Source organism: Megalobrama amblycephala, linkage group LG14 (genome assembly GCF_018812025.1).
Source record: "Megalobrama amblycephala isolate DHTTF-2021 linkage group LG14, ASM1881202v1, whole genome shotgun sequence".
Classification (NCBI taxonomy): domain Eukaryota; kingdom Metazoa; phylum Chordata; class Actinopteri; order Cypriniformes; family Xenocyprididae; genus Megalobrama; species Megalobrama amblycephala.
In genome coordinates this window covers 14,283,982-14,394,678 of record NC_063057.1, presented here as the reverse complement: position 1 = coordinate 14,394,678, position 110,697 = coordinate 14,283,982, and the positions used below count along the sequence as shown (strand labels likewise).

The following is a 110,697-nucleotide window of genomic DNA, read 5'->3' as shown; positions in this document are numbered from 1 at the left end:
TACTGTACAGTATTCTTCAAAATACTTAACGTCATTGCTCAAGTTGGGCTGGCAATAGTCAGGCTTAAGAAAACGCTGGCTTTATGGTCAAATAAATACATTCTGAATTTTACTCCAAAAAGAAATATAGTGACAGTTATAGGTTGGTAACTGTAAATTTTATAGTTCAAATAATGTCTTAATATATAATGTTATAAAAATGTACACATACATTAAACAAATAATTTTAAAATAAAAAAATTAAACAAATATGATGGTTCAGGGAATGACCTTGTCCGTATAAATTATATGACAATATTCATACTTTACAAAACTTTTTTTTTTTTTTTTTTACAGTTTTTTTTTGTTACATTGAGTCCACTGAAGGCAAGTTTGATGAACCCAGGTGCAGCTTTTTTTTTTTTTTTCAGAGGAATGAGCTAACAAGACACAAATGTGAACATTGAGGCAAGAAACCAATTACAGAACAACTGAGAAACCACCAGACTAAATCAACCAATGACAACATGACACATTCACAAGGGAAGCACATAGCAAGATCACATGAGGGAACGAGGAATCACATGACAAACAGGAAACTGAAACAAAACCCCAAGCCACGTGACATACAGATTCAAGGGCTGATGAGCAGTATGTGGCCCAAACACACATAATGGCCATCATCATAACAGGGTGTACAATCGGCAGTGGGACCACTTCAGAGACGCCCTGGCTTGAGACTACCACAGGGGTACCATCAGCTCACAATGACATAAGTGATGTGTCCTCCAGACTTGAAGCCAGTCTCGAACATCTAGGGACTGCTTTATGACTTCATGTGCAATGTTTATGATGGCTGGGAACACTGACGTGACATCCATGATGGCTGAAGACTCTGGTGTAATACCCATATTTGCTGGAGACTCTGGCCTAATGTCCATGATGGCTGGAGGCTCTGGTATGGTGGCCATGACAGCTGGAGGTTCTGGTATGGTGGCCATTACAGCTGGAGGCTCTGGTATGGCGGCCATGACAGCTGGAATCTCTGGCGTGGTGGCCATCTTGGCTGATGACTCTGGTGTGGCAGCCATGTCAGCTGGTGACTCTGCCGTGGTGGCCATGTCATGAAGAGGCTCTGGAGTGACAGCCAATGTCGTGAAGAGTCTCTGGGGTGATGGCCATGACGTAATGAGACTTTGGCGTGGCTGACATGATGGATGAGGGCTCTGGCTTGGTAGATATGACATGAACAGGCTCTAGCTTGGTAGACATGACTTGAACAGGTACTGACCTGGCAGGCATGACGTTAACAGGCTCTGGCTTGGTAGAGTCATTGAACTCCACCAGGTGAGAAAGTTAAAAAAAAATCTTCTACATAATCCTCAATAAATCAATCCCCTTGATGAAGGTGAAGCAAAGAAACCACTGGGTTCATGATTATTGTTCTAGTATATTTTAACGATCAGTCCACTGAGCTGAGCATAGTGTAGAACCCATTAGAACTGACCAAAACACTCACCAACAGCAGGTTACATTGAACAAAGCTAGACCACAGTACAATGAAACATGAGGACTATAAAGACCAACAGACTAATGAGCTAAAAAGACACACCTGTGAACAATGAGACAAGGAACCAATTACAGAGCAGAACTGAGAAACCACAAGACTAAATCAACCATTACGCTTGTTCGAGATGCATCGGAGCTGCGCAGACCAATCGCCGTTTGACATCAAAGTACTGCAAGAGTGTTTAGAGAGCATACGACTCCTTATGCTTTTGAATCGCTCTTGCGGTACTTTGATGTCATATGTCACCGATGCTTCTCGAACAAACCTAATGACAACATGACACATTCACAAGGGAAGCACATGGCAAGATCACATGAGGGAACAGGGAATCATATAACAAACAGGAAACTGGAACCAAGATAGAAATGACAAAATAAAGGACATTACACTATAAACATGAAACAAAACCCCAAACCAAGTTTTAAACATCTATTGTTGTTTAAAATAGTTCTTACTTTTTTTCTCAAATACTTTTTCTGTTAAATACTTTTAAATTAAATACTTTTCTGTATACGTTTTCTGTATTTCAGGGTTATATTTAACTAAAACAAAAACAACAACAACAACAACAACAGAACTAAATATTGAGATGATAATTTATCTTAAATAAAATAAATGATAAATTTAACTTGATGTAAAAAAAATAAACTAAAATAAGAAATAATATAAACTATATAGATATATTTAAAAAGAAAAAACTATTAAAAACGACAAAAACAAACAACAAAATTACCAAAACATTAAAATGAAAATATAAAAATAAAAACAAATTCAGCATATGAATAAAACAAATTAAAGTATCTCAGTGATCCTAAAATAACACTTGTTTTAAACAAAGATAATTACCACCAGTTAACGGCGCATGTAATAAATTACCTAGCACATAACACATAACATGTGACTAGGGGTGTGTTTGAAATCATATTCCAGAATATGGTAAGCAATATGCTAGTATTGTTACTGTGCTTCTGCAGCAGATTTTTTTAGTCAACCTGCAAATGGTAGCATTTTTACATGGTTTGAGAGCAATTGCAAGTCTTATACCTGCATCAGGTATAGCTGCATAGGTTTGCCCTGACCTGCCCCTGCTACATAACTTCATACATAATGTCCAAACATGAGCTCAACACCACACTCTTGCCCTGGAGGCCTAACAGATGAGTGCATGGAGAGAGTGAGTGGAGCGATGACCTCCAGGGGACATGACAGATGAGGAATGGGTGATAAGGTCATAGTGCTTTTGACAGGCATGGGCACTGCTGCAGTCAGATAAAGCTAGAGCAATTTAAAGACTATTCATCGGCATCTGATCCGTGGCCTAGCACATGCTATAACATGCGCAGGTGCTAAAGCATGCAACTAGTGTTTGAATTTTACTTTCAATTTCTTGATTCTATTCTCCCACATCTTTTTTTTTTTTTTTTTGGTAAAATGATACATTTTTATAATTGTATATAATAATTTAATAATTTTTATTTATTTTGCTTTTATTTTTTATTTTTATTTTTGTTTTGAATTAACACACTGAGTTAACCCCCCCTTTTTTTATAATGATGACCATGGACCCTACAGAATTTAAGTGTTTAATTTATTTTATTTTTCTTTACTGTACTTTACTTTCAATCATATGTTGTACAAATTCATTGTTACTCATGGCTTTTTGAAGTTTTTAATTTTTTAAAATTAAAAAATAAAATAAAATGATGACCATGGACCGTACATGATTTATTTTATTTTATTTTATATTTTATTTGTACTTTCTTTTGAATCAACACACTCAGTGAAACGTTTTTTTTTTTTAGTAAAACAATGACTATAGATAACTTATTGCTATTGTGATTTATTTATTTAATATTTTATTATTATTTTAAATTTTACTTTTGTGTACTTATTCCTTGTTATGACTTTGTTTTGAATCAACACACATGGGGAAGCTGAGATCTTTTTTTTTTTTTTTTTGGTAGTAAAATGATGACCATGTAGAGCTTCTTGTCCTTTATGATTTATTGATTTAATATTTAATAATTATAATATATAGAATTACAAGTCCTTCATTTTACTACATTTTATTTTACATCTGGTGTGCTGATTTTATCTTGATATTCTTTATAAACTTTGCAGTAATCTAAGACAATACATAATCTCAGCTCCTCTGATAAACACAACCAACCTCTCATATGGTTTTCTGGATTTACTGCATTCCTAAGAGCCAACGTGTGCTATTAAAGCCAAACTGACCTGCAATCAGCTTCGTCTTTCCTGGATCCCTCATGAGTTACAGCCCACCACTGTGTGCGAGCTGCCCATCACAGAGGTCCATGACTACAGCCAGACAGAAGCCGTCTGGCTTTTATGAGGCTTAAGATTAAAAGATGGCACAATGTTTGATGATATACAATCTACCAGCTGTTAAGAATTGGACACACTCTCCGTTCAGATGCTGAAGATAGACAACACAGTTATGTAAGGCTGGTTTGGCCCACTACCGTCTTATTTGGTCAATTTTTCCAAGTCTTATTTACAGCCTAGTAGTCTAATAGCAGGCAGCTGTCATTGCAGCATAGCCTATTTTTTTCTAGGCGATTTTCCAAATAGTTTTGTTAACCTTTGTTTTATCAAGAATTTTTCTTTTTTTATGAGAAATGCTTAGCATTGGCTATGAAAGATCCGGTGGTCGAGGTGTTTGTTGGCTTGTTTGCGGCTCACACAATAGTTGAACTGTTTTATGGGATTGTTTGGAAAAGATGGGTTGGAAAAGTGTGTGCGTGTGTCTGGCGGTTATACAGGTATATATATTTTGCAAACCCTCCCCAGTGAGTCTTTGCTCCTTTCTTTGTCCCATGAAGTACTACATGTCCCAAACTGCTTTGCTACACCTGAACCTTGTTAGAATCCATATGTGCCACGGTGAACAACTGCTGAGATCTACTCACTAGAACCGCCTGACTTCTGTTTTCTATCACTCTTGGGTAACTAAGGTCTGGCTTGAGTGTCTCTCTCTCTTTTCTCTCTCTCTCTCTCTTGCTGTCTGCTCTCTCCCTCCCTTTCTCTTTCTCTCCAGAGTCCTCGGGCCGCACACAACTCTACCTGAAGTCGTACACAGAGAGAGAAGCAGGAAGGTAAGGATATTTAGCATCTGCGGTTATGAGTTGAAAGCTCATGCTTGCTTTTGTTCTGTCTGGATGAGATTATCAGAAATCTGCTTGGCAGATTTTTGGGGTGGACTGAAGAAACAGTATGATCATATTGCGGATATTCGGCTTGGTAATGTTTGAGATGCTTCCAGTTCTATCAAGTACATTTCAGTCAAATCATTGTATTGTTATAAATAGTTCAGTTTGATTATTTACGAATGCGTGAAGAGAATTATTAAGCATGCATGAATTTTTATGTTGTGCTTAAACAGTGAGAGATTATGCACTACTGGATTTAATTAGGCATTTTCCTGCTATGGATTGTTTTAACACAAATACTGTGTTGAAAACGTCCTTGTGTGACACCTGCTGCTATTTATTCTTCTATTAACCGTCATGAAATATTAATTTATTAATGAATATTAAAAACATACTTTTGCATTATTCATTTGCAATTCAATAATGATTCAGCATAGCACGCAAAGAGAGGAGGTATAGGTATGAAGTAACGTTAATGTAACTTGAGATGAACTTGGATCTGCACATAAGCAATGTGGGTCTAATTTGAGCTGGGAGGAACGGCTGTCTGGGCCTTTTTGCACTCTTGAGGATGAAGTCATCAATTTCCATTAGAAGAATGTCTCTGGGTTTTGTTTATGTCTGAGGTTCACAGTAGAAAGTTCTGTTATTCTTACATTTTTTTTTTTTTTATGTACTATTATATAACCAAAGAAACCTCTTCTCTTCTCTTCTCTTCTCTTCTCTTCTCTTCTCTTCTCTTCTCTTCTCTTCTCTTCTCTTCTCTTCTCTTCTCTTCTCTTCTCTTCTCTTCTCTTCTCTTCTCTTCTCTTCTCTTCTCTTCTCTTCTCTTCTCTTCTCTTCTCCAGGTTTGATTTGTCTGAGTTGTGCAGCCATGTTTGCTCTGGGCTACTTCCTATTGGCTGGACTTGTATGTCAGAGTTTGGGTCAGTACGATTACTATGATGAATACTACATGCCCTCCGCACCACTGGAGGGAGTATCATCTCCCACTTGCGCCCAGGAGTGCGAATGTCCCATCAGCTTCCCCACAGCTATGTACTGCAACGATCGCAACTTGAAGTTCATTCCCATTGTGCCGAGCGGAATCAAATACCTCTACCTACAGAACAACTTAATTGAGGAGATCAAGGCTGGTGTATTCGATAACGTCACTGACCTCCGCTGGCTTGTCCTCGACAACAACAAAATCACCAGCGACAAGATCCAGGCTGGTACCATTGATAAACTGGGCAGATTGGAGAAGCTCTACTTCAGCAATAACCAGCTGACCAAACCCCCTGGTCCTCTTTCGAAGTCTATGGATGAGTTGAAGCTGATTGGCAACGACCTAAGCTCGTTCCCTGCTAGCACCTTGTCTGGGATGGAAAACCTGACCACCCTTCACCTGTCCAAGAACAAGCTGACTACTGAGAGCATCACAGGTGCCTTCAAAAGCCTGAAGTCCCTCGTTCTGCTGGACGTGAGCGAGAACAAGCTCAAGAAACTTCCCTCGGGAGTTCCAGCTTCGCTTTTGATGCTCTATGCCGACAATAACGAAATCGACAGCATCCCTGGTGGCTACCTGGCCAAGCTCCCAGCCCTGCAGTACCTGCGTGTCTCCCACAACAAGCTGGTGGACTCTGGAATCCCTGGAGGTGTGTTCAACGCGTCCTCTCTCCTTGAGCTCGACTTGTCTTTCAACAAGCTGAAGACCATTCCAGAGATCAACGAATCACTCGAGCACCTGTACCTGCAAGTCAACGAGATAAACAGTAAGTCTTTCTCTGTGTCCACCTAATCAAGCAACAGATTTTGCATGGTTTTTACTCCATTTCGACTTCTGTTTCTTCAGAGTTTGACCTGACGAATATCTGCAAGTTCAGCTCCCCGGTCAACTACTCTAGACTGAGGACCCTGCGCTTGGATGGAAACAACCTCACGCACAGCAGTATGCCAGATGACACGGCTAACTGCCTACGCCAGGCCTCAGAGATCATCTTTGATTAGGGTCACATCCTGCCAGTAGTTCATCAAACAAATTAAGGCTATTGCTCTTATTAGACACGCTGATTGACATCTGCACGTCTTTATTCATGATCCTGGCAGCCACAAGTGATAACTTGCACATTGATGACAATATTTACTCTCTAAAATGGGCAGCAATAGTCTGGAATCTTGAAAATCTTGCACATAAAACATCAGCCTTGTATGATATTGTATGAAGAGTAGTAGTTGAATTTGACAAAATATTCACATCTAAAGAGAGACATATTTGTGCAACTTGTGAATATCCCATTGTGCACTCTATAAGAAGTTGCACTATATGTCATCTAACTGCATCTTAATATTTCCGCATGTTAAATACCTTAATCGCTCAAAATTGTAATCATATTATTAATAAGCCTGCCGGTAAGGAAATTAGATTGTTTAGAGTAAAAGTTATGAAAAATATCTACTTGTATATAAATGGGCAGCAATGTTGAAGGCAATCTAGAATTCAACTGAAAGTAAAATTTATACTAAACTGAAATTAAATTGCTGGACACTGAGTGAATTTGCTGAGGTTTAGCTAACTGTTAACAAAAAAGTTTTTTTTTATTTAACTGAGGAATTGCAGTGCCAAAATGTTGTATTAATAGCAAACTAGTAGCAGCTTGAATTTCTGAACTCTGCAAACATTTATACCATGTTCTACTGTATCTGCATGCAGTACTTAATTTTGTAACAGTAATTGCTTTCACTTCTATGGTAAACATCATTGCAGTTTTTATGTATTCAATACAACATTTCACATCATCACAATGTTAGTCAAATCATTGAACCACAAGATTACAGTAACTATTGTAAAAGTTCCCTTATTTGTTGTTGTTCTATTTTGTTTTTTAAAATACCAAAAGAGTTTGTTCTTCTTTAATTGAATAAACCAGATTTCTTACATGTGTGGGGGGATACTGATGGCATCAATCCTGATAATGAGGGCAAATGTAGAAATAAATATATTAATATTGTACACAATATTTAATTAATATGATAAATTTACTTAAAGCCACTCCATTTTATCATGAGGAATTCTCTGAAGCATCATCACATGAAATCTTCAGTAGATCTTCATAAAGTAATCTCGATTTGTCTAAATTAAATTAGACTCTACAGATACTAAGCACAAAATAGTTCCCTTTACGCACAGGCGTGCTACTCAATATATTGTTTATTTTTGACTTGGTTATTGATCTTCTAGCTTGACTCATGTGGATTTCCTTTTCTCAGCCCTGCTTTTAAAAGAAACTTCTGGTGTGAAACTATCCTCCATCCTCCTCCTTTCTAGCCTCTCAGCCAAACTCATGGATGGACAAAGTTCTTGTTCTAAGCAAAGCCATTATGACAGAACTACTTCCTCAAGGCAACACGTTCTCTTGATGTCTCTAGCTGAAGTATAGGCTGTGAATATAAATATAGTGATTGTAAGATGAAAAGGCTTTTGTATGGAATAGGGTGTTATTTTTGTGGCATATCCGCTGGCAGTACACAAACATTTAAGTTAATACTGCTTTCGAACATATTAAATCATTCTATTTAAAGGCTTTAGTAAGGATTATGGAAGTAGTTTTAAGATACATGTACTATTTGTGTCCATAAATCCCAGACTATGATCAAATTCCCAACATTTCAGAGTACGTACTGAATTTGTTGACAAACTTGACGAACTATGCCAGTGTTTAACATAAATACTATGGCCAACTACATCTGCTAATGCCATGTTGACATTATCCTTTAACTGTATATTCTTTGACCTGTGATGAAGTCCTACAAGCAAAAACCACAAAAACAATTTACTTGGGTGTTAAACAAGTACAATTTAGCCCTGCGGAACAAATATGCCGGTACTTGTAACACTTGTATTTGAAAAGAGCTGCTCAGTTTACAGTTGTACACCAGTTCAATGTTTGGTCATGTGTAGCTGGGCCAGTATTTGAGTTAGCTGTAAACATTCATTCCCTTCCTCAGCTCAGGACATACCTGGGATGAATCATAAAATAGCCCAACATTTGGTCCATTCTTTCCCTTTAACTCTTCCAACCATCTGCTCCCATCTGTCTCTCCATCCTGAACCACACCTTCATGACAGGAACTTCAAAAGTTGCATTTAACATAACTACAGATCTTTCTGCACAAGTCTGAGCTGGCACTAAAAATGAGTGTTTTATTTAAAACAGCAGAATTGCAGGCAGACAACCCAGCATTCCAGTGGAATGGAGGGTCTGGGGTGACCATCTGATAGTTATACAGAGAGGCATTATGGGAGTTCTTTTGTCCATGTGTTAGAAACAGATGATGGATAGGTAGTTCTGGCTTTTCGTTTTAAATATCTTTGCCACTTTATAGCAGTCTGAGCATTTAAGTTCACCACAAGCTGATTTTGCAGGACCAACCACAAAAATCTTTAGATTGCTTTTGTTGTTCCAGATGTTGATAATGAAATGCAGTTTTCTGTCTTTCGAAAACCCATTTGACTTTCTTCCGTGGAAGAAACAAAAAGAGTTCATTCATGGTATGGACAAATGCTGATTTTAAATGTCTTGTTTTGTGTTTAATAGAAGAAAGCAAGCCAATTTTAACAGTAAAAGTGACAGTGTCATATGTTTTGTGTGAGTGTGCTTGTCAGCTGTGCATTTGAGGTCTTGCTAGAAACCCACAGCCTGTAATTCAGAGTCTACTAAACTCCGGAGAGACTGTGGGGGAAGAGACCATTGTGATGTTTCTTAGTTCAACCTCCTACAGCTGATCTCTTGAGAGAGAGAGAGGACACAAGAGTTTCTTGTTGTTTAGAGTGCATGTCATGCTGTGAAAACACAAAAAAACTTGCAAAGTAAACACAGATGCCCTAAAGGGAAGAAATCGGTTTATTTGCTTTGTGATAACATTGTCTTTGAGATAACTTTGAGAGTTTTGTGTGGCTCTGCTTAGAGAAATGTACCTTTAAAATAGGCTTTTCTTCCATTCAACTGCAAGCTTGCATTCAGATTTGCCAACATATAATCAATAACCGATGGATAGAACCAAGACTCTGCCTTTTTTCTTCTTCAATAATCATAAAGTGTGTAATTTGTTTTTGTTTAAAAATGATCCAAAATCAAATTTTGAGCAAGTACATAACCAGCCAGTGTTCAAAACTATCTCCTTACCTTAGCCTTATTCACAACGGTAAGCTTGTAATAATGTTTTCGGTCATACTTTATATTAAGTGGCCTTACTATGTACTTACATTTAAATTAATCATTTGACACAATGCACTTATTGTGTACATACATGATTTTACATTTTACTTATATTTTAAAAACACCTGCATGTAATTACATACACTCAAAAAAATATTTCAGGCTAAACATAAGTTTTATGTAATTGAATTACATATAAAATTTCCATCCATTTGGATTACATAGTTTTTACATAAACAAAATAATAAACTTAATGTGATTCATATTTGTAAGTCATATGTAAATGAAATAGGTAAGATTTATCTAATAGTATGCCCAGTCTATATAACACTGCTTAGTGTTCACGTGTTTGCGCACTACTGAGTTAAAGTACCATTGAAGCATGTGTCAGAGTTAATGAGATAATTAAGTGATTAATTGAGTGATGATTGAGCATTATTGAAAACACCTGATGATAACAAGCAGAATCACCAAAGGAGAAAATCACAATTTTTAAGCCACCATCGTGGAGATGAGGGTTTGCTTTAGTTGGGCTCTTGACCCTTCACTCTTTAATATTAGTTTTTGTTTGGGCTGTTGTAACAGCTAGTCAAGCAAAGAGAAAAGATGATCAGGTGGTGTTGGTTATGTTATCACATAATCATTATTTGATCTGAATCATTGAACTCATTTAGAGATCAATCTCTGAATTAGATTTACATTATTGATTGCAGCAGCACTGGTATCCTACAGTAGAAAACCAGCTTTATACAACATAATCTGAAAAATCTCTCAAAAGTTCTGATCAAAAAAAAAAAGTTACGTGTTTAGAGACACAGACATCAAGAATCAGCCTGTGAATCTCAACAGTGGTGACCATCAAAAAGCATGTTGCAATGCATTCTGGGAGCCACCAATCAAAATCCATCCATGGCTCCCATCATGCATTGCTGCATGAATAAATTATGAGCTGAATTGTTTTAGTAATTTCCTTTATTGTCACTATTTTTTTTTCTGTTTTTCTGTGACTTTTTAGTAGCTTGTTTTCTAATGTTCAGAGTTGATCTGTTGATCAGAATATGTTGCTTGTCACCGTCATTGAGATTCACAGGCTGATTCTTGATGTCTGTGTGTGCCTAAAAGACAGACTTTTCTTTTTTTTTTATTCTGAACAACTTTTGAGAATAACTTTGGATATATTGAATCACAGTGCTGCTGCAATCAATCATGTTAATTTATCTCAGAGATTGAGCTCTAAATTAGTTCAGTTATTCACACAAATAATGATTACGTGAAAACATAACCAACACCACCTGATCATCTTTTCTCTTTGCTTGATTAGCTGTTACAACAGTCCAAACAAAAACTAATATTAAATGGTCAAAGGTCAAGAGCCCAACTAAAGCAAACCCTCGTCTCCACGATGGTGGCTTAAAAATTGTGATTTTCTCCTTTGGTGATTCTGCTTGTTATCATCAGGTGTTTTCAATAATGCTCAATCATCACTCAATTAATCACTTAATTATCTCATTAACTCTGACACATGCTTCAATGGTACTTTAACTCAGTAGTGCGCAAACACGTGAACACTAAGCAGTGTTATATAGACTGGGCATACTATTAGATAAATCTTACCTATTTCATTTACATATGACTTACAAATATGAATCACATTAAGTTTATTATTTTGTTTATGTAAAAACTATGTAATCCAAATGGATGGAAATTTTATATGTAATTCAATTACATAAAACTTATGTTTAGCCTGAAATATTTTTTTGAGTGTATCCCATACCACTAAAGCTTTCCCTAACCTTACCCGTATCCCACCTCAACAGCAGCAAAAGTGTTTTGCAATTCAATATGAACCCAATAAGTACATTGTACTTATTTTTGATGTAAGTACAGAGTAGTTAAGGCCACTTAATATAAAAAGTGGCACCATGCTTTCTAATTCGGGTGTTACTGGTAGGTTTCCGTGGGAAATTCGAGCATGCAGCCATTCGTCTTTGCGTCATTACGTCACATCTGTTTACATAAAGGAGGAGTCCCAGCTAGTATATGGCATGTGGGGGATGCTGCAGGTGGCGGGTCATTTATAGCCTTTAATCACAACAGCTGCAATAATTAAACTTATCATTTTGATGGCGGATTGACTGTATCATTTTGATGGCGGACTGTAATCCAGAAAGGTCCAAATGACAATCATCAGAGACAACTGGAGATTCAAAAGCAAAAGACTTCGTGGCTACAGAAATTTAAATCTACAGGTAACGCTAATACACACTAAATACACAGTCACGCAATGCTAATGTTGTTACAATTAACATTTTCAGAACATATAAGTATAACAATATTAATAATTTGCATGGTTTGACGTGATCCGAGCTAAGCGATCGTTAGATTTAATCACCATTGGCGGCGTGATTTATTGTTATGCTTTTTTTCTCAGTTGGTCAGAACAAAAATTCATGCCATGCCGATCCACAACCCACGTATGATAATTCCGCAAAAAATAACTGCAATTGCAGATTTCAAACAGAGATTGCAACAAAGAGGCAAAACTTAAGGACTGCAGCTTTAAATAAGAATACTGAGAAGCTGCATAATATCTGTAAAGTGTGATGGTAAGTCTGGTTTATTTCCATGAATAGGTTCTTTCAAACAGTTTGTTTAAAAGAAATGTTTTGATTAACCAAACCCAAATCAAGTTGTTTTAATGAAAGAACTGCTCTGGGCTACATTTCTTAAAAGCATTGTAAACCTAAGGAGATTGTAAAGACCATTGGTGTCATCTACTTAGGCTTACAATACTTTTGGGAAATGCAGCCCTGAACAGTTCAGGTTGGTTTATGATTGAATTGTTCAGATTGATTTTGTAAAACAGTTGAACCAATTAATTGAAAAGATCTGACTTTATTAAAGAATTTATTCATGAATTAAACATTGCTGGTGTAAAGACAAACATTGCTTTTATGGAGCTTTTTGGGCATGGCCTAACATCTGGAGATCTGAAAGTGCATGTGTGCTTTGTGTTAGAATGTGTGAGATTTTATGGTCCCAAATACTTCAGAACAGAAATCATGAATCCTCTTTTATTCCAGACAATAGCATCCTTTCAATAGGACTCCATTTTCAATTGTGCAATGGGACTTTAATCAGTATCCTACCCAAATCAAAGTCCTCCTATATCCCACTTTCCTCTTCTCCATCTTGAAATGTCTACAACAGGATCCAGATGTTGAAACAGATGTCGCCTGGTTACACACTGCCCTTTCATTCATTGTGAAGCTATGCACAACTCAAGGAGAGAGATACCTACTGGGAAATGGTAAGAGTGCTGGATTAACCCTCTAACATCATTGTAATTTCACCAGTTTTTGAATTCCAGCTTAATTCCACCTTTCACAGGTTGGGACGAGTCTCCATCAGTACAAAATGACAGCCCGATGATGTGCATTGCCCCAGGGCAGCATATAGTTTAATGGGGTAAATGGTCCATCAAAGCTGTGAAGGATGGAGATGAGATATGTCTATTGAAATGAAAGGGTTAAATGTCTTGAAGCCACCTGCAAGTGTTTGGATGGTGTCATATTTGCCAGGGCCCAACACCTCCCGAGGCTCTACAGAACCTTACTGCACAAAGAGAAACGAGTTAGAAGAGAAAAAAGTGCTGTGCTAGCAATAAGTACCCAATGCACGCTTGCAGAAAGACACACGTATCTTTCAAACATTCACACACCCCCTTATTCAACCTCACCAGCTGATGTCAAAGGTTTGGCCTTGGGGAAGTTACATTGCTAACAATAGTAATCTAATAAGGCTGTGTTTTCTGATGCATGTCCGGGCCAGAAAGAAAGTGGGAGAAACTGCAGAGTGGACTCAAACTTGAGAGGAAAGCAGGCGGACCAAGAGATTGACTTCATCCCCAAAACCAGAAACACACACTTTGCTTCCACCTGCGCAAACCAAAATCAGCTCTATGACTGAGATGAGCAGGTAATGTTTTCTTTTTTTTATTTTTTATGTGATGGTGATGCAATAAGGAAGTGGGTGTAGGGGGTTGATGTTTTTTCTGTTGTGTATTGAGTTATTTTAAACTCCATTTCATTATATTTTCCTCATTGCTCTGTTTCTCTGCACCTCTGCTTATCTTCATTTAAAATAATGATTTCACATTTTATTTTCATATTTTATTTATTTATTTTAATTTTATTAACCAGCATCTACAGGCTCATGAACTTGAAATGTTTTTGAATTTCTTATGTGGTGGTATTAAGTGAACTTACATTGAAATGACTTGTGTAATACTAATAAAAAAAAAGTGACAAAAAGTAACCATGATAGCAACTTGGTATTTTTGAAATATGGCATCAAAATACTATTGTATAACTGTCTGTCATCACTGTACCAGATACCAGCACAGCAAAGTATGTTTTTTAAGGAAAGTCTCAGATTTTGCTTGTGTAAACAACAGAGAGGGGTGTGTTACAATTAATTATTTCAACTTTAAATGGTTTATCTTTTTGTAAAGCTTGAGTTAAGGGATGCTCTTTCTAAATTTAATTTGTATCAATGAAAGTACCAGTGCAGCATTTTGTTGTAACATAATTGCCTGAGACACAATGCCCCAAACAGGAAATTAAATCTATTTGAGAGCATGTGTTTCTTTTTAGGCGATGCATACATTTCCCGCAGTTGTCTTGACCATATTGTCATTTCTCAGACATCATTTCTTTTTACCAACTATGATGGATTTTATCCTTGTTACAGTCAAATATGCTAGTAAATTATTTTACTAAAGATAATAATTAAACACAAAGGCGTTCAAATGTTGTTTAACAGCCTCAGATTTTAAATAGTTTTAGTGTCGAGTGAGGTGTCATGAAGATACTCTCAAATATTTAACAATTAGCATTAGCACTATATACAGATAGCATAAGCACATAGCACAAAGCAGACTGTTTTATCATAAGCAATGGATGTGATTACTTAATCCCTGCTACTCAAGACAGAACAAGACATTACGGGACAGAAAGTGCCAGATTTACGCAATTCCAATTCCGCAATTCCAAAAAAGCGCCAATGGGAGTGGAAAGTGCTGTACTTGATCTACTGATGACGCGCACATTAAAACACAGGCGCTGCTGGATCATTTCCATAATGATGCAATCTACCAAGAGCAGTGCAGATTAGTGGCTGGTTTAAGACATGCCTTTTTTGGGCGTTAAATAATGCCGCAAATACCAGTAAATTGACTAGCGCAAACCTTAGTAAAACATCTTGCATGATTCATTTAAATACTCTCCTCCCATAAATCTTGCGTCTGAAAGGGAAACTCCTACAAATGCATACGCAATAAGGGCAGCTGCAAAAATAACCCTGTCCACGCCTTTTCAGCGCTAATTTTTCACTGCATGACTTTAGTAAATCCTCACAGTAGTTTTTTAATGACAAAAAGGGGGTTTGCGCTGGTGCAAGCTGTTAGTAAATCTGGCCCAAAGTTTGCACATTTAACGGGTCGTCTTTCACATCTCAGTTTTAAAAAAGTCTCAAAAAATGGTGGAAACTAACATGATTTCATTGGCTGTTGCTCATTGCTTCTCTTGCACGAGTCAAGACAGTGCACCTACCTGAAGACTGGGTGACTAGAAAATCCAGTCTGAAGTTTGTAAGCTGTGTCTAGTCTCATAGGTGCAGACACTAGAAGACTTGGCACCTGCAATGATCTGGGACTTTTGTCTCAGACTACTCGCAAACATGGAAGGGGGTCAAGGTTTATTCTTGTAGAGTGATCTTGGTTTGAAAGACTCATAGAGTAACAAGTCTTTAATATTTCCCTATTGATATTATATATTAGATGTATATTGATATTGCACAATTTGTCTGATTGAATCTTGGATATCTGTTTATTCCAATGATGACTTCAATACAGAATAAATACTAATTGCTGCCCCGAGAATGACCTTTTGTCATGTCCTGTATTTTGCAGTCTAACACTCTTAGCTGCCGATTTAGTGTTGTAGACCTTGACATTGGTATCTTCTGTGTTTAGAGCTCTTTTTCGTTCCTGTGAATAATAGGTTTTCAATTCTGTAATTGGATTAGGTTGGTGTTTGTACTCTTTGCCCTTTAGACCACTGGTTCTAATGTAGAGCGGCACCATCCTTGACACGGGATGCTGGATAATAGACTGGATTACTAATGGTCGTAGATTTAAACTGGAGGAGCCCATTACAGAGGATTACAATGACACAGTAAGGTGTTGTTGTCGTCAGTGGAATTGAGAACAAGTAATCTAATCAGCACTTGGCAGTCAAACAACGACACCATATGTGGCATCCTGTGCCAACTTCAAATCAGCCTCTAAATCCAGACTAGTGCTCCCGTGAAGACAAAAAATTCAGCACATGCATTTTGGTGACTGCGCATTAATTAACAGACTTTTTTCATTACTGATTGTGCAACTGTAGGCATCTACACAAATAAAGTGGGTCAACTGTCATTTACCGGTCAAACTGGGAGTCCTTATGAAGGAAATGAGGATGCTAAAAAGGATAGATAGATAGATAGATAGATAGATAGATAGATAGATAGATAGATAGATAGATAGATAGATAGATAGATACTGCAGTCTGATCGAAACATTTGTTTACTCAAAAGACAGGAGACAGGTGGTGTTGTGAGGGGCGATGAAGAAAAGGAGGAAGAATCCAACGTAATATATAGGCCTGTATTAGCCTAATTATAACTGGGCCAAGGCCCATGTCTTCCTTTGACCAACACACCGGTTTAAGCACTGTCCATCCCTAAAGGATTATGACTCTTGATCTCGAGAGGCTATGATTGGCTAAAGTTGTGTCCAGTGTGTCTGTCTGTGAAGGGATCATGAGATACCATTGACACTACAAATAGGGGCAGTAGATGGCAAAATAGCTCAGAGTTGAGATATCTGTACCCTCAGCAAGAGATACCGTAAAAGAGCCCCAAGAAGACAAAGGTAGGTCTCTAGCATTTGTGCATTAGGAATATTTTGGGAAGGATATTGTCAGTTTCTTCTACACTAGTAGAAAGCCTCTGTCCTTCAGAAATGCATACTGTGAGCTATGAGTCATTTTTACATCTGCTTTAATCTTCATGGCTTTGTGTATTTTGTCTTGGTTTAACACAGAAGTATGCTGCTTAGTTTAGGGCACTAAAGATATCAGCTGTTTTTCTGCAATGCCAGTTTGGAGGTCTTGATTTAAAAGTATTTTTGTTACTTCTTAGAGATCTTTACAGGTGAAGCTGGCTCCAACTGACCTGATCACTAGGTATCCAGGGCTTCCCTTTGATCCCCTCTGGTTTAGTGTAAGAGTGCTGCCCATAGAAAATGATCTCCAGACAGTCGCTTAGAGCTCAGGACCAAAAATTTAAACCAATACCAGATGAGAGAGAAAGCTCAGCTATGAATATGTGTTAACATATTATTTCTTGAGCTTTCTCTCTGTCTGTTTGCTGTTTCTTTTATCCTTACATGATAAATTTAAGCCAAGAGAAATATGTGGATGTCAGCAAAGAAACTTCTGAGGGAAAACCATAATAATTGATTGGGTGTACCAGGGCACATACACATTAGACCAAACTCAACCATGCATTTGACAGATATAAATGTTTTAAGATATGAAAAGAGCTTGGTCAGTTTGGAATCAAATGGGAATACAACTAATTGAATTGCCTGGTCCACGGATGCCTAATGTTTAGGTGTTGTTAAATTGCGATGATTGTTATACCTTGTTATATCTAGAAAGAGTCAGACATTCACATACCTGAAGCCTTATGTTTGTCCAAGATGTAACTGTCTTCTGAATGGAGATGAGTAGCACTATGCCAGGCTAAAGTCAATTAAGGTTGACCTGGCAGCATATTCGGAGTTTAAGAGGATTACTACTTAGACGATGAAGACATGGGGAATGATAATCTTAACTAGAGGATGTTCCTAACTTTTTGTCAATGAGTTTATCCACTTAGAGAGAACCTGGGGTAATATAGGGTGGATGTATAGCAGGGGTCAGCTAGGAAAATTGTCCCAGGCCCTGTGACAAGTGGGCCAACTCACTGAAGGGAGAAACCCATAAAAAATTGCACCAAGTCCTGTAAACTTTAGTGACAGTTTAGTACTAAAATTAAGTATTTAATTTTATCTCTAAGAGTTACATAGTTTTAATATTGATAACAGCTCATTTTGCTGCTTCTTTTTTTTCTCCATGTTTTTCTAGGTTAAACCTAACCATGGAGTGGCTCATGGTTGCATTTGTGGCCCTAATTTTGGCCAGCCAAGTCCGCTCTGATGAAGTTCCCTATGAGCACATGATCTCTCAGCTCCAGGCATGTCCTAAAGAATGCCACTGCCCTCCAAGCTTCCCTAATGCTGTTTACTGTGACAACAAGGGTCTAAAACGCATACCTGCCATCCCTCCTTATACCTGGTACTTGTACCTCCAGAACAATCTCATTGATGTCCTCTCAACTGATGCTCTGCGCAATGCCACACAGCTTAGGTGGATCAACCTCAACCGCAACAAAATCACAAACGAAGGCTTGGAGGCTGACGCTCTTAAGGCTATGTCTAACCTTGTACACCTCTACATGGAAGACAACTTGCTGACTTCCATTCCATCTCCTCTGCCTGCCAAATTAGAGCAGTTACGGCTGTCCCGAAACAGAATCTCAAAGATCCCAGCCAGTGTCTTCTCTGGAATGGACCATCTCACCTTACTGGATCTGCAAGGTAACAAGCTACAGGATGATGCAGTGACTGAGGTCAGTCTGAAAGGGCTCAACAGCTTGATCCAGATCAATTTAGCAAAGAATCAGCTAAACAGCATGCCCCTCGGCCTACCACCCACAACCACACAGATCTTTTTGGATGGCAACAACATTGAAAAGATTCCGGCTGAGTACTTCAAGGGTCTTCCGAAAGTGGTGTCTCTCAGGCTCAACCGCAATAAGCTGGCTAATGGAGGTATCCCAAAAAACGTGTTTAACCTTTCCAGCATCCTTGATCTACAGCTTTCTCACAACCAGCTCACAGAGGTGCCCGTTATCTCTTCTGGCCTGGAGCACCTGCATCTGGATCACAATAAGATCAAGAGTAAGTCCACAACCAAAGTTCTGAACATGCACGGTTTTCCATTTTGTATTCTTTGCTAAAACATTAACATTTAATTAAAATTGAATTAAACATAATAATTAGTTAATACAGACATGTCTCAAAAGTATCGCAGTTCATACTATTGCTTTGTTCTGGACAAAATTCGTACAATGACTGTATCTGAAACTGATGACTTCATTTCAACCATGAAATACTGTAGTCTATACTTGCTTGGTTATCTGTAAAGCTCTAAAGACTTTGATGCCTTCATAGACAAAACACCACTTAAGTTTTTGACTGACTAAGTAGCAAGGAAACTGCCTTAGAGTTTGGATGTTTTGTACCAGCATGTTTGTGACTTTATCAGTAAGATATATTCTATCATTTTCATAGGTGTGAATAGCTCTGACATCTGTCCATCTGGTGCACTTGACGATTACCTTGATGAGAACGGTCCACGTCTCCGTTACCTTCGCCTTGATGGTAATGAGATCAAACCCCCTATTCCACGAGAGCTGATGATGTGTTTCCGTCTCCTTAGAGCTATTGTCATATGAAGGTGCCACACCATCTAGATACTCCTGTCCATTTCATCCACCAGAACTGAAAATGTATGTAAACTAAAACACTTGAAAAGGGTCAAATAAAGGGCTATCTTTTTGGTTAGTAAAGTTAGAAAATTGAAAATCATACACTGCTGAAAAGACCAGCCAAGACTGGAATGAATTTCCATGTTGGTCCAGATTGACTTATGCTGGTTTGTACTGAACTAGAGTTGGTCTATCTAGTAGGCCAGTGAAACTAAGCTGATAAAGCTGTTTAACTAGCGTCTTTCTGGTGGAACTTTGCCAAGAAAGCACATCTAGTTAAACTAGTGAAGAAGCTGAGTGGGGATACCAGTATCCAAAATATGACATATTTTGGCTTCCTGTCCTGGTCTTTTCAGCAGGGTTGAGATCCATAGGACTGGTTCATATGTGCATTTGTAGATGGTTTCTCATGGCTGTATTGTAAAACCACTGTGCCTTCCTTAATTTCATATGGGAAACTATCAGTCCTGCAGAAACACCATTATCTGTTAAAAGTTCTGTATCATATAGAAAGCTCCAAAATACAATTGTCTTCATTTGCAAGTAATGTCATTTCCCCATCCTGTGCAGAAGTTAAGATCTTAGTAAGACAGTTTTACCTCACCACACAATTCTGGGGTGTTTTTGGACAGAAGAGTTGTGGTTTGATTTTGGAGCCAAATTTTCTGGTAGTGAACTTAGTATATAGCAATGGTTTAATGGACTTTATTCAATGCATGGTAACTCTCAGTAACAGCACCAACAGAAGTTTGAAATTTGAGAGACACAATTGTTTATTTCCTCTGTTGTAGCGAATGACATGTACTGACGTGTATTATTTTTTTTAAGTAAGTTTACTTCTACTTTTTTAATATTTCTTTACATCTTTGTACAATCCATATTTCAATATTCATTCAATATTTAGTGTTAAATATAAATTTTATAGATTAAGCACTTCAGATTTATCTACTGTCATTAATTGTACTGTGACATACTGATAATTAATATATAAATACAGTTTAAATTTAGCAGTTGACAATGGTACTACAAGAGAACCTTCTGAATCATTTTAAGACTTATTTTCCTCTAGGGTATAAAATAATGTGAATATTCTTTTACAATGCACAAATGTGATCATTATTTTTCATGTTTTCATTTATCACTGCAACATTCTTTGCAGAAAAATGACAGGAATTAATATCACTAACTGTGAGAACCATTAAGATTGTCAAAAGGGATAATATGAGACAACTTTTGTTTGATGTCCTGATTAAACTGGTTTCAATGGTCCAGCATTGTCTCTTCACTGATTCATTTTATATATACATAAAACATTTTGGTTATTGAAAACTGCTTTAATAAGGACCTGAAGGGTCCATATCAAGTCAGGCATCCTCTTTATTAAGGAAGATATAATCCACAAGCAATGTATTTACCTACAGTACAACAATGTAACTTGTATTTAGACTTGTGATTTTAACAAACACTTCGTTTTAGATTTTGCTAAACATGCAGTTCCTTCAAAAAGCAATTCCAGTCTTTTTAGATGGTTTGTTTGAAAAGATTTTCAAATGTATTGCAAAACTTCTCATGAGTAAATGGGTAATTTGAGAGCTACTATACCAGCGCATATTTATGATCCCAGTGCTTTGTGGTTACAAAACCCTTTAAAACAAAATAAAGTGCAACAAAAGACTCTGGAACACTTTCTTTTAAATATTTATACATATCTAACAGAGAGAAAGAGCAAAAATGAGTGCACAGTATACCTGGGTATCAGTTGAAACAATGACTGCATTTATACTGCAAGCCTTAAGCATATATTTTTGGTCGCATCTATTACGCTGACTTTAGACATAACTCGCTGTGTTATATTAAATCCCCTACTACACAGTGCAGGCCTGTGCTGCTCAAATTGATCGTGCAAGTAAATGGATTTTGCTTCAGTGGGTTTGCACGAATACTGGTGCATGCTAAGCACTTCTTTTGGTGCCTCTTAAAGCTATATAAAACAGGCTGCAAATAGTAGATATTTTTGCCCACCCGTTAAACGTCACAATTAATCAAACAAAGTGAGATTAGTGGTTAAACAAGTCAGTGAGAGTGAAACAAAATGCATATGTGCCATTTGTTATTAATTTGAATTGCTTGACAGTCCTAGTCCTTAACAAATTAATGCTGGATTTTTTATTTCATGTGACTCAGCAGGAATATGATTATATCGAGCTGCCGAGAAAGAGAATTAGTATGGAAAAAGAGGTTGAGGCCTGTAATAACATCCCACCGAACATGAAGAAGGCACTTGTATGCCACTTCCTAATAGGTTAGCAGGTTTTCTGCAGTGCGCTGCATCTCTGTACATAGGTAGTGAGCACAGGTCTTAGTTTTAGCACCGAGTCCTGGCGCAGAGCAGAATGGAGGCCTTTTCTCCTCTCAGCATTGCACTAACAGTGGAGCCTTACAGAGGGCCCATTGTGAGCTGGGGCCCTGCAGATCCCTACATGAAAGCAGAGTACGCCTCACGCTCACCTCAGGAAAAGGAAGACAAATATCTCATACTTAGGACTGAATTACTTATGTGTCTCTTTGGGAAACAAAAAAGAAAGATGGTTGTAAGGGATTAAAGGATTTTCGCAGTTGGGGGTCTGTCAGCGTGCAAATTGTGTGTCTGTTCAGTGTGTGTGTATGTGTGTGTGTGTGTGTGAGATGCAGTGTGGTATGGGGTGGGCGCTGCTGTAGATGTGACCAAAACTCAATTTCTCCCTTTTCTCAGTCTCACTTCTTACCTTCACACACACAGGCAGGTAGGGCAAACAGGTCTGCGAGTGTGTGCACACGTTCACGTCACACACACAGAAACATCCACACACAGATACACACTCGCCTTCTCACCGTGAGTGACCTGTTGCCATTGGCCAGGCCCACCAACCCTCTGCCTGTCCGATCTGAAGAACAGGACCATTTGGGAAAGGAGGAGAAAGAGGTAAGGGTTCTTCTGTATGTTCTTCTAAATGCTGGTGCTGTGCTTTAGAGCAGGGATTGGACCCAAGGGCTTCCCCTTCTGCTTCTTAGCCTCAGTGGTACTTGGCCACTGAGGCTAAGCTAAAAAAGCTAAAAATGCACCTCAATGACTCTACTGAGGTTTTCATTTTTTTTTTTTTTTTTTTTTTTTGGTCTTGTATATGACTGGCTTTATGATTTTAATATTTGGGTGCACACCATGGTATTTCTTAATCTTTTTGTAATTCTTGTAACAATAATGCACATTTGCGAAGCCAAAAGGCTCAAATACACACGACCGACTTTATTGAGACTTCTCTCTATGATCTTGATGAATGTTCTTATAATATTGACAGTGATTTACAACAATTTTAAGTGGGCTGTGTGTTAATGATGGCAATTCATCCGTGCTCTTTATATTGGTCAGTTTTCCATTCCTTGGATTTTTGGGGTTCACTTTGGGTGTGATGATGTTTCTGCTTGATTTTTGAGAGGATAGTTGATTTTGTTAAGCTTTACAAAAAAACATATAAGATTTTTTGCAGAAAATGTAATGGGAGACTTTTGATATCTGATATATTGTTAATGTGTTCAAGGTCAAAGGCCATATTACACAAACTTCCCGTTTTAAATCTTCAAATCTGATAAGTTATAACGGAAATTGCCAGGGTTACTAAAAAGATAAGAAATGTCTTTAATATGTGTTTACTTAGGCTACAGTGCTTGTATATTTTAGCATTTTGAATTATTGGAAGAAAATAAGTCGTACATTTGGCGATATTGGCTGCACCACTTGAAGAAGAAATAGTAGAATCAATGAGCATGTGGAATGCTGTTGGTTAGAGCCAAAAACAACATTGGGATAGTTAGTTCTCACACACATACTCGCACGGGGTCTACACACTGCAAACACTGCCGGGAGTTTGTAAAAGCCGAGCTCTGTGTTCAGTATAGTCCCTCTTTGAGCATTTCCCTGCTGAAGCTGTCATGCATTGGTACACTAAAGCTTTACTGAGAGACTTTTTTTTCTTTCGTAGATACGGACTGAACTAGTTTGCGTCTCTAATCGATATCGCCGCTATATAATCTCTATTCATGATGTGATGAGATGGCATGTGTTGATTGGCTGTCAGAAACCCACAGGGAACTGATTCATGTTTAAAAATGTAGTGGTTTCTAGAGAGCAGCTATGCACCAAAATAGCCTTTCACTGAGAGTTACGTGGATTTGTCTGTATGAAAGAGAGAGAGAGAAATAGAGAGAGATCGTAACTCACTGCCATGCTGTCCACAAACCTCGGTGGAATTTCGAACTTGAGTGTAGAGACACACACTCATAAAGGAGCTCTGTCAGAGTTCTCCCTCTCTTTCTCTCTCTTGCTTCTCTCTCCGTCTCACCCTGAGGACCAGAACTTGGTCTGCCCATCAAGTGCACCCTTCTCTTCTTCCACTCCAGCTGGTCATTGCTTTCCTATGTGCCTCTTATCTTTCATAAGAAATGTATATAACACTACTGTTAAAGAAAAAAACACAAAAAAAAACATTATATATTAAACATTAGAAAGAATACAAAGCAATTGAGATTAAGAAGATGAGGATAAGAAAGTGTATGAGAACTGATAATACTTAAATATTTCACAAATCTTTATCATAGACACCATTAAAAATGTAGAGTTTTGGACATTGTTAATAAGAATTATAGGGCCATGTAGAATCTGCTCCCACAGAAGTCAGCTGAAAGAACCAAAGGATCCAATCAGCAGAGTTTTCCACCAAAAGCAGCACAGAACAGAAGATGGAAAAAAGGTCTGCAGATTCTCTCTGAGCCAGCTGATGACTAGCTGTGAAAATAACCATGTTTTATTGTCTATATGTTAGCATAAATTTGCAATAGATAATTTACCCACATTCTTTAAGTTTTCAGGGGGTTCTTCATGGAATTGTGTATAACCTTTATTCAGAGATATAAAGAACAAAAAAAAAAAAAAAAACTTTTTTTCACAATGTGTGCCTTTTTTCAACAACAAAAAAATGCTTTATATGTCATAATTATGTTTAAAAAGAAACCTTTTATGATGTCAGCCATCTCACCTCTGACCTTTCAACTTTAACACACAAAGCAGTCACTGAGGGGATTCAAGATGGCTGCTGGGTTAGGTGTTGGCTTCTTGGCCCTTGTAAGTGAGCTAAAGTCTTTAAAGGATTAGTTCATTTTGAAATGAAAATTAGCCCAACCTTTACTCACCCTCAAGCCATCCTAGGTGTATATGACTTTCTTCTTTCTGATGAACATAATTGCAGAAATATTAATAAATATCCTGACGCATCTGAGCTTTATAGGGTTCAATGAGTATGAGCTGAACAAAGTGCATCCATCCATCATAAATATGTGCTACACACGGCTCTGGAGTGTTAATAAAGGCCTTTTGTGCCTTTATTGCGTTTGTGTAAAATAAATATCCATATTTCAAGTCAAATATTGAGCTTCCGCCAGACCGCCTTCCATATTCAAGTTACGAAGAAAGTGTAAACTGACGTCACGCCAATTACGTTTTTTACAGGTGAGAGGTTTAAACTTTCTGCGTACGTTGAATACGGAAGGTGGTCTGGCAGAAGCTCGATATTTGACTTCACAACTTGTTTAAATATGGATATTTTTTTACACAAATGCATCGCTTCGCTTCAGAAGGCCTTTATTAACACTCTGGAGCCGTGTGGAGTACACGTTTATGATGGATGGATGTGGATGGAAGCACTTTGTTCAGCTCATACTCATTGAACCCTATCACTGCCATTATAAAGCTCGGATGTGTCAGGATATTTATTAATATTTCTCCGAATGTCTTTGTCAGAAACAAGAAAGTCATATACAACTAGTATGGCTTGAGAGTGAGTAAAGCTTGGGCTAATTTTCATTTCAATGTGAACTAATCCTTTAAAGGCTTATATTTCAGTATTACGGGCTGTCTAACACCCTGTTAATGAACACTTCTCCAACCTTACAAAACTCAAATGTCTTTATTCCTATGGCACAGAACTATGCAGAGGTGGTAACAATAGACTACTGATTGGATGTTATTTATTCATCTTTGCTGTCATATCTATACCTATATATATATATATATATATATATATATATATATATATATATATATATATATACCCAAAAAGGAGCAACTTTTTAAGTGATGTGTAGAAGTGAGCCAGAAATCCTTGTTTTTTAAAAAGTATTCTGTTCAAACTATCCTCTGTCCCCTGTTTATTACTTTGTCGCTCTTCTACATGAGCATTTTAAGATCTCACCAGACTTTAATCCATCTGATTCTATGTGTAGCAGGAAGATGGTAACGCTGAGGTTGATGTGGGGACTCCTGGTCCTGTGTGTGGTGGCAGCCTCTCCCCCCAGATACGCTCGGCAAGCAGAACTAGATAAATATGACAACAACAACGTGGATTTAGACCTAAATGTGGATGCCGACGATGCCTATGACTATTATGATGCAATTGATGAACCACAGGTAAGAGACTCATTCAAGGTTTCATAAATCATCCTGATATGTTAATGTGGGCAGCCAAATGTCAATATGCTCATGTTGTGACCTCAGTAGCAGGGATTTTGGGTTGACCCTATTTTCCATAAATGAGCTTTGCATTAGCACCTGAACTCAAGCAAGTAAAATATCTTCAATTACATGTCACATGTAAGGATTTTGGATCAAGTCTTATTTATATCTGGACCCTGATTAAGATTCCTCTCTTTGCATATTAATTAGCTTCCTCGAGCCTGTTGAGATGGCTAATGCTCAAGCATTAGGCTCAGTTTGAATTGTCATGCAGGAATGTATTGCAGCAGTTTTGCTTCAGGGTGTTTGACAACTTTTCATTTGCTTTGCTGATCCAAATGTTCCTGGAGATAATCATATCCAGCTATGTCAGTCTTTGGTTTATGATTTTCATTTAGAAACTGGTTTTAACCCAGCTGCTGTGCTTCAGGGTCGGTCACTGAGGGCATGTGGGCCTGTATTTACTCATCCTCTCTGATTGCAGATCAGTTTTTCGGCCGTGCATACTAAAGTTAGTCCCTTCTCGGTGATGTGTAATCCATAAGATACATCATTTTCAGTTTATTGCTTTTTTACGATACAAAGCTGTCAAAGTAAATTTGTGAGATACTTCATCATTTGCATTCAAAGATTGTTTTTGTTCTTGTATTTCAATGTATTTTGTTTAAAAAAATGCTCATGGACAGGCATACTGCTGCAGCAAAGTTCAGTGTGTCAGACTGATTTATATTTCTTTCTTTAATATAACAAATACTTCTCATAGACAACATATCATTTGTATGATGGACAAACCAGATGTTGTTGAACGTGAAATGTTCTCAACTGAATTTTCCACTGGCACAACCTTGTTGAATGAGAGGCAGACACTGGCATTTTTCTGTACTGTTCTGTAAGGTCACTCATAATCAATAGTTGTACAACACTAGCCATACTTGTTTGCCAGATTATTTCACTTAAGTGACCCTTTTGGCTGGATACACATTCACATCACTAATAGTTGCTCTGGTATTAAAATACTTAATTATACCCATCTTTACATGCTTTATTAAATTAAATGTTGATGTTACAACATTTCTGGCCAATAAACTGATCAATGTTTGCTTGCCAGAAGTTGAGCTGCAGGTATGAAGTAATTTATTCAGTAATAACTATGATATAACAATGAGAACAACAACCAGTTTATCATCTTTGGCATGGAAAAAAGATAGGCTAAAACTATGCTTGACTGGCACAAGCCAATATGGATTTTTAGAAGAATCACATCAAAGCCAAAATACTTAACTTGATCCTGATGTGAATGTTATGTAGTTAAACCCACAACCAAAAGCACACTTGTGAGTTACAACACATTTTCCTTGTGTAATGTGCTTAGTTTTCAGCTCTTTAGGATATTATAAATAATTTGGGCAAATATTTATTGTTTCTCCTCATGTGGAGAGTTTTCTTTACAGATTCAGAACTGAAGCTGATTAAAACTGCTGCTACAATGTATAACTGAGTGCATCTCAAGACTCAGTAGTTTGGCTCTTGGGCTAAGTTTCTTCTTTTTTGCACAGTTTTAAGTTGAAGTTACTTATAAATGTAAGAGTGCTTGTAAGTTTCTGTGGTGCATGCCTTTCTGCATTTGTCTGTGTAAAAGCATGTATGAACAAGGACATATAAGGTGTATTTTACACTCTCAATAGAGTTGCTGTTGAAAAGTTGCTGCTGATTCTATGTGAATCTTGGGCTCTTAAAGTCGAACTTTTTATAGGTTTCTGAAAAAGCATAAAGGCATATAATGCATAGTTGCATGCAGTGCTAGTTACATCTATGCTTAATAAATTATTACTTTTTCCTATATTTCCACCATCATCTTCAGTCCCAGCTGATGAAAATATAGAATTAGCTTTCAGTTGAACCTAATGACCCCTTAGTGAGTTGAAACAGTATAAAACAAACTGTTGCATTGTTAAACTTCCACAACAGAAGGATTTAAAAAAAAACAAAAAACTTTCAGACATACACAACACTTAGATGTAAATTCCCTCATTAAATCATCTTCTACCCTTTTCTTTATTTTTTGAGTAAAGAACAAAATGCTGACAGGCTTGTGAGTCACATGCCTGGCTGTTGTAGAAAAGATTTTTGTTAGGGTTTCTAGAAAACTCTCATGCATTCTGGTATCTGAAATGAGTCAATGCCACTGTTTATTGCTGTGCACGTTGTTGATTTATTTCAGCCATCCTTTTAGCCTTTGGCTTTGCATATTTGACTAGTTTGGTGTATGAAAAGCAAGCATATTCTAAGCAAGGCTCTTGAAGACTTGTTGTTTTACAGGCTCTCATCATAAGTAGGTTTTGGCCATTTGTCTTCACACATGTTGAAAGAATTGATAGTGCAATCCCTTTTTAATAGAGTAACCATTCTACAGCTTAATAATGGTATTTTTATTTATTTAGTTTTAGTATGTTCAAGTTGACCATACTGTAAGACAAATGAGACACCGTCTCTGGAGTTAATACAACACTCTGGAAAGAAAATGTGCAGAAATATGGATTTTTCTGCTACCATGTATGTCTTGGTTCCACATGGACCATTTCTTGAGAATAGCAGCTGCTTGCAGATGAGACTGTGAATGGTTTTACAGCTCCCCACTCTGGATTGTAGCGGAATCGAATACAAAAAGCTGAGAGAACTGTCAACATCACAACATATGCAGAGTAAATTTTCTGAGATGAATAGAATAGGTTTTTAAAAATCAGCACATCAATATGATCTGTAATTTGTCTCACACCTTACAACAATTAGCAATTGTAAGGAAGAGGGTGAATTTGAAAGCTTTGACTGAATAGGCCTGATACCCAGTGAAAAGCCCATTACTCTTTCAAAGGGACAGCCTTTTGCTGAGTCACGCCTCCTATTGAACCTCTGAATTGTTTCTGTTACAATCAAATGTGTCTGCAAGACTTAATGCTTTAGTAGATTACACAGATGTCTAATGTAAAAATTGTTTGTACTTGGGATATCAGTACAGTTTTAAATCAATTCGGTATAGTTCTACAGGACGTTGGTCCTCCATGAGCGGGATTGAACACCCAATCCCGCTCATGGAGGGCCAACGTCCTGCAGACTTCAGCTCCTTAAGACCTTGATTAGCACATTCAGTTGTGTTTAATTAGAGCTAGAGCTAGACTCTGCAGATTGGTGGCCCTACAGGAGCAGTATTGGGTACCTTAACAGACTGAGATAATCATGTACTTGTTTTCAACAGTCTTTTTAACCCAGCACTTTCTGTCAGTTCTGTAATCATCAGCAGTCTGAGAAAGCCATGTTTTGGTTTGTAATATGACAAAAATTAGTACAGTGTACTGATCTGAACTCTTCTTGCAGATCGAGATTGGCACCTTGGGCCCTGATGAGGACATTGATCCTTCACATGGTGCCTCATTGGAGGAGGAAGAAGAGGAGGAGAATGTGGAGCATGAAGAACAAGAAGAACGGAGGACAGTTGAGGGGAGAGAACACAAGGAATTGCCCAGAAAGCCTCAGCTTATTCCATCAGGCTCTGGAGAGTCAGGGACTCTGATGGGCCCTAGTGCTCAGGGAGGTCTGTACCATGCATGTACAAATGCACACACTACTAATTGTCATGACTAGCCTGCCAACCATCATGCTTTTGTTCCATTTAACTAGCAATACGATTGGTTAAATGAGTTTTAATAATTCTTTAACTTTTTATGTGCATCATTCTTATGCTGTTTATGTGCATCATATCCAGTAAAACACTCATAGTCTTTACTGAACCAGTCCATATGGTTCTAAGTGTAATTCTAATTCTAATAAATGTTCTAACACCTAACCTTGTCTTGAACAAGAGGAGGAGCTTCGTCTGACGCCCATTGACATCCTTCAGATTTCCGGGTACATTTCCGGTTCTGGTGACTTGGGCTCTGGAGCCTCTGGAGACTTGCTCAATGAAAAAGCTTCCGGTTCTGGAGAGCCTTTGGGCTCTGGAGGTTCTGGGGCCTCTGGTGACATTTCAGGATCTGTGGACTCAGGAGACCTTGGTTCTGGAGTCTCTGGGCTTTCTGGTTCAGGCATAATATTAATTTCAGGTGGAGGTCAGTACTCAGGACTTTGGTTTGCTTGATATATTTATGCTGTCAGAAAGAAATGTGCAAACATTGTACCTTTAGGGGTACAACAGGTTGTTACTGGTACGGTACCCTTTAAGGTATAACTTTTGTACCTTTGACAATATTGTACCTTATCTATGCATACAAGGTGCATATTAGTACCCTAGGAATAGTAATATGTACCCTTAAGGTACTACTATTAATCTTTTAGGGGTAAATAAGGTACAAATATGTCTCTTCAATGGTACTCCACCTGTGACAAACTGTTGTACCCCAAAAGGTACAATTATTTCACACTTTTTTGTAAGTGTAGCTTAAGAGGGTCCTTGATTACTTCAGCATAGTATTTTTTTCTGTGGGTGAGTTGGTGTCCAATATATGGTCTATACCTGTTAGACCTTAGTGGGGAGGTTTAAAACAAGTTTTAAAACAAGTTTTAAAGCAAGTAACCATGTTCTGTAATTCAACACAACAATTTAACTTTTTTTTGTATTGGTTAAAATCTTGATCCCAAATGGCTACCTCATCATCATTGCCAGCATTGCTGTCAAGCTGTTATCTCTCAATTGCTTATGAGGAGGCTAATTTCTTTCTTGCCACCCCACCTTGTCTCTTACAAGAGGAGGAGCTCCACCTGATGCTTGAAAATCTTCCACACGAGGCCTCTGGGGATTTTGGGGAGTCTGGAATCTCTTGGGTGTCCTCTGGGTTACCTGAGATGTCAGGGGAGCCTGTGGCCTCTGGGGAACCTGAGGTATCTGGAGAGCCTGTGGCCTCTGGGTTACCTGAGGAATCAGGGGAGCCTTTGGTCTCTGGAGTACCTGATGTGTCAGGAGAATCTGGGGTATCTGAGGTCTCAGGAGAACCTGGGGTCTTTGAGCTACCTGAGTTGTCAGGAGAGTCTGGGGTACCTGAGGTATCAGGAGTGCCTGGGGCCTCTGGGGTACCTGACATGTCAGGAGAGTCTGGGCTCTCTGGGGTACCTGAGGTATTCGGAGAGTCTGGGACCTCTGGGGTGCCTGGGGTGTATGGAGAGTCTGGCATCTCTGGGGTGCCTGAAGAGTCTGGAGAGTCTGGGATCTCTGGGGTGCCTGAGGTCTTTAAAAAGCCTGAGACCTTTGAAGGGTTTGAAGAGTCTGGTGTACCTGAGGAGACTGGAGAGCCTGTGGACTCTTTGGAGTCAGGAGAGTCTGGGGTGACTGAGGCCCCAGACGTCACCACTGACCTATTAATTCCTGACTTAGATGAAGGTCAGTACCATAATATCAATACCTTGCACTTTTATGACACAAATCTGAGCGTGTTGGCTATTTTTTAGGTTCAAGGATAGTTTAGATGAACAAGTAATATAATCACTACTGAACTTATTGTCGCACTCATCAATACTAGACTTCAAGCATTTTCTACAAATGTTATTCCCACTGGGAAACCGATTTAACTGGCTGATATTGGTTAACTGTGTGTTCATTTGCTTTGGTGTGCATTATAACAATAATAATGCATTATAACTTCTCAATGTCAATATAACTCTCTGTCTGTCCTGTTCCATTGTTCATCTGTCCATGTGCTAATCTGTCTTCTAACACCTTAATGTTATTGTGTTTAACAAGAGGAGGAGATACTCCTAACAACCCCGACCACTCCCCTGGAGGGGACTGGGGGTGATATAGGGTCAGGGATACCTGAAATTGAAACAGATATTGACACAGATACAACAGGTCAGTATTTCACTTGTATAATGTGTTAACTGATGAAGTTCTGTTGTTTGCCAGAGATCACTATTTATTTGTGTAAAATATTATACTGCAGGAGTGTGCAATCTTGCTCCTGGAAGGCCACCTTCCTGCAGAGTTTAGCTTCAAAATACTTGCCCGGAAGTTTCTAGTGATCCTGAAGACCTTGATTAGTTCAGGTGTGTTTGAGGATGGAGCTAATATCTGCACTAAGGTGGCCCTTAGGAAGTAAGATCCCTGCATACTGTTTGCAGCACATGTTCATGTGACTTTGTCACACATTGTGGCTTTCCAGTCTCTTAATGACTGATACAAAAGTGCAAAAACTCTTTGCTCTGTGTATCCAAACAGGCTGCTGCTGGCATGTGCATCAGTACAGTTTCTGTGTTTTAATATGTGTTTGTGTTTGTCTTCTGAATGCCGGTGGTAAGGTATGGCTACCTGTATGCTGTGCACCTGTCTGGTCGGATCTGTGTATTGTGATGACCTTAAGCTGGACCGTGTTCCTCCCCTCTCCAAAGAAACCACTCATTTCTATGCCCGCTACAATAAAATCGCCAGGATCAGCAAGTCTGACTTTGCCAACTTGAGTATGTGTTTCATCAATGGGAAAATCAAACCGTTTTAATGATGTCAAAATGAAATCAAAATGAATCAAATTGAGCCCTGCCCTACATTTTTTTCTAGTTGAATATCTAGTTTAATTCAATAATGCTTCACAATACAGAAGTAAATGGGTTGTAAATAGCAATTCCTGTTTATTTGAGGCCTAGAGTTCATATAGACAGCAGTTTGTCTAAAAATCTTAAGTAATATTTCATAGCCTGACCTGATAGCGTTAGCACAATTTGACATCTTTAGCTTGATGCTAAACTATGAATTTAATGTTTTAATGAATTTCACTGAATGGCTTTTTTGTCTTTTGATGTCATAAAGATAAATTAAAGAAGATAGATCTGACTAGCAACGGCATTTCCAGGATTGATGATGATGCTTTCTTTGGCCTTCCTGCTCTGGAAGAGTTGATATTACGAGAGAACAGTATTAGACAACTTCCTGCTCTGCCACCCTCCATGACTCTTATTGATGCCTGTCACAACCAGCTGGGTAACACTGGCATCCAGAGAGAAGCTTTCAAGGTGAGAGAAGCAATAAGATTCAAAACGGAGTTTAATAAAGCATAGCCTTTAGCACATTCTTTACTGAACGGTGTTCCTTGAACCTGTGATAGCCTACTGTTGTGCAAGTAGACCTGAGGGAACATCTTAAAGTTTGTTTAAATTAGACAAAATCCAGACAGCAGAAAAGATGATGATGGTTCTATGGGAATTGCTGCTATAGCTTATACTGAGAGCTGTTGAATGTACCTTAGCTAATTTTGCTTGACAGGATTGACATCAACTTATGTTTTCTGTTTTCAGGACATGCCAGGGCTACTTTACCTATACTTGACTGACAACAACATAGACCACATCCCAGTTCCCTTGCCTGACAGTCTGCGCTCCCTGCACCTACAGGTACCTGTACTCCCACCTCACTAGTGCCACACTGTGGACATCTATGGCACTTGCCACCTAACTGAAATATTAACATTTATGTGTACATTTTTGTGAAACTTGCTAAAGTTATTATCAATGGCAGAGAAAACAATAACCTAAACCAAGCATTAATTTATTGTCAATCTTTCTGGTGATCCACATAGTAAAATTATGAAGTATCACACAAAATTTAAACATTAAGTAAAAAAAAAAAATACATCATAAAATGTATGTACCTGCACGGTACATCTAAAACATTCTCTGTTTTATCATTCAGAATAACAATATCCAGATGATGCACGAGGACACCTTCTGCAATCCGCATGACTTAAATTACATTCGCAATGCTCTGGAGGATGTTCGCCTGGATGGTAATCCCATCAACCTCAGCAGAACCCCACAGGCCTACATATGTTTGCCACGTATCCCCATTGGTGCCCTTATTTAAGCCGAAAAAACGCACACTCAAATGCACACGTACAAAACTCACATGTATGCACATGCATCAAAACTCCTCTGTGCGTACCTCTCTCTTTTTTTTTTTTACTTTGGGCTCAAGCAAACACTTGGATATGAATGGCTGTCTTTAAAGGAGGTTGGCATAAATAAATAAACTCACACTCTCACAGGAGTTCTGGTGGACACTTCCAACTCTACGCTGCTTGTGTTTCTAACTTTTTACACAGTACATACTTTTCATAATGTAGGTTTGTAATCGTATCTGGATTGATGACATCTCACCTTATAAACAATCTCTTTTAGAGAAACAGAGAACCAAGCATAACTCTGAAAGTTTTTTTTTTATTTATCAAATACTAATGAACCTATCAGAAAAAACAAGATGTCATTAATTTACAAATGCAAATCTGAACACGACGAAAACTCTCATTTTGTGTGTTGTACTTGTTGCCTGTTCGGGGCTAGCTGCAATAGCCAGCCCAAATTGTTTAAATATGTTTGTATTGTAAATGAAATATTGTTAATATTCATATAGAATTTAACAAATGTTTATCATAATTAGCATAAACTAATTGAAGCTGGCGCTCACTGAACTTCTTGAAAGGTAAATTGACTAATGCAATAAAAGCATTCTATCAATGAATTTGTTGTAAAGTCTGTACTGTAATATAAATATATATAAGCTGATTTGTTTTTTAAAATTTTTTTTTCCCTCCAATGTTACAAGAACTGCAATATTTTGGTCTATCACATCAGAAGCTGTTGTTATGACCAGTGGCCTTCAAAATGAAAACTGTTGTATTGGCTGAGGGGTTTGAGAATGATTGGGGGGATTGGGGGGAATGGGGGGGGGGGGGGGGGTAAATATTAGCTCAGCATTGTGTTTTGTATGGAAATATTCACACCTGAATAAAGATTTCTGATGACCTCTCCAAAACAGAGGTGGCTTAACGTTTTCATTGTTAGCTTGTAAAGTCTTCAAAGGCATGAAACCAACACATAGCGCTTCAAAGTGCTCTTTTAAACAATAGCTACTAACATTACAAAATCAATCACTGTAACACAGAACAATCCACTTCCGGCAACAGTAAACGGTTTTACTTCAAACAGAAGGTGTACAAAAATAATAACATATACATAATGGGTCCCGTTCAGAACAGTCAGTTATGTTTTAGAAGTTCTCAATGAGCTTTTCAAACAGGTTGAGGAATTTCTGCCTCCTCTCTAAGGAAGCCGGTTCCATCACTAAGGGAATAGAGGTGTCAGTTCCTTCTGAATTATCGTTCAGATTAGCCGGCTGCTCCCCCTTCTCCATCCCACGCTGCTGCTCTAGGACGGCACGCTCTCGTTCAAGCTTTGCCCTTTCTCTGTCAAGAATCGCTCTTTCCTTTTCCAGCTGAGCTCGGATGTACTCCACAGAGGCCCTATCTCTCTCCACAGCGGCTTTCTCTCTCTCTAGAGACGCCCTGTCTCGGTCCAATGCTGCAAGTTCACGCTCCACTCCTGCTCTTTCTCGGTCTAAAACCATCTTCTCCCGCTCCAGGACCATCCTCTCGTATTCAATAGCAGCTTTATCGCTCTCCAGGATGGCCCTCTCGTGCTCCATCTCATCCCTGTCTCTGTCCAGGTCTGCCCTGTCTCGCCCCATTTCTTCAGACATCATGTCATCCTCTTCGACAAACAGCTCGATCTCGCTTCTGTTCGGCTCACGCGCCCTTTTGCTCCTCCTACGCGTGGTGTTGTTCGGCCGATACTCGCTGTCATCGCCCACAGAAGAAGTGTCTAGGGTGACTTCGCTTCCCGCGAGTCTACCCTCCATGGCGTCATCCATGAGGGAGAACCACGGCCAGTTAGTGGGGTTCACCGAGACGCCAGGTGGGGGATTCTTCATTTCCTGATACGCACAATCACAGACACAAACAGTTTGTGAGAACGCAGATCATGCAGATTAGAGCATGCTTATTTATGTGTTAAAAGAATTATAAAACATAATATGAACAAATACATTTAATGACAATTACGTTCTGATGTTTATATTTATTAAAATTTCTTTTAGTTAATTTTGTGTATAACTTTAATTCATGTTATGTGTATATGTATATAATACATTCATGCTTTTACCATACATTTTAAATAGTTATTGAGCTGTTTACTATATATATCATTGGTCATACTTAAATGTAATGACATTCTGATGTATAATAATTAAATGCCATTAATTAAAAATTACACACAAAATTATATATGCAGAGCACTGAAAGGTTCATGAAGTCCTCATTACGAGCTAATGATTTGCATAAGGTGTGCTAAATATGGGCAAGATCCAAAATGCACAGTGCTGGGGGTTTGAGAAGCACTGAACACTCATAACCTGGCATTATCATACCTTATATTTCATCTTAAGGTTTTCCCATTTTCTCCTGGCCTGGCTGGCAGAAATTTCCCTTTGCAGACCCAGCTCTTTCAATATGGCCCTATAGCACAGATTACAAAAGTTGCAGATTTTAAACACTGACTGCTGCAGGCTGCTAGCATAAAAAATTACTGTATACTTATTTATTGGTGCAAAGACATGAATGGGTGAGTATGCATGTGGGTATCGTTTTACCTATAAGCCAGAGTTGAAGAATTTCTCTTTCCAGTGAAAAGTGAGTCGTTGGTCACACGCAACTTCACGAATCTAACAAATTCTTCATTTGACACTTGAAACACACACACATATAGACACATGCAGAATTTCAGATATTAATATAGGTAGGACACGTGATTTGTGTAATACATGCATCCAATTTACCTGGCCAGCTCAATGCTAAACTGCTAAAATTGGACAGTTAATTAAATGCATTAGGACTTTAAATGCATAAAATTAATTGCTACTCACTCTTATAAATGAATTCTGCATGATCTGGGCCATCCTTAATGTCCTCAGAGGGACTCTGTACAGTATAAAGTTCGTGGTCCATACTTGCGTCTGTTGTCTTTGAGTCATCAAGTGTGCTACTCATGGCGCTAGTGCACAAGCGAAGGGCACTAGAAGAGAAAATGGAGGGTTACGTTTATTCCTTCTGCTGTTGATTCATGGCGGTCCGAGTCTACATACCGCCACCTATTGGACTGCTGTGATATCACAATGTAAAAAGTCAGGAAAAGTGAGTATTAAAAGAACAGGAAAATATGTATAAATTAGTATAAACCTTTAAAAATACGTGAAACCTATACATTTTTTGCTGATACTATACATCGCACATTGTTGCAGCAACTATAAAGTACAACAGTATGTTATTTTATTGCACAAATATACTTTATGTTTTATAATCTCAACGAAAGCATTTATATTCTACCTTTCAGGATGTGCTTCTTTACAAACAATTAAATGACTTTCAAAATCGTTTCTTCGTAAAACTGTAGTTTCGCAGTAGGGACAGTGATAATGTAGCGATGGTCGACAGTCAAATCCACATCTGTGAATGGAGAAACCTACAGCATAAAAATGGTATATTATGAAAATACTGCGTACCAAAGCCTATATTTATATAAGCTATTCAAACACACTAGATGTACGCACCCTCGTGGAAAACTGCCCTGTTAAAATGTCTTGTCATATGCAGTTTTAATTTGTCATTTCTGGTCGATTTAAATACACTTTCAGAGCAAAAGTGGCAGTGGAAACCACTGCAGCACGTCGTGCATTTATGTAAGGAGAATCGTTATATGTCTAAAAGAAAAACAAGACTACAAATTAATCCTCGAGTAACTTCGATTCCCAGTCGACAGTTCAATAAAGGGATTTTTTTTAGAGTTGTTTCAGTAATACTGACCAGAATAGTGACAAATATGAACTGAGACACTTCCAATGTCATATTTGAAATACACTTCCACTTTTTGAGTTGAGAAACACGATTATATGCATTTAACAGTTCTGCTGCCTATGTTCTTGTGCGATGTATTATTGCATCTTGTTAACTAAAGCACCACAGTGTGTTTATTTATAAATTAATTGAGCACAATCATTCCATCATATGAACGCAAAAAGCATCCCGTTTTGTGTCAGCTGTCGTGGTCTCAAACCCGCCTATGTCTACTCGATGAGCAGCTTATAGTGTCGAGATCTGATGTTGCACATTTTCCCATTAATGTCTCATATAATGTCAAATTTGAATCGACAAAAGAAGCGCAATAAGCTCGATACTCACTAAAATATGACCCGACGTGCTGTCTTTCATTTTTACATTGTCGCTTGTCATATTTACAAACTCGCGTCCCGAAACTGTTGGACTAAAACTGCTGGCGGTGCTGTTACTGTAAATGGCGGTGCATTAATGTAAATACGCCCTTTGATACGGACAATCCCGAGAAGTCACTTTACTTAATAAAGGAATGTTTTTTGTATTTATGGTCAAAAGAACAAAACCTCGGATATTTCCTAAAGAAAAGATTGATGCAAGTAAAGATGTATTTCACAGATTCATTTTATTTTTCTTAAGTCTCTCCAATACAAAGATGGCAGCAGAGAGCAGGATCAAACTGAGGTCTATGTCACGGGAGTGCCGCCATTTTGGTGAGGTCAACAAAGTAACTCATTTTACGCGATTTTAACTGCAAAATTAAATGTTTTGATGATGTTCTTTGATATGTTTTCCCACAACATATGCATTTTTATTATTTGACCAGTTCAATACGCGCTGATTTGGAACAAAAGACTCGAAAATGGTTTCGAAACGCCATTTAGGTAGTGATCAAAAGCGTCCATCACTATTTTGTAGACTACTTTAGTTGGCGTTCACTACAAACATATATCTTTTTGTTTTTACAGTTACCGACTGTCGCAGAACTTTTAATTGTTTGAACTCGAGCACAGCAGAAATGACCTAATGTAAATGATTAACAGAACAAAATACAAGCTTATCTCACAGAAAGCGTTTAAAAACCTGGGTAGTGGAACGGAAAAAACAAGGTCATGGTGTTATAAAATTAACGTGCATGTGTTGGATGGTTTGTATATATTTTGTTTGTGTGTTTATAAAATTCCCGATGGCTTTTCTTCCATGTTTGAATATGTTGCAATGTTCTTGTGATGGGGAGTCGACTCCAAAAGAGTCGATACTTCGACTCTGAATAGCCCCAGAGTCGGGGTCGACTCCAGCACAGGAATCGACTCTCGGTGTCGACTCTGTTGCTGTGTCCGGAATCGCTCACTTGTTTACTAATCCATATTCTACATAATGCATTGCAGTTAAGTGCATAATGTCTATGGTTAAGTGCACTAAGCAAGGAGTGAACGACTTTAGTTCGTAATTATACATACCTCCGTGTCAGCTTTAGTGTTGATGGCAGCTTATATTATTGCAATAAATATAGATTTGATTTTCCATAGTTTGTTCATTAAACTAACCATACATGAAAATAACAAAAAAAACTCAGATCAACAATAAACACATTAATAAGTGTACATTACTATATGCATTTTTATGTATTGTATTAATTTTAGTATCTTTAACTCTGTGAGATGAATTCATTAAATAATCCCTGCTTTCTCGTTTATTTAATTCTAACATAACATTCGACCACAGATGTTTTTCGTGACTTTTCACTCGGTAAAATTAGGTATCGGAAATTAGCAACATTGATCGGCTACTCATCAAGTCATCTCTAAATTGGACTAACTTGGACAGTCTCGCTAAACGTGTGTTGTTTTAATGAGGGGATTTTAAGGCTTCGCGTCGGGAAAAATAAATTAACTGTGTAAGGACTGCCATCTTGGCATATTTATGACCCTTTTTTGATGTACAGTAAATGGAGTCGAGGAGTCGATTCCACCGACTCCTACAGTGGGAGTCGGAGTCGACTCCAAAAAAACAGGAATCGAACACCCCTAGTTTTGCTGAAAAGATCCTACTGGGGCACTATTGTGTTCATATCTATGGTCTGATCACCGCCGAAGAAGACGAGATGAAAGCTGATTCGTTGAAAACGAAAAACGTCACTTCCGCAAGTTTCTTAAGTACGTAAGACACACGTTCCTTAGCCACGTTTGTCATTCGTTTTGGAGCGTTGGAGAGTGGAGAGTCAACAGCAACAGCCGATTTTAAAAATCTTTTTAAAATCTTTTTTTGTTCAACTTTACGGTTATATTTCAATCACTCGGTGCTTTTTGTATCGCCACATTTGGGTTAACCAAAGACTGTGTTTTGTTTTTTGGTAATGTGTCTTGAAGTCATGAAAATGAAAGAAAACTACCCGAAGGACACCGAGACCGCGCCTGTTCATAAGAAGAAATGGTCAAAATCAAAGAGGAAGACGTTTCTGCGAGCAAAAATCAGCGAAAAGAGGCGACGGGTCCGCGCCTGGTCTACCAAGAGACGACAGTTTTGTTCGGGCCGTGTTGACGGTTACGTTACAGCTACGAGGAATCAAAGTTACGTACCAGCGGTTGCCATGGCACCAAGAAACACAACACAGTATTTAATGGACCTGGAGTACGCTGAACGATTAGATGTTTCGTTTGAGACATGCGATGTAAGCCATGATTTCTCAATGCAGATTCATGTCCCATTTGATGAGAGCGTTTTCTCACTGTCGGACTCTGATTACGACAGATCGTTGGACTTTCAACAGCGAGACTTCGAGGACGTGTTCTTCAGGAATGAAATCTGACGTATTTCCGAAACCCGACTTGATTTCGTCGGAACAAGACGACCGGGCAGCTGTGAAACCATAGACAGTAATATGTGCGTGAAATACCAATGGTTTTATTGTTAGCCCTTTTTAAATGTGTGATAGTATCGAACAATGTTTTATTGAAGCCAAGACATTCAACAGAATTCTTTGAGTTGTATGTTACGAGTTGAATTTGGTTTCATTTGTCGGCTCTCCTTGTCTCACAGCATTGCGCAGACTCCAACTCAGGGAGGCGGAACGCTCTGCGTCACAGCTGCGTGATGACGTGTACGCCACGCCCCGCCTCCAGTACGGCCACCACCACGTGGCCAGCAGGTAAACTCGCTCCACCCTTTGTGTATGCGGTGTTAGAGCGTTGCAGTAACCTGATGTCGCAGTGTAATTTGTGAACAAATGTGCATGCATTGTTCTTCCTACGGATGCATGTGTGTTTTGAGAGACTTTTACAGGTTGCTGATCCTCCTCGACGGATCTCAGCTGTCTGTGCAACCCACCCCAGAGCCTTGGGACAAAGCCACATGGCTGCCTGGTCATCGCTGCTGGGTAAATGTGGTAACTGTTTGAATGTCAAATCACACAAGTGCACTCAGATCTTCATCTCATGTGATATGATCTTATTTTGTGAGAACTTTTGTAAATATTGATTGTATTAATTATCAATAATTGTATTAACTATTAAAACATATGTCTGACTCTCATGTTGTTTCTTGTTTATTCATTGTATGAGATATATTTAAGAAAATGAAGAGATACGCAAAGACTGCGTACACATCTGCTTGACGACAATAATACAATACTTAAAATAACAGTAAAGCCTATATAGCAAACTAATTTTTTTCATAAAGGTTTTAGTTGGATATTAACACACAAAGGCCTAATGTTGGGATACCTGCTGCGGATTTCAGGAATATGTGATTAGGAGTTAATGGACCCAAAATGTATGTAGAACAGTGGTTTTCAGCTAGTGTACTGATAGAGACCCAAAAGTATTAAACTGACAAAAATGTGTAGAACATGTAAAATGACTCTTATCTGTTCTCTAAACCACTTATTTTTAACATACTGTACTTCTGGAATCATAAAATGAATTTTTTTGAAATACAATAAATTGTGTAAGTGACAGAGTTAAAGGTACAGTAAGTGATTTCTGAGAAATGCTGTTAAAAGTGGATCTGACAGAGCAACAAAACACACTTGTAGCCAATCAGCAGTAAGGGGCGTGTATACACATTAGGGGGGGAGTTGCTTGTGTTGCATAGAATGTTTGTGAATTTGGGGGCGGAGCTATCAAGATAGGGATGTGAATTATTTTTTTTATTTATTTATTTTTTTTGGGTAGAGGTATGTTTGTTTTGGGGACGTCAAATATCAACAGTTTCTCAGAAATCGCTACTCCACCTTTAAAGGAACACTCCACTTTTTTTTGAAAATAGGCTCATTTTCCAACTCCTAGAGTTAAACAGTTGAGTTTTACCATTTTCAAATCCATTCAGCTGATCTCTGGGTCTGGCGGTCCCACTTTTAGCATAGCTTAGCATAGTTCATTGAATCCGATTAGACCGTTAGCATCTCGCTCAAAAAAAAAAAAAAAATGACCAGAGTTTTGATATTTTTCCTATTTAAAACTTGACTCTTCTGTAGTTACATTTACTAAGACCGACGGAAAATGAAAAGTTGTGATTTTTTAGGCCGATATGGCTAGGAACTATACTCTCATTCTGGCGTAATAATCAAGGAACTTTGCTGCCGTACCATGGGTGCAGCAGGCGCAATGATATTACGCAGCGTCTCTCACAAATGTCTCCATGGTTGCAAGGCACGCTCCCCGTGCAAGCAAGGGGTCACAGGCGCTACGTAATATCATTGCGCCTGCTGCACCCATGGTATGGCAGCAAAGTTCCTTGATTATTATGCCGGAATGAGAGTATAGTTCATAGCCATATCGGCCTAGAAAATCACAGCTTTTCATTTTCCGTCAGTCTTAGTACACGATGTAACTACATAAGAGTCGAGTTTTAAATAGGAAAAATATCAAAACTCTTTGGTCATTTTTGAGCGAGATGCTATTGGTCTCATCAGATTCAATGAACTATGCTAAAAGTGGTACCGCCAGACCCGGACATCAGCTGAATGGATTTGAAAAACAGTAAAACTCAACTGTTTAACTCTAGGGGAGTTGGAAAATGAGCATATTTTCAAAGAAAGTGGAGTGTTCCTTTAATATTTGGCATTTGTAGGGTCTTTTGAATGTTATTTTGTGCAATTGGGGCCCATGGAGTTCGGGGACTGCTGCTGGTGGTGAGAATAGAAGATGCATGTTCACAAAGTGTGAGAAAGTCTGTTTCTTGTGTATTAGGGTAAGAATTTAGCTTAAAATGAACCTTTTATGCCTCCTTGAGTACATTAAACCATTTACACTGCATATAGGCACTTATGAATGAAATCAATGGGGCTGATCAGGTAATGTTGAAATACTGTTGCAACAGAGTGGTTACAGGTATCATCACTAGGCCAAAACGCAGAAATGAGTTAGCATTTTAGCACTTTCAGTTTCATTGTGCTGGAGTCTGGGTTTTTTGAATGGGATTTTGGTTAAATGGCTGAAATAAGGTGTGTGAACACAAGCGCAAGACACTTTCACGTTTTATTCTACAACATAAAATACATAAGCATTACCCCACTAGTGATTTTTTAAGCTATTACATGTCTTAAGAAAGGCGGTTGCTAACAAGCGGTTAAATGGGACTACAGAGGCTGTCGGGGAGATTAAACGTCATCACGCTGAACAGGTAAACTCGCCCTGTGTCTCAATCAGCTCCTTAGTTCAGTAGTCAGGGCACTGACCAGGGAGTCGGCCATTTTAAGGGCTGTCTCAATCGCAGAATCCTTCCAGGGCACTGAAACGTTCGCTCCCTGAAAAGTCCCACAATGCACCGTGAAAACCAGGGAGCATCGATGCTCACTATGCTCCCTTAACGGAAGTTCTGAAGCGCGAAACTTGAATCACGTGAGCCAACTCACTACACATAACGATACGCGATAGATGTTTTTTAAAATACAAACCGTTATTTTATTATATTTCAGCATAAACATACATCGCTAGACAGGTAATGAACATAATCTAGCTAACGTTTATAATTTATTCACGGCTGAAATGTTGCATGTATATGTAACAAGCAAATAATTAATCACAATGTACTTTAAATAACATTACAAGTAATGTCAGAAAATATCAGCTCTGTTGTTCATAAATACCAGTAGTGATGTTGTACAATGAGGACGTTGTCACGTCGCCGGAAATAGAGTCATAAGTGTCCCAATGTGTAGTGAACCAGCATCTTTTACTGTCCTTATCAGTGCCCGAATTCGTATACACGATATACTGATTCACGAGCTCGGGAGCTAGGGAACTGATTGAGACACACCCTCGGTTTAAATTTGGCCTACAACGTGACGTCATACCTGCGTCACTCTACAGTAGCCTACAGCCGAAAACTGAACTATTTTAATGTGATTTTAGTGTGAAATGTTTGCTAATATTTTCTGTATTAAGTTAAATATATTTACTAAGTTGCGGTGACAATGATCTGCCATATACTGTACAGTGAAACCCTAAATAAACTGCAAAAATGATATAGGATCAAATAATACACCGGTTTTAACATAAGAACTGATGCACTGATATTGCTGTGGTCATAATTATGACACTGTCTTCAGTTCACACAAATGACTGCACAAGTCTAAAACCAAAAAGAGCACATTTGGGATAGAGTAAGGAGGCCTTGTGTGTTGATAAATCAGCATGGACTGAAATCATTTTTGGATCCATGTTAGGAAAAATTCAGGCTATTCTGGATGTTTTCTTTGTTTGTTTTTCTTTTTCAATAAGTATACACAGCAATATGTGTATTTTAGAAAGGTGCACAACGCACTTCATCAAATGAGATGTAAACAAGCTGTGGATCAGCACTTCTGCTAATTGACTCTCTTGGTATATGATTGTTTTGAGTACAGGAACACCTTGTTCCTTTCCTCACCGCACAGCTCAGTTTTTGGCACAGGGCGGTTCCAAAAAAAAAAAAAAAAAAAAAACATGTGGCAAACAGGTGCACTTGCCTAACTGGTTTACACCACCAGGTGGCCCTAAATTTCCACAGTAGAGTAAGGCCCACCACCAGTACTCTAGGAAGGCTGACAAGAGCAATGTGTTGATGATAATCCTACTGCCACATTTAGATTATAGTGCATGGCATCTGTTTGTGAGGGGCATGAAGCAATGGAGGAGAGCAGGCCGGGACAAACTCTCAAATTACACAAGGCAACGAGGACACAAACCACAAATGAAGGAACCCACACAAGGTAAAGTGTGTCTCTATTTCTCCATGTTCTTCAACTCACACTTTACTATTATAGACTAAACTTTAAGTTTCAACTTTTGTTTTCTTTTTTATGCTGAGTGTTTCTCCCACTCTGACAATGCTTTGTGTTAGCTCAGTTGCCCCGTGGTCCATCTGCCAAGAGTAATAGATGAGACAACTTGTCCCTGGCCTACTGTGTGCTGTCAATGAGATGACTGCAGAATACAAGTCTTGTGCATTATGATTGATATGGAGCCCTCCAGCCAGGCCGCACTGCCAGTCTATTGATTAGTCACTAGCCTGGCCTCATGGGAGGGCCTGTCCCTCTGTCATCCATCATACACATTTTCTCCTATTTTAGACAGACCAAAAAAGTTACCAGGATAAGCTCCTAGTTGAAGGTGCAGGTTCGCCCATTTAGAACATATCTCTAATCTTATCTGATTTGTGTAAATGGTACATTTCATTTGGTTGCGATAAGGTTTTAGGTAATTCATGCTGGTCTGGTTTCATGAGGATTTTAAGCTAAATCTAAACTAAATAGGTTGTTATCTGTTATCTTTCTTTAATGTGATTCCAGTCCATTTCCATTGCATAAAACTTGTGAGTTTATAAAAATTTCAATTATTTAATCTTTTTTTTTTTTTTTTTTTTAAATAAAGGGACATATACAATCATTTTGATAAACGGTTTGCATTATGATGTCAGGCTAATTTTAACCTTTTGGTATCATTAATGGAATCAGGTAAAGTCTGCTTCCATGAAAGGCTGGCCTTGATGAAACAGGCAGTGAATCGGAGTGTATTTGTACCTGATTGCGTAATTGGGGGGAAACTTTATAAACCAAGAGGTTTTATGTGAAGGAAATGGATTGGAATGAGTTCAAGGAAGATAATAGATAATGTCCTATTTAGTTCAACTAGCTTAAAATCTCAAATAGCCCAGGTCGGCAATTACCTAAAATATAAAGAATATAAAATATATAAAATGTGAAAAAGTGACTATAGGGGAATATAAAAGTATTTTTGCAATGAAAAATATTTCAAACAAAACAACAGTATATACTGTATATAAAATGTAAGTTACTCAATATCAACTTCATGTTGAGCTGTTTAAAACTGGGAAATTGTAAAAGCAATTAGTTAGTTCATTTTTGGGTTAGTTCACCCAAAAATGAAAATTACCCCACAATTTACTCATCCTCAAGCCATCCTAGGCGTATATGACTTTCTTCTTTCAGTCAAACACAATCAGAGTTATATTAAAAATATCCTGGCTATACTGGAAGTGATTGGAGGATGAGATTTTGAAGCCCCAAAAAAGTGCATCCATTGATCATAAAACGGACTTCATGTGGTTCCGGGCGTTAATAAATGTCTTCTGAAGAGAATTGAGTGTTTGTGTAAGACAAATATCCTTATTTAAATCTTTATAAAGTAAAATAACAAGCTTCCGGAGCGACAGCCGTACACATTTGCGTCTAAAAAGTTTTCCGCGACATAGTTCACAATGACGTTCTACGCTACACCATGACATGCTATGCTATGTCCTATGTAATAACGTACGTCATGTCATTGTGTATTATGTCACAGAAGTCAGCGCTTTTTAGACGTAACTCGCAACAGAAGCGTATTATTTTATATTCACTACAGAAGGCCTTTATTAAAGTCCTGGAGCTGCGTGGAGTACATTTTATGATCAATGGATGCACATTTTTGGGGCTTCAAAATCTCATCCTCCAATCACTCCCATTATAAAGCTTGGAAGAGCCAGCATATTTTTTAACATAACTCTGATTGTGTTTGGCTGAAAGAAGAAAGTCATATACACCTAGGATGGCTTGAGGCTGAGTAAATTATGGGGTAATTTTCATTTTGGTTGAACTATCCCTTTAACTAAGTCTGTTGTTAACTTGTCTGTTTTCTAATGTTCAGGTTCTGGCAAATGTTATGGAGAAAGCATGGAAAAACGTGTGTGAATCAGCTGTTTGGCGATGGACGAATGAACCAGCCTTTTGGCAAAGTACCAGTCCAGTAGAAGATAAAGGTAAACCCACTGGAAGCAATTTGCTTGCTTTTCTTTCTTTTTGTGCATTTGAAACAAAACATTCTTTGCTGCTTGCTCATTGTATTTAAAGTGCAACACAATTCTTAAGCAGTTTGTACTCCATTTCATTTTCTGCAGTTTCTTTAAATGGCAGAGTACTGTAGATTACTTTAATTAATTTGCAAAATTAAGGTGGAATTGATACATATTCAACACAACCTGTTTCTCATTGTTGAAACTGGTTAGGGTGTGAATTTTCTATGGGACTGGACAGGGACAGTAAATGGAATTAGTTTTTTAATATTGCTTAAATAATGCCTGATATTCATAAAACATGCACAGACAAAAACAGCACTTTGACCTTCACAGAGACAGGAAGAGACAGGTGCCTGTGGCGTTGTGGTTGGACACACCCACGGAGTGGACTCTGTTCAGCCGAAAGAAAAGGTCACAGAAATGTCGTGCAGTCATGTCCTTGTAAGTTTGATCAGATTTGATAAAAGCAAACCTGCTGCTTGGTTTCTTCCTGCTGTACTTTTCGACATCCATAATAACTACACACCACACATTTGATCTATGTTGTGATGTGTGATGACTCGGCTAACAACTGTTGTGTTAAATTTGCATTGTTCATTAAACATATGTGACAGATGGAAACTGGAAATAAAAAGAAGCTCTGTTCCTCATCAAGTTTGTAGAAGGCAGGAAATACAAGAGTAACAATTGACAATTGTATATACGATCATTTCCACAATATGCACATCTGAAGCATTCTAGCATGCAATTCTTATAATTTCTTCCTCAAAGTAGTACCCATAAAAGTATTTTCAGCAAAGTGTTACAATTTAAAACAGATGTCTTCAGTGTCACATGATCCTTCAGAAATCATTCTAATACAGTGGGTACGGAAAGTATTCAGACCCCTTTAAATTTTTCACTCTTTGTTATATTGCAGCCATTTGCTAAAATCATTTAAGTTCATTTTTTTCCTCATTAATGTACACACAGCACCCCATATTGACAGAAAAACACAGAATTGTTGACATTTTTGCAGATTTATTAAAAAAGAAAAACTGAGATATCACATGGTCCTAAGTATTCAGACCCTTTGCTGTGACACACATATATTTAACTCAGGTGCTGTCCATTTCTTCTGATCATCCTTGAGATGGTTCTACACCTTCATTTGAGTCCAGCTGTGTTTGATTATACTGATTGGACTTGATTAGGAAAGCCACACACCTGTCTATGTAAGACCTTACAGCTCACAGTGCATGTCAGAGCAAATGAGAATCATGAGGTCAAAAGAACTGCCTGAAGAGCCCAGAGACAGAATTTTGGCAAGGCACAGATCTGGCCAAGGTTACAAAAAAATTTCTGCTGCACTTAAGGTTCCTAAGAGCACAGTGACCTCCATAATCCTTAAATGGAAGACGTTTGGGACGACCAGAACCCTTCCTAGAGCTGGCCGTCTAGCCAAACTGAGCAATCGGGGGAGAAGAGCCTTGGCGAGAGAGGTAAAGACAAACCCAAAGATCACTGTGGCTGAGCTCCAGAGATGCAGTCGGGACATGGGAGAAAGTTGTAGAAAGTCAACCATCACTGTAGCCCTCCACCAGTCGGGGCTTTATGGCAGAGTGGCCCGACGGAAGCCTTTTCTCAGTGCAAGACACATGAAAGCCCGCATGGAGTTTGCCAAGATGGTGAGAAATAAGATTCTCTGGTCTTAAGGCTTTTTGGCCTTAATTCTAAGCGGTATGTGTGGAGAAAACCAGGCACTGCTCATCACCTGTCCAATACAGACCCAACAGTGAAGCATGGTGATGGCAGCATCATGCTGTGAGGGTGTTTTTCAGCTGCAGGGACAGGACGACTGGTTGCAATCGAGGGAAAGATGAATGCGGCCAAGTACAGGGATATCCTGGACGAAAACCTTCTCCAGAGTGCTCAGGACCTCAGACTGGGCCGAAGGTTTACCTTCCAACAAGACAATGACCCTAAGCACACAGCTAAAATAACGAAGGAGTGGCTTCACAACAACTCCATGACTGTTCTTGAATGGCCCAGCCAGAGCCCTGACTTAAACCCAATTGAGCATCTCTGGAGAGACCTAAAAATGGCTGTCCACCAACATTTACCATCAAACCTGGAGAGGATCTGCAAGGAGGAATGGCAGAGGATCCCTAAAAGTGTGAAAAGTGTGAAAAACTTGTTGCATCTTTCCCAAAAAGACACATGGCTGTATTAGATCAAAAGGGTGCTTCTACTAAATACAGAGCAAAGGGTCTGAATACTTAGGACCATGTGATATTTCAGTTTTTCTTCTTTAATAAATCTGCAAAAATGTCAACAATTCTGTGTTTTTCTGTCAATATGAGGGGAAAAAATGAACTTAAATGATTTTAGCAAATGGTTGCAATATAACAAAGAGTCAAAAATTTAAGGGGGTCTGAATACTTTCCGTACCCACTGTATGCTGATTTCTTGATATACCTGAGAATAGGTGTGGAGCGGGGTGAGGCTCAAAAAGTCAGTGGTAAACCAGGACCTCCCACTCCATATGTGTTCAGGGTCTGTGGTGCCTTCAACTCTGAGATACAGGTGTGAAAAATGACTAATCTAATTTGTCAACTGACAAATTGATATTGAGTTGAATGCTTTGAGCTTAAAATTTCGCCTTGACCCAGTTGAGGCCCTAAAGCCTGCTCGCTGGAGCCATTTTAATGAATTTTAGTACCGGAAATAGGCCACGGGTGAGGGGGGCAGGGGCTTTGACGTGAGCGTGTGCACCTCCGGGAGCATCCCTCTCCTTCAACCTCGCCTCATTAGTCTAACTGGGCAGTTGTGGAGCTGTTGTGTGTCACATCTATTTTGGTCCCCCTAAACTCCAAAGTGCTCCCTCAACTTATCTTCCTGTATTCTCTCCATTTCCTCTCTCACCACCCAAGAGACAAGGTGGAAGATATGCAATTGGCCCCTGCTCCGTCATCATCAAGGAGACAGTTTGGCAAGGAGGAATCGGACACTGATGCCGTCGCTAACTGTGTCAAGGACGCAGAAGCCAAACCTGTTACAGTTCACCTGTTAAAGACCTGAGAACACAAATGCAGAGAGGAACTGACCCACTAAACCAACTTAACTGTACACTCGTCCTTAAATTAAAGGTATAGTTCACCCCTAAATCATTATTTACTCACTGTTTGTTTAAGTGGAACACAAAAATAATTTGTAATTAATTTTCATGTGGCTGGTTTCCATACAATGATATTTAATAGTGACCTGTGGAGTTCCAAAAAGCTCTATAAACTGTTTGACTTGTCTATATTTCAAGTGTTTGTAATGACATGAGATTAATTTTTGGCTGAACTATTCCTTTTAAATGTGGCTGTTTTATAGGCGAAAAACCTAGGGAATGTACAAAACTCAAGTTTTGCGCTATCTAGATTTTTGCACACCCATTTCAGTGCATGCACACAATCACATCACCCTCATTGATCTGTCCTTGTGTCGTGTAGCCTGGCCCAAACCTGGAATGTGCCTGTCATCTGATCGCTTAAAGCTTTTTGAAAGAGTTGAAAGAGCACAGACAAGGGTCCTACTGTTCAGCAAAAGACACTGCTCTGTTGATAAAATCAGACACGTATACTCCAGTCCGCTGCTGCTGGTGGTTGAACTGTTTTCTTCAGAATACTTTGTGTAGTTGAAATGAGATGAGAGGACCTCCCTGTGCAAGTACGAACCAGCCTAAAAAAGTGTGATTTGAGCTAAAGAAGGAGCAGTTTGTGATGCCATTGTCAATTTGCTGAGAGTTTTAGATATTTCAATCCTTCCCCATTCATGTAGGAGCTGTACTTATCTATAAAGAGGTGTGCACATACTTTCGACCTTGTGTCTTTTTCTGTAAATATGTAGGTCACAGTTTGTTTTAATGCTTTATTCCTAAAAAAAAAAAAAAAATGAAATTCAAATGAATCTTTGTTAAATTCAATACATTTAAAAAAGTAAATTAAAAAGTACACCGATCAGGCATAACATTATGACCACTGACAGGTGAAGTGAATAACACTGATTATCTCTTCATCACGGCACCTGTTAGTGGGTGAGATATATATGGCAGAAAGTGAACATTTTGTCCTCAAAGTTAATGTTTTAGAAGCAGGAAAAATGGGCAAGCATAAGAATTTGAGTGAGTTTGACAAGGGCCAAATTGTGATGGCTAGACGACTGGGTCAGAGCATCTCCAAAACTGCAGCTCTTGTGGGGTGTTTCCAGTCTGCAGTGGTCAGTATCTATCAAAAGTGGTCCAAGGAGGGAACAGTGGCAATCCGGCGACAGGGTCATGGGGGGCCAAGGCTCATTAATGCACGTGGGGAGCGAAGGCTGGCCCAAGAAGTAAATGCTGGTTCTGATAGAAAGGTGTCAGAATACACAGTACATCACAGGTTGTTGCGTATGGGGCTGCATAGACACATACCAGTCAGGGTGCCCATGATGACCCCATCCACCGCCAACAGTGGGCACGTGAGCATCAGAACTGGACCATGGAGCAATGGAAGAAGGTGGCCTGGTCAGATGAACCACGTTTTCTTTTACATCACGTGGATGGCTGGGTACATGTGTGTCGCTTACCTGGGGAACACATGGCACCAGGATGCAGTATGGGAAGAAGGCAAGCCTGTGGAGGCAGTGTGATGCTTTGGGCAATGTTCTGTTGGAAAACCTTGGGTCCTGCCATCCATGTGGTTGTTACTTTGACACGTACTACCTACCTAAGCATTGTTGCAGACCATGTACACCCTTTCATGGAAACAGTTTCCCTGGTGGCTGTGGCCTCTTTCCCTTTCAGCCACAAAGCAAAAATGGTTCAGGAATGGTTTGAGGAGCACAACAACAAGTTTTAGGTGTTGACTTGGCCTCCAAATTCCCCAGATCTCAATCCAATCGAGCATCTGTGGGATGTGCTGAACAAACAAGTCTGATCCTTGGAGGCTCCACCTCACAACTTACAGGACTTAAAGGATCTGCTGCTAACATCTTGGTGCCAGATACCACAGCACACCGTCAGGGGTCTACTGGAGTCCATGCCTCGGCGGGTCAGGGCTGTTTTGGCAGTAAAAGGGGTATTAGGAAACCCCAACACAATATTAGGAAGGTGGTCATAATGTTATGCCTGATCAGTGTAAATTATATACATTAAATTAATAACTAAAATAATTAAATATATTGTAAAAGTGACAGTTAGCATTATGTCAATAGTTAGGTGTTGTCCACTTGAGTTGGTGTTCATGTGCTATTTCAAGTCTATGAGTGCATGTACTTCCTCTTAGTGTTATTATGTAATACTGTGTGAAAACCAAGACACCCTCGTCATACAAACATTCATCATCAATGCTAATCAGAGTGAGAAGTTGCACTTGACTCCAACACCTTATAAACACACTAATGTGATCCAAACACTGGCAAATTTGTCTTCTATGGCTGCTCACCTGTCACCAACACACATACATACTTGCACAGTATGATACCACTACAGTTCCCTTCTTAGAAATAAAGGGAAAAAAATCAACCTTATTCTTCCCAGAATCATCCCATCGCACACTCGTAGGAGTTTCCGTCAGGCAGAATGAGAGAGATGCTGCATAGAAGGTCTAAAAACAGCACTTTGTTGAGAGACAGACATAGCTGGCGGTTGATTCAGGTCAAACCAGGTGACTGTCTGTAATATGTGCTCATGACTTGGCTCCTTGATCCCTCTCTCTCTACTTTGGCACATGCAAGAGTTATGGAATTTAGGATGGACAGCTTCAAGATTTAGTTTGATTTTCAGTGTTTGCTCCTATGCAAGCAGAGAGATGTCATGGTGTAGATGAGACCTGCTTTATATCTTTGGTGGATAATGATGCTATCTGTCGACTATCTTAAATTAAATTTTAATTAAAATCAATATTTAATTTGTAGTTTAGTTTATTTTTTATTCCATTTTATTCCAAATTTTATTCCATTTTAGTATTATTCATTTTTTTTTCTTCTTCTTTTTTTTTCAAATGTGAGATTTGTATTCCATTTGAGAAGTCCTATTTCTTTTACAACAATGGCATCTTTACACAGCCGATTTATGGCTGTTCTGAAGCGGGTCTGTACCTGCTCAGAATTCAGTGTAAAGACGCAATGCCGTGTTAAAGAAGACCTAAAATACACCAGGTCTGACCCACCTCAGCCCCTAGTATCAAAGGCGAGTCTGATACTGTTCTGGTTCAGTGTAAATGAACGCGAAATATAGCCGCTCTAAACTACGTCATTGTCATGACAACCAAAACCATTCCAGTCAGCTCAGACGGCGCGAGATTCAAGAAGCAGGAGACGAAACATATAACTTAGGGCAAATAATAAAAATAATGTCTTCCAACAAGGGGCATTGAAGTAAAAGAGTCCTGTACTCACATCGTGAAGCAAAACCACCAAAATAACAGCAGAGAATCGTCGTGGGTCATCAATTGGCTTTCGCCGTTTGTAATCTTCCCATGAAGAGACTGTCAGATCAATGCGCTGCTACATTTTTCTCAGATAAGGTAAATGCTTAACACAATCGGCGTCACTGTGATTGTGTACTGTTATATTATATTCCAAAAATCATCTCCTTGAGGACGATATTTCACCCACACACGACGGTCTATCTGGTGATCTGCTGCTGCCTGATACGCTCAAATGCTAGCATCATTTGTTGTTTTTGTCTCTTTGAAAAAAAAAAAAGTTCGACCTCTTTTAATCCTGTTGTGAACTACCCGGTGTAATAATGTATAATTTTTTGTTGCATCGTTCAATTTTTATTATGACAAACATCAAAGCGTGAGATATAGCACGCAGTTTACTACTTTAAATGTTCGTATTTTTTTAATTTCGAGTTATATTTCATTGTTTATTATTTAATTATTTTTAAATTAATTTTGTTAAAACTGTTAGTTTTGAAATACAATGTTCAAAGCATTGTTTCACGCGAGTTTAATTCCTGTGTAAATGCATTTATGCCGCTTCAGAGGAGCATTAAACAGTCTGTGTAAATGCACATTTTTGTGATTTTATGCCGCTTCAGAGTTGGTTTCTGTGCCGCTTTTTCTGTGTAAAGATGCCTCAAGTGATCATATTTCTGATTTTGGGCCTGTGTTTATTTTTGAATATTAAATATTATTTTTGTATATTTTTGTTTTGTTTTGTTTTGTTTTGTTTTGCTTTCATTTTATTTACTTTTAATTCTATTTTAATATTATTCCTTTTTATTTTATAAAAATATGAGATTTGTATTTGAATCCAATAGACATATTTCTTTTTCAAGTGATCATATTTCTGATTTTGGGCCTGTGGTTTGTTTTGATTTTGGGCCTGTTTTGTTTTGTTTTGTGTTTTGTGTTTTGTGTTTTTTTGTTTTTGTTTTGTGTTTTTGTTTGTTTTTTGTTTGTTTGTTTTTGTTTTGTGATTTGTTTGCTTTTACTTTTAATTCTATTTTAGTATTCTTTTTTTATTTTATTAAAATTTATTGTTTTGAATCAAATAGACCTATTTCTTTTCCAAGTGATCATAATTTAGATTTTGTTTTCTTTATTTACTTTTATAGTATTATGCTATTTTATTTTATTAAAATGTGAGATTTGCATTTCAACACTTCTGCTTCCTTAGGATGATTTAGTGTTGCAGCATTTCTCATTTAAACGTTGCTTTGAATTAAAGGGTCCGCTAAATAAATAAATATAAATGTAAATGTCAAAAATAAATAGCCTTTTTATTTGTGCTCTAAATGCTCCATGACTGAGAATTAAGAGAAATGTCAAAGTTTTCCAGATCACGACCTTGGAATGGACAAACTGGCAGTGTTCGTCTAATGTTCATTTTGAAAGGAAAATAAAGTATAAATAGCCCTATCACAGACCTCCGAGTCTCTGTATGCGGTGTGATTCATATCTCGTTAGAGAAGTCAGCCTCGTTAACCTCTCCGTAATTACCCAATGCGCAGCTCCGGCCCACAGCACACACAGCTTTGGCAAACTGAAGCCAGTGTGCGTCAGTCAGACACCAGTCAGGCCTTAGTGAAAGTGACGGTTCACATCTCTCAGCTGATTACTCATTCCTGAGCACCTACTCAATATTATTAATTCTACATCTCAAGTTTAGTTTGGCACACAGAGTGGTCATCTTAACTGACGTATACAGCAAACCTGAAATGATCTGAAGCGTGTCCTTGCCAACTGGGCTACTTAAAAGCTGCAGTCATTTGTCAAATAATGCAATATGAATCCCTGAATATGTGTGTTCCTGTGACCTTCTACGTTTTTTTCCTCTGGTTTCTGGGATCTGTCTTGGTGATGTGCATAAGACTTTTTTTCTGTCCCTCCCTACTGTTCTCTTTCCATTCGGGGACATTTCAGAGCCTTGGGAACGGTTTCCATAGCGACCGTAACTGCAGACAAGGAGAGTGTGCTGAGACAGGGATGTGAACGCACTGGCACTCTCATCTCATGTGGAGCGCTGGTTTGCCTCCTTCCTTCCATCTCTTTTGTAAAATGAGATGCTATATATATATATATATATATATATATATTTATTTTTTTTTTAAGTTGAGCTTATTTATTTATTTTGGTTCACATGAAACTTAGACTGCTGGTTGCAATTAAATCATTTTATACTATTTTTACTTATTTTTCTACTTTTTCTTATTGCCCTTTTTATCACCTCCAACATGTCAAATGTAAGATTTTATTACATCTATTTCAATCAATCAATCAATCAATCAATAAATCAATCACAAATTCTTTTAAAAAAATAATATTTTGCTTAAAAATGATTATTTTGAAAACCCTAGATTTGTACAGTTCATGCTTTACACACACACACACACACATATATATATATATATATATATATATATATATATATATATATATATATATGTGTGTATGTGTATGTATGTGTGTGTGTGTGTGTGTGTGTGTGTGTGTGTGTGTGTAAAGCATGAACTGTACAAATCTAGGGTTTTCAAAATAATCATTTTTAAGCAAAATATTATTTTTTAAAAATATTATTATTATTTTTTTTTTAAATAGTCGGTGTAGTTAAATATATACATATCTATAGAAGCTTGTTTGTGCCACAGAATAAACAATAAAAAAATGTAACTGTGACCTATTTTGAGTTTCGAATTTATAACAATTGTAGTAATTGTGCCATTTTAGTAAAATGACTTTTTTCTCAGAATTGTGAGATATAAACTTGGAACTGCAAGAAAAAAAATGTCAGAATTGTGAGATAAAAAGCCATATACCTTTTCTATTTTTTTATTCCATGGCAGAAATAAGCTTCCATACATATATCAGCATGATTAAAATGTAAATTTAATTGCTGTATGCATAATATCTATCAATAGAAATGATCTCCATGAGACTAAGGGGGCATTTACACAACACCATTTTCAACTAAAATGTAAAACTTTTGGGGGCCTGAAAACGCAAACTTTTGAAAACGATCCACATTTTTGCAAACATCACTGTTCTCGTCCCCATGTAGACAATAAAAATGCAAATTTGTGAAAATAGTGATGTCATGCACATGCATATTACGTGTTCAGTCTATAAGCACGTAGTGTTTCTTTACAGTGTGACGTCGCCAACTACTGGCCTGGCAGCATAATACAACGTTTTTAGTCGTTTTCGTGGATCCGTGTGAACGGGGATCATTTTAACAATGCTGTCGTCTGTATGGAAAACATTTTCATTTTTAGTACATTGTTGTTGTGTAAACGTACCCTAAACAAGGGCGTAGATTTGGTTTCAACTTTGGGGGGGTTGAACGTTGGTATGGTTGTATTGTATTGGGGGGGTTGTAACTGATGGCTTTGAATATTGGGGGGGTTAACTCCCCCCCATCCCCCCCACAAACTACGCCCCTGACCCTAAATATAGGTTAACGTTCAGTTTAGCGTAAATAGGTCTGGCTTTTTGTCTTTGTTAACTTACCCCATAATTTATATAATATTAATATGCATATATAATATTGCATCAAGCAATAACCAAACAGAGAGTGTAAACGTGTGCTTATTTTCCTGTGTATCTGTCTTTGCCGAGGTCAAATCAGACAAATACATTAGGTCAGCTGCAGAGTTCATGTGAACACAGACTCCAGCAAATTAAAGCAGAAAACAACTGTCATCAGAGTGCTCATTCGTTTCCTCAGATGAAGTAAAGTTGGGATCAGAGAGCAATCGGTCATTCCACACCAGTAACATTAACAGAGAGAGGCTCCTAGATCTGGATTTAAGATGGCCTATGCAGAACCCCCAGGGGACATATATATTTAAAAAAGGTTAATGCAGGTCCAGGCAACATTTGTATCTGAGGAAATGTTCCATTGCTTTTTAGAAATAAGAAAAAATCTGATTTTATTTCTAGCTACAGGAAAGAAAGGTTTTTATACACACACCCACATTCACATACATATTCCTGCCTTGGTATTAATTGGTTTGTGCCTCTTCAGTAAATGTGACCATCGGTAACCTTTTGTAGGTTTTGACATTGCAAGGCTTCATAATTTTTGAGCTATTGTCGAGCGCTCAGTGGGTTTTTATTGTAAATCAATTTGTTTTGATGTGGAGGAGAGCAGAACTGTGAAGATGTCTTTGTGTACCCAGATGCTGTATTCCACTGCTATTTCATCCTGTTTGCAGCAGGTGAAGTGAGGAGTAATTGGCTTCTGTCAATACTGGCTTGTGAGTTTTAGCAGCAGCTAAACAAGATGGAAAAGAGGTCGATGTAGAGAGAAAGAGAGAGACAAGGACAGAGCGATTCACTCCCACCCACCTCAAAGCTGCCATTTCTCACATCTGCAAACTCACAGTAAATGGCCTCCTTTGACGCTTTCTGCCAAACACACTGGCATCAACAGATATTTCCTTTCATCTTTTTTTCACATTGGTGAATTACATGTGAAGGATTGTTAGTGAGAGAAGACTTTCCGGCACAAGGTTAATCAAAGTGATGATTTTAGTCCCCCCAAATTTAGCTTTTGAATAACATCTTTAATTTGTTGTATTTAATGCAAGTATTAATTGCGTCAAACTTTTTTTTAACTCTGAGGCAAAACAGGATTTTATATATACACTATATTGTCAAAAGTTTTGGGATGTCTGCCTTTACATGCAAATGAACTTTAATGACATCCCATTCTTAATCTGTAGGGTTTAATATGGAGTTGGCCCACACTTTGCAGCTGTAAGACCTTCAATTCTTCTGGGAAGGCTTTCCACAAGGTTTAGGAGTGTGTTTATGGGAATTTTTGACCATTCTTCTAGAAGCGCATTTGTGAGATCAGGCACTGATGTTGGACGAGAAGGCCTGGCTCGCACTCTCTGCTCTAAATCATCCCAAAGGTGTTCTATCGGGTTGAGGTCAGGACTCTGTGCAGGCCAGTCAAGTTCCTCCACACCAAACTCGCTCATCCATGTCTTTATGGACCTTGCTTTGTGCACTGGTGCACAGTCATGTTGGAACAGGAAGGGGCCATCCCCAAACTGTTCCCACAAAGTTGGGAGCATGAAATTGTCCAAAATGTCTTGGTATGTTGAAGCATTAAGAGTTCCTTTCACTGGAACTAAGGGGCCGAGCCCAACACCTGGAAAACAACCCCACACCATAATCCCCCTCCACCAAACTTTACACTTGGCACAATGCAGTCAGGCAAGTACCGTTCTCCTGGCAACAGCCAAACCCAGACTCGTCTATCAGATTGCCAGACAGAGAAGCGTGATTCGTCACTCCAGAGAACACATCTCCACTGCTCTAGAGTCCAGTGGCGGTGTACTTTACACCACTGCATCTGACGCTTTGCATTGCACTTGGTGATGTAAGGCTTTGATGCAGCTGCTCGGCCATGGAAACCCATTCCATGAAGCTTCTATACACTGTTCTTGAGCTAATCCGAAGGCCACATGAAGTTTGGAGGTCTGTAGCTATTGATTTTACTTGGCCTACCACTTCACGGCTGAGTTGCTGTTGTTCCCACTTGCTTCCACTTTGTTATGATACCACTAACAGTTGACCGTGGAATATTTAGTAGTGAGGAAATTTCACGAATGGACTTATTGCACAGGTGGCAGCCTATCACGGTACCACGCTTGAATTCACTGAGCTCCTGAGAGTGACCCATTCTTTCACAAATGTTTGTAGAAGCAGTCTGCATGCCTAGGTGCTTGATTTAATACACCTGTGGCCACGGAAGTGATTGAAACACCTGAATTCAATGATTTCGAGGGGTGTCCCAATACTTTTGGTAATATAGTGTATATATACATATACATATACATATTTACATAAAATATATAATATAAAATATATAATAGTAAGCTATATATTATATTATATTATATTATATATAGCATAATATTTATATAGCATAATATTATATATTTTATATGACATATTTATGTAAAGTGCTGTAATATTAATTATATTAATTATATGTATATATTAATAATTAATATTATTGTTATTATTATTATTATTATCTCATGACGCAGAGGTCCTAAAGTCATATATTCTTATATTTTGTTCTATGTTTTATTCGTAATGAATGACTGTGAGTTCCTGCCAGTCAGTTTTGTATTATCTCTGCTATGAGTGCCTTTTCTAATTATTAAAATGAGAAATATGTAAATTTGTGGCAGGTGCATTCAAACACATGCTCTCATCCGAACAGGCTCTGTGTGTAGTCAGTGCAGTCAAGTGGACATATTTAACTATTGGATGAAGAACAAGAATTTTAATTGCTTTTCATGTCTCCAATTTTGTTGCTATTCTTCTTTTTATTTGTAAAGGTCATGCCTAGTGAAATTAACTAACTAGATTGGCAGCATTTGGTGTTTTTTTTTTTGTTGTTGTTTTTTTTGGAATACAATTGAATCTGAGGTGTTACTGTCAATTAGTGTCCCAGAAATATCCCAGAAATTCATTTTACACCATTATATATATAATATATATGTATATATGACTTATTTTCATTTTGACTTCAGTTTTCGTGCTGGACCTCTTGGTATGTTAATGAAATGGATTGATATGTTTTCTTACATCAACCGTGTCAATTCATACCTTGAGGGATGTGTTATTTTTGGCATTTGGAAATAGCCACCTCTCTCTGACGGCAGAGCAGCATGTCTCTGAGGACATTTACGCATTTACTCTCATGACTAGCCTGGCGATTGAACGGCATCAAGGACACTCAATGCACTGAATAACTCTGAAGCAGGTCTCTGTCGCTCTTGTTCTGCTCCTCTCTCAAGAGCGTTTTCCTTTTCATCACGTTCCAGCCTCCAGGGGGCATCTTTTACCCTTAATGTCCTCAACTAACAGGTGTCCCATCTGCCCTAAAAATACAATACGCCTGTTGCGTGCAGGAAAATCTTAGACTAGAGCCACTGGGGTCTCACATTTCCACACCGGCGCTTTCCATTGCACTAATGCATTGTGAATCCTTGTCGCATGGTGGACCCTGAGAGATGTTTTAATTTTGTTTTTGTCTTCTATATAGTCCTAAAACCTGGAGGAGAATTTTGAGCCATGGGTTCCATTGAAAATACATAAAAACACCCCTTGGCCTTTGTGTGGCTTATTGCTTTATTTTTACTACTTTAAAATGTTGCTAACAAAGTTGCTTACTTAGTATCTTGTAAATAAGGATTAGGTTAGTTCAGGTAAAATATGTGCTGTGATTCTATGAAAACAATATTTATGATTTATTTATTTGTTTGTTTGTTTATTATTAGTTATAAAATAAAAATGAATTTAAAAATGTATTTGAAAATAATGAAAAAGGCTATGTTTACACAACAACGATGTACTAAAAATGGAAACGTTTTTCCTTTGCATTTTTCTTGTTGTCAAAACGATCTCCATTCACACGGATCCGCGAAAATGACTAAAAACACTGTATTATGCTGCCAGGCCAGTAGTTGGCGACGTCAATTTGTAAAAAAAAAAAACACTATGCTCCTATAGACGTATACGTTTGTAGTTTACTCAGACACAATAAGGATATTGTTTTCAAAAACATGCACTTTAGAAACCCATTTTCAAAAGTTTGCGTTTTTTGGTGGTGTGTAAAATGAGTGGCCAAAATGCGTAATTTTTCTGCTTTCATTTAAAAACATTGTGTAAACAGCCCCTAAGGTAGTGTATACTCAGAAGTACTTAGAGTGTAAGGAAAATATTTATTACATTTTAACTTGATGGTACAACACATGACATTTTTAGAATCCTTAAATAAATTTAAGCTTTTCAATTTAAAACGGGTATAATTTTTTCAAAACCATATGAAACCAACATGACTTGTAAGGACTTGGCATATGTTTAAAAATAGATTTTTAAAAAAAATGACACTAATGTCATTGACCTGCATATGAACAACAAACACTTTTTTTGTGTGTATTAGCTGTCTGAGTAAGCCTACTAATTGCCTGAACAGCACTATTTGACCTATGTTAGTCCTCAAAAACATCACTGATATCTAATTTTGAATCATCACATAAATTTTTTCTGTGTATTGCTGTTTCTATCTAATCTGATCCCTCTGATCCTTCTGTTTTCCTTTGCGTCAAGTGGTTACCCTTTTCTCTTTGAGAGTGCTTTCACACCCTTGACTCAAATTTGAGTATGTGTAACGCCGTGAGCCCCTTCATTGTGGATCGTGTCTCATCCTGTATGTTGCGTAAAAGCATGAAAGATCATCCAAGGTGAGAAGTGCTAACAGTCCTCGCACCCTCATTTAAAGTCACCCAGGGAATGCCTGACTGAAAATGCAGATTCATCTGGAGAGATGGAAATGGAACAGTAGACGTTAGATATGCGGGAAAGGGAGGGGGAAGGTGGGATAGAGTAGTAATATCACTCTCATTAAGCTATCTCTGCACTCTGCCCCCTAATGCTATTCTAATGAGAATCCTACCTGGCCCCCTGCCGACTGCACATCAGAGTGAGACCACAGCAGACCCGCTCGACTTCTTTCCAGGGGACTGTGTCTAAATCCATGTTTTGATCAAAGCAGTTATTGATTAGAAATCTCATCAATGAACGTGTTTACATGTACATAAAAAACACTGATAACTATCAAAAGTCAATGATTAATGTGATTTTTTTTTTCTTATGTCAGTCTGTTAAGTTGGTAAAAGTTTGTGAAATCCAGATAATGAACAATAACGGCTTTTTAATTACCTTTTATGATCTTTAGCCAATATAAAATTCAATATAAATTCTTACACCAGGGTTCCTACAGTAATGAAATATGGAAATATCAGGGAATTTGACACTTTTTTTTTTTTAATCTCTTTAATTATGGAAAAAAAAAACATGGAAAATTTCATAGTGAATATGAATTCTCTATTTATGCTCAGCTGGATGGATGGATGGATGGATGGATGGATGGATGGATGGATGGATGGATGGATGGATGGATGGATGGATGTGTGTGTGTGTGATTGTTCTGGACAATGAATTCTTCATAAAAAAATTATAGAAATGAATAAAGTCTTAACATTATCGAGAAAATCGTGGATACTTTAGTATATTTTTTTTTTTTGTCCTAGATATGCTCAGGTCTAAAATTGTATTGTATAAAAATTGTTAAATGTTATTAAAAAAACAGGTTTCTATTATGACTGGAAAAGTCATTTAAATTTAACATTGCAAACTCTCTACCTCTCATTCGCTATTCCTCCATTCTGTCATCCTTTCCTCACAGACTCAAAGGATTATACAACAGAGCATTTCAAATCAAAATGGGATTTTCTCACTGATACTGCACACACACACACACACACACACACACACACGGCTCCCTGGACGATGACGTAATCCAGTCATGGGGCTGGTCCAGACCGGTTAGGCCATCTTGTGCTCTGTAGTGACATGCAACTTGTTGTGCTTTCACATTCCCCACATCTCCTACATTGCTCAAAGGACACAAACATGCACATTTGAAGGCTGCAGGCAGTATTCACTTTGGCTTGAAAGGCTCTATGGATGACCAAGGTTACCACTGCATTTCTCACATAGAGAGAGCACAGTGTCTCTTCAGGTTAGCTCCAACTACAAGTACTAAACCAATTCTGCTGCCAGCAGCAGTCCTGTGGGGTAGATCTCACCCGGGAGGATGCCTGGCACGAATACACTCACACGCACACTATCAGGAAAACTCCTAACAGTTAAATCAGTGAAATCGATAATCACCACCAACAATTTCTTTTTCAATAAATGTGTGGTTTAGTTTTACCTTGATAATTGATATTGATATTAGTTTTATATTGATAATTTTGACTTTCCTACTGCTTTAAGATTGTGTTTTGATAATGTGGAAAGCTGTCTGCAATTTTTTTTTTTTTTTTTTTTCCACATAATTAAGTTTAGCCTTCAGTTTGCACATTATTTAGAGGAAAATTGAGTAAGATCAGGAACTGCATATTTCCCCTATTGATGGAGTGAGATTTTCATGCACACATTAACTGAATAGGGCTGCAAAATTAACAGATTAATTCAATAAAGAAATTCATTATGAATTAATACATAATATAATATATAATTTTTATATTTTTTAATATATTTGGCATACATTTTTATAGTGCTCAATTTGCGGAGATCATTGGGCACATCATTTACATATTAATTGATTACTAATTTTTTTTTAATGTATTTATTACTATACTTTTTTTTTTTTCAAATTTATTACTGTAAAAATAATTTAAGGTGTTTATAGAATTTTCGCAGGCACATTTATTTTTCGTTTTTTTTTTTCCTCAAGGTTTATCTGTTCAGAAGTACCTGCAAATTAGAGTAACGCTTGTCTGCTCTGAGCTCTGTTGCCGAGTTTGTAGAGCGTGGCCAATTCAGACGTGAAGATGAGTGAGTGAACAATGTATCAAATGAATGAAAGGCACTCTGAGGCAAACCGTGTATGACAGCGGGCAATTTCGTGTGCGTTTTGGCATGCCAGGCTCCTCGATTTTCTGCTTTGCACCCAAGACCGTCCCTACTTTTTCTCGCTAGACCTTGTATTAAGTCAGCTTGGGAAAACCATTTTGTTAACTGAAGGTAAAATCAATACTCTTCTCTTTCTCTGATCCCGGCTGGACTCAGACAGCAGCAGTAAAGGCAAGGATTGACTAGATGAGTTTTAAATTCTCACTCTTGTATGATATAAATCCATTTGATGCCTTTGAAGCCAAGGTACAAACCTATCTCGTCTCCCCAGGCTCTGTTTTGGTCTGGCGCTGTGTCCATCTGTCCATGTGTATCAGAGGTCAACAATCAGTAACCACATGCCCAAACATATGCCGTGGCAAAGCACCACAAGGTGGCGCTGTAGCCCAGCCCCTCTCTGGGAGCAAAGTGTTTATTGCCCATCACGCCCCTCTCAACAAAATGTTCTCTGTATCCTATTGATAGGCTGCAGGATTGTGCTCTTCGAATGTCACACCATCTGCCTTGGCATGTTTTAGCTTTGTGTGTGCGCGTGCATGTGGTGTTGTGAATATTTCATGTCTGCTCTGGCTCAATACAGGTTGGCTCCAACAGTCTCTTTAATACACCAGTGTGGCTCTAGTTACACATAGAGTCACACTCTCAAGCACACTTAGTATTATACATGTAAGCCCAAAGGCACTTGCACAAACAAACGCACATAGTAACACATGCACATACTCTTAGACATGCTCTTAAATGATGGTTCATTTGTGGAGGAGTGTTTACATTGCTGAATATAAGATCCTACGCTAACATTTACACTTCCTAGGATCCGTTCTGTTTCCTAGTGACACTAAATGAAGTTCAAAGTATGACTCATCTTTTCCTTAAAATCACTAGTCTACCTTTCTGTCCTCATGCACTTCTAAAAAGGACAAATGACAAAACTAGGACTTTGTCATCGTTTTTGCTGCAGGTGTTGTTGTTATTGTTCTTGTTTGTTAAGAATACCCAGTGTTTGTCACTGGAATAAAGCTACACTCTAAAAAATGCTGGGTTGTTTCAACCCAAAATTGGGTAAAACATGGACAAACCCAACCTTTAGTTTCAAAATTTAGCCCAACGGTTGGGTTTGTCAATTTTTGACCCAAATTTGAATTGAAACAACCCAGCGTTTTCAGAGTGTATACTGACAGATAGATAGATGGTAGTGGTAATGATGCTAGTTCTCTAAACACAGTATACATTTTAAAGTCACCATGAAATCAAAATGCTGCATGCATCAGCAACATGCACTGCAATTTATGGTGCTGTTGTAATTTGGAGAAGAGATTTGAAGTGCTTACATTTTTGGATGCAAAATATGTTAGCAAAATATTTTAGAAATATAGAATTATTAATCGCATATATGTGCCATTGTTGTGGCAAATTATTACCCCCTCATTGAAGCTCATAATCTGCCGGGGGTCCGATTCAGGACAACACCAGCAATCTTTCAATGAAGTCTGCAAAGTTAAATGTAGACTTGCTGTCAGGATAATCCTTTATGCGAAATGAAAATACTATTTTATAATGTTTCCTAAGGTGCATTTTTAATGCTAATATGTTTTTTACATTAAATAATTCTTAGAATTTAGAAATGGCTATTTTCTATCCTGATTTTAATCCTCTGATTTGAATGATTTGTTTGAAGGGGCGTGTCTGCTGTGAGACTTCAATGTAAACACCCACTGCTGTGATTGGCTGACATCTTTGCAATTGAAACAAGTATTACATGTGGAATCCTTTCAAATACTTTTAACCACATTTACCACACAGCTGTCGAGATTAACGAATTGTGAAAAGTGTTGATTACTGCATTATATTTAGATCTATCACATGGAAGGTTGCAGTGATGAGCATTAAGCAGATGACAGACCGTCTGTTGATCGCGTAAATGCAGTGATCTCGTCATTGCAACGCAATTTCTGCACTCTCACGAAATGCTTTCACCATAACTAACAATGCAAACACGATGTAAATACAGTAAGAGATTCATTGTGTAGTGTAAGAGCATCACTGATTGTAGCCTAATGGGAGTTTTGGCAAGTGTCCAGATGAACTTGCACTGCATGATCGACGCATTCTTTGAAGTAAGAATACTTGGATTATTCATTATGAATTTAACTGTCATTACCGGTTTAAAAATGAAATACATTACTTACAGTTTGCGGGGTCCTTGCTAATTCCAGGGGTGCTTCCCAAAAGCATCATTAGCCAACTTACGTTGCAATATCCATTGTTACTAACATAGTTCAACGATTTGGTGTTTCCCGAAACTATCGTTCAAACGAACATTCGCAAACTGCATTGCAAACTTGTGTAGTTAGAATGACAGCTCTCTAGCTGTGGTTAGAGGCATAGTTTCTTGTTTTTTTATGGCATGTGGAGTTAAATCGTTATCTTGATCAAAATAAGCAAGCTGACATTAAGTACAATGTATATCTTTTATTTAAAATTCAAATACATACAAATGTCATTTACATATTTTAGTTTGTCAAGAGATTTTAAGTACCGTGTTTGAAGTGCGCGCATGTGTGTAGTGCTCTGGTACGTAAGAACGAGCCTATGATTGAATTTGGAAATAAAGCAAAATAATGGAGAAAAGCGAGAAGCAGTCCTCAAATGCCATGTCCGTAATTTATAGCAAAAAATCTAGCATTAATTCGATCTCACGGATTCATTTAAAGAAGTTATTACTCCATCACTTGTGGTTGAACGACAGGTTTGCGACAATACGGTTTCGGGAAACAGTCGTGACTAGCTAGTTGAATTGCTCAACGATGCATACTATGTTAGTGAAGCAGCGAGTTACGTCGTTGTACGGGAAATGCACCCCAGAACAGTTGATTCCTGATCTTCGAGCAAAAGTTTTTTCGGCAACTTGATTCGTATTGCGACTTGTTCTCAAAAAAGTCGTTAGTAAAATAAACATGCAAGTCAGCACTGACGTGACTAGGATGTTTTTTAAAAATAAACTGAATCCATTTTTCTGACATTTTTCTCGCTGCTCATCGACTGAACATCAGTGGGTGGGAACAACGATGCATAGATGTAAAAGTATGCATTGTTGTCTTGCTCCAGAGCAATGGTATGCAAATGATTGTGCCCCTGTGACGTCACATGCCACGTTTTAAGTTTTGCAACTTGCAGGATGTACAGTATTAATGATACAAAGACCTCTTATATGCCTAAAGAGCAAGGAAAATTTGATTTCTCATGTCATGACCTCTTTAAACAATGATAAACCTACAGTAGGCTACATGGTTTGCTCTACTTTTAAATGCCTGTTTAGTTTCAAACGCTTAATATAAAGCACGTCTCATGTTTAAGGCCCCGTTTACACTAGTGCGTTCTCATTTTAAAACGCATAAGTTTTGCTTCAGTTATGCCTGTCATTTACACTACGCCGGGTTTTTCGAACCTCGAAAACGGAGACTTTCGAAAATGCTGCAGACGCCGTATTAGTTTGAAAATGCCGGGGTTGCGTTTTAGTATAAACGGACCAAAACGGACACTTGAAAACAATGGCGTGGCTGCTCACATTCGCTCTGCGTATCCTTGACGACCGTGTAAACAATAACATGGAGACTGAGCTGCAATCTTTGCTGACTTTGTTGTCATTTTTAGCAGCCATTGTGCGGTTAAACTGCGTTTTTTTTTTTTTGTTTTTTTTAATACTGCAGCTGCCTACATTTGCAAGAGGCAACTGTTTACACTTGTATGCGCAAGCCCAGTATGCACGAACGGTCATGTGACATGCGTTTTCGGTCATGTAGTATAGACAGAGATCGTTTCTGAAAAATTGTGGAAACACCAGTGTAGGCGAGGATCGTTTTTATTTTAAAACGACGTAACACAAGTGTAAATGGGGCCTAAGACAACTCCGTGTCCTTTGTTATTTTTTCAGATGTGTTCGCAAAATATCAAAGTAAGGCCTATAACTATATAAATGATATTGTCCCATCCTAGTGGGGAAACTGAGTTTCCTTACAAAGAGAAGTTCCGCACTTGGTGGTTAAAACGACACTGTTTTCGTTCTATACAAATGCATACTGAACCAAATGTTCCAAACCTCTACCAAAAAATGTTCGGTACAAAAATGCGTACCACTACACCCCTGACATGCACCAAAGACTTCCATTTTATATAGAAAGAACATGATGCACCAATCTTCCTTTAAAAACATTAATTTATCCAAATAAATCACCTTTTGCTGTCACCATTTGATACATCTTGCATCCTGCTATATGCTCATGTCCTCTACTAAGACTTATTAGTAGAGAAACTGTGATCTGTATGGGGCCTCCTATCTAGCTAATGTGTGAATGCACACATGACGTCTCTCTTTGATTTCACCACCCGAGACACTGCCGTATCGTAACCGTAGGCGTTGGACACGCTGATGGTCATATTTAAGTGAAGGTTCGTTTAATATGAATGTGTATTATTGGGCAGGATACATGCAAGCACACGTAGATGCATTCACTTGAGGCTAGTACTGAATATAAAGTAGGTCTATATGTAGTGTCCCCTCACTCTGCTTATTAAAGGTGGTGAATTGCTGTTTGCAATTCATTTTACCTCCATGATTTGACTTGAGAGTGATATTCAGCAGAAAACAACTTTTAATTTTATCCGTCAGGAATTAATTAAATTGTAAAAAGTGGGTTAGAATGGAGCCAGACCAAGTACTCTAAAACAATCAGTAGAGTTCAAATGTTTGGGTCAGTAAGAATCATTCAGCTTTGATATCACAGGAATAAATTATTTTAAAATATGTTAAAATAGAAAAGTTAATTTAAATTGTAATAATATTTCACAATATTACTGTTTGTACTGCATTTTTAATCAAATAAATGCAGCCTTGGTGACCTTTCAAAAAAAAATATTAAATATAATTATTATTATATTAAAATTTATATATATTTTTTTTTATAGATTTTGATTTCATGTTGACATGAACTGTCATGTTGTCACTGGTCTGTGTGTTCTTTAGTTAATGACATCAAATTAGACCTACTTCCTGTGTCACCTCTGCTCTGTACAGATCACATCTCTGTTCTAGAGACTTCACACTCAGCATGGTCCACAAATCAGCGACTGCCCCGTGTACCTCAGTTGTTCCCTTGAACTCCGCATTTAAACACTTGCCTGTGTCGTCCTGTACTCATGAACCCCAAAACTGTCTGAAACCGATTTGATTGATGTGTGTTCGTGTCTGTGGATGTAATTTCAGAAGATGATTTCCTGTGCAATCGAGTACCCTGCGCTTAAATAGTGAGGCCATTTCATCATTCCTATCTCGCTCACCAGCTCCAGTAACAAAGTTATTACACACTTCACATGATGAAAATGTCAGGTCGTGTTATTCAGGGCAAACCTTACATTGGATCTGTTCAAGTGTCCAAGTTTGTTTGTTATAGTTTACTTTTCCAACTCATGTTCCATTATCAGTTGCCTTTATGGAAGCTTATTTCCACCATGGAATAAAAAATAAAAAATGTAATTGCAAATGTAATTCATATCTCACAATTCTGAGAAAAAATGTCACAATTGAGGAAAAAAGTCAGAAGTCTGTTACCTTTTTTTTTTCTTCTGTGGTGGTGGAAACAAGCTTCCATAGTTTCCTTTATATCAGTGCCATCAACACATATTTATTATTTTTCTGTCCATATATAGCTTCATAAAGGCCACACACTCCTGCTATCTAAGTCTTTATGAAACATGGATATCCGGATGATAGCAAAAAGGAGAAGAATAAAGTTTTCCGCCTGCCACCCATCATTAGGCGCAGCCATTAGAGAGCTGGAACGATAACATCAGAGCTGCCATGTTGTGGTCAAAACACACATTCATTTAGCTGAAGTCTACTAGGTACATGTGCTGCATGAATAATAACACTGGGCAATAATGAGTTGTCTCTTCAAAGAATAGGAGATGTGGAGCAAAATCATCCTGTTTCTCAGCACCATTTTACTACATAATGTTTTCTAAGGTGAAAGCACATTCGTTAAAGAGATATTCTAGGTTAAATACACAATTGCTCTAATCACTTGTCACTTCATAACTAGACACTGGCTTACAGCTTATAATTTGCAGTGAAAACCATACGTACACTATATTGTCTTCGGTTTACATTTCATTTATTGTTTGTAATGTTTATTATTTATAGTGGACCAGTGTGACTACATAAGTCTTCTTTGTATTTCTTTAAGTTAGGGTTAACTTAATGATCTAATGAAACAACATTTCATTAAACTGTCAGTATATGCATCTGTGGCATGAGAGTTTATCACAGAAAAGTATTTTGTTGTTTAATTGTTTCCTTCTTATAGGCTTCACTGTAAATACATTACAATAACTGTCAGTATTTTATTTTATTTTATTTTATTTTATTTTATTTTATTTTATTTTATATTTTAATGTGGTGGGTCAAATGCTTTAAAATGGCTTAATTTGTATTTACATTTTTAAGTATTTTTATTATTTATGTTTTAAATTATTATTATTATTTAAATAAAAAACCTCATTTAAAATAATTTAACATTTAAAGGGCTTGGGCTTGATGTGTTTAGACTTAATTTATATCTAAAAGTGCTTAATTTGTATTATAATTTATATTATATATTTGTATTTATAATTAACATTATTGTTTGTTTTTAAATTGTTTTTAAAAATACAAATTAATCCATTTTAAAGCAGAATTAAGCCATTTTAGATACAATTGACATCTCAAAACACATTAAGTCCATTTAAATACAAATTAATCCACTTAAAAGGTTTGCTTTAAAGAGTATTTGAGGCACCACATAAAATATATTTAAACTAATTTAAAAGTAATTATGCTTTTTGTGGCGTGAGGGTGAGTAAATGATAACAGAATTAAAATTTTTGGCGGAATTATTCCTTAATCACCATCAGATGATACAGAAGCTGTTAAGTGTAATCTGTATGTGAGCATCCAGCCCTCTGGGTGGCATGAAGGTTGTGGAATGTTCCAACCTCCTAGGAGCACAAAGGTGAAAAAGAAAATATTTTCAAACACTTATTGTACACCTATTTTTACTGTTAGCATTGAGGCTGGGGGTTTGGGGGGATCTCCTATCTGCCCTGTCATTGCATGGTAGAACCCCCTCATGCCCCCTTTCTCCGTGAATCAGGAGCTAAGTTTGGATGTTGCTAAGTCCCACTTGGAAACTGAATGCCTCTCTTTGTCCCTGAGAGCAGGATGTCTCACATATGACATTTGGAAGGAGAGGGAAGCAGGCAGAGGGGGCAACTTTCAGGGTAGGGTTACGGTGTCTGGCAGCTGAGAGCCACAGAAATAAGAGAGCCATGGTGTGAATGTGTGCGCGTGTGCACATGTACGTGGCTCATCAGACACCAAGTTCTTTTATGAATTATTCAGTGCTGTCAATTTAACACATTAATTTAGTTCAATTATATGCTCAATGGTCAATGATACGGAAATAATTTCATTCTACCACTAGTATTGCCTGTTTATTAAATAATATATCATGTAATTTATTTAATATTCTTTTTGCATAATGTCTTTAAATCTTCATTTGGGAAGGTTTCACAGAAAATATTGTTATGCGATTCATTTATTCGTTTAGTTGAGCCATTTGAAACAAAACCATTTAAGAGATTAATAGCCCTAAAATGAATTACATTAATTTTTAAAAGGTTTGTTGTAAGGCAGTGAACTCTGGCTTTAGTAACAATGGAAATGGTGGCGGAAATATAATCTGATAGTGGAAAGATGACATAATGCTTGTCCAACTATAGAGATGCCTAGAGAGTGGCGTACATGGCAAACGTCACAACTGCGCTCAACATAAGCACAAGCAGAGATATCTATATGCCTCTCGGATGCCTTTCTGCATTTATCTCCAGCTTCCTCCCATTTCATATGTGTTGAAAAGTTGTAAACCATGTCATCGAGGTACAACTCTGTGCTTAAGGATAAAAGGCAGACATCCACTGGCTTACCATCTATAGAGCTGTTAAGCCTTAATGACTTTACTGTGTATAGTTTATTTAGTTTGAGCCAATGCAACCTGGAGTTGTGTCCTCCCAAATGATCAGTGTTACTGCAATAATCCTTGCAGGGAGGGGAGCGAGATGTTGTTGGATAAGAGAGAAATAACAGCAGTTTTAGGGGCAAGTCAGAAATTAGGAGTTGGACTTGGCATCGCCTTATGCTCTGATAACATCAGTGCCGACACAGCATTCTGGGAAGCATTTTTGTAAACTTGCTTAAGTTGGCCTGTCGACAAAAAAAAAAAGTGGACAAAAAATGCTATGTATATGCATATTTTTAAAAAGGGATAGTTTACCTAAAAATTGAAATTGTCAATTACTTATGACTGTCATTACAAACCTGATAACTATGACATTTTCCATATAAGGGAAGTGAATGGGGACTGAGCAGTCCAGCTCCAAAATGACAGTAAAAGCAAAGTCCCTATAAGACAAGTCATTTCACTCGGCGGCCATCTTTGAAACGCTTCTCGGGCATCCTGGGCATCATGCAATCTCTTTGAATGGGGAAACATAAAATTCTCCAAAACTGTTTGCCAACCTTACGATTAAATTTCATATTTGAAATCACCAATGAAATCAAACAACAACCGGCTCATAGATTTAGTTTCTAAACGCTCGAATCATGACAAAAAAACTGTATTTTTCAGGCTGGATCAAACTAATGCGCATGCGCAGACCTAAATGCGCGTCTCTTCGGAGGCGCGCGTCTGACTGTTTCTATAGAAACCGGTGATTCTAACCATAGACTGTAAAAAAAATATGGACGTAGCGTCCGTGACGTCACCCATAGAGTTCTGAACAGCAGTTCCCTTTCGATATTTCACTCGTACTGCGTATGGGGAAAGGTCTCCCTTTTTCCCCGCCACTGAAGCCTTTTCAATAACGCAGTGTAACTGCACCGTCATTGGTTCACTCATAGACAAGTTGTTGAACCAATGGCGGCGCGGCTCAGCTGCGCGGCCTATGAGAAGAGAGCGCGCGCACATTCCCGCCAAAAGGGGCGGGGTAATGTGCTATATAAGCGGGCGAGTCGCCATAGGCCATCAGTCCTTTCTCCTTCAGCGACGACTGAACTTCTCTTCGCTGATCCTCGCCGAAGCCTGCTCGCCGGGAAAGAAGCTCGCCGCCTGAGAAGACGCTTCGCCGCCGTTGACAAGGCCCTGCAGCGGACCCAGCCGACTCGCCGGATCCCCGCAGCGCCCGCGCCCTCGCCGACTGCCGCCTTCGCGCTGTCGACGAGCCGCCGCCTCCCGCTTCCTGCGACCAGCCGCTTCTCAGCGGGTCTCCTGCCGCCATCCGGCGCGCCCTCTCTGCGTCCTCCCGCGGTTACAGTAACCGCTCTCAAGCATTTTTCCAGCGTTTTTCACCGCTTCGAGCACCGGCCCTCGCCGTCAGAGCCTCCCAATCGCCGTTTTCACGGCGCACGGCATTTCTAAATGCCACACCACTCTTGTGGTATGTGCAGAGCCCCTCTGCACGAAGAAGACGGGCACAACGAGTGCATCAGATGCCTGGGCAAATCTCACGCGGATAACGCGCTCGTTGGCGGCTCATGCTCGCACTGCGAGTCCATGAGTCTCGCGTCTCTGCGCTCACGGGCCGCTTTCTTCAAACAGGAAGACCCCGCCGCTCGCGCCCTCCCGTCCCCCTCTCCTGCGAGGAAGAGACCGCGGGGCAGAGCGGTTCAGCGCATGGAGATGGGCGAGCCCACGTCGGCTCAGCACCCGCGTGCCTCACCCTCTCCCAGCAGAGAGCAATCCCCCATCTTGTTCTCCCGCCCTGACCAGCGTCCCTCAGCAGATGTGAGCGACCTCGTCTCATTTGGCGGATCCGACGAAGAGCCCCTCTTCGACTCTGTGTCCATGGCAGCCTCTGAGCCAGAAGCCTGGGTTGGCGAGTCGGACGACCCCGCCCCCCTGCCTTCCTTGGAGCCCATCGACCACGGTACGGGCATGGACGCCGAGCTCTTCCGTGTCCTGTCCAAGGCCGTCGAAGACCTCGACCTCGATTGGGCCCCTCCAGAGGAGCCATCTAGGAGCCGCCTGGATGAGTGGTTCCTCCCAGGTCGTCGTCAGGCCCCTCGCCAGCGCTCCGCTCCCTTCTTCCCAGAAGTCCACGAGGAGCTCACGAAGTCGTGGCGCGCCCCTCCAAGAAGGGCGACGCATTGGCCCACATCTGGCCCAATACCCTTCTTTACGCCTTTCCTCCGATCGCCCTGATCCCTCAGGTCGTCAGACGGATCAGAGAGGACAGACACAAAGTTCTGTTGGTGGCCCCACTCTGGAGGAGCCAGGTTTGGACCTCGGAGCTGTTTCGGCTTTCCACAAAAGCCCCATGGCCAATTCCCCTGAGACGGGATCTCCTCTCTCAGGTGAACACAACAATCTGGCACCCACAGCCAGAGCTTTGGGCTCTACATCTGTGGATCCTCGACGGGAGCCGTCTAACCTCCCCAGGAATGTGCTAGATACCATTTCACAGGCAAGAGCTCCATCCACGAGACACCTCTACACCCAGAAGTGGTCAGTCTTTTCTAGCTGGTGCTCTACACGCAGCATAGACCCGGAGGAATGCGGAGTATCTTCCATACTAACTTTCCTCCAAGAGCGACTGGACTCGGGGCGAGCCCCTTCCACGCTCAAGGTTTACATAGCAGCCATTGCGGCGTTTCACTCGCCCATTGCTGGACAATCTGTAGGGCGGAACGACTTGATTATTAAGTTTCTGAGGGGTTCTAGGCGATTGCATCCTCCTCGTCCCCTCACCGTTCCCCCCTGGGACCTCTCTTTGGTCCTCAGGGCTCTTAAAGGTCCTCCTTTTGAGCCATTAAGTCTAGCAGGCCTCAAGCCCTTAACGTTTAAAACTGCTCTGCTACTTGCTTTAGCATCGGTTAAACGCGTTGGCGATCTGCAGGCACTCTCTGTGAGCCCTGCATGCCTTGAATTTGGGCCTAACGACTCCACGGTCGTGCTCAAACCAAGGGTTGGCTACGTTCCCAAGGTGCTCTCTACGCCGTTCAGAGCACAAGTGATCTCACTCTCTGCGCTCCCCCGTTCATCGGACGAGCCAGGGCTAGAATCACTATGCCCCGTTAGGGCTTTGCACGTCTACATCGAGCGATCACAGCCTTTCCGGCAATCTGATCAGCTATTCGTTTGTTTTGGTGGCCGCACCAAAGGGTCTCCGGTCTCGAAACAGCGTCTATCACGATGGATCATTGACGTCATAGCCCTTTCTTACTCCTCTGCAGGCGCTACATGCCCCATTGGAGTTAGAGCCCATTCCACTAGAGGCATGGCTTCATCATGGGCCTGGTCCAGTGGAATCTCTATCAAAGACATCTGTGAGGCGGCCGGCTGGTCCTCGCCGTCCACTTTCGTCAGATTCTACCAGTTGGACGTTCCGACCTTGCATGCTCGGGTCCTTTCAGTGTAAAATTGCGGTCCCTTAATATACTTTTTGCACATCACAAACTCAGGAGTTCTCTCCTCCGTAGTGTAACAGGGTACGACGGCTTCGGCCTTCACTTGTCCTCGGCCCCTTCTGGTGCCTGCTCAAGTTCAGTCGTTCCCCAGCCGTGGCACGGCGCGGTTGAATTCGTTCCCCCATACGCAGTACGAGTGAAATATCGAAAGGGAACGTACTCGTTTACTAACGTAACCTCGGTTCCCTGAGATATGGAATGAGTACTGCGTTACTTGCCGTGCCACGAGGCTGCGGCTTAGGTCGTCGCTTCAGTCGATATGGCCTGATGGCCTATGGCGACTCGCCCGCTTATATAGCACATTACCCCGCCCCTTTTGGCGGGAATGTGCGCGCGCTCTCTTCTCATAGGCCGCGCAGCTGAGCCGCGCTGCCATTGGTTCAACAACTTGTCTATGAGTGAACCAATGACGGTGCAGTTACACTGCGTTATTGAAAAGGCTTCAGTGGCGGGGAAAAAGGGAGACCTTTCCCCATACGCAGTACTCGTTCCATATCTCAGGGAACCGAGGTTACGTTAGTAACCAAGTACGTTTTGAAGCGAAAATGAGGCCGCAGCCATCTTAGCTGCGCATCACCGCACGTCACTCCCGGATAACTGAAAATGGGCAAAGAGGCAGGGAGGTGGTTTGAGCTGATATGACTGGTTGCTGAAACCACGCCCGCCTAGCTCGACGCGACCATGTTAGCAGCAAAGGCGCTATCTATCTATCTTAGATACGATCTAAAATATTAATGAAGATAAGTTTTATCATCAGAACGTTCTAAAGGTTTACTGTCAATCTACGGTGTTTTTTAAGATATAGATCCTCCAACACCAGTAGTGTTGGTTGTGCAAATAACAACATGGAAAATCAAATGGGACTTCATACCTTTATAATGAAATAGAGATCGCGAGATGAATCCAATCCGTGGCACTTGGGTAAAATATCAGTGTCCATTGCAAAACAAAAAAACATGTCAAATTTCTTCTGAATGATCTGCTCTCTGTCATCGTTCTTCAAGAAAGGATGCAATCTGAGCAGCATTTATGTTGTAAAACTGTATACGATCGTATCTAACAAACAAATGAGCCTGCATGTGTCCAAAGTATATTTTTTTTCAAAATAGTGCAGCAGTTTTAGTTATAATATCCAAGCAGTGCTGTCGGATTTTGATATCCTCCCGCCATTGTCATTGTAGTAAATCTCACAATCAAAACTTTCAGCCAATGCCACGATCCAACACCGTGTGTTCTGTGTCTCTTCCCCATGCATGCACATCTACACAGACATACATCAGTCTCGAATATTATGCAGCAAGCCATATTTTATAACTGTATAAAATAATCTAGCACAAATACGGCTGAGATGCCAAATTCAGCGGCAGCTGAGGTAACATAACGGCTCACAGACAGCAGTGCAATCTACCTGTCACTCAAGTGACCACGCCCTTAATTATGCAGAACTTTAAGGCTTAATATAATTTAAACGGATAAGTTATAAAAAAAATTCACCCCCCTCAGAGTTGTCATGAAGGGCAAAAATAGCAGTATAGACCAAAACCACAATTTGAAGCAACTTGTAAACATGTTTTTTTCTGCTATAAACTTGGCCAATTTAACATGGGACTCTATGAGATTATGCTCTCTTTTGGAGCCTGTCCCTAGCGGCCAGTCGATGAATCGCAGTTTAAGTTACTTCCGTATTGGCTTCACGAGAGAAAGGGGGAGGTTGCCGCTTGATTCTAACGGCCGCTGAAGTGACGCGATGACTTTACCAGTCGGCGATTGGCTCTTATTTAGAAGGCGGGACTTATTCCGCCATATTGCGCGTTACACCTTCTCCCATTCAAAACAATACGAGTGACACATCTTGTGTTATTCTATAGTCTTTGGTAAAAGCCCCATAAAAGTATTAAAAAAGGAGTATGACTTGTGTATCAAAAGTAAAATAGCCATTAACTCACCCTCATGTCATTACAAACCTGTATGACGTTCTTCTGTGGAACTCAAAAAGAAAACATCTGAAGAATGTTTTCCATGAAGGAAGTCAATGGGGACTGGGTCAGTCAAGCTCCAAAAAAAGCCATTAAAAAGTATCAAAAAAAGGAGTCCAAGTGACTTGTGCGTGATTTTCGAAGTCTTCAGAAGCAATGTTATACATTTATTTGAGGAACAGACTGAAATTCCAGGCATTTTGCACTGAAAATCGTCCCCTCCATGCACTGTAGCACTCAAATCATATGCTACCATTAGATTATCAACAAATAATGACTTTGTAATAATGATTTCAGTCTGTTCCTCACATAAGGCTATCATATGGGGTTTAGAAGACTTATAGCACAGAAGTAAAACAAACAAACATTTGTCAGAAATTCACATTTTGTATTTGACGGAAGAGAGAAAGTCAGTGATTTAGATCAACATGAAAGTGAGTAACTGATGACATCATTTTATTTATTTATTTTTTGCCAAATATCCCTGGAGTGAATGTGTATGATATATATTTGTCCTCTATGGACAGGGCGTTAGCTTATTTAATGCTGCTGCCTTATTTTTGGCTTTTCCCTTTGCTTTTGTCTTTTTTTTATTTATCTCCGTCAATCTTTCGACCTTGTTCCTCTCCACCCTTGTCTACGTATCTGTCTAATGTAGCAGTAGGAGACTGAAGAGTCCACCTGGACTGCCTGTTGTGTGAGATGTCCCTGTGAGAGCGAAACACAACGTCGACTCCGCCTCACTAAGTGTGTGTTTGGAGTCAGAGGCACAATCCTCACTGCTGTGCCCACAGATGGTCACACTACAGGAACAACATTCTGTTGTGTCTCCAATGGTGAGAAAGAGAACAAAAAGACAAATTTGTGGGATTTTTTTCCTTTCTTGAAAGAGAGAAACAACCACATTGTCTGACCTAGGATGCATACAGTGTGGTTAACAAGCCTCATCATTATTGCTATGACAGGGTACCTTTTTGTCTATCTGCAATATTAAAAAGGTTCCTTTTTTTAGTAGATGTAAGAAGAAGTGAGTTCCTCTCAAGTTCACACAGGTGTCCTAGCAGAATAACCACAAGTGTAGTTATTAACATTAACTCACTGTAAAAAAATATCCTGTTACATTTAGAGCACAAAAACATCAGCTGTTGTTGCCAGAAATTGCCAGAAAACATACAACGGTTCTTGTATTACTGAAATACACGCAAAGACAAAACACCATCAGGGTAACACAGATGACACTAAAATAAAACAGTGAACATTATTGTTAATGTACAGTTTTGATGTACTAATGTACATTATTGAAAGTATTTATATAAAATAAAATCATATGTGTGTATTATGGTATCATATACGGTGAATACTACAGCATTTTGTGGCCACTGTGTGAACTTTTTAGGTTTTACTTGAGACCCATCATGTTTTGTGTCCGTGTTTCCACAAATACACAAATTGCAACAGCATGTGTCCTCGAATGCCTTTTGGTACTTGCCTGAGTGCTTATATATACACGGCTTGGGTCTGAACTATCTTCTTTTCAAGCCTTTTGAACACACCATTGGTTGCGTAGGAGAGTCTTGATTGGTTGCAGAGGATTACATCAGCAGTGACATCATGAGTGGTGATTATGTGACCTCAGAAACATTCAAAATAGAGAGCGATGCCACTTGTTTTCATTTCGATCTGACGTACTGTCTGAAGTCTAATAAGGCCATTATCAGCTATTTGAATGAACATGAACATTAATGATCTGATAAGCATTATGTAATGTAATAATGATAGTTAATGTTTCACTTTAAGTGTCACAGATAAATTCTAGCTTCTTATATTAGAGGTCACTGGGTCTGTAAAACTTTTAAAACCAGCCTGAACTTGCAGACCCTTCTTATTTCATTCCTTTGACCTTCCTTATATTAATTTTGCAAAGAAGTGGATTTTCATAATCTAATTATATAGCAGTCATGCAGTTTTTAATAAGACTTGTGTCTGAGTGACGTCCCTGCCATTTGCTGAAACACAGCTCTGTATCTTCCTTTCAGCCTCATTCTCTTTTGTCAGACACACAGCATTAACCTGGTTTGCTTGCAGTGTATTATAAGTAGGTCAAGCTTGAGGTCAAGTAATGTTGCATTTTGCTTTCAAATCATGCAGCGCTGTTCACCGGGATAAAAGCATGCCAGCATTTGTTGCCAGTGAATAGACTGAATTTTATATTGAATGATTTAAATTAAATGTGATTCCTCGTCTTTATGGTTGAGGGAACATCATGCCCCACGTACGCCCTTGTGTGTGTCATCCAGCCTGATTTTTGATGTCTCACATTGGCTGTGTCTTAAAACAGTGAGCTGCTTTTCTTGAAAGCTTTTTTTAGTTCCTGACATGATGGCAGTCTCAAATGTGTCATGTTATTTTATATCATTATTCAGTACTGAATTGTGTCAGTAGGAAAAAGATCCATATCAGAACTGTAACCACCATGTGTCACCCCATGTTTTCAGATTATTGGTCAATCTTTATGGGTTTTTCACTGACCAATTCTAAAACTTTACCCAAAAAATGGTGGATGGATGAAGTCAGTTCCTCTGCTTTAATTTCCAACATGATTATATTATATTATATTATATTATATTATATTATATTATATTATATTATATTATATTATATTATATTATATTATATTATATTATATTATATTATTCTTTTCTTTTCTTTTTCTTTAAGGTTTATATAAGGTTAATATATAAATAATCATGCTACAAAAATTTGTGAAAATAAAACATTGATTAATATGATTTTAATTAATTATATTAACAATAAATAAATATCAAAATTAAAAATATATGTCGAAATTAATTTAAAAATATTATAATATTATAAAAATATTATAAAGATTATAAGAAAATTTATTTGGTAATGTCAGATAATGCTGAATATCATTTAAAATGTAATAATAAACAATACTGTTTTAATACAATGATTTGATATTCTTAAACTTTTACATTTAATACACCTCTAATCTTGAATATTTGATTACATCATTGTTCCATATAGTTATAAATTATAAATTATTTCATCCAATATTTTTGCTTCATATTTTTTGTGCTTAAAGCATGTAAGATTTTTGGATTAAAATATCCAAAAACCACTAGAACAATGTTATATATTTTATTGACTTGTGTACTTACATTATCCCGATTGTTTAAATCCAGAGAAATCAGCAATTTTAACCATGAAGAACAGTGACATCTTACCCACGTTACCTTCGATTTCCGGTTTTATTTTGTAGAAACCATGGAAACAATACAGACGCTTTAATATATTATATGTTTTATTAGACAGGTGAGCAACTGTTTGGATACATTCATTGACAGAAAACTAATCATGTTATACAGCTCAACACAGGAAGTCTTATTGTTTAAATCTTGTTTTCTTGATTTACAGTGAGTACTATGTTTTACCATGCCTAATATCGATTTAGCTTACTTCAGTGTGCAACAAGTGTTTTATAGTAGTCGTTGAGCGAACCCAGAGTAGCACTATAACAACTTTCAACACACAAATGTATCTAATATGATAAACAGCGCTGCGTTACCCCACATACACTTGACAGGAAGAAGTGGAAGCGGCGACTGCGGCATAATAAAAGTTCCGCTGCTCTCGAGACGTGTGTCGCGCTCGTCTCTCATTAGCAATCGCTCTAGCTCCAGCTCTGCTTCATACTACAGTAACGGTAATAATCTCATCTATGAACATGATTTCTGCCCGAGTCCCATCCCGATTCTTTACCACCAGCTGTAGACATGAAGATAACACCTCCCATGATTCCACTAAATCAAGGTGTCATCAAGCTACACCTTTGTTTTGAATAAGTGACCTCTAGTGGCAAAAATTTGCCTTTAATAGAGTATAGATTTCCTTTTATAGTAAGTATTGCACACTTTGTGGCTTGATTTTTGTCAAAAACTCTCTTGAAAGACTTTCCAGTACCCACGTATGACTTGCATAGTCTTGCTTTTGTTGCATGTCCACGATGAATGAGTCAGTGAACCGGATACATGGCCAGTAATTAAGTATAAACAGGAGGGCTGTGAGAGCGCACCTCTGAAATAACACCACAATCACTCTCTACTAAGTGCATTCAGAAATGCACATTTGACAATCTCTCACTCCCATACTTCCTGTGCATTTTAAATGTGCTCACTGCTGCTGGAGCAAGCTCCTTCTGAAGGTTTTGCTTATTAGCAGGAAGGTGCTTACCTTTCATTTTTATGCTCTAATCACCCTGTGTATTACTATATGCAAATTAGATGAATACATTCATGTTATGAGTTGCTTCCATTGGGTTGTATTGTTAAGGAGCAGTAGGTCTTATGAACTGGCTTATGTATTCATAAACCCTTACGAAAAATATGTTTATTCAAGTGTGCTATTAGTATACACCTTTTAAACTAATACTTTCAGTCTACTTTTTATGTACTTTTCAGAAATATACTAAAAATTGCACTTAAGTGTATGTGACTTTATAGAGAAAGTCAGAAAAGTATATTTGGCCTATACCTGTACTCAATCTTTTGATCGAGATATACTTGAAAGTATAGTATAATTAAGTATTCTAAGTATTCTTGGCTTGTAGTTGTGATTAATCTTTTGATTGAGTAGCCTATTAAATACTTTTTTCACATAGTTTTACATATACTGTCTTAAAAACTTAAATTTTTTGAAAATATTGATTTAAAAAGAAAACAGTATCTGAATTTTTGTAGGCTGTAGTCCACTGGTAGTGTACATAGGAATTTACTTCAAATCTATTTTCCTCACATTGACTTAATTTTCAGGCTATCCATGTTTTCATCTTCTGAAACAGTACAGAATCTTCTGATCAAAACACAGGTGAAGAATAAGCAGAAACAAGTGAATGAAGACTGCTTACGCAAATGTAAAATAAAGCGATCATCAAACATTAAACAGCATGTAAGTTCAAAACTGCCTAATATTATACAGAATGAAATATCGACCCAGGAAGGGTCAACAACTGTGAAGCTTTGATGTATGAAGTTATGTTCACTTAACGAAAACTTACAAGTATACTTGCAGTTTAAAACTACTAAGCTAGAAGTTTACTGAGAGTATACTTCAAAGTGTACTTTCATAAATTAAAAAAATTTGCTACAAGTATTTGACTTGTAAACTATCAGTACCTATAAGTTCACTTGTATTATAGATGCAGTACAAATGAAAAACTTAGTTGTAAACAAGTTGCATACTCAAAGTTTACTGTTACACTTAAAATATAATTTTATACACTAAAAAGTGGGCCAATTTAGTCCCAAGTAGTACTGAAACAGTACACTTCTAGTACATTGACGTTAGTATACGTACTACATAAAATATACTTAAAAATATACTTGACCTTTACTTAAGAATACTTATGAATATGAACTTGAAGTATACTTATTTTTTATAAGGAAAAGCAAACACATTCACACAAGCGTAAATGTTTTTTAATTTGTAGACTGTGCTAAAAAATAATGCCATCAAAAACCAGTCCTACATTTTTAGCGCACTTAATAGATAAAGCTCAATAGTTTATCTCACTCACTACACAGCTCTTGTCTATAGTGGTTGCCAACAGCGGTCAGCCTCACTGAGTTAGTGTTGTAGCCGCTCATCTCTCGTTCTACTTTCCAAACAGCCTGTGCATCTGGGAGCTGCTCTATATATTATTATTGGGCTCCATGTTTTATTATTGTGAACCCCCCAGTGAGCCAATGGCAGGTCAACCACCGTCCTCATGACCGCCACTAACTGCCCACAGTTTCTATGTGACTGCCGTCATCCTGGTTTATAATGTATATGATGCATTTATTTTTCTTTGGTGTGGCTCTCTATATACATGGATCATGGATATGGTGCATGTACTGGACTAGTTTGTCTATATATACACACATTGTATTATATATAAAATAAGCAATGCAATAATGATAAATGGAAATAGTTTAGCTCAATTATACTGAATTAACAGTTTAGCTCATTTTATGGAGTCAGTATACTGAATACCAATAAATGGCATCTATGGATGACTTACTAGGCATGTAAAAAGCTTTTCACACCAACTACCCATATGATGTGTGGCATTTCAGTGGCAGTGAGATTCTGCCCTGTTTAATTACAATTCATCATCTTTGCAAGCCACAGGCAGACCATGACTCTGGCATTTCACAGCAAGTATTACATAACAGCCTAAAACATCATAGACAGTGTCATATTTCGCATAATTTGGCATAAGATTAAAATGTTTGTCACGCTATACACAAATAAGTTATGACAGCACCATTTGTGTCACTTAGATGACTCATAAACTTTGATAGCTCATGCATTCTCAAAATTGGTCTGTGCAATTATATTGCAAGAAACTGGATGAAGAAAATGACTTGGACTTATTTTTTCAGTTGCCATTTACTGTATTCAGATATGCCTGCTCTATTTTATTTATTTACTATTTAATTTTATAATATAATTTGTTTTCTGCGAGTTATGTGAGTACTTGTAACTTTTTCCAACCGTTATTGGTTGAATAACATTAAATAAACATAAAAATTTAAATTTAAACTGAGATGTCAGGAATCTTAAAACAGGGTTGTGTATAAAATGTGTGACAGGCAAATATCAGCCAAGTTTTTAGTCATATAATATGTAATAATTAACAATATTGATTGATTTAAATATCATTTTAACAAAATTCATTAAACATAGTATTTTAATTGTTGAATATTCAGTAAGGTCAAGAATTCTGACCTTAGGGGACAGGCCAGAATTCACATAGATACAGTATTTGATACAGTATATTTAAAGAACCATGAAAATCAAAATGGACAATTCTTGTTTTTTTAATGGAATTTTGCAGTATTTTTTATAAGTAATTTAGATGGACAAAATCAAGTCCCTACATTTTTGTCTTATTGGAGAAGCCATTTCACTTGTTTCACGTCACAATAGGGAAGAAAAGACTATCGCAACTTCCGTTTCATGCCAACTTTAAAAATAGTTATGTACTTGTCAAGCAATGTTAATTTAGTTGGATAATAGCTAATCTAAGGGGGCATTAACACGACACCGTTTCAACTAAAAACAGAAAACTTTTTATGCATTTTGGCCATTAATTTACACGACAACAACATTTTGGGGGCCCGAAAATGCAAAATTTTGAAAAAGTGCAAGTTTTTGAAAATTATACCGTTATCGTCTCTTTGTAAACTACAAAAACGTAAATTTGTGAAAACAGTGACGTCAGGCTCATGCGTATTACATCCTTTAGTCTATAGGCGCGTAGTGTTTCTTTTAAAGTGACACTGCCACCTACTGGCCTGGCAGCATAATACAGTGTTTTTAGTCATTTTCGTGGATCAGTGTGAGTGGGGATCGTTCTGACAACGTTGTTGTCTCTACACAAAGCTTTTCAAAAACACAAAAGAAAAACATGTCTATTTTTAGTACATTGTTTTCATGTAAACATACCCTACATTGTGTAATGGTTCAAATAGAAAAAGATTTGTGCCTCCAATGCTATAAAAAAACACGTAATGGGATACCACAGTGTACCATAGTTGTGGAAAACGCCATACCTCTTTCTTTCTCCTTCACAAAGCCTGAGCTGGGGATGAGAGGTATAGAACACCTGGCATCTCGACAGATGGCACTGCCATGTTAAGAGAAGTGCCCCCAATCCGACTGTGGCTCAGAAAACTAATTATGCTTGTGTCAAAGGAAGCAAAGCAGCAATGCTGTGGCATTTAGACATCACAGGCGCATACAATAGCCCCGTTTATCCTCTCCGCTTGAACGCAGAGATGAATTTGCAATTAAAATGTTACTCATTAAACAGAGAAAAAAAATTAAACTGTTGTTAAGTCTTTTCAATTTGCCAAACCTGTTCCTTGTCATTCATGTGATTTCAGTACTGTTGATGGACCTCCCTAGGGGGAGGAAGGGTCAGTCGTGCTAAAAGAAAAATTAAATAAAAAGGTAGACAAATAGATAAACAAAATAGTTTTAATGAATAATTTTAAAAAGCAACAGGACAAGGTTATGGTGATTACCTGAAATTCATTTCTAATGCGTTTATGCTGTGGATTTTAATGTGCAAATGCCAAATTTAGTCTCTTGTATGGTCGTGTGGTGATTACAGAATGCAATTAGAGTGGATAAAGGCAGGTGATGGCAGAGTAATTATCCTCTAACTAAATTAGTGTGGCGGCAGCATGCAAGAAGAAAATGAAAGAGAGTAGCTTACCTACACATCAGCCACATCATTCTTTACATCCTGTTCCCACACGTATTATTGTATTATCTGACACGTATATTATCAAAAACTGCATCATTTTATATAGATTGTTTATAGAAAGACGAGGGAAAAAATCCTTTTGTTTGTTTGTTCAGCTGGTTTTATATTATAAAATGTAATTGTATTGGTTTATTACATGAATTTCAAACAATATAATATTTATACATATTTATGTTAAAATGTAATCTTATTTATTACTTAAATGTATACTCATATATATACAGAGTATATATATATATATATATATATATATATATATAATGTAAAATGAGTGTCTTGTCATTCTGAAATTCTCTTTCCACTCATCGTCTGTGAAGTGGAGCAGGACAAGTCCTTGTTTCCTTGTTTCTTGTGACACATAAATGCACACGTCAACCCAATCACTTTATTTAGTGTTCATGTAAACACTACGTTCGGATTCAACTATCGGGATGAATTCATTCAGATTGAAGCAAAAAGTGTCCAAGTAAACATAGCTAGTCACAGGCGATCCACACTCCAATCTAGAAGGGGGCGTGCGCGGTAATGCAACACTGTTTGCTAACCACCACAAGAGAAAAAAGTGCAGAAGAAGAAGAACAGATGATCTATGCATAGATGTGTGTATGTGTAATCTCTCAACCAGTATTTCAACCACTGAAGGATGTCAATAAAACAGCTTGAGAATAATATCTCACATAGCATTACATTTACCTCAGGCAAGTCATTTAGTGTCCACAGCATGTTAGTTCACTAGAGAAATGAACTCTAGAGGGGAGCATTTCACTAAATATATGCACTATATTAGCTTATATATTCATTATTTACGTTAGTAATGGTTTAAAGGTGCAATGTGTAAATTTTAGGAGGATCTATTGTCAGAAATGCAATATAATACACATGATTATATTTTCAGTGGTGTATAAAGACCTTACATAATGAATCTTATGTTTTATTACCTTAGAATGAGCCATTTCTGTCTACATAGACCACAGGTCCCCTTACTTGTTAAGTCGCCATTTTGTTTCTACAGTAGCACTAAATGGACAAACTGCTCTAGAGCACGTTTGCTTGACTGGCTACTCTCTGCTGTCTCAGACGACAACATCTTTGTCCTGTGTTGGCCACCTTCTCTATATTGCAATTCGCACTGCTAGATGCTGTTAAAATGTACACACTGCGACTTAAATTTTTTAATATACAGTGGGTACGGAAAGTATTCAGACCCCCTTAAATTTTTCACTCTTTGTTATATTGCAGCCATTTGCTAAAATCATTTAAGTTCATTTTTTTTCCTCATTAATGTACACACAGCACCACGTATTGACAGAAAAACACAGAATTGTTGACATTTTTGCAGATTTATTAAAAAAGAAAAACTGAAATATCACATGGTCCTAAGTATTCAGACCCTTTGCTCAGTATTTAGTAGAAGCACCCTTTTGATCTAATACAGCCATGAGTCTTTTTGGGAAAGATGCAACATGTTTTTCACACCTGGATTTGGGGATCCTCTGCCATTCCTTCTTGCAGATCCTCTCCACTTCTGTCAGGTTGGATGATAAACGTTGGTGGACAGCCATTTTTAGGTCTCTCCAGAGATGCTCAATTGGGTTTAAGTCAGGGCTCTGGCTGGGCCATTCAAGAACAGTCACGGAGTTGTTGTGAAGCCACTCCTTCGTTATTTTAGCTGTGTGCTTAGGGTCATTGTCTTGTTGGAAGGTAAACCTTCGCCCAGTCTGAGGTCCTGAGCACTCTGGAGAAGGTTTTCGTCCAGGATATCCCTGTACTTGGCTGCATTCATCTTTCCCTCGATTGCAACCAGTCGTCCTGTCCCTGCAGCTGAAAAACACCCCCACAGCATGATGCTCCCACCACCACACTTCACTGTTGGGACTGTATTGGACAGGTGATGAGCAGTGCCTGGTTTTCTCCACACATACCGCTTAGAATTAAGGCCAAAAAGTTCTATCTTGGTCTCATCAGACCAGAGAATCTTATTTCTCACCATCTTGGAGTCCTTCAGGTGTTTTTTAACAAACTCCATGCGGGCTTTCATGTGTCTTGCACTGAGGAGAGGCTTCTGTCGGGCCACTCTGCCATAAAGCCCCGACTGGTGGAGGGCTGCAGTGATGGTTGACTTTCTACAACTTTCTCCCATCTCCCGACTGCATCTCTGGAGCTCAGCCACAGTGATCTTTGGGTTCTTCTTTACCTCTCTCACCAAGGCTCTTCTCCCCCGATAGCTCAGTTAGGCCAGACGGCCGGCTCTAGGAAGTGTTCTGGTCGTCCCAAACGTCTTCCATTTAAGGATTATGGAGGCCACTGTGCTCTTAGGAACCTTAAGTGCAGCAGAAATGTTTTTGTAACCTTGGCCAGATCTGTGCCTTGCCACAATACTGTCTCTGAGCTCTTCAGGCAGTTCCTTTGACCTCATGATTCTCATTTGCTCTGACATGCACTGTGAGCTGTAAGGTCTTATATAGACAGGTGTGTGGCTTTCCTAATCAAGTCCAATCAGTATAATCAAACACAGCTGGACTCAAATGAAGGTGTAGAACCATCTCAAGGATGATCAGAAGAAATGGACAGCACCTGAGTTAAATATACGAGTGTCACAGCAAAGGGTCTGAATACTTAGGACCATGTGATATTTCAGTTTTTCTTTTTTAATAAATCTGCAAAAATGTCAACAATTCTGTGTTTTTCTGTCAATATGGGGTGCTGTGTGTACATTAATGAGGAAAAAAATGAACATAAATGATTTTAGCAAATGGCTGCAATATAACAAAGAGTGAAAAATGTAAGGGGGTCTGAATACTTTCCGTACCCACTGTATGTTTAAATAAATTTGTCATGACAAAAGTTATGACAGTAACTGTGTAAATGATTATATTTCAAAAATGATTAGTTAATTAACCTGATGATTAACGATTAATGATTAACCTGCCTTATGTGCAATTTACGTTTTTTTTTTTTTCATGTGAGTGTTGATTATTATATCTAAAAAAACAAAACAAATAGCAGCTAGCAACTACCTTTAATATATTAATGTGCAAGAAAGGACTGCCTGTATATAGGTTACAGCATTAGCTGAGATAGATTTTTTTTTTATCCTTAAGAAAATTTTAATAATAATTGAATTTATTTAAAGAAAGAGACAATTTGTTCAATAAACCACTGTTTAATAAAAAAGATGATAGATAGTGTTTTTTGAAAATGTAAAAATGCAGAATGTTTTTCTGTTGAAGACGTAGGTTTAGGGTTAGGGGACAGAATATACAGTTTCAACAGTATAAAAATTATATCTATGGAATGTCCCCATAAAACATGAAAACCAAATGTGTGTGTGTGTGTGTGTGTGTGTGTGTGTGTGTGTGTGTGTGTGTTTTATATATGTATATGAGAAATAAATACATTTGTCCAAAGTCAAACTGACTTTAGTTTCCTATTCGTGTGTGAGTACTGTTCTGTTGGCTTTATGGTAAACACGCTGTGGCTTTTGTTCAGTGCTCTGTCATCAGGAGCTAGTATGAAGCTTTCACATGAACCGTCTGTGTGATAAACTGGACAAATTTGTGTCTGGTTTTGTTCCATAGTCTGTGTGTGCACAGTGCAAGGCCCAAGGCCAGAGGAAACAACAAACACGTCTGTTTTCTACCCTCTCCCTCTCTCCTGCTCTCTCTCATCAGCCCATCTGTCTACCTTTGTCAGTGTGTGTGAGTGTGTGTGTGTGTGTGCCGTGTGGGTGGAGGTGACTGCCAGACAGTGGGGCGGCAGGTGTGCAAGCAAAGCTCTAACACACACACACACACACACACAGGTTTGTTTTGCTATCTTAGTGAGGACATTCCATATAATGCATGTTATCCCCCTATACTAACCCCTACCCCTAAACCTACCCATCACAGAAAACATTCTGCATTTTTAATAAAACATTGTTTAGTATGTTTTTAAAGCTATTTTAAATGAGGACTCATATTTCATGTTTATGTCGTAATACCAGTGTAATAATGTCATTATACAAATTTGTGTCCTCATAAATCACAAAAATGTGCGCACACACACACACACACACATAAACACACCAGACAGAAACACCTCATTGTCTAGAAGTGTTCTGTTTCCTCTACACCTCACATATGTCAGTGTTCCTGGCTTAAGCCACCCTATACAAAGAAAAAAAGAAAAAAAAAGCAAGAAAGAAAAAAGAGGAAAAAACCCTCCCTATTTAAGATCAGACCATTCTTTAAAAGTTTCCAATGCATCCTTTGAAAATGTGATCTGCATTTTACTATCAGTTCCTTGGTGAGGACAAAATGGGGGGGGGAATGAAAAAAAAAAAAAAAAAAAAAAAAGATTATGGGTGCTTATTCAAGTATGGATAATTTAGGCTGTTTTCAAAGATTTCAATTTTTTTTTCTGATTTGTCATGATAAATGTAAAAAAGAAATGTGTTTATAATGTCATTTCCAACAGAACTTTATGTATTGTGTTTAATATTCTGTGGTGGAAGTGACATTATAAACATATTTTTTCATAGCATTTTATGTATCCAGACTGATTTTTATTTTAATACTTTTTGCAAGTTTTCAAAATTGATTTTTTACATTAATTAATTAATTAATTCATTCATTCATTCATTCATTCATTCATTCATTCATTCATTCATTTATTTATTTATTTACATTTTATTTTTTACTTTTTTTCATATGTCATCTCAAACATGCTCTTCACTGACACTGTTCCAAGCAGGATCACTAACTTAGGGACAAAAATGTTGGTTTCAGAAGTTGTAAAAAACTGATATTTTCACACATTAAATATTGAAATGAAATCTATTTATTTGGTTCCATAATTAAAAAAAAAAAAAAAAATGTTCTTCTATATTTTTAATAAGGAGCATGCCTTTGGTTTTCTCACTTCCGAGGCGTTCGTCACCACAGCTTTCAATACTCCTTCCAAAAGACTTTTTTGGCTTCAGGCGGTCGTAGCTGAAAACCTCTGTCAAAATGGAAAATGGTCTTAAATTCTTTCAGCTCAAAATTGGGTTTAACATGGCTCTGAACTTGGCCTGAGGTGTCTTGGGGCATAGCAGAAAACCTTGTGACTCATCCTAGCATAAGCCTCCATTTTTCTTTCAGCATTGTAGCATTTCTGAAATTGCTGTGTTTTTCCTTTCCATCAATCTATTTTGAGTTTCAGAAGCAGGTGCTGTAGAGGTTGAAAATGTTTTGGTGCTCTTAATTGGCCTATACAGAAGGAAGTGGAAAATAAGGACACAGAAACTACAACTGATGTAACATTGGAAGACATGGCAACCCAAGATGTCCAAGGCTCCAGGCTGCTTGCTCTGCCTGTCCCAGCCTAGCTATGAAGTAAAAAGAAGGGCAGAGGAAGCTAATGAGGTGTGCTACATAGCAAACATCTGCTCGCCCAATACATCACAGTAATTTAATGCCAGAGCCATTCATTCAAACAACATTTGCTTGGCAGGCTGGATCTGATCATATGGAAGATGTATGATTCTATAATGAAGATGTCTTAAAAGGTGAAGTGTGTATTTTTTTTTTCTTTTTTTTTCAGTGCTAAAATAATTTTTATCACAGCTTGACTGACTTAACCAATGGTGTGGAGCAGTCAGGTTCCCGATGTAAAAATCCATTTTCTCCGTATAGTTGTACTGATTTTTCAAATAATCATGTTTAACAGTAGAAGTCCTTGTGAAAAACTACATTACCTATGATTCGGCAAAGAAATCTCCACCAGTCAGAGAATCACAACAAACAAATACAGTGCAACAGTCAGGTTCTGGAAGTAAAAACTCACTTTCTCTGTAGGAAAATTTATTTTTGACTTTAACTTATAAACCCTGAAAGACAAACCTATTGTGAGCTCTGAGGTTGTTAATCGATGATATATAAGCTTATGTTAAAGCCATCTGTTTGCATTAATTCATTGTATTATTAAAATATCCATATTCAACAGCAGAATTCATGGTGAAAAAATAAATTACCCTTGATGCTGTACAGAAAATTCCACCAATCGAAGAGTCACGGTGAGCAAATCATGCCAGAAGAGCGCATGCTTTAACGAAGACTTTTTAAAAATCTCTATGGAAAAAATGAATGGAAAAAATACTTCAAGAACCAATGCTGCTGAAAAAGTGGGTGGGCATTAATACACTCTATTGTGCACAAAAGCACTTAAGCACCCGCCCACTCCCATGAAGCACTGTGAATGACATAGAGTCAGTCTTTTTTCAAATACTATGTTTGGTTTTTGGCTTTTAACTCTTTAACGATGACTTTTTTAGAAATCTCTATGGAAAAAAAATCCTACCTAGACTACTGAAAAAGTGAGCAGGGTGAGAGTGAGAGTTTTTTTTTTTTTTTTTTTTTATCGCATTCAATTTCGTCCCATATAATGTCTTATCAAAGATTAGTACTTGGTTACCAAGGAGACAACAGTGTCTGTGAAGAGCTTGAGATGAAATCTGAAGCATTTGATGTTTGAAGAAAACAAAGAAAAAGTACTCTCTGCATTAGACACACACTCATAGTGTTAGTAGTGACTCATAGTGAAGTATCTGGAAGAAGCTGAATTTTCCAAGGAGCCATAAACTACAGATAAAGCCCTAGTGCACCAGAATGATGAAAAGTGAATGAATACAACAGCTTATTTTTAGTGAGAGATGGAAAAGAAGAGATAGAAATAGATTGGGTGAGAGAAACAGGAAGAGAAGTAGAGAATGAAAGAGAGGCAGACAAGTAAATTGCTGTTCGACTTGGGGAGAGAGGCCCACTCCCCTGACTCCTACCGAAGGTGAATTGTGTATAGACTCTGTCTGCAGGAGGTAATTAACGTATCACAGGAGAGCGATAGCCTCTCTCACTCGCAGACTGAGGGGGTCTGGTGAGGCCTGGAGAACTGAGGCTTGGCATCCCCAATATGTCATGTGCTTAATGAAGACATCCCTGAGGCCTCGTACCGTAGACACTCACCAACACTCACTTGCCAAGACGCCTCCATATTTATCACCTCTCACTGCTAGGCATGTACAGTAACACTTATTGATCCAATCCATAGAATGTGCTATTGAAAAAATTGGGTGGGACATTTTGATGGGACATCATATACACTCACCTAAAGGATTATTAGGAACACCTGTTCAATTTCTCATTAATGCAATTATCTAATCAACCAATCACATGGCAGTTGCTTCAATGCATTTAGGGGTGTGGTCCTGGTCAAGACAATCTCCTGAACTCCAAACTGAATGTCAGAATGGGAAAGAAAGGTGATTTAAGCAATTTTGAGCGTGGCATGGTTGTTGGTGCCAGACGGGCCGGTCTGAGTATTTCACAATCTGCTCAGTTACTGGGATTTTCACGCACAACCATTTCTAGGGTTTACAAATAATGGTGTGAAAAGGGAAAAACATCCAGTATGCGGCAGTCCTGTGGGCGAAAATGCCTTGTTGATGCTAGAGGTCAGAGGAGAATGGGCCGACTGATTCAAGCTGATAGAAGAGCAACTTTGACTGAAATAACCACTCGTTACAACCGAGGTATGCAGCAAAGCATTTGTGAAGCCACAACACGCACAACCTTGAGGCGGATGGGCTACAACAGCAGAAGACCCCACCGGGTACCACTCATCTCCACTACAAATAGGAAAAAGAGGCTACAATTTGCACGAGCTCACCAAAATTGAACAGTTGAAGACTGGAAAAATGTTGCCTGGTCTGATGAGTCTCGATTTCTGTTGAGACATTCAGATGGTAGAGTCAGAATTTGGCGTAAACAGAATGAGAACATGGATCCATCATGCCTTGTTACCACTGTGCAGGCTGGTGGTGGTGGTGTAATGGTGTGGGGGATGTTTTCTTGGCACACTTTAGGCCCCTTAGTGCCAATTGGCATCGTTTAAATGCCACGGCCTACCTGAGCATTGTTTCTGACCATGCCCATCCCTTTATGACCACCATGTACCCATCCTCTGATGGCTACTTCCAGCAGGATAATGCACCATGTCACAAAGCTCGAATCATTTCAAACTGGTTTCTTGAACATGACAATGAGTTCACTGTACTAAAATGGCCCCCACAGTCAGCAGATCTCAACCCAATAGAGCATCTTTGGGATGTGGTGGAACGGGAGCTTCGTGCCCTGGATGTGCATCCCACAAATCTCCATCAACTGCAAGATGCTATCCTATCAATATGGGCCAACATTTCTAAAGAATGCTTTCAGCACCTTGTTGAATCAATGCCACGTAGAATTAAGGCAGTTCTGAAGGCGAAAGGGGGTCAAACACAGTATTAGTATGGTGTTCCTAATAATCCTTTAGGTGAGTGTATATGGATGTTAAATCTCTTTATTTTACCAGAAAATAGATATATAATAATATAGTTTTTATTAAATTTATGAATTATTATGATTATTATTATATAAATGTTTTGATTGAATCAAAATATTTAATTGCTAGTAGGTTATGGTTTTCTTAACCGTAATGAACATGATTTGCCACTTGGTATTCAGAAGTAGGTGGAATCTGGGAGAGGCACATTCTCATTCTAGACATAACTGGAAAAAAATGAACATGCCCCTGAGTTCATGTTGAGTCATTAATGTTTTTGTTCAGTTTGAGCATTCAGTGTATATATATATAAATGTGTTTATCTGCTAAACTAAGTTGGAGAACCTAGCAAAGGTGGACGGCAAGGACCAACTTGCCACCGCACAGATGTCGGCAATGGACACTCCACTAGACCAAGCCCATAAGGAGGCCATTCCCCTGGTGGAGTGGGCCCTTGCCCCAATAGGGCACTGCAAGTCCAAGGACTTGTAAGCCAGTGCTATTGCATCCATTATTCAATGGAATAGCCTCTGCTTCATGACTGGCAGCCCCTTCAAGTGGCCTCCGAAGGACACAAATAGCTGCTCTGACTGTCAGAAGGGTGGTCTTTAGGGAGAGGGGCCAAAAGTCAGCCGTTGTGAGCGGCTCAAACAGAGGGACTGTGGACAGGTTCCAGGATGGAATCGTGCTAGTGTGAGGCAGGTTCAGCCTCCTGGCCCCTCTGAGAAATTTGACCACCAGGTCGCGTTTCCTACGCTGCAATAGCTGCCATGTATACCTTGAGCATGGATGGGGTACGTATGCCATCCAGCAGCTCCAGTAGAAATTACAGTAATGAAGCAATCTCAGAAGACAGAAGGTATATCTATATCTCAGGCTGAACACCAGACAGAAAAAAATAGACATTTTTTGAGCATATAGGCGCCCGGTAGAAGGTGCCCTAGCTTCAGAGATCGTGTTCATGCCAAATTTGCCCTCCCACCTGGGAAAGGAGGTCCCTTCTTAACGGAATTGGCCATGGGGCTGCAGACAGCAGCTGAACCATTCGAGCATCCAAGCATCTAAAACCGAGCATCTCTCCTCCCTGATTCGGTTGATGACCTGAGGGAGCAGAGCTACTGGAGGAAAGGTGTAAAGGCACAGAGAAGACCACTTGTGGGCTAATGGTTCTTTCAAGAAGAACATAAGGCATTGGTAGTTCTCTCTCGATGCAAAAAGGTCGACCTCTGCTTGCCCGAAATTGCTCCAGATCATGCTGACCGCTTGGGGGTGGAGTCTCCACTCCCCTGTAGACGGTCTGTTCTGAGACTGAATATCTGCTCCCATGTTCCCGGAACATGAACTTCTCTCACTGAGCAGAGATGGTACTGCGCCCATAGAAGGGGGTGAAGGAAGTGCCAGCGTGATTAGCGGACGAGATTTATATAGGCTACCACTGTCATGTTGTCCAATCTGACCAGGGCATGATGCCCCCTGAGCTCTGACTGGAACTCTCTGAAGGCCAGAAGCATCGCCATCATCTCTAGGCAGTTAATGTGCCAGTTCATCAGGTTAGGGTGCCCTATGCAATGGCAGGTGCCCCAACCTGAAGAACTGGCACATCAACTGCCTAGAGATGATGGCGGTCTTGGAGGCCTTTGTCACAACTACTTTCCTTCTGGAAACTGAGCCCAGTTCTACCCCCAACTGATACAGCTGTGGTTCACTCTGAGAATGAGGCGTCCCTCGAGGTGGAACGCAGGCCTTTAACCAGTGTTGAAGAGGCCGCATATTTAACATGCCCAAGGGGACCACTGAGAAGGCTTCTGTCATGAGGCCCAGTACCTTTTGAAACATTTTTAGGGGGAGGCTGTCCCCGAATCTGAAAGACGCCGCTGGCCTCTGAGTTCTTAGAGAGTGCTCCGGCAAAATCCAGGACCGCGTTTTGGCACATTTGGGCTATCCCATTGAGACTCAAGTGTGAATCACACCTTTGAAGAATGGGGGCCTGTGAGTGACCTGGAGCGAGTAAACTGGAGCGAGTAGCCCCGTTTGTTTATTTCTAAAACCCAATTCCACACGCTTGGAATGGCTTCCCAAGCGATGAGTCGAAGAGCCGCAGGTAGTAGCTCGCCACACTATGGCGGGAGGCTGACACTTGTGAAAGGATAATGAAGAGGAGGAATGCTCTTTTTGTGAAGGTGTATGTTTTTTATTTGGTTCGCAGCAGAAGAAGGTCTGGGCGCACATACCACTGGTGGGGTAGACCCAGTACCAACAACAAACACAGTGCCCCCAATGCCTGGAACTGAACCGGGGGTTAGGTGGTGAATACATGGCCGCTTTGGGTGTGGTCCAGCCTCAGCATGACTCAGCCTCCTCCATTACTTGCCCAAAACTTCCACACTTGTGGCACGATATTTTGAACCAAACACCACTTGAATTTGCTGTAGGGCAGCAGGGGAGAAACGCTGAATCAGCTGCAGCTGTCGAAGCATGGTTAATCCGCTGCTTGAGGCTTGTTCTACGGCAAGCAGAAGGCTTCTTTCTATTCTTTGGAGTCAGCGAGTTGATCTTCGTGCTTGAAGGAGAAAAATTCTGACGAAAATGGCTTTCAGCGTGACTTAAATAGATAGTCAGCCCCACCCGTTTCGGTGGGCTAAAAAGCCTTTAGTCTGTGCAGACGTGAACCAATCAGGCTTCAGTATTGTGAGAAAATTTGAGTTTTCCCCATAAGAGTCAGTAACTGATGTAATGCGAGTGCACTTTATCGAAAGGGAACTACAGTTTTATTACATAAGGACTTTAACTGAAATAAAAGGGTCATATCTGCAGATTTTCAATTACACAATGCAGCATGGCCTCTGTTTAAATGTTCTGACAATCAAATCAGATCATCGTTATATTATGACACAATTTCTCATAATTGCAACTTTATATCTCAGTGTGACTTTTTCATTCGAAACTTACCTCACAATTTCCATACGCAAAGTTTACACTTCACTGCTTAACCCATTTGAAGGGAACATCATTGTGTGATCGCTCTGTCTACAGCACAAAGGTGATTTAATTACTACCCAAAAGTGTGTGTGTGTTCTCTGTAACAGCTCAAGCAGAGGTAAAAGATTCACATTCACACACTTGACAGAGCATCCAGTGCTTCAGTCATGCCATGGAGCTTTGTGTGTGTGTGTGTGTGTGTGTGTGTGTGTGTGTGTGTGTGTGTGTGTGTGTGTGTGTGTGTGTGTGTGTGTGTGTGTGTGTGTGTGTTTGAAGTGTTGTGAAGCTTTCATGAGTTTCTTCTGCTTATAGGCCCAAACATCTGATTCACACAATCGCAAATATACTAAGCTGCTAATGAGCTCAGATACACACTGTGTGTTTGTGTACACTGTTATTACCTTGATGTGTGTGGGATGATGTGAGATGTGATTACTCCTCCCTCTCTGTCTTAAGCTAAATTTGCCCTTTTTCATCCCCTCCAGTATTAACACTGGCTTCATTATGTAATTAACACTGTTGACACTCACACCAGCTCACCAGACACCAAACCCATATCAACTACACTGTCCAATGTGAGTCATATGTACATTGTCCTAGATGTGTAAGAAAGATCAGGTCATGCCTTTTGCCCAAGTCCATCGGAAAGTTAGTCTGGTGTTATGTGTCTGGTGTTAATCTGTGTTTATCTCCTTCCCCTTCTAGGTAACTGAGCACTCATCACTTATTTCATGTATGAGTGTGTGTTTGTGAAATGCAGGTCTGTTTTCCAGGTATCCAAGTGCTTGGCAGTGGGGTCAAACAGTTCAGGGTTCGTGGGGAATGATGGGATGTGGAGAGCAGTCACAGATATCTGACTCTGCATTTTCAGTGGCTGCTGATAGCAGATTAAAGGCTTATACTGTAATAAGGAGCTCTTGAGGTTGGTTAATCATGCTTTGATTTGGACTTTGACTTTTTTTACTTGAACAAGAGTCTGTGTAGGTATGTATACATGTAGGTATGTATATATGTGTGTTTGTGTGTTGTTGATTTGGTCATTTCAGTAAATTTTAATTTTTAATTTTTGATTCAAAAGTGTTTTTTTTTAAAGAATTTTTTTTTAAAGAAGTCTCTTATGCAATTTTGTGTACATAAAAGAAGTCTCTTATGCACTTTTGTGTACATAAAGAACACTACATAAAGTTTTTGTCTTTATAGACAAATCATAAATATAAAGTTCTGTCATGAAACTCTAGATGCCGCAGGCTGATAGGTCCTTAACTCAATCTGCTCGCAATCACATCATTATCTATAGGGCGCAGCTGATTGGTTCTTGCTGTATCAGTAGCCAATGAGCTTGCTGCTCAACCTTCAAATATTTCACCAGCATTTGCTGTAAAATTTTGCAGCATGCTTTCAGAAACACTCCACCTTCCCCAGCTCCACCTGTATAGATCTGCTACGAGTAATTCATGTATTCTATTTTGTAAAGCAGCAGCATGTCTTACTTGCTCACAGCAGCTTGTCCCATACTTGCAGCAGCAGCAATAACCAACATCATCAGCAGCACTGTAGCAATCTATTCCGCCAAGACCAAACATATCAACATTGTCATATCCATTAACATTGCCAAACACTCTAAGAGTTATGATAGAATTGCTTTCTTTCTTCACCCTCATTTTGCTTTTTTCACGAATGTAATAAAAACAAAGTCCCCCACAACAATATCTAATAAAGACTACTAGAATAGATGCCATTATATACTATTCTTGTCAACTCTACATCATTGCAGTTCATCTGTAGCGATTCATTTTATGTAGATGTAGGTGTGTGTGTGTGTGTGTGTGTGTGTGTGTGTGTGTGTGTGTGTGTGTGTGTGTGTGTGTGTGTGTGTGTGACATTTGAGGCCCCACTGATTAACATATCAGAGTCCCATATTTGCTGCTTTATTTTTGCACTGTGCAGTGACAAGCTTCAGTAGAGTGTGTAAAATGCCCCTGATTTGCAGTGCTTTATTTCATAGAGAATTCTGTACATGCATGCATAATGGAAGATTATTCTCCGATCTGATTCCCTATATATTTCAGACGCACTGCCTAAAAATAGCACCAATGTCTTTCTGTGTGTATTCAGCTCAGCATGGCTCACACACACTCTCTCATCTTGTAATCGCTCCTCTCTTTTCTCTCTCTCTTTTGGTTCCTCTGCTGCACCTCCCACTTTCTCGTAACACTTCCGAGTTGACAATGATTGAATAGCTTGAAAAAAAATAGGCGGGTCAATTTATGAAATTATGTCGTTTTAATTTTGTAATGATTAGGTAAATTTCTATAAGATTTTAAACATCTTATCAGGCAAAGATCAGAATCAAGTGAGCTGATATTTCACTAGGCTTGTGCTCAAAGTTATGATGCTACAATATGATTATCATTCATATATAATAAATAATTATTGGATTTCTAGCAGAAGTGGTCAGGTTTTTTTTATTTTTTATCTGTTGGTATTTGAAAGAATCTATGATACCATGTTATCTGAACAAGATGTCCAGGACCTCCAGCAGAAACATAAGCTCACAACATTGAAGATCCAGCAGTATATTTAACCGTGGGCATGGGGTACTTTTTATCCATGTGTGCACCAAATCCATCTGGTGGGTTTGCTGCCAAAAAGTTGTCATCTGGCTATAGAAGCCGGTCCCATTTGAAGTTCCAGTCCTGTCTGACAACTGAATATATTGGAGATTTTTTCTGGATGAGAGCAGAGGATTTTTCTTGAAACCCTCCCGAACAACTTGTGGGGATGTAGGTGCTGTTTGATCATTTTTTTAGGCTTTCTGAGACTTAAGGCTCAACTAATCTCTGCAATTCTCCAGCTGTGATCCTTGGAAAGTCTTTGGCCACTCAAACTTTCCTCCTCACCATGCATTAGGATGATTTAGACACACTTCCTCTCCCAGGCAGATTTGTAACATCTTTAGTTGACTGGAACTTCTTAAGTATTGCCCTGATGGTGGAAATGGGGATTTTCAATGCTTTAGCTATTTTCTTACAGCCATTTTCTATTTTGTGAACCAATCAGCAATCTTTTGCTGCACATCAGAACTATATTCTTTGGTTTTACTCATTGTGATGAATGGTTAAGGGAATTTGGGTATTTATAATCCTGTATGTTCATGATCACCCTGGTGTGCTAAATATTTTACTCATAAAAAATTCTAGGGGTGCATATAAATTGTGGCCAACTTGTTTTGGAGAAAAACATTTTTCACAATGTGACGCCCATTTGTGTACAATATTTTTTTTCAGGATTATTTGATGAATATAAAGTTCAAAAGAACAGTGTTTATCTGAAATCTAATCTTTTGTAACATTATAAATGTCTTTACTGCCACTTTTGATTGATTTAATGCATCCTTGCTGAATAAAAGTATTCATTTCTTTAATTATTTTTTAATCTTTTCAAAAAAATAAAAATAAAAATTCTTACTGACCCCAAACTTTTGAACGGTAGTGTATAATGCTACAGAAGCTTTGTATTTCAGATAAATGCTGTTCTTTTGAACTTTCTATACATCAAGGAATCCTGAAAAAATAAAGTACACAACTGTTTTCAACATTGAAAATAATCATAAATGTTTATTGAGGAGCAAATCAGCATATTAGAATGATTTCTGAAGGATCATGTGACACTGAAGACTGGAGTAACGATGCTGAAAATTCAGCTTTGCATCACAGGAATAAATTACTTTGTCAAATATATTTAAATAGTACACAGTTATTTTAAATTGTAATAATATTTCACAATATTACTGTTTTTTTACTGTATTTTTAATTAAATAAATGTAGCCTTGGTGAGCAGATGAAACTTCTTTTAAAAACATTAAAAATCTTAGTGGTTCCAAACTTTTGGACTGTACTGTATATATAGTCACAGTTCTGGTCCACGAAGAAGACAATGAAGAGTTTAGGGATAAAAGTAGCAAAGTAGCTTTATTAAATAAAACAAAAGAGTATAATCCAACATGATGCAAGTAACCAAGAACTAAGGAAACTGAAGGACTGAAAATCCAACAGGTGGGATCTAATTACTAACACAATGAATCACCATAGCAACAAATGATGAGTGGGAACACAGGACAGAAGGAAGCTGGAAAACAAAGAGAAGCAAACTAAGAGTCCTTAAACCAATACCATGACACATTATAAATAAATAAATAAATAAATAAATAATATATATATATATATATATATATATATATATATATATATATATATATATATATATATATATATATATATATATATATATATATATATATATATAACAGGGTGGAGAGTTAAAGACCGTCCCTTACTTAAAAAAAATAAAATAAAAAAAAATGTTTTAAAAAAAAAAAGAGGAGACGCCAGCTTGTCTTTGAAACGATATTATCCTGGAAATGTCATATTTATTTGACACATAAAAAATATTTTAATACAAACACTTTCCACTTCTCACAGCTTGAACTCTTAAAGAAATCCACAGCATCTTTCACTTTGAAGGGTTTCAGGATTACTGGAGTGTCTCTCTCTCCTCCTCAGCTCTACAGTCCTTTTAGTCTTCCAGACAACTAACATGCATTAGGACTACTTTACTACAAGCTCTGTGAGAGCCATCAAGGCTACTTAATTCACAGTATTGTACTCAACAGCAATGGATGTGACTCACTAAACAGTTTAATACTTCAATATTCACTTGATTTTCAGTGGGAACTTGCGTCATGTCATGTGACGTATCCAGACTTTTTTTCAGCTTAAGGTGATGTAATACCCTATTTCTGTGAAATAGAGCTCCTTTGTTTTTGAAAGGCAGGAGAATAAAAGAGAAAGAGGAATGAGAAAAACACGTCTGTGAAAGAGGAATGAAATATTGTTGACAGCAGAAGACCATATGAAAGCAGGAAGAAAACTGTGATATTAACAAACAGGCAATGCTAAGAAGAAAACAACAAGGATTCATTATGTCTGTCTATCTATTGATCTATCGATCTATCCATCGATCGACTTGGTACCGAAATACCGGTACTTTTGACAACACTAACGTGTGTATATACATATATGTATATATGTATGTGTCATTGTTTTTCATCAATTTGTCATTGTAATATTTTGGGGAGGGGTGTTTGTGTTTATTTTATTACAGTCTTTGCATTATGAGCTTTTGTTTCCATTTCAAAAATATTTTAAGCACAATCAATTTGCATTGTGACATCACTATTTTCATGAAATTTAGGCTTTAAAATAAATGAAAAAAGACACTTTAAAAGAAATAATAATAATTTACCAATTTTATAAATTAATGAAAAAACATACTATGCTGATAAATTAATTTCTCATTACTGCATGTGAAAAAATCTAATTCTCAAAAAGAATAGAAAGTATTTATAGATCTGAGTTGTCGTTTTTTTGTTTTTTTCTTGTAATGTCAAGTGTTACAGGTGCAGCAGAAATCAGTTTTCAGAACAGTCTTTTACAGCATGGCTCTATTTGGTTTTCTGTTTGCAAGTTAAGGTAGTGAAATAAGCCGCACACATCAGCCTCCTGAGAACAGCAGTCGAGCTAATAGCTCAGTGTGGGTTCACCACTTCCCTCATCAACAGCATCTACAAACCTGTAATTAAATAAAAATAGTTTTCCAGGCATTCAGAACAATATTTATTCGCTCTGTGATTTTTACCAGGTCCTCTGCAAAAATGCATCGTCCTCACCAGATCATCATTATGGCTTTTTCAGTATGATCTTGCCATGTCTCTTGTCAGTTGTGTGTATGTGTGTGTGAGAGAGAGCCCATCACTGTGCCTCAACATCTGTCCCTGTATATTGCTGATAAGAAGCGCCCTCCTCAGCCAAGTGAGGGAGAAACCATGGCAACGGTCCAGTCTGGTGTTGACATCATGGTGCGTTAAATATAACGTTTTGCCACACAACCAGTCATTCAGCCATTTTAGTCAGTCTGCTTTTCTATAAATATACACATTTCTCCTCCCAACTGTAGCTCAGCCTGTTCAGACTGAAGGTGGAGAGGAAGAGAACTTATGCGTGTGTGTGTGGTGCCAGATGTGTAGGCCTATAGTGTTCTCATCATCATCAATATAGACATGATAAAAGAATGAGGGCTGTTTGAGAGAGACAGAAGGAGAAAGTGATAGACAGAGAGTGAAAACAAGAAAGACTGAGGTGTAACCGATCAAAATAATGGTCTGGTCTTGCAGCACTTTATTTTAATTGGGTTCAGCTGCATAGGGACATTTAGAAGTGGTTACGTTCACACAGCAGCTGAAAATGGTTGCAAGTTCCATTTTAGAATTCCAAATATGCTGCTTTCACACATGGATCAGTTTGCATTCTGTGTTGCATTCTGTGACATAATCTGAAATAGAAAAGGGTAATTGTGATGACACTGTCTAGTGTAAATGGAAGTGGCTATCTTTGATTGTTTGCTTTTGTCACCATGTTTACAGCAGTTGTGTGTGAACTGTAAGGACACTTTTGCATATAAAGCAACTGGAATTGCAAGTGAATCACTTGCAAATAAATTTGAAGGGATAGTTCACCCAAAAAATGAAAATTTGATGTTTATCTGCTTACCCCCAGAGCATCGAAGATGTAGGTGTCGTTGTTTCTTCAGTAGAACACAAATGATGATTTTTAACTCCAACCGTTGCTGTCTGTCAGTCAAATAATGCTAGTGGATGGGAACTTCTACAATAAGAGTAAATAAAACTTGCTTAGACAAGTCCAAATTAAACCCTGCAGCTCGTGACGACACATTGATGTCCTAAGACAAGAAACGATCGGTTTGTGCGAGAAACCGAACAGTATTTATATCATTTTTTACCTCTAATACACCACTATGTCCAACGGCATTCATCACTCGATTCGTTTGGTCTGATCGCGCTCTGACATCGGCAGTGATGTCTCGCGCTCATTGAAGTATATGCGCGAGACATCACTGTCGCTGTCAGAGCACGATCAGACCAAACGAATCGAGTGATGAATGTAGTTGGACATAGTGGTGTATTAGAGGTAAAAAATGATATACTGTTCGGTTTCTCACACAAACCGATCGTTTCGTGTCTTAAGACATCAATGTGTCGTCACGAGCCGCAGGGTTTAATTTGGATTTGTCTGTCGTGTTTTATTTACTCTTAAAGTCCAAGTTCCCGCTGACTTGCATTATACCACTGACAGACGGCAGCGGTTGCAGTTAAAAATCATCATTTGTGTTCTACTGAAGAAACAAAGACACCTACATCTTGGATGTGCTGGGGGTAAGCAGATAAACATCAAATTTTCATTTTTGGGTGAACTATCCCTTTAATATATGGACACCAGGGGTTATGGTGTGTTTAAATGTGTCATCCATTATTGCTACAACTTGCCAACTAATTCTCTTCGGTTACTTTACTACAGTGTTTTCAAACAGATTCTGACAGATAAAATGTGTCTGGAAACCTTGATGTCTACTGTGTGTGAAGTGTGCTATTGAGTTGCTATATGGGGTATGAGTTGCCTTGGAACAGATATGGCACGTCCTGATTTTGCAGAGTTAGACGCATTCCTGGGTCAATGTATTTTGTTTATTCTGGAACTACATTCCTGTCTGAACATTTAATCCTAACCAAATCCCTACCCTTATACCCAACCCTACCCGTAAGTTATCCCAAATATCAGAGGGAAATGATAGGTGAATAACACTAATGTAGAAGCACCTAACCCTGGTTGTAAGCCTAAACTTGACATAAACTGGTCCCTCATATCTGATTGGTTGATTGGAATGTTGTTCCAGGGATGTGCTGCACTTGGTGAAATCAGGTTCTGCAACAGATAACGTATTTTCCACTAATTACTGCTGCTGTCATTCTTTTTTTTTTTTTTTTTTTTTTTTTTGTTAAATTTGATCTAAACATGTTAAATATTAATGCATTATTTACTTGTCCCTAGTTCAGTCTCATTTAAAATGTATTAGTGTTTACCTTTTCACTCCTTTTACCTTCTCTCTGTCTGCTGAATTAATTATTAATTCATATTCTGAACAAATCTGCAAAATATTTAGGAAAGATGAGATAAAGTGCCCACTGAGCTCCCACCTCTTCACTGGGAGAGGGAAAAAATCAATTTTTCTTAATCAGTATTTTAATCTTGCTTTTCAGTAAAAATATCCATAAACAATATCAGTTTATTTGAGAATCAAACGTGCTTTAGATATTGAGCCTCTTGTGTCTTTTTGGCAGATTATTTATTTGTTTATTTGTTTAACTTTTTTTTATTAATAATTAATAATTTATTTAATTAATTAATTTATGTATTTTATGCTTTTAACAGTTTACCTTCTTAAAGGTGTTTAAATATTTTTTACTAGAAACAAGACATGCTGATTAAAAAATAATTTTTATGTGACAGTTAGCAGAAAATATTACTTTATTTGGCTGTTACACCACGTATGACGTCTTTAGAGTTGTTAAATCAAAGTGTTTCTTAAAAATAATATTATTTTAAAATAGTAGGTTTTTTTTTTTTTTTTTTTTTTGGGAGAAAAAAAAGTACATTTGGCTCATGTTTTAAACTACTTTTTTTTTTTATCTTGGAAACTATTTTTCCATTGTCTCATAGTGGAATTTTTTTCATTAACAGTTTTTATCTTTTTTATCTAATATTTGTAAATATTTTAGCTGGAAAACAAGACACACACCCTGTATACTGATTAAAAAAATGTGTCAGCTGATTGTAGATTGCAGCCTCGTCGAACTTTATCTAATATTCTGTTTATCATCTGATCTCTCTATGCTGTGACTAATTATTGCCATTGATCACTGAGCCTGGTGATAAGATGGCCTGAAAGCATAATAGAGGTGAGCTGGCAACAAGGCAACTAACGCTGTGTATTTGTGTGTGTGATCCGTGACTAACACACAGGTGTGGGCATCTATTCAGACACTGCACTGCACTGGAAAGGGAGGTTTTATTTGCAAGACAAAAAAGATAGTCTGCAGTCGGCACACACACAATAAACGAGGTAGAGTCAGACCAGCGTTCTGCATTTTATTTACTCTTTTATTTCGCTATTATTGATGCTGAAGATTTAGAAACCCGTATACAAGTGTCTTACGGTGGTACATCAGTTAGTCTTGTCAAAATGATAAAAGACCACAGATACAGCATGGCAGCCAGGGCTAGAGGTCACTGTGAGTATATTGTGTGTGTGTGTGTGTGTGTGTGTGTGTGTGTATGCGTGTATGTGTGTGTTTGTTTGTGTGTGGCACACTGTGTGACAATGGGGCAGGGGAGAATAATGCTTGCTTTATTTAGCTCCCACTGACTTTCTGCCAAACCCACAACAGCATGGAAGTGAATGCGTACAAACACGTGAACAAACACACACAGCACACACACACACCATTAAATACCTTCCAGCGTTTCATTATGCTGTGTAAACATTTCATACATGCATTCAGCCCTTCACCTGAAGTGTTGTTGTCCTTTATTGTTTGATCACTATTTTTCCACATGCAATTCCACTTGTGTCTGTTGAGAAGAGTTAACTTTTTATCACCGTTTTCCATAAGCTGTCATGTTCATGAAACCTGTATGGGTCAATAAATGTTGTGATGTGTGATACTTTTGTTTGATATCATAATGAAGTTTATTTATTTATTTACTGCTATAAATCTTTGAAAAACTTTTGTTCACCAAGGTATGTAGAAGAACAAGCAGAAAATTGCAGAAAAAAAATATCAGATTACTTGATCTTTTTATGACAAGGCAAGGTTAGTTCAGTCTCGTGACTCATAATGATATTTATAGATTAATAATGCAATATTTCATAAATAAAAGTTATTTGAAAAATAATTCTAAAATATAAATCATTGAAATATATTGAAAATAATTAAGATGTATACTGAATATACAAAAAATATCACTTTAAATCACATGACATTTTTACAGTCAATTGAAACTTATAATTTAATTGTTTAAAAATGTTTCTTATCTATCTATCTATCTATCTATCTATCTATCTATCTATCTATCTATCTATCTATCTATCTATCTATCTATCTATCTATCTATCTATCTATCTATCTATCTACCTATAGATCTTTTTTTTCTTTTCCCCTTGGAGCACAATGCACTAGTGGTGTTGCTCAAAAGGTCAGTCTTCAGTCATTTCATATCTCTACTTCTATGTCCATTTTCCCTCCTGTTGAATGAGTAAATGTGTGAATGCAAGCGTTCCTTTGGTCGCTCAGTTGGCTGTAGCTGGGCACCATTTATAACCACCGCTCTGATAACTGTGGGGTTTCACAGACTGGCAGAACTGTTAATAAAAGGCTGTCAGACTGAACCTTTCAGCCCTTAGAGACACCAAGACTGGACTCTGATAAGAGTCGAGAGAAAAATTCCCTTTTATAGACACTGAAAAGCATAGTAGCACAGCCAGTTTCAGGAACCCTACGACAGATATGAACATCAGAGGATATATACGTGTGATCCCCTTATGAGTGTGGGCATTTGAGATTTTATTTTGAAGAATTCAGAATGGGAATATCCATGTATGGAATTCCCGGGGCTCTTGAAAAGTGACCCTTCGCATTACTGGTAGTGAAGGGGATCCCCTAAAAGGTGAAAGCCTTTTACACAACTCTGAAATGTGACTCAGGACTGATTTATGAGCAGGGTGAGTTCTTTAAATATCTTCAAGGACTATGACGGAGGTCTTGGAAAGGGGTTTTGATCAAGGGTTGACATTTCCACACTAGGGTTTCCCCCGTTCCATTCCTACCTCCCTTTTGAGCTTGTCTTAGATCACATGACCAAGCTCAGAAAGACAAGACTGTGTGCATGTGTGTTTTTGTTGGAATATTTATTTATGCTTAGAAATCTTTGAAAAAAACCCTTCGTCTACCATATATGTATATATACAGTACAGTCCAAAAGTTTGGAACCACTAAGATTTTTAATGTTTTTAAAAGAAGTTTCGTCTGCTCACCAAGGCTACATTTATTTAATTAAAAATACAGTAAAAAACAGTAATATTGTGAAATATTATTACAATTTAAAATAACTGTGTACTATTTAAATATATTTGACAAAGTAATTTATTCCTGTGATGCAAAGCTGAATTTTCAGCATCGTTACTCCAGTCTTCAGTGTCACATGATCCTTCAGAAATCATTCTAATATGCTGATTTGCTGCTCAATAAACATTTATGATTGTTTTCAATGTTGAAAACAGTTGTGTACTTTTTTTTTCAGGATTCCTTGATGAATAGAAAGTTCAAAAGAACAGCATTTATCTGAAATACAAAGCTTCTGTAGCATTATACACTACCGTTTAAAAGTTTGGGGTCAGTAAGAATTTTTATTTTTATTTTTTTGAAAAGAAATTAAAGAAATGAATACTTTTATTCAGCAAGGATGCATTAAATCAATCAAAAGTGGCAGTAAAGACATTTATAATGTTACAAAAGATTAGATTTCAGATAAACACTGTTCTTTTGAACTTTCTATTCATCAAATAATCCTGAAAAAAATATTGTACACAAATATTTTGTACAATTGTACACATTAAATGTTTCTTGAGCAGCAGATGAGCATATTAGAATGATTTCTGAAGGATCATGTGACACTGAAGACTGGAGTAACGATGCTGAAAATTCAGCTTTGCCATCACAGGAATAAATTACTTTGTGAAATATATTCAAATAGAAAACAGTTATTTTAAATTGTAATAATATTTCACAATATTACTGTTTTTTACTGTATTTTTAATTAAATAAATGTAGCCTTGGTGAGCAGACGAAACTTCTTTTAAAAACATTAAAAATCTTAGTGGTTCCAAACTTTATATATATATATATATATATATATATATGTGTGTGTGTGTGTATATATATATATATATATTTAATATATATATATATATATATATATATATATATATATATATATATATATATATATATATATATATATATATATATATATTTAATAACCTTGTTACACTTATGATGTTCCCCGTTGCAAATGACCGGGCTACAAAAAATGCTTATGAATCTCTTGTTATGTTATGTTATTGTCAAATATTGAATTCAATCTTTTTATCAACTTGTTTTCTTTCAGTTCAGACAGGTTTTCTATTTCTACAAACAAGCTGACAAAAAAGATTGAATCCAATATTTGGTGACAATAATTGAAAATTTTCTTGAAAATAGTAAAAAATGTTCCCCGTTACATTCCTACCTCCCTTTTGTGCTTGTTGTAGATCCTGTGACCAAGCTCAGAATGACAAGACTGTGTGCACGAGTGTGTGTGTTTATGATATGTTGTGCACCAAGAATCTGGTTTGTCAGGGTTGGCACCATATAAGGTAAATGCTTAGCTCAGCACCAAGCGAATTGCTCTCATTATTTAGCGACAGAAATTTTGCTGTTCATTTGTCATTGTCTCTGACAGTTGTTGTTGGCTCACACTTTTTAAAGGTCAGTTTTCCATTCTGACACATGCCAAAATCTTTATGTGACTCAGCCTGAAAGCTCAATCCGTAATGATTGTAACTGGGGTCCGGTGGCCCAGTGTTTGTATTTGGGAAGCTTCTGTACTAAAGAGTTTGGAGGGAAATCTCCCTAAAAGCCAGTGGGACTTCCCCCTATGTTTCCACAGCTGTCTGACACACCACCTGGGGCTCTGCATCAGAACTGGGCAACTCCCAACAGCTGCCTGTCTGTCTTTCTCATTCCCTCTCAGTCCTCTTGGAAGACGCATCATGTTGCTTTAGACCAGGGTTGTCCAGTCCTGCTGCTGGAGGGCCACTGTCCTGCAGAGTTCAGCTCCAACCCCAATTGAACACACCTAAACCAGCTAATAAAGGTCTTAATAGACATACTAGAAACTTTCAGTGTGGTGTGTTGAGGCAAGCTGGAGCTAAACTCTGCAGGGCTGTGGCCCTCCAGGACCGAGTTTGCACACCCCCGCTTTAGACAATTGAACAAACTCAGACAAGTGTGACAGATATAAAATAAGCTTTGATGGTTTTATGAGTATAGCGTAAAAGTCATATGCATGTCCCGTGGCCCCTGAAAAGAATTCGTAAAATATTATAAAATATTTAATGTCAAATTATGGAAAAATCATTTAATATATTTAACTGCGCTTGTGTGATGATTTCATTTGACGTTGACATTTCTTTGGTTTGGGAACGGTACATACTTGTATGTATAACACATACATTTAACTGTATATATACAGGACCTGTGTATATATATAAAGTTAAATGTATGTGTTATACATACATGTACATTCTTACATGTACTACATGATAATAACTATAAATTATGCATAATTACAAGCAACTAACCCTAAACCAAACCGTAACCTTAATTATATAGTAATTACTT

General features: G+C 38.3%; 4 protein-coding genes and 2 long non-coding RNA genes across 14 annotated transcripts; 5 read left to right on the top strand and 1 right to left on the bottom strand.

Annotated features, from left to right (window-relative positions):
• The first annotated feature begins 4,379 nt into the window (after positions 1–4,379).
• Positions 4,380–7,641, top strand: lum (lumican). Of its 2 annotated transcripts, none has more exons than XM_048156288.1 (3): positions 4,380–4,668; positions 5,571–6,476; positions 6,557–7,641. In XM_048156288.1, exons 2-3 carry the CDS (start codon positions 5,597–5,599, stop codon positions 6,709–6,711), a joined length of 1,035 nt encoding a protein of 344 aa, XP_048012245.1. In that variant the 5' UTR covers positions 4,380–4,668; positions 5,571–5,596; the 3' UTR covers positions 6,712–7,641. The 2 variants fall into 2 exon arrangements, with proteins under 2 accessions (XP_048012245.1, XP_048012244.1); XM_048156287.1 differs by lacking the exon at positions 4,380–4,668 and adding an exon at positions 4,675–4,813.
• A 4,094-nt stretch (positions 7,642–11,735) lies between these two features.
• On the top strand, positions 11,736–20,891 carry kera (keratocan). The gene is made up of 4 exons (XM_048156911.1): positions 11,736–13,230; positions 13,752–13,898; positions 18,158–19,032; positions 19,426–20,891. The coding sequence occupies exons 2-4, from the start codon at positions 13,882–13,884 to the stop codon at positions 19,587–19,589; spliced, it is 1,056 nt and encodes a 351-aa protein (XP_048012868.1). The 5' UTR covers positions 11,736–13,230; positions 13,752–13,881; the 3' UTR covers positions 19,590–20,891.
• A 1,329-nt stretch (positions 20,892–22,220) lies between these two features.
• On the top strand, positions 22,221–34,654 carry epyc (epiphycan). Of its 2 annotated transcripts, XM_048155484.1 has the most exons (10): positions 22,221–22,584; positions 25,935–26,118; positions 29,536–29,752; positions 30,021–30,266; positions 30,902–31,531; positions 31,892–31,999; positions 32,446–32,604; positions 32,951–33,153; positions 33,436–33,531; positions 33,830–34,654. In XM_048155484.1, the coding sequence occupies exons 2-10, from the start codon at positions 25,942–25,944 to the stop codon at positions 33,998–34,000; spliced, it is 2,007 nt and encodes a 668-aa protein (XP_048011441.1). In that variant the 5' UTR covers positions 22,221–22,584; positions 25,935–25,941; the 3' UTR covers positions 34,001–34,654. The 2 variants fall into 2 exon arrangements, with proteins under 2 accessions (XP_048011441.1, XP_048011445.1); XM_048155488.1 differs by lacking the exons at positions 30,021–30,266; positions 30,902–31,531; positions 31,892–31,999 and having other exon boundaries at positions 22,268–22,584.
• A 361-nt stretch (positions 34,655–35,015) lies between these two features.
• Positions 35,016–38,497, bottom strand: si:dkeyp-38g8.5 (uncharacterized protein LOC568385 homolog). Of its 6 annotated transcripts, none has more exons than XM_048155489.1 (7): positions 37,830–38,497; positions 37,577–37,726; positions 37,353–37,488; positions 36,893–37,041; positions 36,620–36,713; positions 36,398–36,485; positions 35,016–35,905 (listed from the first exon to the last, which is right to left on the bottom strand). In XM_048155489.1, the coding sequence occupies exons 2-7, from the start codon at positions 37,611–37,613 to the stop codon at positions 35,183–35,185; spliced, it is 1,227 nt and encodes a 408-aa protein (XP_048011446.1). In that variant the 5' UTR covers positions 37,614–37,726; positions 37,830–38,497; the 3' UTR covers positions 35,016–35,182. The 6 variants fall into 6 exon arrangements, with proteins under 6 accessions (XP_048011446.1, XP_048011447.1, XP_048011448.1 ...); XM_048155490.1 differs by having other exon boundaries at positions 38,205–38,497; XM_048155491.1 differs by lacking the exon at positions 37,577–37,726 and having other exon boundaries at positions 38,205–38,492.
• A 303-nt stretch (positions 38,498–38,800) lies between these two features.
• On the top strand, positions 38,801–41,387 carry LOC125245053. The gene is made up of 2 exons (XR_007179430.1): positions 38,801–40,739; positions 40,896–41,387. It is a non-coding gene; the product is annotated as an uncharacterized LOC125245053 (long non-coding RNA).
• Positions 41,388–44,119: 2,732 nt separating this feature from the next.
• LOC125245373 lies at positions 44,120–50,423 on the top strand. Of its 2 annotated transcripts, XR_007179510.1 has the most exons (4): positions 44,120–45,048; positions 46,982–47,093; positions 47,463–47,570; positions 50,042–50,423. It is a non-coding gene; the product is annotated as an uncharacterized LOC125245373 (long non-coding RNA). The 2 variants fall into 2 exon arrangements; XR_007179509.1 differs by lacking the exon at positions 47,463–47,570 and having other exon boundaries at positions 44,128–45,048.
• The last annotated feature ends 60,274 nt before the right edge of the window (positions 50,424–110,697 follow it).

Excerpts from the sequence above, each read along its gene's own strand:
- lum (XM_048156287.1), top strand. The coding sequence starts at position 4,732 with ATGAGATTATCAGAAATCTGCTTGGCAGATTTTTGGGGTGGACTGAAG. Across the intron at positions 4,814-5,570 it reads TATTGCGGATATTCGGCTTG|GTTTGATTTGTCTGAGTTGT; the intron begins GTAATGTTTGAG and ends TCTCTTCTCCAG. Across the intron at positions 6,477-6,556 it reads GCAAGTCAACGAGATAAACA|AGTTTGACCTGACGAATATC; the intron begins GTAAGTCTTTCT and ends CTGTTTCTTCAG.
- kera (XM_048156911.1), top strand. Across the intron at positions 19,033-19,425 it reads GGATCACAATAAGATCAAGA|GTGTGAATAGCTCTGACATC; the intron begins GTAAGTCCACAA and ends TCATTTTCATAG.
- epyc (XM_048155484.1), top strand. The coding sequence starts at position 25,942 with ATGGTAACGCTGAGGTTGATGTGGGGACTCCTGGTCCTGTGTGTGGTG. Across the intron at positions 31,532-31,891 it reads AATTCCTGACTTAGATGAAG|AGGAGGAGATACTCCTAACA; the intron begins GTCAGTACCATA and ends GTGTTTAACAAG. Across the intron at positions 32,605-32,950 it reads GTCTGACTTTGCCAACTTGA|ATAAATTAAAGAAGATAGAT; the intron begins GTATGTGTTTCA and ends GATGTCATAAAG.
- si:dkeyp-38g8.5 (XM_048155489.1), bottom strand. The coding sequence starts at position 37,613 with ATGACAAGACATTTTAACAGGGCAGTTTTCCACGAGG. Across the intron at positions 36,714-36,892 it reads TGCAGAATTCATTTATAAGA|TGTCAAATGAAGAATTTGTT; the intron begins GTGAGTAGCAAT and ends GTGTGTTTCAAG. Across the intron at positions 35,906-36,397 it reads ACCTTAAGATGAAATATAAG|GAAATGAAGAATCCCCCACC; the intron begins GTATGATAATGC and ends TGTGCGTATCAG.